This window comes from Aphelocoma coerulescens, unplaced genomic scaffold, assembly GCF_041296385.1.
Source record: "Aphelocoma coerulescens isolate FSJ_1873_10779 unplaced genomic scaffold, UR_Acoe_1.0 HiC_scaffold_314, whole genome shotgun sequence".
NCBI classification, from domain to species: Eukaryota; Metazoa; Chordata; class Aves; order Passeriformes; family Corvidae; genus Aphelocoma; species Aphelocoma coerulescens.
In genome coordinates this window covers 8093-130051 of record NW_027183658.1, presented here as the reverse complement: position 1 = coordinate 130051, position 121959 = coordinate 8093, and the positions used below count along the sequence as shown (strand labels likewise).

The following is a 121959-nucleotide window of genomic DNA, read 5'->3' as shown; positions in this document are numbered from 1 at the left end:
AACCCAACCGTGGTCAACCCAACCATGGTCAACCCAACTGTGGTCAACCCAACCGTGGTCAACCCAACCGTGGTCAACCCAACTGTGGTCAACCCACCCGTGGTCAACTCAGTCATGGTCAACCCATCATGGTCAACCCAACCATGGTCAACCCAGCTGTGGTCAACCCACTTATGGTCAGCCCAGTCATGGTGAACCCACCTATGGTCAACCCAACCATAGTCAAGCCAACCATGGTCAGCTCATCATGGCCAACTCAGTCATGGTCAACCCAGTGTGGTCAACCCATCATGGTCAATCTCATCATGGTCAACCCAACCATGGTCAGCTCATCATGGTCAACCCACCTGTGGTCAACCCACCCATGGTCAACTCAGTCGTGGTCAACCCATCATGGTCAATCTCATCATGGTCAACCCAACCATGGTCAGCTCATCATGGTCAACCCACCTGCGGTCAACCCACCCATGGTCAACTCAGTCGTGGTCAACCCATCATGGTCAACCCAACCATGGTCAACCCAGCTGTGGTCAACCCACTCATGGTCAACTCAGTCATGGTCAACCAACTCAACTGTGGTCAACTTAACTGCAGTGAACCCAACCATGGTCAACCCACCCATGGTCAGCTCATCATGGTCAACCCAACTGTGGTCAACCCATCACGGGGTGGTGGTGGGGATCAAAATTGGGGTGGACCCCAAAACCCACCAGAGGAGAAGTTGTTTTGAGGGGCGAGAAGGTGGAATTTTGGGTGGAGAAGGTGGATTTTGATGGGAAAAGGTGGATTTTTGGGCAAAAGGGTGGATTCTGGGGGAGAAGGTGGAGTTTTGTGAGACAAGGTGGAATTTTTGGAGGGAAGAAGGTGGATTTTGGGAGAAAAAAGGCGGATTTGGGGGGAAAAAAGGTGGATTTAGGTGGAAAAGGTGGATTTTGGGGGGAAAACTTGGATTTTTCATGGAAAGGCTGAACTTTTGGGGGAGAAAATGTGGATTTTGTGAGGAAAAGGTGGATTTTTTGAGGAAAAAGTGGATTTTTTGGGAGACAAGGTGGATTTTCCGGGAGAAAGCTGGATTTTTGGGAGGAATGGTGCATTTTTGGGGGGGCAAGCAGGATTTTGGGGAGAAAAGTTGGATTTTTGGGAGGAATGAGGGTTTTTTGGGAGGAAATGGAGTCGTTTTGAGGGGATGGGGGCTTTTCAGTGGGAAAAGGGTTTTGGGGGGAAAAGACAGATTTTTTGATGGACAAGGAGTGGTTTTTTTGGGAAAAATGCATTTTTGGGGAAAAAAAGCATTTTTTTTAGGCAAAAAAGGCATTTTTTTGGGGAAAAAAAGGCATTTGGGGGGGAAGGCATTTTTTAGGAGAAAAAGACATTTTTTAGGAGAAAAAGGCTTTTATTTTGGGAAAAAAGGCATTTTTTAGGAAAAAAAGGCATTTTTTGGAGGAAAAAAACATTTTTTAGCAGAAAAATACATTTTTGGGAGGAAAAAGGCTTTTTTGAGGGAAAAAGGCATTTTTTAGCAGAAAAAGGCATTTTTGGGGGGAAAAAGGCTTTTTTTTAGGATAAAAAGGCATTTTTTAGGAAAAAAGGCTTTTTTTTTTGGGAAAAAGGCATTTTTTAGCAGAAAAAGGCCTTTTTTTGGGGAAAAAGGCATTTTTTAGGAGAAAAAGACATTTTTGGGAGGAAAAAGGCATTTTTTGGGGGGAAAAGACACATTTTGGAAGAAAACTCTCTTTCCCTGGCCCTAAACATCTTTGGTGTGGCGGGAAAAGCCATTTTTTGGTCGGAAAAGTGCTTTTTTTCACGGGAAAAACTCCATTTTTGGGCCCAAATCGGCCTTTTTGCACAATTCTTTCTTTCCGGGGCGGGAAAACGGATTTTTGGGGCGGGTTTTTTTGGGGTTTTACCTCTTGTAGACCACCTTGAGGTCCCTCCACTCGAGGAAGCTGCACATTTTGGGTTTCCTGGCCAGCACCACCTGCATGAGCTCCCGGACCATCTTCTTCTTGTCCTTGTCGGCCGTGGCCAGGTACCACTTCTGCAGCCGCAGCTTCCCTTGGCGGCTGAACAGCAGCATGAACCGCATCTGGGGGGGCTTGGGGGGTCACTGGGAGGGACTGGGAGCACTGGGAGAGGATTTGGGGCAGTTTTGGGGTGATTTGGGGGCGTTTGGGAGCTCGGGGAAAGGGTTGGGAGCGGGGGATTCTGGAGCTGCAGCTTCCCTTGGCGGCTGAAAATCGGCTGCAGCCGAGTCCGGGGGGGACTGGGGAGGTCACTGGGAGGGACTGGGAGCACTGGGAGGGGATTTGGGGCAGTTTTAGGGTGATTTGGGGGGGGATTTTGGGGGTCTGGGGATGGATTTGGGAGGGGTTGGAGGTCTGGGGATGGATTGGGGGGGGATTTGGGGGTCTGGGGATGGATTTGGGGGGGATTTGGGGGTCTAGGGAGGGATTTTGGGGGTATTTGGGGTGCTAGGAAAAGATTTTGGGGGGATTTGGGGGTCTGTGGATGGATTTTGGGGGTATTTGGGGGTCGGGATGGACTTTGAGGGGATTTGGGGGTCTGGGGATGGATTTTGGGGGGGATTTGGGGGTCTAGGGAGGGATTTGGGGCTCTGGGGATGGGTTTTGGGGGGGTGTTGGGGGTCTGTGGATGGATTTTGGAGGGATTGGAGGTCTGGGGAGTGATTTTGGGGGGTTTGGGGGTCTGGGGGTGGATTTGGGGGGGATTTAGGGGTCTGCAGATGGATTTTGGGGGTGTTGGGGGTCTGGGGATGGATTTTGTGGGATTTGGGAGGCAGGGGATGGATTTTGGGGGTATTTGGGGGTCTAGGGAGGGATTTGGGGCTCCGGGGATGGGTTTTGGGGAGGTGTTGGGGGTCTGGGGATGGATTTGGGGGGACTGGAGGTCTGGGGAGTGATTCTGGGGGTCTGGGGGTAGATTTGGGGGGATTTGAGGGTCTGGGGGTGGATTTGGGGGTCTGGGGAGGGATTTTGGGGGGCTTTGGGGGCTGGGGATGGATTTGGAAGGGATTTGGGGGTCTGGGGATGGATTTGGGGGGATTTGGGGGTCTGGGGATGGATTTTGGGGGGATTTGGGGGTCTGGGGATGGATTTTGGGGGGATTTGGTGGGGCTGGGGAGTCACGTGATGCCGGGGGGAGGGGAAGAGGTCACGTGGGAACGGATCCCGGGTGGGGAGGGGGCTTTCTCCCCGTGAGGAACCCTTGCCCAGGTCAGGGGGTCAAAGGTCAAAGGTCAACCCCAAGTCACGACCACCTCCCCTCCCCCCTCCCGTACCACGTGACGCCCCCTCAACCACGTGACTCCCGCCCCCGCCGCGCCCCTCCGCTCACCATGGCGCCGTGTCCCGGGGGAGGGGCCGCGGCCGAGGCCGGGGCCGGGGGTCGGGGGTAGGGGGGGGGGGTCAGGGAGGGGGTCCCGGAGGGGTTCCGGGGGTCGGGGGGGGTCGGACGGGGCCGCTCCGCGCCTCCGGCAGCGCCGCGCCGGGCCCGCCGCTTCCGGGTGTGACGTCACCGCGCATGCGCCGGCGCTCGGAGGGCGCGGCCTGTCGCCATGGCAACGCGGAAAGGGGCGTGGCCCGCAGCGAGGCAACGGGGAGGGGCTTCCGGCTAACGGGGCGGGGCGTTTCCATGGCAACGGCGAGGGGCGTGGCCTGTTGCCGAGGCAACCAGCGCGCGCGGCCCGCCAAGGCGCGGTTGTTGCCTTGGTAACGGGGAGGGGGCGTGGCCTAACGCCAAGGGGGGGGCGGGGCTGTTGCCTTGGCAACGTGGAGCCAATGTGGGCCAGGGTTCCGTGGCAACGGTTGCTATGGGGGTGTTGCTATGGTAACAGAGGAATTGGGGGGAAAAGGGGAATTTGGGGTGCTTTGGGGGAGATTTGGGGGCGGAAAAGGGGAATTTGGGGTCCTGGGACATGGTGGTGACCCCAACCCCAGGACAAGGTTGACCCCAGCACCGTGATGGGACATTGACCTCGACACCGGCACGCGTCGGTTGTTCCCAACACCGGGATCTGGGGTTGACCCCAACCCCAGGACACGACTGACCCCAACCCCAGGACAGGACTGACCCCATGACCAGGACACGGCTGACCCCATCACCAGGACAGGACTGACCCCAACCCCAGGACACGGCTGACCCCAGCCCCAAAATGGGACCTTGACCCCAACCCCAGGACAGGACTGACCACAGCCCCAGGCCAAGACTGACCACAACCCCAGGACAGGACTGACCCCATGACCGGGACACGACTGACCCCAATCCCAGGACAGGATTGACCCCAGCCTCAGGACAGGACTGACCCCAGCCCCAGGACACGGCCGACCCCAGCCCCAAAATGGGACCTTGACCCCAGCCCCAGGACAGGACTGACCCCAACCCCAGGACACGGCTGACCCCAACCCCAGGACACGACTGACCCCAGCCTCAAGACAGGACTGACCCCAACCCCAGGACACGACTGACCCCAACCCCAGGACACGGCTGACCCCAGCCCCAAAATGGGACCTTGATCCCAACCCCAGGACAGGACTGACCCCAACCCCAGGACAGGACTGACCCCATGACCAAGACACGACTGACCCCAACCCCAGGACACGACTGACCCCATCACCAGGACAGGACTGACCCCAACCCCAGGACACGGCTGACCCCAGCCCCAAAATGGGACCTTGATCCCAACCCCAGGACAGGACTGACCCCAACCCCAGGACAGGACTGACCCCATGACCAAGACACGACTGACCCCAACCCCAGGACACGACTGACCCCATCACCAGGACAGGACTGACCCCAACCCCAGGACAGGGCTGACCCCATGACCAGGACAGGACTGACCCCAACCCCAGGACAGGACTGACCCCAGCCCCAAAATGGGACGTTGACCCCAGCCCCAGGACAGGACTGACCCCATGACCAGGACATGACTGGCCCCAACCCCAGGACACGACTGACCCAATCCCCAGGACAGGACTGACCCCAGCCCCAAAATGGGACCTTGACCCCAACCCCAGGACAGGACTGACCCCATGACCAGGACATGACTGGCCCCAACCCCAGGACACGACTGACCCCAACCCCAGGACACGACTGACCCAATCCCCAGGACAGGACTGACCCCAGCCCCAAAATGGGACCTTGACCCAAACCCCAGGACAGGACTGACCCCATGACCGGGACACGACTGACCCCAATCCCAGGACAGGATTGACCCCAGCCTCAGGACAGGACTGACCCCAGCCCCAGGGCACGGCCGACCCCAGCCCCAAAATGGGACCTTGACCCCAGCCCCAGGACAGGACTGACCCCAACCCCAGGACACGGCTGACCCCAACCCCAGGACAGGACTGACCCCAACCCCAGGACACGACTGACCCCAACCCCAGGACAGGACTGACCCCATGACCAGGACACGATTGACCCCAGCCCCAGGACAGGACTGACCCCAGCCCCAAAATGGGACCTTGACCCCAACCCCAGGACAGGACTGACCCCAACCCCAGGACAGGACTGACCCCATGACCAGGACACGACTGACCCCATGCCCAGGTTGTGGGGGTGACCCCCCAATATATTAAACTCTCCCCAATAAATTACAGCTCCCAGCCCCACAGACCCCACGGGACCCCCGGTGTGGGGTGACCCCAGCTTGGGGTGTCCCCGATGTGGGGTGACCCCCCTGTGGGGCGCTCAGGGCTCCGTCACCTGCCCCACGAAGAGGACGGTACCTGTGGGGGGACAGAGAGGTCAGGAAGCACCCCCAGACCCAAATCTGTGGGGCAGAGACCCCCAAACCCAAATCTATGGGGCACAGACCCCCCCGATCCAATAAATGGAACATAAACCCCCCCAGACCCAAATCCGTGGGGTAGAGACCACTCCAAACCCAAATCTATGGGGCACAGACGCCCCCCAGACCCAATAAATGGAACATAACCCCCCCCAGACCCAAATCTGTGGGGTAGAGATCCCCCCAAACCCAAATCTATGGGGCATAGACCCCCCCAGACCCAATAAATGGAACATAAACCCCCCCAGACCCAAATCCATGGGGCAGAGACCCCCAACCCCCAAATCTGTGGGGCACAGCTCCCCCCCAGACCCAATAAATGGAACATAAAACCCCCCCAGACCCAAATCCGTGGGGCAGAGACCCCCCCAAAATCCACATCCATGGGGCACAGCTCCCCCCCAGACCCAATAAATGGAACATAAACCCCCCCCAGACCCAAATCTATGGGGCAGAGACCCCCCCAGACCCAATAAATGGAACATAAACCCCCCCAGACCCAAATCCATGGGGCAGAGACCCCCAAACCCCAAATCTGTGGGGCACAGACCCCCCCAGACCCAATAAATGGAACATAAAACCCCCCCAGACCCAAATCCGTGGGGCAGAGACCCCCCCAAAATCCACATCCATGGGGCACAGCTCCCCCCCAGACCCAATAAATGGAACATAAACCCCCCCCAGACCCAAATCTATGGGGCAGAGACCCCTCCCACACCAAATCAATGGAACATAACCCCCCCCAGACCCAAATCTATGGGGCAGAGACCCCTCCCACACCAAATCAATGGAACATAAACCCCCCCCAGACCCAAATCTATGGGGCAGAAACCCCTCCCACACCAAATCAATGGAACATAAACCCCCCCCAGACCCAAATCTATGGGGCAGAGACCCCCCCCAAACCCCACACCCAGCTGTCCCAGACCCCCCCAAACCCCCAAACCTGTGGGGCGGTGGCGGATGAGGAAGAGGAAGGGCCGATCCAGGAGGATTTCCAGGGGGGCCATGCGGGAATAAACCACGGCAGCTGCGGGATGGGGGGGGGGGGGAGGGGGAGGCTGTGAGACCCTCGAACCCCTCCCCCCCCCAAAAAGGGGTCCCAGACCCCCCCTCCCCCCCCTCAGGTGTCCCCAAATGTCCCCAACCTGAGGCCGAGGCCACCTCGGTGCCGTTTTCTGTCACCTCCATCCGAACCTTCTGCAGGACCTGGCCCAGCACCAGGTGCTCCTCACCTGGGGGGGGGAGGGGGGGAAATGTCGGGGGTCAGGACCCCCGGGTGACACCGAGGTGACACCCCCAGACCCCTTGGGGACCCCCAGGGGACCTCCCCGCACCCCCTTACCTGAGAGGGGGGAGAAGTCGGCGGCCTCGGGGTCGAAGAGGTCGAGGACCCCCAAGGACTTGAGGGGACCCCGGAGGTCCCAGGAGGTGTCCAGGGAGAAGCTGAGGGGTGGCCAGGGGTCACTTGGGGTGTCCGGTGTCCCCAAATGTCCCCTCCCGGTGTCCCCCAGTGTCCTTCTGCAGCTCACGAGGGTCCCCAGTGTCCCCCAGGGGGCCCCAAGGGTCACCGTCCCCAATGTCCCCAAAGGTCTGGGAGTTCCTGTCCCCAGTGTCCCCAGTGTCCCCAGTGTCCCCAAAGGTCTGGGAGTTCCTGTCCCCAGTGTCCCCAGTGTCCCCAATGTCCCCAAAGGTCTGGGAGTTCCTGTCCCCAGTGTCCCCAGTGTCCCCAACGCCCCCAGTGTCCCCAGCGTCCCCAATGTCCCCAAAGGTCTGGGAGTTCCTGTCCCCAGTGTCCCCCAGTGTCCCCAATGCCCCCAATGTCCCCAGCGTCCCCAATGTCCCCAGTATCCCCAGTGTCCCCAGTATCCCCAGTGTCCCCCAGTGTCCCCAATGCCCCCAATGTCCCCAGTGTCCCCAATGCCCCAGTGTCCCCAATATCCCCAGTATCCCCAGTGTCCCCAGTATCCCCAGTGTCCCCAGTGTCCCCCAGTGTCCCCAATGCCCCAGTGTCCCCAATATCCCCAGTGTCCCCAGTGTCCCCAATGCCCCAGTGTCCCCAATATCCCCAATGTCCCCAATGTCCCCAATACCCCCCGTGTCCCCAGTGTCCCCAATGTCCCCAACGTCCCCAGTGTCCCCAGTGTCCCCAATGCCTCAGTGTCCCCAATGTCCCCAGTGTCCCCCAGTGTCCCCAACGTCCCCAGTGTCCCCAATGTCCCCAGTGTCCCCAACGTCCCCAGTGTCCCCAGTGTCCCCGGTGTCCCCCAGTGTCCCCAACGTCCCCAATGTCCCCAATGCCCCCAGTGTCCCCCAGTGTCCCCAGTGTCCCCAGTGTCCCCAATGCCTCAGTGTCCCCAATGTCCCCAGTGTCCCCCAGTGTCCCCAACGCCCCCAATGTCCCCAGTGTCCCCAATGCCCCAGTGTCCCCAATATCCCCAGTGTCCCCAATGCCTCAGTGTCCCCAATGTCCCCAGTGTCCCCCAGTGTCCCCAATGCCCCCAATGTCCCCAGCGTCCCCAATGTCCCCAGTATGCCCAGTGTTCCCAGTATGCCCAGTGTCCCCCAGTGTCCCCCAATGCCCCCAATGTCCCCAGCATCCTCAGTGTCCCCAGTGTCCCCAGTATCCCCCAGTATCCCCAGTGTCCCCCAGTATCCCCAATGTCCCCAATGTCCCCAATGTCCCAGTGTCCCCAATATCCCCAGTGTCCCCAATATCCCCAGTATCCCCAGTGTCCCCCAGTGTCCCCAATATCCCCAGTGTCCCCAGTGTCCCCAATATCCCCAATGTCCCCAGTGTCCCCAATGCCCCAGTGTCCCCAATATCCCCAATGTCCCCAATGTCCCCAATACCCCCCGTGTCCCCAGTGTCCCCAATGTCCCCAACGTCCCCAATGTCCCCAGTGTCCCCAATGCCTCAGTGTCCCCAATGTCCCCAGTGTCCCCCAGTATCCCCAATGTCCCCAACGTCCCCAGTGTCCCCAGTGTCCCCAATGCCTCAGTGTCCCCAACATCCCCAATGCCCCAGTGTCCCCAGTGTCCCCAGTGTCCCCCAGTGTCCCCAGTGTCCCCAACGTCCCCAGTGTCCCCAGTGTCCCCGCAGTCGGTCTCACCGGGGCAGGACGAGCACGCGGGGGGCAGGGCTGAGGTTGGTCACCCAGTGGGTGACACTCCGCGCGTCCAGCAGCCGCGTGAGGGTGACAATGGGGACATCGCGCTCCAGGGGGGCCGCCAGCAGCAGGGCCACCTCCCCCCCCGCGTAGGGGACCTCGACCACCGTGTAGGGGACACCCTCGGGTGTCTCGAAGTCCCCTGGGGGTGACACGGGGGGGAGGGGTGGGTTAGAGGGGACACCAGGGGGACATGGGGGGGACAGGGGGTGACGGGGGGGAGACACACAGGGTGACACGGGGTGACCCAGGGTGACACGGGGAACCCCGGGGTGACCCAGGGTGACACGGGGAACCCCAGGGTGACACAAGGGGAACCCTCAGAGTGACCCAGGGTGACACGGGGAACCCCAGGGTGACACAAGGACACACACAGGGTGGCACAGAGTGACAGGGGGTGGACACAGGGGTGACACGGGGGCGGCAGGAGGTGACACAGGGACCCCCAGGGTGACACAGGGTGGACCCCAGGGTGACACGGGGGTGGCAGGAGGTGACAGGAGGTGACACAGGGACCCCCAGGGTGACACAGGGTGGACCCCAGGGTGACACGGGAGTGACAGGAGGTGACAGGAGGTGACACAGGGACCCCCAGGGTGACACAGGGTGGACCCCAGGGTGACACGGGGGCGGCAGGAGGTGACACAGGGACCTCCAGGGTGACACAGGGTGGACCCCAGGGTGACACGGGGGCGGCAGGAGGTGACACAGGGACCTCCAGGGTGACACAGGGTGGACCCCAGGGTGACACAGGAATGACAGGAGGTGACAGGAGGTGACACAGGGTGGACCCCAGGGTGACACAGGAGTGACAGGAGGTGACAGGAGGTGACACAGGGCGGACCCCAGGGTGACACAGGAGTGACAGGTGACACGAGGGGACCCCAGGGTGACACAGGGGTGACAGGAGGTGACAGGAGGTGACACAGGGTGGACCCCAGGGTGACACAGGAGTGACAGGAGGTGACACGAGGGGACCCCAGGGTGACACAGGGGTGACAGGAGGTGACAGGAGGTGACACAGGGACCCCCAGGGTGACACAGGGTGGACCCCAGGGTGACACAGGGGTGACAGGAGGTGACACAAGGGGACCCCCAGGGTGACACAGGAGTGACAGGAGGTGACAGGAGGTGACACGAGGGGACCCCAGGGTGACACAGGGTGGACCCCAGGGTGACACAGGAGTGACAGGTGACACGAGGGGACCCCAGGGTGACACAGGGGTGACAAGAGGTGACAGGAGGTGACACAGGGTGGACCCCAGGGTGACACAGGGGTGACAGAAGGTGACACGAGGGGACCCCAGGGTGACACAGGAGTGACAGGAGGTGACAGGAGGTGACACAGGGACCTCCAGGGTGACACAGGGTGGACCCCAGGGTGACACAGGAGTGACAGGAGGTGACAGGAGGTGACACAGGGACCCCCAGGGTGACACAGGGTGGACCCCAGGGTGACACAGGAGTGATAGGAGGTGACAGGAGGTGACACAGGGCGGACCCCAGGGTGACACAGGGGCGACAGGAGGTGACACAGGGACCCCCAGGGTAACCCAGGGGTGACAGGAGGTGACAGGAGGTGACACGAGGGGACCCCAGGGTGACACAGGGGTGACAGGAGGTGACAGGAGGTGACACAGGGACCCCCAGGGTGACACAGGGTGGACCCCAGGGTGACACAGGAGTGACAGGAGGTGACACGAGGGGACCCCAGGGTGACACAGGAGTGACAGGAGGTGACAGGAGGTGACACAGGGCGGACCCCAGGGTGACAGGAGGTGACAGGAGGTGACAGGAGGTGACAGGAGGTGCTCTCACCGCAGCTGAAGCGGTCGGCGCGGGCCATCATGGGCACGGTGACATCGGTGCCATCGGGGCGGCGGAAGGGACGCCCGCGGGTGGCACCGGGGGCGAACGGGGTCCCCCAACCCCCCCGGAAGAACTGGGCGCTGGCCAGGACCAGGCGAGTGCGGGGACCCAGAGCCCCGGGGGGGACCAGGCCGGCCACCAGCCCTGGAGGGGGGACAGAGGTGTCACCTCCCACCTCCCCAACCTCGTCGATCCCCCCCAAAAAAGGGACCCGAAATAATTGATACCCAAAAAAAAACCCCGTTGATTCCTCAAAAAAAACCCATTGAATCCCCCCAAAAAAGGGACCCAAAACCCATGGAACTCCCCAAAAAACCCCAGTGATTCCCGAAAAACCCCATTGATTCCTCAAAAAACCCCACTGATTCCTGAAAAACCCGTTGAACCCAAAAAACCCCACTGATCCCCCAAAAATACACATTGAACCCCCCAAAAACCCCATTGATCCCCCAAAAATACGCAATGAACCCCCAAAAAGCTCCATTGCACCCCTAAAAAAGGGTCCGAAAACCCATTGAACCCCCCAAAAAACCCCAGTGATTCCTGAAAAACCCCATTGATTCCCAAAAGACCCCACTGATCCCCCAAAAATACGCATTGAACCCCCCAAAAACTCCATTGATCCCAAAAAACCCCATTGATCCCCCCAAAAAACCCATTGATCCCCCAAAAATATGCATCGAACCCCCAAAAATACACATTGAACCCCAAAAAAAGCTCCATTGCACCCCTAAAAAAGGGTCCCAAAACCCATTGAACCCCCCAAAAACCCCGCTGATTCCCAAAAAACCCCATTCATTCCCAAAAAACCCCACTGATCCAAAAAAAACCCATTGATCCCCCAAAAATACGCATTGAACCCCCAAAAAGCTCCATTGCACCCCTAAAAACGGGACCCAAAACCCATTGAACCCCCCAAAAAACCCCAGTGATTCCTGAAAAATACACATTGAACCCCCCAAAAACCCCATTGATCCCCCAAAAAACCCCATTGATCCCCCAAAAATACGCAATGAACCCCCAAAAAGCTCCATTGCACCCCTAAAAAAAGGGTCCCAAAACCCATTGAACCCCCCCAAAAACCCCAATGATCCCCCAAAAGAGGAGGGGACCAGGCCGGCCACCAGCCCTGGAGGTGTTGGGGGCCTGAGGGGTGTCCCCAACCCCACTGATCCCCCCAAAAAAGGGACCTAAAACAATTGATCCCCCCAAAAAACCCCATTGAACCCCCCCCCAAAAAAGGGACCCGGGGTCCCCAAACTCATTGAATCCCCCCAAAAGAGGTCCCAGGGGTCCCCAAACCCATCACCCCCCACCCCAGAACTCCCAGCACCCATTGACCCCTCCCCAAAAAGGGATCCCAGGGGACCCCCAAACTCATTAAATCCCCCAAAAAAGGGTCCCCACACCCATAGCCCCCCCCCCCCCCCAAAAAAAGGGGTCCCGGGGTCCCCACACCCACACCCATCACCCCAAAAAGGGTCCCGGGGTCCCCACACCCATCACCCCCACCCCAAAAAGGGTCCCGGGGTCCCCACACCCACACCCATCACCCCAAAAAGGGTCCCCACACCCATAGACCCCCCCCCAAAAAAGTGGTCCCCACATCCATCACCCCAAAAAGGGTCCCCACACCCATCACCCCCCCCCAAAAAAAGGGGTCCCCACATGCATCACCCCAAAAAAGGGGTCCCGGGGTCCCCACACTCATCACCCCCCAAAAAAGGGGTCCCGGGGTCCCCACACCCATCACCCCCCCCAAAAAAAGGGGTCCCGGGGTCCCCACACCCATCACCCCCACCCCAAAAAGGGTCCCCACACCCCCCGCCCCCTCCCCAAAAAAAGGGGTCCCGGGGTCCCCGCACCCATCACCCCAAAAAGGGTCCCCACACCCATCACCCCCCCAAAAAGGGGTCCCGGGGTCCCCACACCCATCACCCCCCAAAAAGGGGTCCCGGGGTCCCCACACCCATCACCCCCACCCCAAAAAGGGTCCCCCCACCCCCCGCCCCCTCCCCAAAAAAAGGGGTCCCGGGGTCCCCGCACCCATCACCCCAAAAAGGGTCCCCACACCCATCACCCCCCCAAAAAGGGGTCCCGGGGTCCCCACACCCATCACCCCCACCCCAAAAAGGGTCCCCACACCCATCACCCCCACCCCAAAAAGGGGTCCCGGGGTCCCCACACCCATCACCCCCACCCCAAAAAGGGTCCCCCCACCCCGCGCCCCCTCCCCTCCGGGGGTCTCACCCTGGGTCCTCTCCCTGGCCCAGGCGTTGAGGAGGCTCCGCGCCCCCTCCCCCCGCCCGAAATCCACGCGGGCGACGCTGCGGGGCCCGAGGGCTCGGAGGAGCCGGGCGACGAAGCCGGGGCTCAGGGCCACCCCCCGGGCCACAAAGAGCCCCTCGGCCACCGCCAGCACGTGGCCGGGTCCCCGCAGAGCCCGGCGCAGCCCCCGCAGCTCGGCCGAGACCTCCGAGCCTGCGGGGGAAACTGAGTCACGGAGGGGGGAGGGGACAGCGGGGGACGTGTCGCCACCGTCCCTCCCCCCAACCCCCCCCCCCCCAATGGGGACACGGAGCTCAGAGGGTCCCCTGTGGGAGTGGGGACACATCGCCACCACCCCCAGGGGGACTGGGACCCCAAAGTGTCACCTGTGGGGACGGGGACCCCAAAATGTCCCCTATGGGAATCCATCCCCCACCGCCCCCATGGGGACAGGGACCCCAAAATGTCCCCTATAGGAATCCATCCCCCACCTCCCCCATGGGGACAGGGACCCCAAAATGTCCCCTGTGGGGACGGGGACCCCAAAATGTCACCTGTGGGGAGGGGGACCCCAAAGTGTCACCTGTGGGGACGGGGACCCCAAAATGTCCCCTATGGGAATCCATCCCCCACCTCCCCCATGGGGACAGGGACCCCAAAATGTCCCCTATAGGAATCCATCCCCCACCTCCCCCATGGGGACAGGGACCCCAAAATGTCCCCTGTGGGGACGGGGACCCCAAAATGTCACCTGTGGGGAGGGGGACCCCAAAGTGTCACCTGTGGGGACGGGGACCCCAAAATGTCACCTGTGGGGAGGGGGACCCCAAAGTGTCACCTGTGGGGACGGGGACCCCAAAATGTCACCTGTGGGGACGGGGACCCTAAAGTGTCACCTGTGGGGACAGGGACCCCAAAGTGTCCCCTATGGGAATCCATCCCCCACCACCCCCGTGGGGACAGGGATCCCACATCCCAGCTCCCACAATGGGGACAGGGACCCCAAAATGTCCCCTGTGGGGACGGGGACCCCAAAGTGTCACCTGTGGGGACAGAGACCCCCCAATGTCCCCTATGGGAGTCCATCCCCCACCTCCCCCGTGGGGACAGGGACCCCAAAGTGTCCCCTATAAGGACCCTCGGGATGTGTCCCCCCCTCCCTGATTGGGACAAGGACCTCAAATCCCACCCCCAATAGGGACAATGACCTCGAGGTGTCCCCCATGGGGACAAGGACCTCAAATCCCACCCTCCATGGGGACAAGGACCTCAAATCCCACCTCCTATAGGGACAGGGACCTCGAGGTGTCCCCCATGGGTCAAGGACCTCAAATCCCACCCTCCATGGGGACAAGGACCTCAAATCCCACCCCCTATAGGGACAATGACCTCGGGGTGTCCCCCATGGGGACAAGGACCTCAAAGCCCACCCTCCATGGGGACAAGGACCTCGAGGTGTCCCCAATGACCTCAAATCCCACCCTCCATGGGGACAAGGACCTCAAATCCCACCTCCTATAGGGACAAGGACCTCGAGGTGTCCCCCATGGGTCAAGGACCTCAAATCCCACCCTCCATGGGGACAAGGACCTCAAATCCCACCCCCTATAGGGACAATGACCTCGGGGTGTCCCCCATGGGTCAAGGACCTCAAATCCCACCCTCCATGGGGACAAGGACCTCAAATCCCACCCTCCATGGGGACAAGGACTTCGGGGTGTCCCCCATGGGGCCAAGGACCTCAAATCCCACCCTCCATGGGGACAAGGACCTTGGGGTGTCCCCCATGGGGCCAAGGACCTCAAATCCCACCCTCCATGGGGACAAGGACCTCGAGGTGTCCCCCATGGGGACAAGGACCTCAAATCCCACCCTCCATGGGGACAAGGACTTCGGGGTGTCCCCCTATAGGGACAAGGACCTCAAATCCCACCCTCCATGGGGACAAGGACCTCGGGGTGTCCCCAGTGACCTCAAATCCCACCCTCCATGGGGACAAGGACCTCAAATCCCACCCTCCATGGGGACAAGGACCTCGGGGTGTCCCCAATGACCTCAAATCCCACCCTCCATGGGGACAAGGACCCCAAAGTGTCCCCTCCATGTCCCCTGTCCCCCCTCACCGTCGATGCTGAAGCCGGTGGCCTCCTCCAGCTGCCTCCGGCCCCTCCCGGCTGTGGCCACCTGCAGGGCCACCAGCACCGAGGTGGCCCCGTAGGGCGCGAACACGACGTTGGTGTCTCCTCGGGGTCCCAGCGCCGCCCGGAACAGCCGCAGCCCGAAATCTGTCACCAGCTGGGACACTCGGCCCGGTTCCGGTGTCCCTGCACCCCCCAGGGCCACCAGGGCCACCAGGGCCACCAGGGCTACCAGGGACGTCAGGGTGACCCGCATCCTGGAGGGACATGGGCGTCACTGGGGACACTGAGGCAGCCCCCTCCCCTCCCAGGGGACCCCGGTGCCTGGGGGTCACTGAGGTGACACTTGGGGTGGCACCAGGGGTGGTCCCAGTCCTGCTGTCACCTCCAGTCCCGATCCCAATCCTAAACCCTGTCCCAGTCCTGGTGTCACCTCCAGTCCCAATCCTGATCCTAAACCCGGTCTCAGTCTTGGTGTCACCTCCAGTCCCAATCCTGATTCTAAACCCTGTCCCAGTCCTGCTGTCACCTCCAGTCCTGATCCCGATCCTAAACCCAGTCCCAGTCCCAGTCCTGCTGTCACCTCCAGTCCCAATCCTGATCCTAAACCCGGTCCCAGTCTTGGTGTCACCTCCAGTCCCAATCCTGATTCTAAACCCAGTCCCAGTCCTGCTGTCACCTCCAGTCCCGATCCCAATCCTAAACCCAGTCCCAGTCCTGGTGTCATCTCCAGTCCCAATCCTGATCCTAAACCCAGTCCCAGTCTTGGTGTCACCTCCAGTCCCGATCCCAATCCTAAACCCAGTCCCAGTCCTGCTGTCATCTCCAGTCCCAATCCTGATCCTAAACCCAGTCCCAGGCCCAGTCCTGCTGTCACCTCCAGTCCCGATCCTGATCCTAAACCCAGTCCCAGTCTTGGTGTCACCTCCAGTCCCAATCCTGATCCTAAACCCAGTCCCAGTCCTGGTGTCATCTCCAGTCCCAATCCTGATCCTAAACCCAGTCCCAGTCCTGCTGTCACCGCCAGTCCTGATCCCGATCCTAAACCCAGTCCCAGTCCTGGTGTCATCTCCAGTCCCAATCCTGGTTTTAAACCCAGTCCCAGTCCCAGTCCCAGTCCCAGCCCCAGTCCCAGTTCCAGTCCTGCTGTCATCCCCAGTCCTAATCCTAACCCTAATCCCAGTCCCGGTGCCGATCCCAGTTTTAGTCCCAGTTCTGGTCCCAATCCCAGTCCTGCTGCTGGTCCCAGTCCCCGTTTTGGTCCCAATCCCCGTTTTGGTCCCAGTCCTGGTCGCAGTCCTGGTCCTGGTCCTGATCGCAGTCCCGGTCCTGGTCCTGATCCCAGTCCCAATCCCAGTCCCGGGGCTGGTCCCAGTCCCAATCCTGGTCCCAGTCCCAGTCCTGGTGCTGGTCCCGGTCCTGCCGCCCCCTCACCTCTCTCTGGTCTCAGTCCCGGTTCCGCTGTCCCGGTATCAGCTCCGGTTTTGATCCCAGTATCCCGACACTGGTCCTGGTCTCACTCCTGGTGTCCCGGTCCCAGTCCCGGTTTCGGTCCCGGTCTCAGTCCCAGTGTCCTGCTCCCGATCCCGGTGTCACTCCTGGTGTGCCGCTGTCGTTCCCGGTGTCCCGATCCCGGGTCCTGGTGTCCCGATGTCCCGATCCCGGATCTGATCTCGGTGCCGATGTCCCGATCCCGATGTCCCGGTCCCGGTGCCGATGTCCCGATCCCGGTCCCGGTGCCGATGTCCTGACCCCGATGTCCCGATCCTGGACCCGGTGCCGATGTCCCGATCCCGATGTCCCGATCCCGGACCTGATCTCGATCCCGATGTCCCGGTCCCGGTGCCGATGTCCCGGTCCCGGACCTGATCTCGATCCCGATGTCCCGGTCCCGGTGCCGATGTCCCGGTCCCGGACCTGATCTCGATCCCGATGTCCCGGTCCCGGTCCCGATGTCCCGGTGCTGTTCCCGTCTCTGGAGCCGCCTCCGGCCCCGACGGCGCCTTTAAAGGGAGGGGCGGGGGCGGGGGGGGCCCCGGTGAGGGGGGGGGGGGGATTTCCACTCGTGTCCCCCCCTTACGTCACCACCCGTGTCCCTTCCCATGACCCCTGTGACCCCCCCCTCCCCGGTGTCACCCGTGACCCCTGTGACCCCCCCGGTGTCCCCTGTGACCCCCCGTGACCCCCAATGTCGCCATGCCCCCCATGTCCCCCCCCATGCCCCCCCCATGTCCCCCCATGTCCCCCCCGTGTCCCCAGTGTCCCCTGGGTGTCCCTGCCCCCCCCCCGCACCCCGCTGTCACCCCGGGGTGACGCCAGGGCCCCTTCCTGCGGGGTGACGTGGTGGCAGCTGTGGTGACATCGAGGACCGGGGGGGGGGGGGGGGGGTGGAAATTGGGGGTGTCCAAAGGTCCCTCCGGGGTCAGGGGTCTGTTCCAGCGTCCCATAAACACCCCCAGTGCCCCATAGACCCTATAGACCCCATAGACCCCCCCTGGAACCCTATAGCCCCCCTATAGAACCCCATAGACCCCCCCTCAGTGCACCTTAGCCCCTCCATAGGCCCCATAGACGCCCTATAGAATCCCATAACTCCCTGCAGACCTCAAAGCCCCTCACAGAACCCCACAGCCCCCCCAGTGCCCCATAAACCCCCCCTTAGACTCCCACAGATCCCATAGCCCCCTATAGAACCCCATAAACCCCCATAGCCCCCCCACAGACCCCATAGCCCCCTATAGAACCCCATAACCCCCATAGCCCCCCACAGACCCCATAGCCCCCTATAGAACCCCATAACCCCCATAGCCCCCCCACAGACCCCATAGCCCCCTATAGAACCCCATAACCCCCATAGCCCCCCCACAGACCCCATAGCCCCCCCATAGACCCTATAGACCCCATAGCCCTCTATAGCACCCCATAACCCCATAGACCCCCCCTATAGAACCCCATAACCCCCCACAGACCCTATAGCTCCCCCATAGCACCTCATAACCCCCCATATCCCCTGTAGACCCCATAACCTCCCTATAGAACCCCATAGTCCCTATAGACCCCATAGACCCCCCTATAGAACCCCATAGCCCCTATAGACCCCATAACCCCCCTATAGAACCCCATAGCCCCTATAGACCCCATAACCCCCTATAGAACCCCATAGACCCTGTAGACCCCATAACCTCCCTATAGAACCCCATAGCCCCTATAGACCCCATAACCCCCCTATAGAACCCCATAGCCCCTATAGACCCCATAACCCCCTATAGAACCCCATAGACCCTGTAGACCCCATAACCTCCCTATAGAACCCCATAGACCCTATAGAACCCCATAACCTCCCTATGGAACCCCATAGACCCTATAGAACCCCATAGACCCTATAGAACCCCATAACCCTCCCCCATAACCTCCCCCTCCTCCATTTGGGTCCCTCCCCCCCAAACCCCCCAATCCCAAAATACCTCTGGAAAAAAAAAATCCCATTTTTTTGCTTTCCGGCGCCTTTTTTTTTTTTTTCTTTTTTTTTTTGCCCAAACTTGGCCATTGTGGGGGCGCGGGGAAAGGAGTAAAAGGACAGGAATTTCCTCAGGAACCCAAAATCGCCTCTTTTCCACCCAAAATAGGAGCCGGGACCGCGATTATTCATTGTGGGGTGGGGAGGGGGAGGGTGGGACACGTCTGGTCACGTTCAGACACGCGTGTGACAAGGGGGGGGGACACGGGGACATCCCCTGCTGACGTCACGTGTGGGGAAAGGTGGGACGACCCCCCCCCCAAAAAAAAAAAAAAACGGAATCCCCCAAAATTCTCCCCCAAAAAATCGGAACTTCCCCGAAATCCCCCTCAAAAATCCACAAAGCCCCCAAATTTTCCCCAAAACCCCAGAACATCCCCCTAAATCCTCCCAAAACACCGGAACCCCCCCAAACTCCCCCAAAATCCAGCCTCCCTCCCAAATTCCCCCAGAACCCCCCCAGATTCCCCCCCAAAATCCCCCCAAAGCCCCAAACCTCCCCAAAACCCCACAACCACCCCAAACTCCCCCCAATTTCACCCAGACCCCCCCCAAGAGCCCCCCAAAATCCAGACCGTCCCCCAAAACTCCCCTCACTCACCCAGACTCTCCCCCCCAAAATTCCCCCAAAATCCCCCCCACCCACCCAGCCCCCCCAGGACCCCAAACCCCACCCCGGGGATCCCCCAAAACCCTCCCTGGGACCCTCAACCTCCCCCCAGGACCCCAAATCCCCTCAGGGAGTCCCCAAACCCCTCCAGGGACCCCAAAAACCTCACCCAGGACACCAAAACCCCCCCTGGATACCCCTCAAACCCCACCCAGGACCCCTCTCCAGGTCCCCCCACCCCTCCAGCACCCTGAGGGACCCCCAGGTTCCCCCCCCAAAACCCACCCTGAGACCCCAAAATCCTCCCTGGGATCTTCAATCTCCCCTCCCCACCCTCGAGATCCCAAATCCCTTCCAGGACCCCAAAACCCCCCTGGGATCCCCCAAACCCCACCCAGGTCCCCCCCCCCCCCAGCACCCAGACCCCCCCCCCGGGGGTGACTCAGGTCGGGGTGACTCAGTTGGGTCTCGGCTCCTTCCTGTGGGGTCCCTTTGGGAATGGGGGTGTCGGATCCAGCTCATCCCAAATTCCTCATGATTCACCCCAAAAACGGGCACTGAGCCCCCCCCCCCAAAAAAAAACCAACCCGAATCCATCTCAAGACCTCACTGTAACCCCAAAACGAAAGGGATTTGTCCTAAAAACTTCCGCAGAGTCAAATTCACAGGGATTTGCCCTAAAATTGCACAGATCCAGCCCGAAATTCAGGCGGATTCACCCCAAAACATCACTGCACCCCAAAACTTAAGGAATTCACCCCAACACCTCCCACAGACCCAGATTGGGAGAGATTCACCCCAAAATCACATGGATTCACCCCCAAATCTCCATGGATTCACCCCCAAATCCACATGGATTCACCCCAAAGCCTCACCAGACCTGAAACTTTAGGAATTCGCCCCAAAACCTCCCACAGATCCAGATGAGGACAGATTCACCCCAAATCCACATGGATTCACCCCAAAACCCCAGTGTACACCAAAACTTCAAGAATTCACCCCAAAACCTCCCACAGATCCAGAGGAGGACAGATTCACCCCAAATCCACGTGGATTCACCCCAAAACCCCGGTGTACACCAAAACTTCAAGAATTCACCCCAAAACCTCCCACAGATCCCGATGAGGACAGATTCACCCCAAATCCACATGAACTCACCCCAAAACCACACAGATTCACCCCCAAATCTCCATGGATTCACCCCAAAACCCACATGGATCCACCCAAAGCCTCCCTGTACCCCAAAACTGAAGGGATTCACCCCAAAAAACCTCCAGCAGACCCCAAACCTGTCCCCCCACCCAGCATTGTCACCTCCCCCCATGGCACTGACACCCCACAGGGGCGTCCCGAGTCCCCATCCCGTGTCCCAAATCCCGTGTCCTGTGTCCCCATCCCGTGTCCCAAATCCTGTCCCGTGTCCTGTGTCCCAAATCCCACGTCCCGTGTCCCAAATCCTGTCCCGTGTCCCAAATCCCGTGTCCCCAATCCTGTGTCCCCATCCCATGTCCCAAATCCTGTCCCGTGTCCCAAATCCCATGTCCCCAATCCTATGTCCCCATCCCATGTCCCAAATCCCGTGTCCCCATCCCATGTTCCAAATCCTGTGTCCCATGTCCTGTGTCCCCATCCCATGTCCCAAATCCCATGTCCCCATCCCGTGTCCCAAATCCTGTCCCATGTCCCATGTCCCAAATCCTAAATTCCGCGTCCCCCTCCATGTCCCACATCCCCATCCCGTGTCCCCATCCCATGTCCCAAATCCTGTCCCGTGTCCCAAAGCCCGTGTCCCCAATCCTGTGTCCCCATCCCATGTCCCAAATCCCATGTCCCCAATCCCATGTTCCAAATCCTGTGTCCCATGTCCTGTGTCCCCATCCCATGTCCCAAATCCCGTCCCCATCCCGTGTCCCAAATCCTGTGTCCTGTGTCCACATCCCGTGTCCCAAATCCTGTCCCGTGTCCCAAATCCCGTGTCCCCAATCCTGTGTCCCCATCCCGTGTCCCAAATCCTGTCCTGTGTCCCCATGTCCCAAATCCTAAATTCCGTGTCCCCCTCTGTGTCTCACTTCCCCATCCCGTGTCCCCATCCCATGTCCCAAATCCTGTCCAGTGTCCCAAATCCTGAATTTCGTGTCCCCCCCCATGTCCCAAATCCCCATCCCGTGTCCCGTGTCCTGTGTCCCCATCCTATGTCCCAAATCCCATGTCCCCATCCCGTGTCCCAAAACTCCTGTCCCACCTCAGCGCATCCTATGTCCCCACCTTGTGTCCCCTGTCCCCATCCCGTGTCCCCATCCCGTATCCCATGTCCCCATTCTGTGTTCCATGTCCCCATCCCACATCTCCACCCTGAGTCCCACCATGTCCCTGTCCCATGTCCCATGTCCCATATCCCATATCCCCTATCCCATGTCGCATATCCCATATCCCATGTCCCGTGTCCCACCATGTCCTTGTCCCATGTCCCATGTCCCATGTCGCATATCCCATATCCCATATCCCATATCCCATATCCCATATCCCATATCCCACCATGCCTTTGTCCCATGTCCCATGTCCCACATCCGGACCCTATATCCCATGTCCCATGTCCCACCATGTCCTTGTCCCATGTCCCCTGTCCCACACTCCCATCCCGTGTCCCACCATGTCCTTGTCCCATATCCCATATCCCATATCCCATATCCCACGTCCCATGTCCCATGTCCCATATCCCATATCCCATATCCCATATCCCATATCCCATATCCCATATCCCATGTCCCACGTCCCACACTCCCATTCCTTGTCCCATATCCCATATCCCATATCCCATATCCCATATCCCATATCCCATATCCCATGTCCCATGTCCCATGTCCCACCATGTCCTTGTCCCATGTCCCATGTTGCACATCCCATATCCCATATCTAATATCCGATATCCCATATCCCATATCCCACCATGCCTTTGTCCCATGTCCCATGTCCCACATCCTGACCCCATATCCCATATCCCATGTCCCATGTCCCACCATGTCCTTGTCCCATGCCCCTCCCACACTCCCATCCCGTGTCCCACCATGTCCTTGTCCCATATCCCATATCCCATATCCCATATCCCATATCCCATATCCCATGTCCCATGTCCCATATCCCATGTCCTATGTCCCATGTCCCATGTCCCATGTCCCATATCCCATATCCCATGTCCCACCTCCCCACCCCATGTCCCATTTCCCACACTCCCATTCCTTGTCCCACATCCCATATCCCATATCCCATATGCCATATCCCATATCCCATATCTCATATCCCATATCCCCTATCCTATATCCCACCATGCCTTTGTCCCATATCCCATGCCCCACATCCTGACCCCATATCCCATATCCCATGTCCCACCATGTCCTTGTCCCATGCCCCTCCCACACTCCCAACCCGTGTCCCACCACGTCCTTTGTCGGTGAAGATGAAACAGGAAAGCCCTATAAATACGATTGCCTGACAAAAGATTTTGGGAATATGAAAACCGTGAGCGACATCGAAATGAAAGCCGCCTTTGACTTATCAAGCCTTAGTTACTGAACAACTGGAAAACAATGGCATGGCCGACTGAAGATAATCCCCTCTTGACTGAACAATCCCCTCTGCTTGCAGACAGGTCCAAGGGTCAGAGCAGACCCTACTAGCTCAGCAGAAGGGGTCCAAAGAGTAGTTTTTAGGAGTTAAAATGTAACACTCTATGGTAATGGAATAACCCTTATAGGCTGTATGTAAATGCTATAGGATTTGTACCTCGTACTAGATTGGCTAGTGAGAATTAGAATATTCAGTACAGAAGAGGATTTATTGTATTGTAACGGGGACGTCGGTCTCTTTTTCTTACTTTCTCTCTCGCCCTCTTTTTACTTACTCTCGCCCTCTCTCTCTCTCCCTCTCTCCCTTACTCCGCTTTTACTTCAGGTCTGCTCCGAGCTGCGGCTGGCAGCTCCAAGCACTGCCCCTGCACCCACGCCCTTTGCAATAAACCGCGTGTTCCAAGATCTGACTTCAGAGATCTCTCGTCTCCGTCCGTCCCGACCGTCCAACCCACCCAAGCTCCTCCATCCTTGTCCCATGTCCCATGTCCCACACTCCCATCCCGTGTCCCACCATGTCCGTGTCCCATATCCCATGTTCTATGTCCCACCATGTCCTTGGCCCATGTCCCACACTCCCACCCCGTGCCCATGTCCTTGTCCCAAGTCCCCTGTCCCACACTCCCATCCTGTGTCCCACCATGTCCTTGTCCCATGTCCCATGTCCCACACTCCCACCCCGTGCCCATGTCCTTGTCCCATGCCCCTCCCACACTCCCATCCTGTGTCCCACCATGTCCTTGTCCCATGTCCCATGTCCCACACTCCCACCCCGTGCCCATGTCCTTGTCCCATGCCCCTCCCACACTCCCATCCTGTGTCCCACCATGCCCCTGTCCCATATCCCATGTTCCATATCCCACCATGTCCTTGTCCCAAGTCCCCTGTCCCACACTCCCATCCTGTGTCCCACCATGTCCTTGTCCTGTGTCCTCTGTCCCACACTCCCACCCCCTGTCCTTGTCCCACATCCCCCGTCCCACACTCCCATCCCATGTCCCACCATGTCCTTGGCCCATGTCCCCTGTCCCACACTCCCATCCTGTGTCCCACCATGTCCTTGTCCCATATCCCATGTTCCATGTCCCACCATGTCCTTGGCCCATGTCCTATGTCCCACACTCCCATCCCGTGTCCGTGTCCTTGTCCCAAGTCCCCTGTCCCACACTCCCATCCTGTGTCCCACCATGTCCTTGTCCTGTGTCCTCTGTCCCACACTCCCACCCCCTGTCCTTGTCCCACATCCCCCGTCCCACACTCCCATCCCGTGTCCCACCATGTCCTTGTCCCACATCCCCTGTCCCACACTCCCATCCCGTGTCCCACCATGTCCTTGTCCCAAGTCCCCTGTCCCACACTCCCATCCCGTGTCCATGTCCTTGCCCCATGTCCCATGTCCCATGTCCCACACTCCCATCCCATGTCCCACCATGTCATTGCCCCGTGTCCCCTGTCCCACACCCCTGCCCTGTGCCTCACATCCTGACGGGAAGAGGACGTGGCCTTCGAGACACCAGGACGTGCCCTGAGGAATCTCCTGGACCTCGAGGGAGCGGCACCGGGCACGAAAGGACACCTGGTGTCCTGTGCGGTGGCACATTCCAGGAACAGGGTGGTGGCACTTGTTGCTCTGCTCCTGGCACCTGCGGCTCCTGTTTCATCCCTCCCACCTCTTTTTATTGTGACCAAAGGTCCTCCTCAAGTATCTTCCGTGTCCCCAGTCCCGCTCCTCCCACAGTTGCGGACAGATCCTTGTGCCTGACTCCTCGACTCCAGGATACAGGGCCATGGCGGGAAGGCTGTGGGGCCTCCTGGCCGTGCTCTGCGTCTGCGTCCTGGTCATCGTCACAGGTGGGAGCTGGTGGCACTGGGATCCCTCCCCATTCCCGGTGGCACTGGAATGCCTCCCCATTCCTGGTGACACCGGGATGCCTCCCCATTCCTGGTGGCACCGGGACCCCTCCCCATTCCTGGTGGCACTGGGACCCCTCCCCATTCCTGGTGACACGGGGACGCCTCCCCATTCCCGGTGGCACTGGGATCCTTCCCCATTCCCGGTGGCACTGGGATCCTTCCCCATTCCCGGTGGCACTGGGATCCCTCCCCACCCTGCGGCGGCAGCATCCTGGAACCGCGAGTTTGGAAATGGGGTGGGACCGGGGTTGTCCAAAGATTGTGGGGTTGGCAGCAATCAGAACCAATTGGGGTCTTTGGGGGGGGGTCCAGAGTGGGGTTTGGGACTCAACTGGTGGGTTCAGGGCCACGTTGGGGTCTTGGGAGTATCTTTGGAGGACCAAGGGTGGGTCTTTGGTGGGATGTTGTGGTGGGGTCCTTTGGAGGTCCAGGTGTCTTTGGGGGGGTTCAGGAGTCTTTGATGGGGTCCAGGGGTCTTTGGGGGGGTCCAGGAGTCTTTGATGGGGTCCAGGGGTCTTTGGGGGGGTCCAGAGGTCTTGGGGGGGGGTCCAGGGTGGGGTTTGGGACCCAACTGGTGGGTTCAGGACTCAAATGGGGTCTTGGAGAATGAAGGTTGGGTCTTTGGGGGTCCAGGAGTCTTTGGGGTCGACCAGGGGTCTTTGGAGGGTGGTCTGTAGGTGCTTGATGTGGGTCCATGAGTACTTTGAGACCCAGCTGGGGATCTTGATGGTCTGGGGAGTCCTGGGAGCATCTTTGGAGAACCAAAGTTGGGTTTCTGGGGGGATGTTGGCCTGTGGTGGGTGGAGGGTCATTGGGGGTACAAGGGTCTTTGGGGGGGGGCCAGTGGTCTTTTGAGGGGAGTCGGTGGGTTTTTAAGGCGGGTCTATGAGTCTTTGGGACCCAAGTGGGGATATTGAGGTTCTTGAGAGTCTTGGGGACAATTTGGAAAACCAAGATTGGGTTTTGGGGGGATGTTGGTCTCTGGTGGGTGAGGGTCTTTGGGGGTCCACGGACCCTTAATGGGGTCAATGGATCTTTGGGTTCATGGGTTTGTGGGATCCAACCAGGGGTCTTGGGAATCCTTGGGAGGTCTTTGGAGAACCAAGGAGAGGGCTTTGGGAGTTGTTGGTCTTTTGTGGGTGAGGTTCTTTGAGGGGTCCATGCATCATTGAGGGGGGTTGAAGTCACCTTGGGGGTCAATGGCTTTGGTGGTCAGTGGGTCTTGGGGGATGTGGGTCATGGGAGGTCCTTCAGAGGCAAGAGACAGTGAGATGACCAACACCAAGGGCGAGGCTGTGTCAGTCCTGCCACCAGGACAGGAGAGTACATCGACACTTCTACTCCTCCAGGAGAGAACACCACCACCACAGTCACTCCTCCAGAACAGAACACCACCACCACGGCCACTCCTCCAGAACAGAACACCACCACCACCACTCCTCCAGAACAGAACACCACTACCACAGCCACTCCTCCAGAAGAGAACACCACCACCACAATCGCTCCTCCGGCAGAAAACACCACCACAACAGTCGCTCCTCCAGCAGAGAACACCACCACAACAGTCACTCCTCCAGCAGAGAACACCACCACAACAGTCGCTCCGCCAGCAGAGAACACCACCACCACGGCAGCTCCTCCAGCAGAAAACACCACCACCACAGCCACTCCTCCAGAACAGAACACCACCACAACAATCGCTCCTCCAGCAGAGAACACCACCACCACGGCCACTCCTCCAGAACAGAACACCACCACAACAGTCGCTCCTCCCGCAGAGAACACCACCACTACAGTCACTCCTCCAGCAGAGAACACCAGCACCACAGCCGCTCCTCCAGAACAGAACACCACCACAACAGTCGCTCCTCCAGCAGAGAACACCACCACTACAGTCACTCCTCCAGCAGAGAACACCACCACCACGGCCACTCCTCCAGAACAGAACACCACCACCACCACCACTCCTCCAGAAGAGAACACCACCACCACAATCGCTCCTCCGGCAGAAAACACCACCACAACAGTCGCTCCTCCAGCAGAGAACACCACCACAACAGTCGCTCCTCCAGCAGAGAACACCACCACCACGGCCACTCCGCCAGCAGAGAACACCACCACCACAGCCACTCCTCCAGAACAGAACACCACCACCACAGCCACTCCTCCAGAACAGAACACCACCACCACGGCCACTCCTCCAGAAGAGAACACCACCACCACAGTCGCTCCTCCGGCAGAAAACACCACCACAACAGTCGCTCCTCCAGCAGAGAACACCACCACAACAGTCGCTCCTCCAGCAGAGAACACCACCACCACGGCCACTCCGCCAGCAGAGAACACCACCACCACAGCCACTCCTCCAGAACAGAACACCACCACCACAGCCACTCCTCCAGAACAGAACACCACCACCACGGCCACTCCTCCAGAAGAGAACACCACCACCACAGTCGCTCCTCCGGCAGAAAACACCACCACAACAGTCGCTCCTCCAGCAGAGAACACCACCACCACGGCCACTCCTCCCGCAGAGAACACCACCACCACAGCCACTCCTCCAGAACAGAACACCACCACCACAATTGCTCCTCCGGAAGAAAACACCACCACAACAGTCGCTCCTCCAGCAGAGAACACCACCACCACCACAATCGCTCCTCCGGCAGAAAACACCACCACCACGGCCACTCCTCCAGAACAGAACACCACCACCACGGCCACTCCTCCAGAACAGAACACCACCACCACAATTGCTCCTCCGGCAGAAAACACCACCACAACAGTCGCTCCTCCGGCAGAAAACACCACCACAACAGTCACTCCTCCAGCAGAGAACACCACCACCACAATCGCTCCTCCTGGAGAGAACACCACCACCACAGTCGCTCCTCCAGAACAGAACACCACCACCACAGTAGCTCCTCCAGCAGAGAACACCACCACCACGGCCACTCCTCCAGAACAGAACACCACCACAACAGTCACTCCTCCAGCAGAGAACACCACCACCACGGCCACTCCTCCCGCAGAGAACACCACCACCACGGCCACTCCTCCAGAACAGAACACCACCACCACGGCCACTCCTCCAGAAGAGAACACCACCACCACGGCCACTCCTCCCGCAGAGAACACCACCACCACAATTGCTCCTCCGGCAGAAAACACCACCACCACAATCGCTCCTCCTGGAGAGAACACCACCACCACAGCAGCTCCTCCAGAACAGAACACCACAACAATCGCTCCTCCAGCAGAGAACACCACCACCACGGCCACTCCCCCAGAACAGAACACCACCACCACGGCCACTCCTCCAGCAGAGAACACCACCACCACGGCCACTCCTCCAGCAGAGAACACCACCACAACAGTCACTCCGCCAGCAGAGAACACCACCACCACGGCCACTCCTCCAGAACAGAACACCACCACCACGGCCACTCCTCCAGCAGAGAACACCACCACCACGGCCACTCCTCCAGAACAGAACACCACCACCACGGCCACTCCTCCAGCAGAGAACACCACCACAACAGTCACTCCGCCAGCAGAGAACACCACCACCACCGCCACTCCTCCAGAACAGAACACCACCACCACGGCCACTCCTCCAGAACAGAACACCACCACCACGGCCACTCCTCCAGCAGAGAACACCACCACCACGGCCACTCCTCCAGAACAGAACACCACCACCACGGCCACTCCTCCAGAACAGAACACCACCACCACAATTGCTCCTCCGGCAGAAAACACCACCACAACAATCGCTCCTCCAGCAGAGAACACCACCACCACAATCGCTCCTCCGGCAGAAAACACCACCACCACGGCCACTCCTCCAGAACAGAACACCACCACAACAGTCGCTCCTCCAGCAGAGAACACCACCACCACGGCCACTCCTCCCGCAGAGAACACCACCACCACGGCCACTCCTCCAGAACAGAACACCACCACCACGGCCACTCCTCCCGCAGAGAACACCACCACCACAATTGCTCCTCCGGCAGAAAACACCACCACAACAGTCGCTCCTCCAGCAGAGAACACCACCACCACAATCGCTCCTCCTGGAGAGAACACCACCACCACAGCAGCTCCTCCAGAACAGAACACCACCACAACAGTCGCTCCTCCAGCAGAGAACACCACCACAACAGTCGCTCCTCCCGCAGAGAACACCACCACCACGGCCACTCCCCCAGAACAGAACACCACCACCACAGCCACTCCTCCAGAACAGAACACCACCACCACGGCCACTCCTCCCGCAGAGAACACCACCACCACAATTGCTCCTCCGGCAGAAAACACCACCACAACAGTCGCTCCTCCAGCAGAGAACACCACCACCACAATCGCTCCTCCTGGAGAGAACACCACCACCACAGCAGCTCCTCCAGAACAGAACACCACCACAACAGTCGCTCCTCCAGCAGAGAACACCACCACAACAGTCGCTCCTCCAGCAGAGAACACCACCACCACGGCCACTCCCCCAGAACAGAACACCACAACCACGGCCACTCCTCCAGCAGAGAACACCACCACAACAGCCGCTCCTCCAGAACAGAACACCACCACCACAGTAGCTCCTCCAGCAGAGAACACCACCACAACAGTCACTCCTCCAGCAGAGAACACCACCACCACAATCGCTCCTCCCGCAGAGAACACCACCACCACGGCCACTCCTCCAGAACAGAACACCACCACCACAGTAGCTCCTCCAGAACAGAACACCACCACCACGGCCACTCCTCCAGAACAGAACACCACCACCACGGCCACTCCTCCCGCAGAGAACACCACCACAACAGTCGCTCCTCCAGCAGAGAACACCACCACCACAATCGCTCCTCCTGGAGAGAACACCACCACCACAGCAGCTCCTCCAGAACAGAACACCACCACAACAGTCGCTCCGCCAGCAGAGAACACCACAACAGTCGCTCCTCCAGCAGAGAACACCACCACCACGGCCACTCCTCCAGAACAGAACACCACCACCACAATTGCTCCTCCGGCAGAAAACACCACCACAACAGTCGCTCCTCCAGAACAGAACACCACCACCACAGTCGCTCCTCCAGAACAGAACACCACCACCACGGCCACTCCTCCAGAACAGAACACCACCACCACGGCCACTCCTCCCGCAGAGAACACCACCACCACAATTGCTCCTCCAGCAGAGAACACCACCACCACAGTAGCTCCTCCAGCAGAGAACACCACCACTACAGTCGCTCCTCCAGCAGAGAACACCACCACCACAGCCACTCCTCCAGCAGAGAACACCACCACAACAGTCGCTCCTCCAGCAGAGAACACCACCACTACAGTCGCTCCTCCCGCAGAGAACACCACCACCACAGCCACTCCTCCAGCAGAGAACACCACCACCACGGCAGCTCCTCCAGCAGAAAACACCACCACCACAGCCACTCCTCCAGAACAGAACACCACCACCACGGCCACTCCTCCAGCAGAGAACACCACCACCACAGCCACTCCTCCAGAACAGAACACCACCACCACAGTCGCTCCTCCAGGAGAGAACACCACCACCACAGCCACTCCTCCAGAACAGAACACCACCACCACGGCCACTCCTCCTGCAGAGAACACCACCACCACAATTGCTCCTCCCGCAGAGAACACCACCACCACAGCTACTCCTCCAGCAGAGAACACCACCACCACGGCCACTCCTCCAGGAGAGAACACCACCACCACAGCCACTCCTCCAGAACAGAACACCACCACCACGGCCACTCCTCCCGCAGAGAACACCACCACCACAATTGCTCCTCCAGCAGAGAACACCACCACAACAATCGCTCCTCCAGCAGAGAACACTACCACCACGGCCACTCCTCCGGAACAGAACACCACCACCACAGCCACTCCTCCAGAACAGAACACCACCACCACAGTCGCTCCTCCAGGAGAGAACACCACCACCACAGCAGCTCCTCCAGAACAGAACACCACCACCACGGCCACTCCTCCAGAGCAGAACACCACCACCACGGCAGCTCCTCCAGAACAGAACACTACCACCACGGGCACCATTCCGACCACCACCACCACAGTCACGAGTCCAGGTGCGTGTTCCTCCTTGGTTGCCCTCCATAGCCACATCCTTTCTCCCTGACCTGTCCCCAGCATTCGCCAGGTGGCTCCTGGGGTTTCTCCGGGTTGTGTCACTGCACCCGTGTCCTTGGGTCGCTCTTCCAGGTGCATGTATGAATGGTGGCACGTGGGAAGATGGGAAGTGCTCTTGTCCCGAGGGGTTCCAAGGTGACCGCTGCGAGGTGTCCATCTGCCAAAATGGGGGCACCTGGTCCAACGGCCTCTGCCAGTGCCCTCCTAATTTCCAAGGGGACAGGTGCGAGTTCATCGTGAACATTGTGGAGATCAAAAACGGTAGGGAAGTGTCCCAAGATGGCATGGGGTGTCCACCAAGACAGGACCTGGGCCGAGGTCACCTCTGAGGGGTCAGCCGGGGGTTCGGGCCACTATGAGGGAATGACCTGGGAATGGGACCACCAAGGAGGGACCAACTCAGAAATGTGGCCACCAGGGAGGGACTGACCCTGGAATGAGGTTGGGTGACCACAAACGGACCAATCAAGAAATGGGGTCACGTTGGTGACACTGACCTGGGATTGGAGTCATCGTGGAGGGACCAAGCTGGTCCCCTGATCAAGGTCACCAGGGTGGGGATGGGGACACCCAGTCTGTTCCTCATGGGTCTCTTCTGTTTGGCCAAGTGACAATGAACGCGACGGTGGAGATGACGACCAAGGTCGACAACAGGAATTTCACGGAGGAGCTCAAAAATCGGTCCTCGCCTGCTTACAAGAGCTTTGAGGAAGAGTTCCAGGAGAAGGTCAGGGCTCAGCCATGCCACAGGTGACCCCAGAGGTAGCCCCTTGAGGGGGATGTGGACCCTGATGGGGGCCTGGATCTCCCCTGGCTTCTCTTTGTCTTCCAGATGAAGAAGATTTATGGGCATATCAAGGGTTACCAAGGTGTGGTGATCAAAAACCTGAGGTGAGTCCCCACCAGTGGCCAGGTGGGGTCCTGACCCTCTCCAGTGCTCAGGTGGGGTGGTTTGGGGTGAAGGGACCCACAGGGGTCAGTTTGAGGTGATGCTCCCCAAGGCTGGAGCATCCACATCCCTCCAAGCCACGTTGTGTCCTGGGGTTCCTCCTGGATGGTCCAGCCCTGTGTAACTGGTGTCCCTCCACACTGGGAACCCCATACTGGTCCCAGTTGGGTCCAGAGCCAAGCCCTGCCCCTTCTCGCAGCGCTGGCAGCATCAAGGTGGACTATAATGTCAGCCTGGAGGTCCCCGCCAACTCCAAGGCCAACGAGACAGTGAAGACCATCTCCGACAGCCTCGTTGCCGCCTTCCAAAACTACAGTGACTGCGACGGGAACTGCACAGGGGACAACTGTGAGTGACATTGGGGGTCACCCCGCTGTCACCGGGTCCTCTTTGGGGTTACTGGGCCAGGGTTGCCCACCAGCAGCTCCTCTCTCCACACCAGGTTCTTTCTGCTTCAACACCTCCTTCACCAGCGTCCAGAGTTTTGGAGTGCAAAGGGTGGAAGAAAGTAAGTGAAGCCCACGGGGTGTTTGGGTGTCCCCCACTCTCCGGAGCTCCCCAAAACCTGAGCCCTGTGCCCCCACCCTCAGGTCTGTGCGACGCCCACATCCAGGAGGGGTTCGCCTCCTACTACACCCCGTACCTGACGGACACCGGTGTCATCTGCATCACCCGCTGCGATGCCCGCTCTGCTGACCCCCTGCCCTGCGTCCACGGCAGCTGCTCCGTGGGCCGGCTGGGGCCGCAATGCGAGTAAGGGCTCGGTCCCCAAAAATGGATGGTCCCCCCAAATTCCATGAATCCCCTGAGAACCCTGACCCCCATCATCCCCATGATGACCTGACCACTGTGACCCCCACGACCACCCTACTCCCATGATGACCCCACCATCATGACCCCCATGACCCTCCCACTCCCATGACCCCCATGACCACCATGACCTTCTCACTCCCATGACTTCCATGACCACCCCAACACCATAACCACCCTGACCCCCCCCATGACCCCTCCACTGCCATGACCCCCATGAGCACCCACACCACCATGACCTACCATGACTCCCATGACCCCCATGAGCACCCACACTCCCATGACCCCCATGACCACCATGATCACCTCACCAGGTGCTCGGACAAGGTGGCCTTCTGGTACCAGGACAGCGCCTGCAGCTTCCGCATCAGCAAGGTGGGGGTGGCCGTGGGTGTTCCGGTGGCCGTCTTGGTCCTGGTCAGCACCATCTTCACCGTCCTCCTGCTGAGATCTCGGAGGCAGAAGGAACAGTACAGGTAAATGTGTCACCATGGGACGGGCTGGGGGGGTCCCGTGGTGGTCCCGAGTCTCATCCCTGTCCGTCCCACCGCACAGGAATAAGCTGAGGTCCCGCGCAGAGCTGTACTCCGGAGAGGATGGGAACTGGGACGGATCCCAAGGCTTTTCCATGGGGAATCTGGCGGCCACCTGGGAAGGTAACAGGGATGGGGATGGGGATGGGCGTGGGGGAACTCTGTGGAACCCGGCGGTCCACGGCACCTCTTCTTCCACCCCACAGACATGGAGACCCCCAGCACCAGCTACATCAACCTGGAGAGGGTGGACACCTCGAGAATGGTGGGTGACACATCCCCAGGACCCTGATGTTGTCGCCCTTCGTCCCCCACCCCATCCTCATCCTCCCCTCTCCTTCCTCCCCAGATGCACATCCAGAGACCGACCGTGGTCCCCTGAGTGGAGCCACCTGAGAGCCAGCAGAGACGGGACACGGGGACATGGACATGGGTGGAGGGGGGACACAGGGACACGGGGACATGGGCGTGGGGTTTCGGGGTGAGGAGGATCAGGAAATCCACCGTCCTCTTCCTCCCCACGCAATTGTTTGCACACAGAATGTTTTATAATTAAATGTATCCTTAATTCTCTTGTCACCTGCCCACTTCCTGTTAGGGACACGAGGTGGCTGCATGACAAGGTAGGACGTGGGTGGAGCCAAGATGCAAATCCAAGGGAAAACACCCGAAAACCAGGAAAAGAAAACATTGAAAGTGTGTTAATTGCTGACCGAGTGATTGGGAACTGCCCTTGGGTCACCCTGAACCCTGATGGGTGACGTGCGTGGGAGAACGTGTCCTTGTCCCCAGTTCTGGAACAAGATGCCACCCTGGAGGTTCCTCCACACCCCTTTCCCACGGGGACAAAGGGCTTGGAGCAGGAGGTGGGGCAGCTGTGGCGGCTCAAGGAAGGGGAGGACATGGAGGGGGTCCCAAGGTGGTACCATCCATGAGTGGGGAGGGACATTCAGGGGGTCCCAAGGTGGTACCACCCATGAATGGGGGGGACATTGAGGGGGTCCTAAGGTGGTACCACCCATGAGTGGGGAGGGACATTCAGGGGGTCCCAAGGTGGTACCACCCATGAGTGGGGAGGGACATTCAGGGGGTCCCAAGGTGGTACCACCCATGAATGGGGGGGACATTGAGGGGGTCCTAAGGTGGTACCGCCCATGGGTGGGGGGGGGACATTCAGGGGGTCCCAAGATGGTACTGCCCATGGGGGGGACTATATTCAGAGGGTCCCAAGGTGGTACCACCCATGAGTGGGGTCATTGAGGAGGTCTCAAGGTGGACAATGGACCGCCATGACCACCATCCCCACCACCACTGTGACCTCCACTCTCACCACTGTGACCACCCTGACCCATCCCACCACCATGACCCCCACAAACTCCATGACCCCCATGACCACCCCAGCCTCATGACCCCCATGAACCCCCAACCACCCCAACCCCATGACCCTCCTGACCACCTCCACTCCCATGACCCCTCATAGCCATGCCCACCACCATGACCCCCATGACCCTTGTGACCCCACCACCCCCACAACCACCACCAAGCCGTGGACGGGGCGAAAGGACGCATCCCTCTCGCATGCTGGCACTTGGCCCTCAGCCAATTCCTGCCCCACCCCCTTGGGCTAAAATTAACATTTTTATATCTTTCATTCCACCCTTCTTGGCAGCCAGAGCTGGGAACGGGGACAAAGTCCCAAACACCTCGGGGTGTGGCCAGGTGTGGCCTCAAAGACACCTGGCAGGTGTTGGCACAGGGAGGGAGTGTCCCCTGTTGGAGCAGGGGAAGTCCCAGGCAGGTGTGGGAGTGTCACCTCCAAAAATAGCTCCAAAAGGGTGGTCAGGGCTGTTTGTCCCCTCCCCAAGTTGTCACTGGGATTGTCCCAGTACAAACCAGTAACACCAGAGACATTTTGAGTGATTTCATTAAGAACAAGAGGGTCCAGCCCCCTTTTTTCGGGTCGGGGGGGGATCCTCACCCTTGAATTTGGGGAGGGAGGGAGGTGAGTACATGACCTTGGAGGTGGGGACATGACCTTAGAGATGGGGACATGACCTTTTAGGTGGGGTCGTGGCCCGAAAGTGCTGTTGGGGATGAGGTCATATCCTAAAAATGGAATCGTGACCCAGAACTGGGGTCATGACCTTAAAAGTGCTCACAGGACGAGGATGAGGGATACAGGAAGAGGATGAAGATGAGGGCAGGGGGTCAAGGTGCCCCCCAAGAGAGGGTCAGGGCTGTCCTGAAGTGCTGGGGGGGACCTTGTTCCATGGGATTGGTGATGCGGATGATGGTGACGGTGGTGGTGATCGTGTTGGTGATGATGATGATGGTGATGATGGTGATGGTAATGGTGATGATGGTGATGGTGATCATGGTGGTGATCATGCTAATGATGATGATGGTGATGGTGATATGATGGTGATGAAGATTTTGACATTGATCATGTTGATGGTGATCATGTTGATGATGATGGTGATGATGATGATAGTGGTGATGATGATGATGGTGATGATGATGATGGTGATGATGATAGTGGTGATGATGATGATGATGGTGATAGTGATGATGATGATGAAGATTTTGACATTGATCATGTTGATGGTGATGATGTTGATGGTGATGATGTTGATGACATTGATGATGATGATGATGATGATGATGATGATGATGATGATGATGATGATGAAATTGTGCTGGTGGAATTCACTACCCTGGTGCTCCCTACCCCACCACATCTCAGAACTGTGCAATGAAGCTCTGCGGCCTTGGGATTTGGATCTGTCGGGATGTGCCGGAGCAGATCAGAGGGAAAATGGGGTGTCAGAAAGATTCGGGGTGTCCCCACTGCCCCAGTCCCACTGTGGTGGGAGGACAGGGGGAACTCACCGGCACTGATGTGTCCATGGCATCAAGGTTGACTGGATGATCATCCTTGAGCTGGGCATCTGTGGGAGAGGGGGACTCAGTGGGGATGCTCAGGGTGGGGTTGAGGGGCAAAAACCAATTCCCCCACCCCTGTGGGGTCACCAGAGACCCCCCCACCCACCCCACTCTCACCTTGGTTCATGAAGGTGAAGGTTCCTTGGAGGTTCCACTCCTCACTGGTGTCCTGGTACCACCTCTCCATCATCTGATGTTCGGCCCTGGGGATGGGGCAAGGGGTGTCAGGGGTCACCACCAGCAGGTCCATCCCTGCCTGGACCCCCTCCAACACCCCCAAAGGACCAACTTCCCCCCCCCAAACCCCCAGAACCTCATCCAGGATGAGGAACATCTGGAAACCAACAACTCCACGACTTCTCCCACCCCTAGGAGGACACTGGGACCAGATCCCCCAAACCTCTCCCTCCTCACCTATCATATGACTCAGATCTGCGAGCTCGGAAGAGGAAAATGGAGAGGACGACGATCACGGTGACCAGGATGGCCACGGCCAAGCCCAGGCCCACGGCCAGTTTGCTGACCCGTGACGCACAGCGGTCATCTTGGTACCAGTACAGATGGGTCTCATCACAGCTGGTGGGGTGGACAAAGGGGTCAACCCAAAACTAGAACCCCTTCCAGAAGAGACACCCCTCTCCCCCAACTCATTTCTGCAGCCTCAAGGCCTGCTTGAAGCAAGATTCTGCTCCACCTCAGGGGCTTAACCCTGGACATGATCATGGAGATCCACCAGAAGGGTTGGTTCTATGTGGACCAAGATCCTGCTCCAACCCACATGAATTTCACCCACTTCCATCCAAAGAAAACCTTAGTGGCTCTAGTGGAGAGCCACTAGAAGGGTTGTGGACCACCGCCCTGCTCCAGCCCTGGAATTTTTAACCTCAGAGGTGATCATGGAGATCCACCAGAAGAGTTGGATCCCTGTGGAAGAGAACCCTGCTCCAACCTTGATGATTTTTGACCCATTTCCATGCACAGAGGAGCTTGGCAATGACCATGAAGAGCCACCCGAAGGGTTGGATCCACATGGGATGGTTTTGGAGGAGGAAGAGTTTCCTTCAGCCCTTACAAGCACTGAGGACCTCTGCGGGTGATGTGGCACGTCCCCCGGTTGCAGTTGATGGTGCTGGCGATGTTTGGCGTGCAGTTGGACATGCAGGACAACCCGAAGCTCGTCAGGTTGGGAAAAAAGAATTCCTGGTAGCCCTCGGGCACTTGGCTCTGGCAGTAGGCTGGAGAGGGGAGAAATGTCACCTGGGGGGGACCTTGGAAACCCCAAACCCAGGTGAACCTCTCCCCATCCACTTACCATCTTCATCAAATTCCAGTGGCGTGTTGGTGACCAACACCTCAGAGGTGTTGAAGCACAAGTCACCTGTAGGAGAGGTTAAATTGAGGGGGCACAGCCCCACAGGCCCTCCCAGGAGTGTCCAGGGGTGGTTTGGGTGGCTGGGAAGGTGTCCCCACCCCATTGATGGCCCCAGGTGTCCCCAGCCCCATGGTGGGAAGGTGATAAGGTACCGTTGGTGCAGTTTAACTGAGTTGCCGCCACCTCGATCTTCTCCTGCACCTTGGCTGTGATGTTCTGGAGCTTCTCCTGGCTCTGGGTGGTCACCAGCAGGGACACGATGATGGAGTGATCCACCACCACGCTGCCGGGCCTGGACAGAAACGCCACCGTCCCATTCCAAACGCCATTTTCCCACAGAATGACCCCAAAATCCCCATCCCAGTGACCCCGGTGCTCACCTGAGACTGTGCACCTTGATGCCCCTGTACCCCTCGATGTCAGCGTAGACCGCGTCCATCTGGAAGGCAAAATGTCTCCAGGTGGGATGTTGGGGTCCATTCCCTTCCCATCTTCCTGGGTCTGCTTCATTTTGGGTGTTCCCCCCCGCCAGATCCATCCCGGTGGACCCGGAGAACACTATGCAAGAACTTGGAGTACCCATGGGATGCTCCACCAGGTAGATCCTGACCCCAGGTGGCAGTCCCATGTTCCTCTACCTGGTTGGTGAAGTCCTGGACGAACTCGGTGTAGGCGAGTGAGGTGTTGTCCTCAAGGTCCTTGGTGAAGTTCCTGTTGGTGACCCGCAGCTCCACCTTCACGGTCCCATTGGTCTCTGGGAATGTCCAAGACCAGGCCATGAAGGAGATGGGGCAGAGAGATGTTTCCAGGCAGGTGGAACCCCAAAATCTCCCCCTAAACCCCATGAATTTGGGGGTTGTTGTGAAGGAACCAGGAGAAACATCCTCCACCCATTGGAAGAGACCATCAGTGGCCCCTCTGCTCCTCTGGGTGATCCCAGTGTGGACTGGGCCATCCCCCATCGCCCAAAATTCCTACCTGGTCCTCCCAGGTGGATCCTGCACCTGCTGGTGGCTTGGAGCTGGGTTGTTCCCCATCTCCCAAAATTTCCAGGTGGGAATCCCAGGTGGATTCTGCACCTGCCTGACTCCTGATGGGCAGGACCTGGTGGAACCATCACCTCTTCCCAAATTTTCGAGTCCTGTGGGACTCTGATGCAGGTGTGGAGAAGGCTCTTTGGGATATGGACACACCTGGTTTACCTCCAAAAGGAGAACCTTCCAGGTCCTCCTGCCCCTGGCAGATCTTATCCCAGCTTTGGATACATCCCAAAAAATGATGGAATTCCTACCGGCGTTGGTTTCGATGGTGTTGCTGACTTCCTCACACCTGTCCCCTGTGAAGCCAGGGGGACACTGGCAGTGGCCGTTGATCCAGGTGCCACCGTTCGCGCAGGTCCCTGGAAGGAAAGGGGATGGAAAAGGAATGGGAAGGGACACGGAAATGGGTCCGGGGGGAAGTGGGGTGAGAATTACCTGGGGTGGTGGTTGAGTGGGGAGTGGTGGTGGTGGTGGTCGTTGTTGTTTTAAGGGTGGTGCTGGTTGTTGTACGGGGGGTGGTGGTGGTTCTGGAGGTGGTGGTGGTGGTCCTAGGCGTGGTGGGGGTGGTGTCAGGAGTGGGGGTGGAGGTCCCGGCGGAACTCGACGTGACGGTCAAGGGTGTAGAACTGCTACTGATGGGTGTAGAGCTGCTACTAGTAGGAGTAGAGACGGTGGTGGCAGTAGAGCTGCTGGTGGTTGTAAAGGTGCTACTGGTAGGAGTAGAGATGGTGATGGGTCTAGTGCTGCTGCTTGTAGGCGTAGAGCTGCTACTGGTGATTGTGGAGCTGCGGCTGGTGGGTGTAGAGATGGTGGTGGGTGTTGAACTGCTACTTGTAGGTGTAGAGGTGGTGGTCATTGTAGAGCTGCCACTTGCAGGTGTAGAGATCTCAGTCGTGAGCGTACTGTCGGTGGTGGATGTAGAGCCACTGCTGGTGGGAGTAGAGCTGGAACTTGTAGAGGTGCTACTTGTAGGGGTAGAACTGCTACTGGTGTCTGCAGAGGGACTACTGGTGGGAGTTGTGATGGTGGTAGGTGTAGAGCTGGTACTGGTGGGTGTAGAACGACTTGTGATTGGTGAAGAACTGCTACTAGTAGGTGTATAACTGGTGATGATTGTAGAGCTGCTGCTTGTAGGGGCAGAGCTGCTACTAGTGATGGGCGTTGAGGTGCTACTGGATGGTGTAGAGATGGAGGTGAGTGTAGAGCTGGGAGTGGTGGGAGCTGAGCTAGTCTGGGTGGGTGTAGAGGCAGTAGTGGTGGGTGTAGTGATGGTGGTGAGTGTAGTGCTGCTACTTGTAGGTGTAGAGCTACTACTGGTGAGTGCGGAGCTGCTACTTGTAGGTGCAGAGCTAGAAGTGGTGAGTGCAGAGCTGGTGCTGGTGGGTGTAGATATGGTGATGGGAGCAGAGCTGCTACTTGGAGGTGTAGAAGTGGTAGTGGTTGTTAGTGGAGAGGTGGCGCTGGATGTAGAGCTACTACTGCTGGTGGGTGTAGAGCTGCTAGGTGTAGTTTCAGAGCTGCTAGTGGTGGGTGTGGAGCTGGTGCTGGTGGGTGTAGATGTGCTAGTGCTGGGTGTAGAGCTACTACTTGTAGGCGCTGAACTGCTACTGGTTGATAATGTAGAGGTGGCACTGGTTGTAGAGCCAGTAGTGGTAGGTGTAGGGCTGCTAGGTGTAGTTGAAGAACTGGTAGTGGTGGGTGTAGTGGCAGTGGTGTGTGTAGAGCTACTAGTGGTGTGTGGAGTGTGGGCACTTGTAGTTTGAGAGCTGCTAGTGGTGGGTGTGGAGGTGGTGGTAGGAGTAGAACTGGTGCTTGTAGGTGTAGAAGTGGTGGTGAGCGTAGAGGTGCTACTTGTGGGTGTAGAGCTACTAGTGATGGGTGTTGAGGTGCTACTGGATGGTGTAGAGATGGAGGTGAGTGTAGAGCTGGGAGTGGTGGGAGCTGAGGTAGTCTGGGTGGGTGTAGAGGCAGTAGTGGTGGGTGTAGTGATGGTGGTGAGTGTAGTGCTCCTACTTGTAGGTGTAGAGCTACTACTGGTGAGTGCGGAGCTGCTACTTGTAGGTGCAGAGCTAGAAGTGGTGAGTGCGGAGCTGGTGCTGGTGGGTGTAGATATGGTGATGGGAGCAGAGCTGCTACTTGGAGGTGTAGAAGTGGTAGTGGTTGTTAGTGGAGAGGTGGCGCTGGATGTAGAGCTACTGCTGGTGGGTGTAGAGGTGGTACTTGTAGTTTCAGAGCTGCTAGTGGTGGGTGTGGAGCTGGTGCTGGTGGGTGTAGATGTGCTAGTGCTGGGTGTAGAGCTACTACTTGTAGGAGTTGAACTGCTAGTGGTTGTTATTGGAGAGGAGGTGCTGTATGTAGAGCTACTGCTGGTGGGTGTAGAGCTACTACTTGTGGGAGTTGAACTGCTAGTGGTTGTTATTGGAGTGGTGGCGCCGGAAGTAGAGCTACTACTGGTGGGTGTAGAGCTGCTACTTGTAGTTTCAGAGCTGCTAGTGGTGGGTGTGGAGCTGGTGCTGGTGGGTGTAGAGCTACTACTTGTAGGTGTAGAGCTAGTACTGGTGAGTGTGGAGGTGGTGCTGGTGGGTGTAGATGTGCTAGTGCTGGGTGTAGAGCTACTACTTGTAGGCGCTGAACTGCTACTGGTTGGTAGTGTAGAGGTGGCACTTGTTGTAGAGCCAGTAGTGGTGGGTGTAGGGCTGCTAGGTGTAGTTGAAGAACTGGTAGTGGTGGGTGTAGTGGCAGTGGTGTGTGTAGAGCTACTAGTGGTGTGTAGGGTGTGGGCACTTGTAGTTTCAGAGCTGCTAGTGGTGGGTGTGGAGCTGGTGCTGGTGGGTGTAGATATGCTACTGGTGGGTGTAGAGCTGCTACTTGTAGGAGTTGAACTGCTTGTGGTTGTTATTGGAGTGGTGGCGCCGGAAGTAGAGCTACTGCTGGTGGGTGTAGAGGTGGTACTTGTAGTTTCAGAGCTGCCAGTGGTGGGTGTGGAGCTGGTGCTGGTGGGTGTAGATATGCTAGTGCTGGGTGTAGAGCTACTACTTGTAGGTGTAGAGCTAGTACTGGTGAGTGTGGAGGTGGTGCTGGTGGGTGTAGATATGGTGATGGGAGCAGAGCTGCTACTTGGAGGTGTAGAAGTGGTAGTGGTTGTTAGTGGAGAGGTGGCGCTGGATGTAGAGCTACTACTGCTGGTGGGTGTAGAGGTGGTACTTGTAGTTTCAGAGCTGCTAGTGGTGGGTGTGGAGCTACTGCTGGTGGGTGTAGATGTGCTAGTGCTGGGTGTCGAGCTACTACTTGTAGGCGCTGAAGTGCTACTGGTTGGTAGTGTAGAGGTGGCACTGGTTGTAGAGCCAGTAGTGGTGGGTGTAGGGCTGCTAGGTGTAGTTGAAGAACTGGTAGTGGTGGGTGTAGTGGCAGTGGTGTGTGTAGAGCTACTAGTGGTGTGTGGAGTGTGGGCACTTGTAGTTTGAGAGCTGCTAGTGGTGGGTGTGGAGGTGGTGGTAGGAGTAGAACTGGTGCTTGTAGGTGTAGAAGTGGTGGTGAGCGTAGAGGTGCTACTTGTGGGTGTAGAGCTACTAGTGATGGGCGTTGAGGTGCTACTGGATGGTGTAGAGATGGAGGTGAGTGTAGAGCTGGTAGTGGTGGGAGCTGAGCTAGTCTGGGTGGGTGTAGAGGCAGTAGTGGTGGGTGTAGTGATGGTGGTGAGTGTAGTGCTGCTACTTGTAGGTGTAGAGCTACTACTGGTGAGTGCGGAGCTGCTACTTGTAGGTGCAGAGCTAGAAGTGGTGAGTGCAGAGCTGGTGCTGGTGGGTGTAGATATGGTGATGGGAGCAGAGCTGCTACTTGGAGGTGTAGAAGTGGTAGTGGTTGTTAGTGGAGAGGTGGCGCTGGATGTAGAGCTACTACTGCTGGTGGGTGTAGAGGTGGTACTTGTAGTTTCAGAGCTGCTAGTGGTGGGTGTGGAGCTGGTGCTGGTGGGTGTAGATATGCTAGTGCTGGGTGTAGAGCTACTACTTGTAGGTGTAGAGCTAGTACTGGTGAGTGTGGAGGTGGTGCTGGTGGGTGTAGATATGGTGATGGGAGCAGAGCTGCTACTTGGAGGTGTAGAAGTGGTAGTGGTTGTTAGTGGAGAGGTGGCGCTGGATGTAGAGCTACTACTGCTGGTGGCTGCAGAGCTGCTACTTGTAGTTTCAGAGCTGCTAGTGGTGAGTGTGGAGCTGGTGCTGGTGGGTGTAGATGTGCTAGTGCTGGGTGTAGAGCTACTACTTGTAGGCGCTGAAGTGCTACTGGTTGGTAGTGTAGAGGTGGCACTGGTTGTAGAGCCAGTAGTGGTGGGTGTAGGGCTGCTAGGTGTAGTTGAAGAACTTGTAGTGGTGGGTGTAGTGGCAGTGGTGTGTGTAGAGCTACTAGTGGTGTGTGGAGTGTGGGCACTTGTAGTTTCAGAGCTGCTAGTTGTGGGTGTGGAGGTGGTGGTAGGAGTAGAACTGGTGCTTGTAGGTGTAGAAGTGGTGGTGAGCATAGAGGTGCTACTTGTGGGTGTAGAGCTACTAGTGATGGGCGTTGAGGTGCTACTGGATGGTGTAGAGATGGAGGTGAGTGTAGAGCTGGTAGTGGTGGGAGCTGAGCTAGTCTGGGTGGGTGTAGAGGTAGTAGTGGTGGGTGTAGTGATGGTGGTGAGTGTAGTGCTGCTACTTGTAGGTGTAGAGCTACTACTGGTGAGTGCGGAGCTGCTACTTGTAGGTGCAGAGCTAGAAGTGGTGAGTGCAGAGCTGGTGCTGGTGGGTGTAGATATGGTGATGGGAGCAGAGCTGCTACTTGGAGGTGTAGAAGTGGTAGTGGTTGTTAGTGGAGAGGTGGCGCTGGATGTAGAGCTACTGCTGGTGGGTGTAGAGGTGGTACTTGGAGTTTCAGAGCTGCTAGTGGTGGGTGTGGAGCTGGTGCTGGTGGGTGTAGAGCTAGTACTTGTAGGAGTTGAACTGCTTGTGGTTGTTATTGGAGTGGTGGTGCTGTATGTAGAGCTACTGCTGGTGGGTGTAGAGCTACTACTGCTGGTGGGTGTAGAGCTGCTACTTGTAGTTTCAGAGCTGCTAGAGGTGGGTGTGGAGCTGGTGCTGGTGGGTGTAGATGTGCTAGTGCTGGGTGTCGAGCTACTACTTGTAGGCGCTGAACTGCTAGTGGTTGGTAGTGTAGAGGTGGCACTGGTTGTAGAGCCAGTAGTGGTGGGTGTAGGGCTGCTAGGTGTAGTTGAAGAACTGGTAGTGGTGGGTGTAGTGGCAGTGGTGTGTGTAGAGCTACTAGTGGTGTGTGGAGTGTGGGCACTTGTAGTTTGAGAGCTGCTAGTGGTGGGTGTGGAGGTGGTGGGAGGAGTAGAACTGGTGCTTGTAGGTGTAGAAGTGGTGGTGAGCGTAGAGGTGCTACTTGTGGGTGTAGAGCTACTAGTGATGGGCGTTGAGGTGCTACTGGATGGTGTAGAGATGGAGGTGAGTGTAGAGCTGGGAGTGGTGGGAGCTGAGCTAGTCTGGGTGGGTGTAGAGGCAGTAGTGGTGGGTGTAGTGATGGTGGTGAGTGTAGTGCTGCTACTTGTAGGTGTAGAGCTACTACTGGTGAGTGCGGAGCTGCTACTTGTAGGTGCAGAGCTAGAAGTGGTGAGTGCAGAGCTGGTGCTGGTGGGTGTAGATATGGTGATGGGAGCAGAGCTGCTACTTGGAGGTGTAGAAGTGGTAGTGGTTGTTAGTGGAGAGGTGGCGCTGGATGTAGAGCTACTGCTGGTGGGTGTAGAGGTGGTACTTGTAGTTTCAGAGCTGCTAGTGGTGGGTGTGGAGCTGGTGCTGGTGGGTGTAGATATGCTACTGGTGGGTGTAGAGCTACTACTTGTAGGAGTTGAACTGCTTGTGGTTGTTATTGGAGTGGTGGTGCTGTATGTAGAGCTACTGCTGGTGGGTGTAGAGCTACTACTGCTGGTGGGTGTAGAGCTGCTACTTGTAGTTTCAGAGCTGCTAGTGGTGGGTGTGGAGCTGGTGCTGGTGGGTGTAGATATGCTAGTGCTGGGTGTACAGCTACTACTTGTAAGCGCTGAAGTGCTAGTGGTTGGTAGTGTAGAGGTGGCACTGGTTGTAGAGCCAGTAGTGGTGGGTGTAGGGCTGCTAGGTGTAGTTGAAGAACTGGCAGTGGTGGGTGTAGTGGCAGTGGTGTGTGTAGAGCTACTAGTGGTGTGTGGAGTGTGGGCACTTGTAGTTTCAGAGCTGCTAGTGGTGGGTGTGGAGCTGGTGCTGGTGGGTGTAGATATGCTACTGGTGGGTGTAGAGCTACTACTTGTAGGAGTTGAACTGCTTGTGGTTGTTATTGGAGTGGTGGTGCTGTATGTAGAGCTACTGCTGGTGGGTGTAGAGCTACTACTGCTGGTGGGTGTAGAGCTGCTACTTGTAGTTTCAGAGCTGCTAGTGGTGGGTGTGGAGCTGGTGCTGGTGGGTGTAGATATGCTAGTGCTGGGTGTAGAGCTGCTACTTGTAGGCGCTGAAGTGCTACTGGTTGGTAGTGTAGAGGTGGCACTGGTTGTAGAGCCAGTAGTGGTGGGTGTAGGGCTGCTAGGTGTAGTTGAAGAACTGGTAGTGGTGGGTGTATTGGCAGTGGTGTGTGTAGAGCTACTAGTGGTGTGTGGAGTGTGGGCACTTGTAGTTTCAGAGCTGCTAGTGGTGGGTGTGGAGGTGGTGGTAGGAGTAGAACTGGTGCTTGTAGGTGTAGAAGTGGTGGTGAGCGTCGAGCTGCTACTTGTGGGTGTAGAGCTACTAGTGATGGGCGTTGAGGTGCTACTGGATGGTGTAGAGATGGAGGTGAGTGTAGAGCTGGGAGTGGTGGGAGCTGAGCTAGTCTGGGTGGGTGTAGAGGCAGTAGTGGTGGGTGTAGTGATGGTGGTGAGTGTAGTGCTGCTACTTGTAGGTGTAGAGCTACTACTGGTGAGTGCGGAGCTGCTACTTGTAGGTGCAGAGCTAGAAGTGGTGAGTGCAGAGCTGGTGCTGGTGGGTGTAGATATGGTGATGGGAGCAGAGCTGCTACTTGGAGGTGTAGAAGTGGTAGTGGTTGTTAGTGTAGAGGTGGCGCTGGATGTAGAGCTACTGCTGGTAGGTGTAGAGCTGCTACTTGTAGTTTCAGAGCTGCTAGAGGTGGGTGTGGAGCTGGTGCTGGTGGGTGTAGATGTGCTAATGCTGGGTGTCGAGCTACTACTTGTAGGCGCTGAAGTGCTACTGGTTGGTAGTGTAGAGGTGGCACTGGTTGTAGAGCCAGTAGTGGTGGGTGTAGGGCTGCTAGGTGTAGTTGAAGAACTGGTAGTGGTGGGTGTAGTGGCAGTGGTGTGTGTAGAGCTACTAGTGGTGTGTGGAGTGTGGGCACTTGTAGTTTGAGAGCTGCTAGTGGTGGGTGTGGAGGTGGTGGTAGGAGTAGAACTGGTGCTTGTAGGTGTAGAAGTGGTGGTGAGCGTAGAGGTGCTACTTGTGGGTGTAGAGCTACTAGTGATGGGCGTTGAGGTGCTACTGGATGGTGTAGAGATGGAGGTGAGTGTAGAGCTGGTAGTGGTGGGAGCTGAGCTAGTCTGGGTGGGTGTAGAGGCAGTAGTGGTGGGTGTAGTGATGGTGGTGAGTGTAGTGCTGCTACTTGTAGGTGTAGAGCTACTACTGGTGAGTGCGGAGCTGCTACTTGTAGGTGCAGAGCTAGAAGTGGTGAGTGCGGAGCTGGTGCTGGTGGGTGTAGATATGGTGATGGGAGCAGAGCTGCTACTTGGAGGTGTAGAAGTGGTAGTGGTTGTTAGTGGAGAGGTGGCGCTGGATGTAGAGCTACTGCTGGTGGGTGTAGAGGTGGTACTTGGAGTTTCAGAGCTGCTAGTGGTGGGTGTGGAGCTGGTGCTGGTGGGTGTAGATGTGCTAGTGCTGGGTGTAGAGCTACTACTTGTAGGAGTTGAACTGCTAGTGGTTGTTATTGGAGAGGAGGTGCTGTATGTAGAGCTACTGCTGGTGGGTGTAGAGCTACTACTTGTGGGAGTTGAACTGCTAGTGGTTGTTATTGGAGTGGTGGCGCCGGAAGTAGAGCTACTACTGGTGGGTGTAGAGCTGCTACTTGTAGTTTCAGAGCTGCTAGTGGTGGGTGTGGAGCTGGTGCTGGTGGGTGTAGAGCTACTACTTGTAGGTGTAGAGCTAGTACTGGTGAGTGTGGAGGTGGTGCTGGTGGGTGTAGATGTGCTAGTGCTGGGTGTAGAGCTACTACTTGTAGGCGCTGAACTGCTACTGGTTGGTAGTGTAGAGGTGGCACTTGTTGTAGAGCCAGTAGTGGTGGGTGTAGGGCTGCTAGGTGTAGTTGAAGAACTGGTAGTGGTGGGTGTAGTGGCAGTGGTGTGTGTAGAGCTACTAGTGGTGTGTAGGGTGTGGGCACTTGTAGTTTGAGAGCTGCTAGTGGTGGGTGTGGAGCTGGTGCTGGTGGGTGTAGATATGCTACTGGTGGGTGTAGAGCTGCTACTTGTAGGAGTTGAACTGCTTGTGGTTGTTATTAGAGTGGTGGCGCCGGAAGTAGAGCTACTGCTGGTGGGTGTAGAGCTGCTACTTGTAGTTTCAGAGCTGCCAGTGGTGGGTGTGGAGCTGGTGCTGGTGGGTGTAGATATGCTACTGGTGGGTGTAGAGCTACTACTTGTAGGTGTAGAGCTAGTACTGGTGAGTGTGGAGGTGGTGCTGGTGGGTGTAGATATGGTGATGGGAGCAGAGCTGCTACTTGGAGGTGTAGAAGTGGTAGTGGTTGTTAGTGTAGAGGTGGCGCTGGATGTAGAGCTACTACTGCTGGTGGGTGTAGAGGTGGTACTTGTAGTTTCAGAGCTGCTAGTGGTGGGTGTGGAGCTACTGCTGGTGGGTGTAGATGTGCTAGTGCTGGGTGTCGAGCTACTACTTGTAGGCGCTGAAGTGCTACTGGTTGGTAGTGTAGAGGTGGCACTGGTTGTAGAGCCAGTAGTGGTGGGTGTAGGGCTGCTAGGTGTAGTTGAAGAACTGGTAGTGGTGGGTGTAGTGGCAGTGGTGTGTGTAGAGCTACTAGTGGTGTGTGGAGTGTGGGCACTTGTAGTTTGAGAGCTGCTAGTGGTGGGTGTGGAGGTGGTGGTAGGAGTAGAACTGGTGCTTGTAGGTGTAGAAGTGGTGGTGAGCGTAGAGGTGCTACTTGTGGGTGTAGAGCTACTAGTGATGGGCGTTGAGGTGCTACTGGATGGTGTAGAGATGGAGGTGAGTGTAGAGCTGGTAGTGGTGGGAGCTGAGCTAGTCTGGGTGGGTGTAGAGGCAGTAGTGGTGGGTGTAGTGATGGTGGTGAGTGTAGTGCTGCTACTTGTAGGTGTAGAGCTACTACTGGTGAGTGCGGAGCTGCTACTTGTAGGTGCAGAGCTAGAAGTGGTGAGTGCAGAGCTGGTGCTGGTGGGTGTAGATATGGTGATGGGAGCAGAGCTGCTACTTGGAGGTGTAGAAGTGGTAGTGGTTGTTAGTGGAGAGGTGGCGCTGGATGTAGAGCTACTACTGCTGGTGGGTGTAGAGGTGGTACTTGTAGTTTCAGAGCTGCTAGTGGTGGGTGTGGAGCTGGTGCTGGTGGGTGTAGATATGCTAGTGCTGGGTGTAGAGCTACTACTTGTAGGTGTAGAGCTAGTACTGGTGAGTGTGGAGGTGGTGCTGGTGGGTGTAGATATGGTGATGGGAGCAGAGCTGCTACTTGGAGGTGTAGAAGTGGTAGTGGTTGTTAGTGGAGAGGTGGCGCTGGATGTAGAGCTACTACTGCTGGTGGCTGCAGAGCTGCTACTTGTAGTTTCAGAGCTGCTAGTGGTGAGTGTGGAGCTGGTGCTGGTGGGTGTAGATGTGCTAGTGCTGGGTGTAGAGCTACTACTTGTAGGCGCTGAAGTGCTAGTGGTTGGTAGTGTAGAGGTGGCACTGGTTGTAGAGCCAGTAGTGGTGGGTGTAGGGCTGCTAGGTGTAGTTGAAGAACTTGTAGTGGTGGGTGTAGTGGCAGTGGTGTGTGTAGAGCTACTAGTGGTGTGTGGAGTGTGGGCACTTGTAGTTTCAGAGCTGCTAGTTGTGGGTGTGGAGGTGGTGGTAGGAGTAGAACTGGTGCTTGTAGGTGTAGAAGTGGTGGTGAGCATAGAGGTGCTACTTGTGGGTGTAGAGCTACTAGTGATGGGCGTTGAGGTGCTACTGGATGGTGTAGAGATGGAGGTGAGTGTAGAGCTGGTAGTGGTGGGAGCTGAGCTAGTCTGGGTGGGTGTAGAGGTAGTAGTGGTGGGTGTAGTGATGGTGGTGAGTGTAGTGCTGCTACTTGTAGGTGTAGAGCTACTACTGGTGAGTGCGGAGCTGCTACTTGTAGGTGCAGAGCTAGAAGTGGTGAGTGCAGAGCTGGTGCTGGTGGGTGTAGATATGGTGATGGGAGCAGAGCTGCTACTTGGAGGTGTAGAAGTGGTAGTGGTTGTTAGTGGAGAGGTGGCGCTGGATGTAGAGCTACTGCTGGTGGGTGTAGAGGTGGTACTTGTAGTTTCAGAGCTGCTAGTGGTGGGTGTGGAGCTGGTGCTGGTGGGTGTAGAGCTAGTACTTGTAGGAGTTGAACTGCTTGTGGTTGTTATTGGAGTGGTGGTGCTGTATGTAGAGCTACTGCTGGTGGGTGTAGAGCTACTACTGCTGGTGGGTGTAGAGCTGCTACTTGTAGTTTCAGAGCTGCTAGAGGTGGGTGTGGAGCTGGTGCTGGTGGGTGTAGATGTGCTAGTGCTGGGTGTCGAGCTACTACTTGTAGGCGCTGAACTGCTAGTGGTTGGTAGTGTAGAGGTGGCACTGGTTGTAGAGCCAGTAGTGGTGGGTGTAGGGCTGCTAGGTGTAGTTGAAGAACTGGTAGTGGTGGGTGTAGTGGCAGTGGTGTGTGTAGAGCTACTAGTGGTGTGTGGAGTGTGGGCACTTGTAGTTTGAGAGCTGCTAGTGGTGGGTGTGGAGGTGGTGGGAGGAGTAGAACTGGTGCTTGTAGGTGTAGAAGTGGTGGTGAGCGTAGAGGTGCTACTTGTGGGTGTAGAGCTACTAGTGATGGGCGTTGAGGTGCTACTGGATGGTGTAGAGATGGAGGTGAGTGTAGAGCTGGTAGTGGTGGGAGCTGAGCTAGTCTGGGTGGGTGTAGAGGCAGTAGTGGTGGGTGTAGTGATGGTGGTGAGTGTAGTGCTGCTACTTGTAGGTGTAGAGCTACTACTGGTGAGTGCGGAGCTGCTACTTGTAGGTGCAGAGCTAGAAGTGGTGAGTGCAGAGCTGGTGCTGGTGGGTGTAGATATGGTGATGGGAGCAGAGCTGCTACTTGGAGGTGTAGAAGTGGTAGTGGTTGTTAGTGGAGAGGTGGCGCTGGATGTAGAGCTACTGCTGGTGGGTGTAGAGGTGGTACTTGTAGTTTCAGAGCTGCTAGTGGTGGGTGTGGAGCTGGTGCTGGTGGGTGTAGATATGCTACTGGTGGGTGTAGAGCTACTACTTGTAGGAGTTGAACTGCTTGTGGTTGTTATTGGAGTGGTGGTGCTGTATGTAGAGCTACTGCTGGTGGGTGTAGAGCTACTACTGCTGGTGGGTGTAGAGCTGCTACTTGTAGTTTCAGAGCTGCTAGTGGTGGGTGTGGAGCTGGTGCTGGTGGGTGTAGATATGCTAGTGCTGGGTGTACAGCTACTACTTGTAAGCGCTGAAGTGCTAGTGGTTGGTAGTGTAGAGGTGGCACTGGTTGTAGAGCCAGTAGTGGTGGGTGTAGGGCTGCTAGGTGTAGTTGAAGAACTGGCAGTGGTGGGTGTAGTGGCAGTGGTGTGTGTAGAGCTACTAGTGGTGTGTGGAGTGTGGGCACTTGTAGTTTCAGAGCTGCTAGTGGTGGGTGTGGAGCTGGTGCTGGTGGGTGTAGATATGCTACTGGTGGGTGTAGAGCTACTACTTGTAGGAGTTGAACTGCTTGTGGTTGTTATTGGAGTGGTGGTGCTGTATGTAGAGCTACTGCTGGTGGGTGTAGAGCTACTACTGCTGGTGGGTGTAGAGCTGCTACTTGTAGTTTCAGAGCTGCTAGTGGTGGGTGTGGAGCTGGTGCTGGTGGGTGTAGATATGCTAGTGCTGGGTGTAGAGCTGCTACTTGTAGGCGCTGAAGTGCTACTGGTTGGTAGTGTAGAGGTGGCACTGGTTGTAGAGCCAGTAGTGGTGGGTGTAGGGCTGCTAGGTGTAGTTGAAGAACTGGTAGTGGTGGGTGTATTGGCAGTGGTGTGTGTAGAGCTACTAGTGGTGTGTGGAGTGTGGGCACTTGTAGTTTCAGAGCTGCTAGTGGTGGGTGTGGAGGTGGTGGTAGGAGTAGAACTGGTGCTTGTAGGTGTAGAAGTGGTGGTGAGCGTCGAGCTGCTACTTGTGGGTGTAGAGCTACTAGTGATGGGCGTTGAGGTGCTACTGGATGGTGTAGAGATGGAGGTGAGTGTAGAGCTGGGAGTGGTGGGAGCTGAGCTAGTCTGGGTGGGTGTAGAGGCAGTAGTGGTGGGTGTAGTGATGGTGGTGAGTGTAGTGCTGCTACTTGTAGGTGTAGAGCTACTACTGGTGAGTGCGGAGCTGCTACTTGTAGGTGCAGAGCTAGAAGTGGTGAGTGCAGAGCTGGTGCTGGTGGGTGTAGATATGGTGATGGGAGCAGAGCTGCTACTTGGAGGTGTAGAAGTGGTAGTGGTTGTTAGTGTAGAGGTGGCGCTGGATGTAGAGCTACTGCTGGTAGGTGTAGAGCTGCTACTTGTAGTTTCAGAGCTGCTAGAGGTGGGTGTGGAGCTGGTGCTGGTGGGTGTAGATGTGCTAATGCTGGGTGTCGAGCTACTACTTGTAGGCGCTGAAGTGCTACTGGTTGGTAGTGTAGAGGTGGCACTGGTTGTAGAGCCAGTAGTGGTGGGTGTAGGGCTGCTAGGTGTAGTTGAAGAACTGGTAGTGGTGGGTGTAGTGGCAGTGGTGTGTGTAGAGCTACTAGTGGTGTGTGGAGTGTGGGCACTTGTAGTTTCAGAGCTGCTAGTGGTGGGTGTGGAGGTGGTGGTAGGAGTAGAACTGGTGCTTGTAGGTGTAGAAGTGGTGGTGAGCGTAGAGGTGCTACTTGTGGGTGTAGAGCTACTAGTGATGGGCGTTGAGGTGCTACTGGATGGTGTAGAGATGGAGGTGAGTGTAGAGCTGGTAGTGGTGGGAGCTGAGCTAGTCTGGGTGGGTGTAGAGGCAGTAGTGGTGGGTGTAGTGATGGTGGTGAGTGTAGTGCTGCTACTTGTAGGTGTAGAGCTACTACTGGTGAGTGCGGAGCTGCTACTTGTAGGTGCAGAGCTAGAAGTGGTGAGTGCGGAGCTGGTGCTGGTGGGTGTAGATATGGTGATGGGAGCAGAGCTGCTACTTGGAGGTGTAGAAGTGGTAGTGGTTGTTAGTGGAGAGGTGGCGCTGGATGTAGAGCTACTGCTGGTGGGTGTAGAGGTGGTACTTGGAGTTTCAGAGCTGCTAGTGGTGGGTGTGGAGCTGGTGCTGGTGGGTGTAGATGTGCTAGTGCTGGGTGTAGAGCTACTACTTGTAGGAGTTGAACTGCTAGTGGTTGTTATTGGAGAGGAGGTGCTGTATGTAGAGCTACTGCTGGTGGGTGTAGAGCTACTACTTGTGGGAGTTGAACTGCTAGTGGTTGTTATTGGAGTGGTGGCGCCGGAAGTAGAGCTACTACTGGTGGGTGTAGAGCTGCTACTTGTAGTTTCAGAGCTGCTAGTGGTGGGTGTGGAGCTGGTGCTGGTGGGTGTAGAGCTACTACTTGTAGGTGTAGAGCTAGTACTGGTGAGTGTGGAGGTGGTGCTGGTGGGTGTAGATGTGCTAGTGCTGGGTGTAGAGCTACTACTTGTAGGCGCTGAACTGCTACTGGTTGGTAGTGTAGAGGTGGCACTTGTTGTAGAGCCAGTAGTGGTGGGTGTAGGGCTGCTAGGTGTAGTTGAAGAACTGGTAGTGGTGGGTGTAGTGGCAGTGGTGTGTGTAGAGCTACTAGTGGTGTGTAGGGTGTGGGCACTTGTAGTTTCAGAGCTGCTAGTGGTGGGTGTGGAGCTGGTGCTGGTGGGTGTAGATATGCTACTGGTGGGTGTAGAGCTGCTACTTGTAGGAGTTGAACTGCTTGTGGTTGTTATTAGAGTGGTGGCGCCGGAAGTAGAGCTACTGCTGGTGGGTGTAGAGCTGCTACTTGTAGTTTCAGAGCTGCCAGTGGTGGGTGTGGAGCTGGTGCTGGTGGGTGTAGATATGCTACTGGTGGGTGTAGAGCTACTACTTGTAGGTGTAGAGCTAGTACTGGTGAGTGTGGAGGTGGTGCTGGTGGGTGTAGATATGGTGATGGGAGCAGAGCTGCTACTTGGAGGTGTAGAAGTGGTAGTGGTTGTTAGTGTAGAGGTGGCGCTGGATGTAGAGCTACTACTGCTGGTGGGTGTAGAGGTGGTACTTGTAGTTTCAGAGCTGCTAGTGGTGGGTGTGGAGCTACTGCTGGTGGGTGTAGATGTGCTAGTGCTGGGTGTCGAGCTACTACTTGTAGGCGCTGAAGTGCTACTGGTTGGTAGTGTAGAGGTGGCACTGGTTGTAGAGCCAGTAGTGGTGGGTGTAGGGCTGCTAGGTGTAGTTGAAGAACTGGTAGTGGTGGGTGTAGTGGCAGTGGTGTGTGTAGAGCTACTAGTGGTGTGTGGAGTGTGGGCACTTGTAGTTTGAGAGCTGCTAGTGGTGGGTGTGGAGGTGGTGGTAGGAGTAGAACTGGTGCTTGTAGGTGTAGAAGTGGTGGTGAGCGTAGAGGTGCTACTTGTGGGTGTAGAGCTACTAGTGATGGGCGTTGAGGTGCTACTGGATGGTGTAGAGATGGAGGTGAGTGTAGAGCTGGTAGTGGTGGGAGCTGAGCTAGTCTGGGTGGGTGTAGAGGCAGTAGTGGTGGGTGTAGTGATGGTGGTGAGTGTAGTGCTGCTACTTGTAGGTGTAGAGCTACTACTGGTGAGTGCGGAGCTGCTACTTGTAGGTGCAGAGCTAGAAGTGGTGAGTGCAGAGCTGGTGCTGGTGGGTGTAGATATGGTGATGGGAGCAGAGCTGCTACTTGGAGGTGTAGAAGTGGTAGTGGTTGTTAGTGTAGAGGTGGCGCTGGATGTAGAGCTACTACTGCTGGTGGGTGTAGAGGTGGTACTTGTAGTTTCAGAGCTGCTAGTGGTGGGTGTGGAGCTGGTGCTGGTGGGTGTAGATATGCTAGTGCTGGGTGTAGAGCTACTACTTGTAGGTGTAGAGCTAGTACTGGTGAGTGTGGAGGTGGTGCTGGTGGGTGTAGATATGGTGATGGGAGCAGAGCTGCTACTTGGAGGTGTAGAAGTGGTAGTGGTTGTTAGTGGAGAGGTGGCGCTGGATGTAGAGCTACTACTGCTGGTGGCTGCAGAGCTGCTACTTGTAGTTTCAGAGCTGCTAGTGGTGAGTGTGGAGCTGGTGCTGGTGGGTGTAGATGTGCTAGTGCTGGGTGTAGAGCTACTACTTGTAGGCGCTGAAGTGCTAGTGGTTGGTAGTGTAGAGGTGGCACTGGTTGTAGAGCCAGTAGTGGTGGGTGTAGGGCTGCTAGGTGTAGTTGAAGAACTTGTAGTGGTGGGTGTAGTGGCAGTGGTGTGTGTAGAGCTACTAGTGGTGTGTGGAGTGTGGGCACTTGTAGTTTCAGAGCTGCTAGTTGTGGGTGTGGAGGTGGTGGTAGGAGTAGAACTGGTGCTTGTAGGTGTAGAAGTGGTGGTGAGCGTAGAGGTGCTACTTGTGGGTGTAGAGCTACTAGTGATGGGCGTTGAGGTGCTACTGGATGGTGTAGAGATGGAGGTGAGTGTAGAGCTGGTAGTGGTGGGAGCTGAGCTAGTCTGGGTGGGTGTAGAGGTAGTAGTGGTGGGTGTAGTGATGGTGGTGAGTGTAGTGCTGCTACTTGTAGGTGTAGAGCTACTACTGGTGAGTGCGGAGCTGCTACTTGTAGGTGCAGAGCTAGAAGTGGTGAGTGCAGAGCTGGTGCTGGTGGGTGTAGATATGGTGATGGGAGCAGAGCTGCTACTTGGAGGTGTAGAAGTGGTAGTGGTTGTTAGTGGAGAGGTGGCGCTGGATGTAGAGCTACTGCTGGTGGGTGTAGAGGTGGTACTTGTAGTTTCAGAGCTGCTAGTGGTGGGTGTGGAGCTGGTGCTGGTGGGTGTAGAGCTAGTACTTGTAGGAGTTGAACTGCTTGTGGTTGTTATTGGAGTGGTGGTGCTGTATGTAGAGCTACTGCTGGTGGGTGTAGAGCTACTACTGCTGGTGGGTGTAGAGCTGCTACTTGTAGTTTCAGAGCTGCTAGAGGTGGGTGTGGAGCTGGTGCTGGTGGGTGTAGATGTGCTAGTGCTGGGTGTCGAGCTACTACTTGTAGGCGCTGAACTGCTAGTGGTTGGTAGTGTAGAGGTGGCACTGGTTGTAGAGCCAGTAGTGGTGGGTGTAGGGCTGCTAGGTGTAGTTGAAGAACTGGTAGTGGTGGGTGTAGTGGCAGTGGTGTGTGTAGAGCTACTAGTGGTGTGTGGAGTGTGGGCACTTGTAGTTTGAGAGCTGCTAGTGGTGGGTGTGGAGGTGGTGGGAGGAGTAGAACTGGTGCTTGTAGGTGTAGAAGTGGTGGTGAGCATAGAGGTGCTACTTGTGGGTGTAGAGCTACTAGTGATGGGCGTTGAGGTGCTACTGGATGGTGTAGAGATGGAGGTGAGTGTAGAGCTGGGAGTGGTGGGAGCTGAGCTAGTCTGGGTGGGTGTAGAGGCAGTAGTGGTGGGTGTAGTGATGGTGGTGAGTGTAGTGCTGCTACTTGTAGGTGTAGAGCTACTACTGGTGAGTGCGGAGCTGCTACTTGTAGGTGCAGAGCTAGAAGTGGTGAGTGCAGAGCTGGTGCTGGTGGGTGTAGATATGGTGATGGGAGCAGAGCTGCTACTTGGAGGTGTAGAAGTGGTAGTGGTTGTTAGTGGAGAGGTGGCGCTGGATGTAGAGCTACTGCTGGTGGGTGTAGAGGTGGTACTTGTAGTTTCAGAGCTGCTAGTGGTGGGTGTGGAGCTGGTGCTGGTGGGTGTAGATATGCTACTGGTGGGTGTAGAGCTACTACTTGTAGGAGTTGAACTGCTTGTGGTTGTTATTGGAGTGGTGGTGCTGTATGTAGAGCTACTGCTGGTGGGTGTAGAGCTACTACTGCTGGTGGGTGTAGAGCTGCTACTTGTAGTTTCAGAGCTGCTAGTGGTGGGTGTGGAGCTGGTGCTGGTGGGTGTAGATATGCTAGTGCTGGGTGTACAGCTACTACTTGTAAGCGCTGAAGTGCTAGTGGTTGGTAGTGTAGAGGTGGCACTGGTTGTAGAGCCAGTAGTGGTGGGTGTAGGGCTGCTAGGTGTAGTTGAAGAACTGGCAGTGGTGGGTGTAGTGGCAGTGGTGTGTGTAGAGCTACTAGTGGTGTGTGGAGTGTGGGCACTTGTAGTTTCAGAGCTGCTAGTGGTGGGTGTGGAGCTGGTGCTGGTGGGTGTAGATATGCTACTGGTGGGTGTAGAGCTACTACTTGTAGGAGTTGAACTGCTTGTGGTTGTTATTGGAGTGGTGGTGCTGTATGTAGAGCTACTGCTGGTGGGTGTAGAGCTACTACTGCTGGTGGGTGTAGAGCTGCTACTTGTAGTTTCAGAGCTGCTAGTGGTGGGTGTGGAGCTGGTGCTGGTGGGTGTAGATGTGCTAGTGCTGGGTGTAGAGCTGCTACTTGTAGGCGCTGAAGTGCTACTGGTTGGTAGTGTAGAGGTGGCACTGGTTGTAGAGCCAGTAGTGGTGGGTGTAGGGCTGCTAGGTGTAGTTGAAGAACTTGTAGTGGTGGGTGTATTGGCAGTGGTGTGTGTAGAGCTACTAGTGGTGTGTGGAGTGTGGGCACTTGTAGTTTCAGAGCTGCTAGTGGTGGGTGTGGAGGTGGTGGTAGGAGTAGAACTGGTGCTTGTAGGTGTAGAAGTGGTGGTGAGCGTCGAGCTGCTACTTGTGGGTGTAGAGCTACTAGTGATGGGCGTTGAGGTGCTACTGGATGGTGTAGAGATGGAGGTGAGTGTAGAGCTGGGAGTGGTGGGAGCTGAGCTAGTCTGGGTGGGTGTAGAGGCAGTAGTGGTGGGTGTAGTGATGGTGGTGAGTGTAGTGCTGCTACTTGTAGGTGTAGAGCTACTACTGGTGAGTGCGGAGCTGCTACTTGTAGGTGCAGAGCTAGAAGTGGTGAGTGCAGAGCTGGTGCTGGTGGGTGTAGATATGGTGATGGGAGCAGAGCTGCTACTTGGAGGTGTAGAAGTGGTAGTGGTTGTTAGTGTAGAGGTGGCGCTGGATGTAGAGCTACTGCTGGTAGGTGTAGAGCTGCTACTTGTAGTTTCAGAGCTGCTAGAGGTGGGTGTGGAGCTGGTGCTGGTGGGTGTAGATGTGCTAGTGCTGGGTGTCGAGCTACTACTTGTAGGCGCTGAAGTGCTACTGGTTGGTAGTGTAGAGGTGGCACTGGTTGTAGAGCCAGTAGTGGTGGGTGTAGGGCTGCTAGGTGTAGTTGAAGAACTGGTAGTGGTGGGTGTAGTGGCAGTGGTGTGTGTAGAGCTACTAGTGGTGTGTGGAGTGTGGGCACTTGTAGTTTGAGAGCTGCTAGTGGTGGGTGTGGAGGTGGTGGTAGGAGTAGAACTGGTGCTTGTAGGTGTAGAAGTGGTGGTGAGCGTAGAGGTGCTACTTGTGGGTGTAGAGCTACTAGTGATGGGCGTTGAGGTGCTACTGGATGGTGTAGAGATGGAGGTGAGTGTAGAGCTGGTAGTGGTGGGAGCTGAGCTAGTCTGGGTGGGTGTAGAGGCAGTAGTGGTGGGTGTAGTGATGGTGGTGAGTGTAGTGCTGCTACTTGTAGGTGTAGAGCTACTACTGGTGAGTGCGGAGCTGCTACTTGTAGGTGCAGAGCTAGAAGTGGTGAGTGCAGAGCTGGTGCTGGTGGGTGTAGATATGGTGATGGGAGCAGAGCTGCTACTTGGAGGTGTAGAAGTGGTAGTGGTTGTTAGTGTAGAGGTGGCGCTGGATGTAGAGCTACTACTGCTGGTGGGTGTAGAGGTGGTACTTGTAGTTTCAGAGCTGCTAGTGGTGGGTGTGGAGCTGGTGCTGGTGGGTGTAGATATGCTACTGGTGGGTGTAGAGCTACTACTTGTAGGTGTAGAGCTAGTACTGGTGAGTGTGGAGGTGGTGCGGGTGGGTGTAGATATGGTGATGGGAGCAGAGCTGCTACTTGGAGGTGTAGAAGTGGTAGTGGTTGTTAGTGGAGAGGTGGCGCTGGATGTAGAGCTACTACTGCTGGTGGCTGCAGAGCTGCTACTTGTAGTTTCAGAGCTGCTAGTGGTGGGTGTGGAGCTGGTGCTGGTGGGTGTAGATGTGCTAGTGCTGGGTGTAGAGCCACTACTTGTAGGCGCTGAAGTGCTAGTGGTTGGTAGTGTAGAGGTGGCACTGGTTGTAGAGCCAGTAGTGGTGGGTGTAGGGCTGCTAGGTGTAGTTGAAGAACTTGTAGTGGTGGGTGTAGTGGCAGTGGTGTGTGTAGAGCTACTAGTGGTGTGTGGAGTGTGGGCACTTGTAGTTTCAGAGCTGCTAGTTGTGGGTGTGGAGGTGGTGGTAGGAGTAGAACTGGTGCTTGTAGGTGTAGAAGTGGTGGTGAGCGTAGAGGTGCTACTTGTGGGTGTAGAGCTACTAGTGATGGGCGTTGAGGTGCTACTGGATGGTGTAGAGATGGAGGTGAGTGTAGAGCTGGTAGTGGTGGGAGCTGAGCTAGTCTGGGTGGGTGTAGAGGCAGTAGTGGTGGGTGTAGTGATGGTGGTGAGTGTAGTGCTGCTACTTGTAGGTGTAGAGCTACTACTGGTGAGTGCGGAGCTGCTACTTGTAGGTGCAGAGCTAGAAGTGGTGAGTGCAGAGCTGGTGCTGGTGGGTGTAGATATGGTGATGGGAGCAGAGCTGCTACTTGGAGGGGTAGAAGTGGTAGTAGTTGTTAGTGTAGAGGTGGCGCTGGATGTAGAGCTACTACTGCTGGTGGGTGTAGAGGTGGTACTTGTAGTTTCAGAGCTGCTAGTGGTGGGTGTGGAGCTGGTGCTGGTGGGTGTAGATATGCTACTGGTGGGTGTAGAGCTACTACTTGTAGGAGTTGAACTGCTTGTGGTTGTTATTGGAGTGGTGGTGCTGTATGTAGAGCTACTGCTGGTGGGTGTAGAGCTACTACTGCTGGTGGGTGTAGAGCTGCTACTTGTAGTTTCAGAGCTGCTAGTGGTGGGTGTGGAGCTGGTGCTGGTGGGTGTAGATGTGCTAGTGCTGGGTGTAGAGCTGCTACTTGTAGGCGCTGAAGTGCTACTGGTTGGTAGTGTAGAGGTGGCACTGGTTGTAGAGCCAGTAGTGGTGGGTGTAGGGCTGCTAGGTGTAGTTGAAGAACTGGTAGTGGTGGGTGTAGTGGCAGTGGTGTGTGTAGAGCTACTAGTGGTGTGTGGAGTGTGGGCACTTGTAGTTTGAGAGCTGCTAGTGGTGGGTGTGGAGGTGGTGGGAGGAGTAGAACTGGTGCTTGTAGGTGTAGAAGTGGTGGTGAGCGTAGAGGTGCTACTTGTGGGTGTAGAGCTACTAGTGATGGGCGTTGAGGTGCTACTGGATGGTGTAGAGATGGAGGTGAGTGTAGAGCTGGGAGTGGTGGGAGCTGAGCTAGTCTGGGTGGGTGTAGAGGCAGTAGTGGTGGGTGTAGTGATGGTGGTGAGTGTAGTGCTGCTACTTGTAGGTGTAGAGCTACTACTGGTGAGTGCGGAGCTGCTACTTGTAGGTGCAGAGCTAGAAGTGGTGAGTGCAGAGCTGGTGCTGGTGGGTGTAGATATGGTGATGGGAGCAGAGCTGCTACTTGGAGGTGTAGAAGTGGTAGTGGTTGTTAGTGGAGAGGTGGCGCTGGATGTAGAGCTACTGCTGGTAGGTGTAGAGCTGCTACTTGTAGTTTCAGAGCTGCTAGAGGTGGGTGTGGAGCTGGTGCTGGTGGGTGTAGATGTGCTAGTGCTGGGTGTCGAGCTACTACTTGTAGGCGCTGAAGTGCTACTGGTTGGTAGTGTAGAGGTGGCACTGGTTGTAGAGCCAGTAGTGGTGGGTGTAGGGCTGCTAGGTGTAGTTGAAGAACTGGTAGTGGTGGGTGTAGTGGCAGTGGTGTGTGTAGAGCTACTAGTGGTGTGTGGAGTGTGGGCACTTGTAGTTTGAGAGCTGCTAGTGGTGGGTGTGGAGGTGGTGGTAGGAGTAGAACTGGTGCTTGTAGGTGTAGAAGTGGTGGTGAGCGTAGAGGTGCTACTTGTGGGTGTAGAGCTACTAGTGATGGGCGTTGAGGTGCTACTGGATGGTGTAGAGATGGAGGTGAGTGTAGAGCTGGTAGTGGTGGGAGCTGAGCTAGTCTGGGTGGGTGTAGAGGCAGTAGTGGTGGGTGTAGTGATGGTGGTGAGTGTAGTGCTGCTACTTGTAGGTGTAGAGCTACTACTGGTGAGTGCGGAGCTGCTACTTGTAGGTGCAGAGCTAGAAGTGGTGAGTGCAGAGCTGGTGCTGGTGGGTGTAGATATGGTGATGGGAGCAGAGCTGCTACTTGGAGGTGTAGAAGTGGTAGTGGTTGTTAGTGTAGAGGTGGCGCTGGATGTAGAGCTACTACTGCTGGTGGGTGTAGAGGTGGTACTTGTAGTTTCAGAGCTGCTAGTGGTGGGTGTGGAGCTGGTGCTGGTGGGTGTAGATATGCTACTGGTGGGTGTAGAGCTACTACTTGTAGGTGTAGAGCTAGTACTGGTGAGTGTGGAGGTGGTGCGGGTGGGTGTAGATATGGTGATGGGAGCAGAGCTGCTACTTGGAGGTGTAGAAGTGGTAGTGGTTGTTAGTGGAGAGGTGGCGCTGGATGTAGAGCTACTACTGCTGGTGGCTGCAGAGCTGCTACTTGTAGTTTCAGAGCTGCTAGTGGTGAGTGTGGAGCTGGTGCTGGTGGGTGTAGATGTGCTAGTGCTGGGTGTAGAGCCACTACTTGTAGGCGCTGAAGTGCTAGTGGTTGGTAGTGTAGAGGTGGCACTGGTTGTAGAGCCAGTAGTGGTGGGTGTAGGGCTGCTAGGTGTAGTTGAAGAACTTGTAGTGGTGGGTGTAGTGGCAGTGGTGTGTGTAGAGCTACTAGTGGTGTGTGGAGTGTGGGCACTTGTAGTTTCAGAGCTGCTAGTTGTGGGTGTGGAGGTGGTGGTAGGAGTAGAACTGGTGCTTGTAGGTGTAGAAGTGGTGGTGAGCGTAGAGGTGCTACTTGTGGGTGTAGAGCTACTAGTGATGGGCGTTGAGGTGCTACTGGATGGTGTAGAGATGGAGGTGAGTGTAGAGCTGGTAGTGGTGGGAGCTGAGCTAGTCTGGGTGGGTGTAGAGGCAGTAGTGGTGGGTGTAGTGATGGTGGTGAGTGTAGTGCTGCTACTTGTAGGTGTAGAGCTACTACTGGTGAGTGCGGAGCTGCTACTTGTAGGTGCAGAGCTAGAAGTGGTGAGTGCAGAGCTGGTGCTGGTGGGTGTAGATATGGTGATGGGAGCAGAGCTGCTACTTGGAGGGGTAGAAGTGGTAGTAGTTGTTAGTGTAGAGGTGGCGCTGGATGTAGAGCTACTACTGCTGGTGGGTGTAGAGGTGGTACTTGTAGTTTCAGAGCTGCTAGTGGTGGGTGTGGAGCTGGTGCTGGTGGGTGTAGATATGCTACTGGTGGATGTAGAGCTACTACTTGTAGGAGTTGAACTGCTTGTGGTTGTTATTGGAGTGGTGGTGCTGTATGTAGAGCTACTGCTGGTGGGTGTAGAGCTACTACTGCTGGTGGGTGTAGAGCTGCTACTTGTAGTTTCAGAGCTGCTAGTGGTGAGTGTGGAGCTGGTGCTGGTGGGTGTAGATGTGCTAGTGCTGGGTGTAGAGCTGCTACTTGTAGGCGCTGAAGTGCTACTGGTTGGTAGTGTAGAGGTGGCACTGGTTGTAGAGCCAGTAGTGGTGGGTGTAGGGCTGCTAGGTGTAGTTGAAGAACTGGTAGTGGTGGGTGTAGTGGCAGTGGTGTGTGTAGAGCTACTAGTGGTGTGTGGAGTGTGGGCACTTGTAGTTTGAGAGCTGCTAGTGGTGGGTGTGGAGGTGGTGGGAGGAGTAGAACTGGTGCTTGTAGGTGTAGAAGTGGTGGTGAGCGTAGAGGTGCTACTTGTGGGTGTAGAGCTACTAGTGATGGGCGTTGAGGTGCTACTGGATGGTGTAGAGATGGAGGTGAGTGTAGAGCTGGGAGTGGTGGGAGCTGAGCTAGTCTGGGTGGGTGTAGAGGCAGTAGTGGTGGGTGTAGTGATGGTGGTGAGTGTAGTGCTGCTACTTGTAGGTGTAGAGCTACTACTGGTGAGTGCGGAGCTGCTACTTGTAGGTGCAGAGCTAGAAGTGGTGAGTGCAGAGCTGGTGCTGGTGGGTGTAGATATGGTGATGGGAGCAGAGCTGCTACTTGGAGGTGTAGAAGTGGTAGTGGTTGTTAGTGTAGAGGTGGCGCTGGATGTAGAGCTACTGCTGGTGGGTGTAGAGGTGGTACTTGTAGTTTCAGAGCTGCTAGAGGTGGGTGTGGAGCTGGTGCTGGTGGGTGTAGATGTGCTAGTGCTGGGTGTCGAGCTACTACTTGTAGGCGCTGAAGTGCTACTGGTTGGTAGTGTAGAGGTGGCACTGGTTGTAGAGCCAGTAGTGGTGGGTGTAGGGCTGCTAGGTGTAGTTGAAGAACTGGTAGTGGTGGGTGTAGTGGCAGTGGTGTGTGTAGAGCTACTAGTGGTGTGTGGAGTGTGGGCACTTGTAGTTTGAGAGCTGCTAGTGGTGGGTGTGGAGGTGGTGGTAGGAGTAGAACTGGTGCTTGTAGGTGTAGAAGTGGTGGTGAGCGTAGAGGTGCTACTTGTGGGTGTAGAGCTACTAGTGATGGGCGTTGAGGTGCTACTGGATGGTGTAGAGATGGAGGTGAGTGTAGAGCTGGTAGTGGTGGGAGCTGAGCTAGTCTGGGTGGGTGTAGAGGCAGTAGTGGTGGGTGTAGTGATGGTGGTGAGTGTAGTGCTGCTACTTGTAGGTGTAGAGCTACTACTGGTGAGTGCGGAGCTGCTACTTGTAGGTGCAGAGCTAGAAGTGGTGAGTGCAGAGCTGGTGCTGGTGGGTGTAGATATGGTGATGGGAGCAGAGCTGCTACTTGGAGGTGTAGAAGTGGTAGTGGTTGTTAGTGTAGAGGTGGCGCTGGATGTAGAGCTACTACTGCTGGTGGGTGTAGAGGTGGTACTTGTAGTTTCAGAGCTGCTAGTGGTGGGTGTGGAGCTGGTGCTGGTGGGTGTAGATATGCTACTGGTGGGTGTAGAGCTACTACTTGTAGGTGTAGAGCTAGTACTGGTGAGTGTGGAGGTGGTGCTGGTGGGTGTAGATATGGTGATGGGAGCAGAGCTGCTACTTGGAGGTGTAGAAGTGGTAGTGGTTGTTAGTGGAGAGGTGGCGCTGGATGTAGAGCTACTACTGCTGGTGGCTGCAGAGCTGCTACTTGTAGTTTCAGAGCTGCTAGTGGTGAGTGTGGAGCTGGTGCTGGTGGGTGTAGATGTGCTAGTGCTGGGTGTAGAGCCACTACTTGTAGGCGCTGAAGTGCTAGTGGTTGGTAGTGTAGAGGTGGCACTGGTTGTAGAGCCAGTAGTGGTGGGTGTAGGGCTGCTAGGCGTAGTTGAAGAACTTGTAGTGGTGGGTGTAGTGGCAGTGGTGTGTGTAGAGCTACTAGTGGTGTGTGGAGTGTGGGCACTTGTAGTTTGAGAGCTGCTAGTGGTGGGTGTGGAGGTGGTGGTAGGAGTAGAACTGGTGCTTGTAGGTGTAGAAGTGGTGGTGAGCGTAGAGGTGCTACTTGTGGGTGTAGAGCTACTAGTGATGGGCGTTGAGGTGCTACTGGATGGTGTAGAGATGGAGGTGAGTGTAGAGCTGGTAGTGGTGGGAGCTGAGCTAGTCTGGGTGGGTGTAGAGGCAGTAGTGGTGGGTGTAGTGATGGTGGTGAGTGTAGTGCTGCTACTTGTAGGTGTAGAGCTACTACTGGTGAGTGCGGAGCTGCTACTTGTAGGTGCAGAGCTAGAAGTGGTGAGTGCAGAGCTGGTGCTGGTGGGTGTAGATATGGTGATGGGAGCAGAGCTGCTACTTGGAGGGGTAGAAGTGGTAGTAGTTGTTAGTGTAGAGGTGGCGCTGGATGTAGAGCTACTACTGCTGGTGGGTGTAGAGGTGGTACTTGTAGTTTCAGAGCTGCTAGTGGTGGGTGTGGAGCTGGTGCTGGTGGGTGTAGATATGCTACTGGTGGGTGTAGAGCTACTACTTGTAGGAGTTGAACTGCTTGTGGTTGTTATTGGAGTGGTGGTGCTGTATGTAGAGCTACTGCTGGTGGGTGTAGAGCTACTACTGCTGGTGGGTGTAGAGCTGCTACTTGTAGTTTCAGAGCTGCTAGTGGTGGGTGTGGAGCTGGTGCTGGTGGGTGTAGATATGCTACTGGTGGGTGTAGAGCTACTACTTGTAGGAGTTGAACTGCTAGTGGTTGTTATTGGAGTGGTGGCGCTGGATGTAGAGCTACTACTGCTGGTGGGTGTAGAGCTGCTACTTGGAGTTTCAGAGCTGCTAGTGGTGGGTGTGGAGCTGGTGCTGGTGGGTGTAGATATGCTACTGGTGGGTGTAGAGCTACTACTTGTAGGTGTAGAGCTAGTACTGGTGAGTGTGGAGGTGGTGCTGGTGGGTGTAGATATGGTGATGGGAGCAGAGCTGCTACTTGGAGGTGTAGAAGTGGTAGTGGTTGTTAGTGTAGAGGTGGCGCTGGATGTAGAGCTACTACTGCTGGTGGCTGCAGAGCTGCTACTTGTAGTTTCAGAGCTGCTAGTGGTGGGTGTGGAGCTGGTGCTGGTGGGTGTAGATGTGCTAGTGCTGGGTGTAGAGCTACTACTTGTAGGCGCTGAAGTGCTACTGGTTGGTAGTGTAGAGGTGGCACTGGTTGTAGAGCCAGTAGTGGTGGGTGTAGGGCTGCTAGGTGTAGTTGAAGAACTTGTAGTGGTGGGTGTAGTGGCAGTGGTGTGTGTAGAGCTACTAGTGGTGTGTGGAGTGTGGGCACTTGTAGTTTGAGAGCTGCTAGTGGTGGGTGTGGAGGTGGTGGTAGGAGTAGAACTGGTGCTTGTAGGTGTAGAAGTGGTGGTGTGTGTCGAGCTGCTACTTGTGGGTGTAGAGCTACTAGTGATGGGCGTTGAGGTGCTACTGGATGGTGTAGAGATGGAGGTGAGTGTAGAGCTGGTAGTGGTGGGAGCTGAGCTAGTCTGGGTGGGTGTAGAGGCAGTAGTGGTGGGTGTAGTGATGGTGGTGAGTGTAGTGCTGCTACTTGTAGGTGTAGAGCTACTACTGGTGAGTGCGGAGCTGCTACTTGTAGGTGCAGAGCTAGAAGTGGTGAGTGCAGAGCTGGTGCTGGTGGGTGTAGATATGGTGATGGGAGCAGAGCTGCTACTTGGAGGTGTAGAAGTGGTAGTGGTTGTTAGTGTAGAGGTGGCGCTGGATGTAGAGCTACTACTGCTGGTGGCTGCAGAGCTGCTACTTGTAGTTTCAGAGCTGCTAGTGGTGAGTGTGGAGCTACTGCTGGTGGGTGTAGATATGCTACTGGTGGGTGTAGAGCCACTACTTGTAGGCGCTGAAGTGCTAGTGGTTGGTAGTGTAGAGGTGGCACTGGTTGTAGAGCCAGTAGTGGTGGGTGTAGGGCTGCTAGGTGTCGTTGAAGAACTGGTAGTGGTGGGTGTAGTGGCAGTGGTGTGTGTAGAGCTACTAGTGGTGTGTGGAGTGTGGGCACTTGTAGTTTGAGAGCTGCTAGTGGTGGGTGTGGAGGTGGTGGTAGGAGTAGAACTGGTGCTTGTAGGTGTAGAAGTGGTGGTGAGCGTCGAGCTGCTACTTGTGGGTGTAGAGCTACTAGTGATGGGCGTTGAGGTGCTACTGGATGGTGTAGAGATGGAGGTGAGTGTAGAGCTGGTAGTGGTGGGAGCTGAGCTAGTCTGGGTGGGTGTAGAGGCAGTAGTGGTGGGTGTAGTGATGGTGGTGAGTGTAGTGCTGCTACTTGTAGGTGTAGAGCTACTACTGGTGAGTGCGGAGCTGCTACTTGTAGGTGCAGAGCTACTACTGGTGAGTGTGGAGGTGGTGCTGGGAGCAGAGCTGCTACTTGGAGGTGTAGAAGTGGTAGTGGTTGTTAGTGTAGAGGTGGCGCTGGATGTAGAGCTACTGCTGGTGGGTGTAGAGGTGGTACTTGGAGTTTCAGAGCTGCTAGTGGTGGGTGTGGAGCTGGTGCTGGTGGGTGTAGATATGCTACTGGTGGGTGTAGAGCTACTACTTGTAGGTGTAGAGCTAGTACTGGTGAGTGTGGAGGTGGTGCTGGGAGCAGAGCTGCTACTTGGAGGTGTAGAAGTGGTAGTGGTTGTTAGTGTAGAGGTGGCGCTGGATGTAGAGCTACTGCTGGTGGGTGTAGAGGTGGTACTTGTAGTTTCAGAGCTGCTAGTGGTGGGTGTGGAGCTGGTGCTGGTGGGTGTAGATATGCTACTGGTGGGTGTAGAGCTACTACTTGTAGGTGTAGAGCTAGTACTGGTGAGTGTGGAGGTGGTGCTGGTGGGTGTAGATATGCTACTGGTGGGTGTAGAGCTACTACTTGTAGGAGTTGAACTGCTAGTGGTTGTTATTGGAGTGGTGGTTCTGTATGTAGAGCTACTGCTGGTGGGTGTAGAGCTACTACTGCTGGTGGGTGTAGAGCTGCTACTTGTAGTTTCAGAGCTGCTAGTGGTGGGTGTGGAGCTGGTGCTGGTGGGTGTAGATATGCTACTGGTGGGTGTAGAGCTACTACTTGTAGGAGTTGAACTAGCACTGGTGAGTGTGGAGGTGGTGCTGGTGGGTGTAGATATGGTGATGGGAGCAGAGCTGCTACTTGGAGGTGTAGAAGTGGTAGTGGTTGTTAGTGTAGAGGTGGCGCTGGATGTAGAGCTACTACTGCTGGTGGGTGTAGAGCTGCTAGGTGTAGTTTCAGAGCTGCTAGTGGTGGGTGTGGAGCTGGTGCTCGTGGGTGTAGATGTGCTAGTGCTGGGTGTAGAGCTACTTCTTGTAGGCGCTGAAGTGCTACTGGTTGGTAGTGTAGAGGTGGCACTGGTTGTAGAGCCAGTAGTGGTGGGTGTAGGGCTGCTAGGTGTAGTTGAAGAACTGGTAGTGGTGGGTGTAGTGGCAGTGGTGTGTGTAGAGCTACTAGTGGTGTGTGGAGTGTGGGCACTTGTAGTTTGAGAGCTGCTAGTGGTGGGTGTGGAGGTGGTGGTAGGAGTAGAACTGGTGCTTGTAGGTGTAGAAGTGGTGGTGAGCGTAGAGGTGCTACCTGTGGGTGTAGAGCTACTAGTGATGGGCGTTGAGGTGCTACTGGATGGTGTAGAGATGGAGGTGAGTGTAGAGCTGGTAGTGGTGGGAGCTGAGCTAGTCTGGGTGGGTGTAGAGGCAGTAGTGGTGGGTGTAGTGATGGTGGTGAGTGTAGTGCTGCTACTTGTAGGTGTAGAGCTACTACTGGTGAGTGCGGAGCTGCTACTTGTAGGTGCAGAGCTAGAAGTGGTGAGTGCAGAGCTGGTGCTGGTGGGTGTAGATATGGTGCTGGGAGCAGAGCTGCTACTTGGAGGTGTATAAGTGGTAGTGGTTGTTAGTGGAGAGGTGGCGCTGGATGTAGAGCTACTGCTGGTGGGTGTAGAGGTGGTACTTGTAGTTTCAGAGCTGCTAGTGGTGGGTGTGGAGCTGGTGCTGGTGGGTGTAGATATGCTACTGGTGGGTGTAGAGCTACTACTTGTAGGTGTAGAGCTAGTACTGGTGAGTGTGGAGGTGGTGCTGGGAGCAGAGCTGCTACTTGGAGGTGTAGAAGTGGTAGTGGTTGTTAGTGGAGAGGTGGCGCTGGATGTAGAGCTACTGCTGGTGGGTGTAGAGGTGGTACTTGTAGTTTCAGAGCTGCTAGTGGTGGGTGTGGAGCTGGTGCTGGTGGGTGTAGATATGCTACTGGTGGGTGTAGAGCTACTACTTGTAGGTGTAGAGCTAGTACTGGTGAGTGTGGAGGTGGTGCTGGTGGGTGTAGATATGGTGATGGGAGCAGAGCTGCTACTTGGAGGTGTAGAAGTGGTAGTGGTTGTTAGTGGAGAGGTGGCACTGGATGTAGAGCTACTACTGCTGGTGGGTGTAGAGGTGGTACTTGTAGTTTCAGAGCTGCCAGTAGTGGGTGCGGAGCTGGTGCTGGTGGGTGTAGATATGCTACTGGTGGGTGTAGAGCTACTACTTGTAGGAGTTGAACTGCTTGTGGTTGATAGTGTAGAGGTGGCACTGGTTGTAGAGCCAGTTGTGGTGGGTGTAGGGCTGCTAGGTGTAGTTGAAGAACTGGTAGTGGTGGGTGTAGTGGCAGTGGTGTGTGTAGAGCTACTAGTGGTTTGTGGAGTGTGGGCACTTGTAGTTTGAGAGCTGCTAGTGGTGGGTGTGGAGGTGGTGGTAGGAGTAGAACTGGTGCTTGTAGGTGTAGAAGTGGTGGTGAGCGTAGAGGTGCTACTTGTGGGTGTAGAGCTACTAGTGATGGGCGTTGAGGTGCTACTGGATGGTGTAGAGATGGAGGTGAGTGTAGAGCTGGTAGTGGTGGGAGCTGAGCTAGTCTGGGTGGGTGTAGAGGCAGTAGTGGTGGGTGTAGTGATGGTGGTGAGTGTAGTGCTGCTACTTGTAGGTGTAGAGCTACTACTGGTGAGTGCGGAGCTGCTACTTGTAGGTGCAGAGCTAGAAGTGGTGAGTGCGGAGGTGGTGCTGGTGGGTGTAGATATGGTGATGGGAGCAGAGCTGCTACTTGGAGGTGTAGAAGTGGTAGTGGTTGTTAGTGTAGAGGTGGCGCTGGATGTAGAGCTACTGCTGGTGGGTGTAGAGGTGGTACTTGTAGTTTCAGAGCTGCTAGTGGTGGGTGTGGAGCTGGTGCTGGTGGGTGTAGATATGCTACTGGTGGGTGTAGAGCTACTACTTGTAGGTGTAGAGCTAGTACTGGTGAGTGTGGAGGTGGTGCTGGTGGGTGTAGATATGGTGATGGGAGCAGAGCTGCTACTTGGAGGTGTAGAAGTGGTAGTGGTTGTTAGTGTAGAGGTGGCGCTGGATGTAGAGCTACTACTGCTGGTGGGTGTAGAGCTGCTAGGTGTAGTTTCAGAGCTGCTAGTGGTGGGTGTGGAGCTGGTGCTCGTGGGTGTAGATGTGCTAGTGCTGGGTGTAGAGCTACTACTTGTAGGCGCTGAAGTGCTAGTGGTTGGTAGTGTAGAGGTGGCACTGGTTGTAGAGCCAATTGTGGTGGGTGTAGGGCTGCTAGGTGTAGTTGAAGAACTTGTAGTGGTGGGTGTAGTGGCAGTGGTGTGTGTAGAGCTACTAGTGGTGTGTGGAGTGTGGGCACTTGTAGTTTGAGAGCTGCTAGTGGTGGGTGTGGAGGTGGTGGTAGGAGTAGAACTGGTGCTTGTAGGTGTAGAAGTGGTGGTGTGTGTCGAGCTGCTACTTGTGGGTGTAGAGCTACTAGTGATGGGCGTTGAGGTGCTACTGGATGGTGTAGAGATGGAGGTGAGTGTAGAGCTGGTAGTGGTGGGAGCTGAGCTAGTCTGGGTGGGTGTAGAGGCAGTAGTGGTGGGTGTAGTGATGGTGGTGAGTGTAGTGCTGCTACTTGTAGGTGTAGAGCTACTACTGGTGAGTGCGGAGCTGCTACTTGTAGGTGCAGAGCTAGAAGTGGTGAGTGCAGAGCTGGTGCTGGTGGGTGTAGATATGGTGATGGGAGCAGAGCTGCTACTTGGAGGTGTAGAAGTGGTAGTGGTTGTTAGTGGAGAGGTGGCGCTGGATGTAGAGCTACTGCTGGTGGGTGTAGAGGTGGTACTTGTAGTTTCAGAGCTGCTAGTGGTGGGTGTGGAGCTGGTGCTGGTGGGTGTAGATATGCTACTGGTGGGTGTAGAGCTACTACTTGTAGGTGTAGAGCTAGTACTGGTGAGTGTGGAGGTGGTGCTGGGAGCAGAGCTGCTACTTGGAGGTGTAGAAGTGGTAGTGGTTGTTAGTGGAGAGGTGGCGCTGGATGTAGAGCTACTGCTGGTGGGTGTAGAGGTGGTACTTGTAGTTTCAGAGCTGCTAGTGGTGGGTGTGGAGCTGGTGCTGGTGGGTGTAGATATGCTACTGGTGGGTGTAGAGCTACTACTTGTAGGTGTAGAGCTAGTACTGGTGAGTGTGGAGGTGGTGCTGGTGGGTGTAGATATGGTGATGGGAGCAGAGCTGCTACTTGGAGGTGTAGAAGTGGTAGTGGTTGTTAGTGGAGAGGTGGCACTGGATGTAGAGCTACTACTGCTGGTGGGTGTAGAGGTGGTACTTGTAGTTTCAGAGCTGCCAGTAGTGGGTGCGGAGCTGGTGCTGGTGGGTGTAGATATGCTACTGGTGGGTGTAGAGCTACTACTTGTAGGAGTTGAACTGCTTGTGGTTGATAGTGTAGAGGTGGCACTGGTTGTAGAGCCAGTTGTGGTGGGTGTAGGGCTGCTAGGTGTAGTTGAAGAACTGGTAGTGGTGGGTGTAGTGGCAGTGGTGTGTGTAGAGCTACTAGTGGTTTGTGGAGTGTGGGCACTTGTAGTTTGAGAGCTGCTAGTGGTGGGTGTGGAGGTGGTGGTAGGAGTAGAACTGGTGCTTGTAGGTGTAGAAGTGGTGGTGAGCGTAGAGGTGCTACTTGTGGGTGTAGAGCTACTAGTGATGGGCGTTGAGGTGCTACTGGATGGTGTAGAGATGGAGGTGAGTGTAGAGCTGGTAGTGGTGGGAGCTGAGCTAGTCTGGGTGGGTGTAGAGGCAGTAGTGGTGGGTGTAGTGATGGTGGTGAGTGTAGTGCTGCTACTTGTAGGTGTAGAGCTACTACTGGTGAGTGCGGAGCTGCTACTTGTAGGTGCAGAGCTAGAAGTGGTGAGTGCGGAGGTGGTGCTGGTGGGTGTAGATATGGTGATGGGAGCAGAGCTGCTACTTGGAGGTGTAGAAGTGGTAGTGGTTGTTAGTGTAGAGGTGGCGCTGGATGTAGAGCTACTGCTGGTGGGTGTAGAGGTGGTACTTGTAGTTTCAGAGCTGCTAGTGGTGGGTGTGGAGCTGGTGCTGGTGGGTGTAGATATGCTACTGGTGGGTGTAGAGCTACTACTTGTAGGTGTAGAGCTAGTACTGGTGAGTGTGGAGGTGGTGCTGGTGGGTGTAGATATGGTGATGGGAGCAGAGCTGCTACTTGGAGGTGTAGAAGTGGTAGTGGTTGTTAGTGTAGAGGTGGCGCTGGATGTAGAGCTACTACTGCTGGTGGGTGTAGAGCTGCTAGGTGTAGTTTCAGAGCTGCTAGTGGTGGGTGTGGAGCTGGTGCTCGTGGGTGTAGATGTGCTAGTGCTGGGTGTAGAGCTACTACTTGTAGGCGCTGAAGTGCTAGTGGTTGGTAGTGTAGAGGTGGCACTGGTTGTAGAGCCAATTGTGGTGGGTGTAGGGCTGCTAGGTGTAGTTGAAGAACTTGTAGTGGTGGGTGTAGTGGCAGTGGTGTGTGTAGAGCTACTAGTGGTGTGTGGAGTGTGGGCACTTGTAGTTTGAGAGCTGCTAGTGGTGGGTGTGGAGGTGGTGGTAGGAGTAGAACTGGTGCTTGTAGGTGTAGAAGTGGTGGTGTGTGTCGAGCTGCTACTTGTGGGTGTAGAGCTACTAGTGATGGGCGTTGAGGTGCTACTGGATGGTGTAGAGATGGAGGTGAGTGTAGAGCTGGTAGTGGTGGGAGCTGAGCTAGTCTGGGTGGGTGTAGAGGCAGTAGTGGTGGGTGTAGTGATGGTGGTGAGTGTAGTGCTGCTACTTGTAGGTGTAGAGCTACTACTGGTGAGTGTGGAGCTGCTACTTGTAGGTGCAGAGCTACTACTGGTGAGTGTGGAGGTGGTGCTGGTGGGTGTAGATATGGTGCTGGGAGCAGAGCTGCTACTTGGAGGTGTAGAAGTGGTAGTGGTTGTTAGTGTAGAGGTGGCGCTGGATGTAGAGCTACTGCTGGTGGGTGTAGAGGTGGTACTTGTAGTTTCAGAGCTGCTAGTGGTGGGTGTGGAGCTGGTGCTGGTGGGTGTAGATATGCTACTGGTGGGTGTAGAGCTACTACTTGTAGGTGTAGAGCTAGTACTGGTGAGTGTGGAGGTGGTGCTGGTGGGTGTAGATATGGTGATGGGAGCAGAGCTGCTACTTGGAGGTGTAGAAGTGGTAGTGGTTGTTAGTGGAGAGGTGGCACTGGATGTAGAGCTACTACTGCTGGTGGGTGTAGAGGTGGTACTTGTAGTTTCAGAGCTGCCAGTAGTGGGTGCGGAGCTGGTGCTGGTGGGTGCAGATATGCTACTGGTGGGTGTAGAGCTACTACTTGTAGGAGTTGAACTGCTTGTGGTTGATAGTGTAGAGGTGGCACTGGTTGTAGAGCCAGTTGTGGTGGGTGTAGGGCTGCTAGGTGTAGTTGAAGAACTGGTAGTGGCGGGTGTAGTGGCAGTGGTGTGTGTAGAGCTACTAGTGGTGTGTGGAGTGTGGGCACTTGTAGTTTGAGAGCTGCTAGTGGTGGGTGTGGAGGTGGTGGTAGGAGTAGAACTGGTGCTTGTAGGTGTAGAAGTGGTGGTGAGCGTAGAGGTGCTACTTGTGGGTGTAGAGCTACTAGTGATGGGCGTTGAGGTGCTACTGGATGGTGTAGAGATGGAGGTGAGTGTAGAGCTGGTAGTGGTGGGAGCTGAGCTAGTCTGGGTGGGTGTAGAGGCAGTAGTGGTGGGTGTAGTGATGGTGGTGAGTGTAGTGCTGCTACTTGTAGGTGTAGAGCTACTACTGGTGAGTGCGGAGCTGCTACTTGTAGGTGCAGAGCTAGAAGTGGTGAGTGCGGAGGTGGTGCTGGTGGGTGTAGATATGGTGATGGGAGCAGAGCTGCTACTTGGAGGTGTAGAAGTGGTAGTGGTTGTTAGTGTAGAGGTGGCGCTGGATGTAGAGCTACTGCTGGTGGGTGTAGAGGTGGTACTTGTAGTTTCAGAGCTGCTAGTGGTGGGTGTGGAGCTGGTGCTGGTGGGTGTAGATATGCTACTGGTGGGTGTAGAGCTACTACTTGTAGGTGTAGAGCTAGTACTGGTGAGTGTGGAGGTGGTGCTGGTGGGTGTAGATATGGTGATGGGAGCAGAGCTGCTACTTGGAGGTGTAGAAGTGGTAGTGGTTGTTAGTGTAGAGGTGGCGCTGGATGTAGAGCTACTACTGCTGGTGGGTGTAGAGCTGCTAGGTGTAGTTTCAGAGCTGCTAGTGGTGGGTGTGGAGCTGGTGCTCGTGGGTGTAGATGTGCTAGTGCTGGGTGTAGAGCTACTACTTGTAGGCGCTGAAGTGCTAGTGGTTGGTAGTGTAGAGGTGGCACTGGTTGTAGAGCCAATTGTGGTGGGTGTAGGGCTGCTAGGTGTAGTTGAAGAACTTGTAGTGGTGGGTGTAGTGGCAGTGGTGTGTGTAGAGCTACTAGTGGTGTGTGGAGTGTGGGCACTTGTAGTTTGAGAGCTGCTAGTGGTGGGTGTGGAGGTGGTGGTAGGAGTAGAACTGGTGCTTGTAGGTGTAGAAGTGGTGGTGTGTGTCGAGCTGCTACTTGTGGGTGTAGAGCTACTAGTGATGGGCGTTGAGGTGCTACTGGATGGTGTAGAGATGGAGGTGAGTGTAGAGCTGGTAGTGGTGGGAGCTGAGCTAGTCTGGGTGGGTGTAGAGGCAGTAGTGGTGGGTGTAGTGATGGTGGTGAGTGTAGTGCTGCTACTTGTAGGTGTAGAGCTACTACTGGTGAGTGTGGAGCTGCTACTTGTAGGTGCAGAGCTACTACTGGTGAGTGTGGAGGTGGTGCTGGTGGGTGTAGATATGGTGCTGGGAGCAGAGCTGCTACTTGGAGGTGTAGAAGTGGTAGTGGTTGTTAGTGTAGAGGTGGCGCTGGATGTAGAGCTACTGCTGGTGGGTGTAGAGGTGGTACTTGTAGTTTCAGAGCTGCTAGTGGTGGGTGTGGAGCTGGTGCTGGTGGGTGTAGATATGCTACTGGTGGGTGTAGAGCTACTACTTGTAGGTGTAGAGCTAGTACTGGTGAGTGTGGAGGTGGTGCTGGTGGGTGTAGATATGGTGATGGGAGCAGAGCTGCTACTTGGAGGTGTAGAAGTGGTAGTGGTTGTTAGTGGAGAGGTGGCACTGGATGTAGAGCTACTACTGCTGGTGGGTGTAGAGGTGGTACTTGTAGTTTCAGAGCTGCCAGTAGTGGGTGCGGAGCTGGTGCTGGTGGGTGCAGATATGCTACTGGTGGGTGTAGAGCTACTACTTGTAGGAGTTGAACTGCTTGTGGTTGATAGTGTAGAGGTGGCACTGGTTGTAGAGCCAGTTGTGGTGGGTGTAGGGCTGCTAGGTGTAGTTGAAGAACTGGTAGTGGCGGGTGTAGTGGCAGTGGTGTGTGTAGAGCTACTAGTGGTGTGTGGAGTGTGGGCACTTGTAGTTTCAGAGCTGCTAGTGGTGGGTGTGGAGGTGGTGGTAGGAGTAGAACTGGTGCTTGTAGGTGTAGAAGTGGTGGTGAGCGTAGAGGTGCTACTTGTGGGTGTAGAGCTACTAGTGATGGGCGTTGAAGTGCTACTGGATGGTGTAGAGATGGAGGTGAGTGTAGAGCTGGTAGTGGTGGGAGCTGAGCTAGTCTGGGTGGGTGTAGAGGCAGTAGTGGTGGGTGTAGTGATGGTGGTGAGTGTAGTGCTGCTACTTGTAGGTGTAGAGCTACTACTGGTGAGTGCGGAGCTGCTACTTGCAGGTGCAGAGCTAGAAGTGGTGAGTGCAGAGCTGGTGCTGGTGGGTGTAGATATGGTGATGGGAGCAGAGCTGCTACTTGGAGGTGTAGAAGTGGTAGTGGTTGTTAGTGTAGAGGTGGCGCTGGATGTAGAGCTACTACTGCTGGTGGGTGTAGAGGTGGTACTTGTAGTTTCAGAGCTGCTAGTGGTGGGTGTGGAGCTGGTGCTGGTGGGTGTAGATATGCTACTGGTGGGTGTAGAGCTACTACTTGTAGGAGTTGAACTGCTTGTGGTTGTTATTGGAGAGGTGGTGCTGGATGTAGAGCTACTACTGCTGGTGGGTGTAGAGCTACTACTGCTGGTGGGTGTAGAGCTGCTACTTGTAGTTTCAGAGCTGCTAGTGGTGGGTGTGGAGCTGGTGCTGGTGGGTGTATATGTGCTAGTGCTGGGTGTAGAGCTACTACTTGTAGGCGCTGAAGTGCTACTGGTTGGGAGTGTAGAGGTGGCACTGGTTGTAGAGCCAGTAGTGGTGGGTGTAGGGCTGCTAGGTGTAGTTGAAGAACTGGTAGTGGTGGGTGTAGTGGCAGTGGTGTGTGTAGAGCTACTAGTGGTGTGTGGAGTGTGGGCACTTGTAGTTTGAGAGCTGCTAGTGGTGGGTGTGGAGGTGGTGGTAGGAGTAGAACTGGTGCTTGTAGGTGTAGAAGTGGTGGTGAGCGTAGAGGTGCTACTTGTGGGTGTAGAGCTACTAGTGATGGGCGTTGAGGTGCTACTGGATGGTGTAGAGATGGAGGTGAGTGTAGAGCTGGTAGTGGTGGGAGCTGAGCTAGTGTGGGTGGGTGTAGAGGCAGTAGTGGTGGGTGTAGTGATGGTGGTGAGTGTAGTGCTGCTACTTGTAGGTGTAGAGCTACTACTGGTGAGTGCGGAGCTGCTACTTGTAGGTGTAGAGGTAGTACTGGTGAGTGCGGAGCTGCTACTCGTAGGTGTAGAGGTAGTACTGGTGAGTGTGGAGCTGGTGCTGGTGGGTGTATATATGGTGCTGGGAGCAGAGCTGCTACTTGGAGGTGTAGAAGTGGTAGTGGTTGTTAGTGGAGAGGTGGCGCTGGAAGTAGAGCTACTGCTGGTGGGTGTAGAGGTGGTACTTGTAGTTTCAGAGCTGCTAGTGGTGGGTGTGGAGCTGGTGCTGGTGGGTGTAGATATGCTACTGGTGGGTGTAGAGCTACTACTTGTAGGAGTTGAACTGCTTGTGGTTGTTATTGGAGTGGTGGCGCTGGATGTCGAGCTACTACTGCTGGTGGGTGTAGAGCTGCTACTTGTAGTTTCAGAGCTGCTAGTGGTGGGTGTGGAGCTGGTGCTGGTGGGTGTAGATGTGCTAGTGCTGGGTGTAGAGCTACTACTTGTAGGCGCTGAACTGCTACTGGTTGGTAGTGTAGAGGTGGTACTGGTTGTAGAGCCAGTAGTGGTGGGTGTAGGGCTGCTAGGTGTAGTTGAAGAACTTGTAGTGGTGGGTGTAGTGGCAGTGGTGTGTGTAGAGCTACTAGTGGTGTGTGGAGTGTGGGCACTTGTAGTTTGAGAGCTGCTAGTGGTGGGTGTGGAGGTGGTGGTAGGAGTAGAACTGGTGCTTGTAGGTGTAGAAGTGGTGGTGAGCGTAGAGGTGCTACTTGTGGGTGTAGAGCTACTAGTGATGGGCGTTGTGGTGCTACTGGATGGTGTAGAGATGGAGGTGAGTGTAGAGCTGGTAGTGGTGGGAGCTGAGCTAGTCTGGGTGGGTGTAGAGGCAGTAGTGGTGGGTGTAGTGATGGTGGTGAGTGTAGTGCTGCTACTTGTAGGGTTAGTGATAGTAGCTGTGGTTTTAGAGCTTGTAGTGTTTGTTGTCAAGACACTACTTGTACGTGCAGAGCTACTACTGGTGATTGCAGAGCTGCTGCTGGTGGTTGTAGTTTTGGTGGTGGGTGTAGTGGAGGTATTTGCAAGTGTAGGGGTTGCTTTAGAGGCTGTAGTGATGGGTGTAGCGCTGGTGGTGGATGTAGAAGTAGTTGTTGCAGGTGTAGGGGTGGGTGTAGAGGCAGTAGTGGTGGGTGTAGTAATGGTGGTGGATCTAGAATTGGTACTTGCAGGTGTAGATATCCTGCTGTTTGTTGTAGAGGTTGTGGTGGGTGTAGAGCTGCTACTTGCAGGTATAGACCTGGCACTTGCTGATGTTGAAGTATTACTAGTGGGTGTAGAGCTACTACTGGTGAGTGCGGAGCTGCTACTTGTAGGTATAGAGGTAGTACTGGTGAGTGCAGAGCTGGTGCTGGTGGGTGTAGATATGGTGATGGGAGCAGAGCTGCTACTTGGAGGTGTAGAAGTGGTAGTGGTTGTTATTGGAGTGGTGGCGCTGGAAGTAGAGCTACTACTGCTGGTGGGTGTAGAGCTGCTACTTGTAGTTTCAGAGCTGCTAGTGGTGAGTGTGGAGCTGGTGCTGGTGGGTGTAGCGCTGCTACTTGTAGTTGTGGAGCTGGTGATGGATTCAGTGGTGGCAGTGGCTGCTGTAGTGGTGTTGGTGGGTGTAGGGTTGGGTTCTGTTTCGGGCTTACTTGTTCCTGCAGATGTGGTGGAGGATCCGTCCGACTTACTCCTCGTTTTAGCGCTGCTCCAGGTCGGTGTAACCACTGTGGAACTTCCCGTGGGGCTGCTGATGGTGATTTTGGTTGTTGTGGTATTCCCGTTGTCCCCAACCTTTTCATCAGTCCTGAGTTTTGTCCCCTTCCCTTTTTCCGTGTGGAGCCTGGAGGTGTCTGTGGTTGGGGGTCCCACGATGCTCCCAGATGCTGCGGAGAGAGAGGAAAGTCCCAGTCTGGGATGGGCTTGGCATGTCCTGGACTCGATGTTCCCATTGTCCCCGTGGTTTTTTTTGACCCCCCCCGGTACCTTCTGGGGCTCATGGCAAGGGTTTGGACCCACCTGGTGCAGGCGTGACCCTCTGGAATGTTCCCTTTAAGTCACAATTCCTCAATTTCGGGAACACCGAGTGCCTCCCCCCCCCTCATCCTCCCCATCACCCCAAGGGTGACGAGACCCTCGGCATCTCCCGCTTTTATTCCCACATTCCTGCCCCTCTGCACCCCTTGGATCTCCCCCAGCCCTTCCCCACGTGCCCTTATCGGCCACAGGTAGCGTTATCAATTCCAGGTAGCTGTTTTCAGCCCCACGTGCCACTATCAATTCCAGGTAGCCATCCAGGTGATCTCTTATCTCTCCCGTTATCAACTTCACTTTCATTTCTCACTGCTCCTTTCCCACTCAGACCTTGGCCCTCCCTCGCCTTTGCTCTTTCTCTTCCTGGAGTTCCAAGTTTCGTTTCCCAGAGGGAAGCGACGACAATCCCGCAATCCCCACACGGGACCGTGGATCCGTGGCACGTGCCCAGGTGAGTGCCCAGGTGACCGCCAGGACTGTGACACCTTTGAGCTGACTCTGCTCGGCTCGTGGGCCACCTTCGGAGCCACGGGGACACTTTGCCCTCACCCAAGGATGACTCAAATTCCTTTTGGAAAATTTCCGGCTTGGAGGAAAAAAAAAACCAAACCAACCCCAACCTGAATTAACGAAAATAACTCCTAAAAAAACCACTTCAAACATCCCCCCAAAAAAAGCCCCGTCGCCTACGGAATCCGCATTTTCCCAGCCTGATTGCTCTTCCTTGAGGATCTCCAGCTGCGGCTGCTTTGATGAGCCGCTCTGGTGTAATTAACACGGCCGCTTAACGAGGTTTCCCAGCTCCAATGCTCCCCAACCGCTGGGATTGGCGGCGGGGGGGATGCGGAGGAGGAGGAGGGGGATGGGGAACCAGGAAGAGCCAGAGACGAATGGGGGGGAGGGGGGGGTCTGATAAGGAGCTCCCGGAATGTGCTGGTGGTGTCACCAGATAAGGATGGGGGGAGGTGGGGACCTGATCCATCCCTGAGGATCCTGATCCGTCTCCCTGGATCCCTGACTTATCCCTGTGGACCCCCAACCCACACCTGTGGACCCATTGATCCATGACCCGGCCCTATGGACACCTGACCCATCCCTCTGGACACTTGACCCATCCCTGTGGACCCCCAACTCATCCCCATGGACCTCCCAGTCCATTCCCATGGACCCCTGACCCATCCCTGTGGATCCTGATCCATCTCCCTGGACCCCAGTGCACCCTCAGGGACCCTCAGTCCATCCCCAGGGACCCCTGACTCATTCCCATGAACTCCTGATGCATCCCTGAGCACTCCTGACCCATCCCTGTGGACCTGTGGACCCCTGACCCATCTCTGGGGACCTCCAATGCACCCTGAGCAACCTCCAGTCCACGTCCGGAGACCCCTGACCCATCCCCACAAATCCCTGATCTATCTCCCAGGACCTCCAATGCACCCCCAGGGACCTCCGATCCATCCCTATGGACCCCTGACCCATCCTCAGGGACCCCTGACCCATTCCTGTGGATCCTGATCCATCTCCCAGGACCCCAAATCCATCCCTAGAGACCCCTGACACATCCCTGTGGATCCCAATCCATCCCCATGGACCCCCGACCCATCCCTGCAGATCCCAATCCATCCCTGTGGATCCCAATCCCTCCCCATGGACCCCCGACCCATCCCTGCAGATCCCTGTGGATCCCAATCCATCCCTGGGGATCCCAATCCCTCCCCATGGACCCCTGACCCATCCCTGCAGATCCAAATCCATCCCTGCGGATCCCAATCCCTCCCCACGTACCCCCGACCCACTCCCATCCACCCCATAATAGGATGAGACCTCAGAGAGGGAGATTTTATCCAAGGAATGGAAGTGATGGGGGTGAAGTCTCCCTTCCACAGGGGATCCCCATGGAAAATCTCAGGAGGAGATGACGTCGCCTCCCATCCCACCTTGTTTTCCCAAAAAAAAAAAACCAACATTCCAGCCCTACTCACTCGTTCCTCCGGGGATGAAGAGGAGGAGGAAGAAGTGGAGATGAAAGACAGAAACTTTCATTTTCCCTGTCACGGCTCCTCCACCGGCACCATGCCAGAGCCGGAACGCGCTCGGAGCCGGCGGAGCCGCAGGAAGAAGTGGCGGGAATGGAACCTTTGCCCCCGGGTCCGGAATGGACCAAACCTCCCCCTCCCTTTGGTGACGCAACGATGGAGTGGCCACGGCGTCTTCCAGGACCGCTCCTGGACATCGGGAATGTCATCGGGACCCCTTGGATCATCGATGGGTCACGGCTGGGTCACGGTTGGGTCATCATTGGGTCAGTGTTGGTCACCACAGAGCGTCAATCGTCAAACCCCACCCTGAGTGGGGGCTCAGAGATGGCCACGAGCAGCATCCCAACCCTTCCAAAATCCCTGGAAGGGAAATCAGGGACCCCCTGGAGCCTCCCCTCCCCATCCTCCCCCCCCCACCCCCCTCAGGACCCATCCCAAACTCTTTGGTTGCTATTTTCCTGCTTTTCCAGCCGCTCCCGCACACCTGGCACTATTTCCACCCAGAAAACAAACACCGTTATCTCCGCAGCGAATGCCAGGAGGAGTGGGAAGGGTGGGAACTGGAATTTTGGGATGGCAAGAGGTCAGGTTTTTATTGGGTTTGGGGCTCCGCCCCGCCGATGTTTGGCAAAGGGGTGTTTTGTGGGATTTCTTCCTTCTCCGGTGGCGGTTGGGTCGGTGTGTGGGTTGGTTTCGGTCCTGGTTGTTGGGGTTGGGAATTCCCTCCAAGCCACCCCACAACCCTCAAACCCTACCCACGACCCCCAAAATGCCAACTGTCACCCCAAACCTCCAATCTCAAGCCCCAAAGCTCCGATCTCGATGTTCAAAACCCCAGATTTGGTGATCCAAACCCCAACCACCACCCCAAAAGCCAACCATGATTTCCAAAAGCCAGCCTTGAACTTCAAAACCCCAACTGTGCCCTCCAAAATCCCAAACTCGACCCCAAAATGCCAATTGTGACCCCAAAATGTCAATTGTGACCTTCAAAATTCCAACCTCGACCCCCCAAACCCCAGTCTTGAACCCCAAAACCCCGACCTGAACCTCCAAAGCTCCAATCTCAAACCTCACAACCCCAAGCTTGACATCCAAAATCCCAAGCTTGACCCCAAACCCCAGTTTTGACCTCAAAACCCCAAACATGACCCCCCTCAACCCAATCTCGACCTCCAAACACCCAATTTGGATCTCCAAAACTCTGTCCATGACCCCCAAAACTCCAGTCACGACCCCAAAACCCCCGGTTTTGACCCCAAAATCTCATCTGTGACCCCCCAAACCCCCAACCTCGACTCCCAAAAGTCAACCTCGGCTCCAACACCCCGATCTTGGTCCCCCAAAACCCCAACTGTGACCCCCAAAACCCCCAATCTCGACCTCCAGAACCTCAACCATGACCTCAAAACCCCAACTGTGACCCCTCAAACCCCAAGCTCGGACCCTCAGCCCCAAATCTTGACCCCCAAAGGGGTCATCAGCACTGCCCCCCTTCCTTTGGGAATCCCCCCCATTCCATCCCCCCCTTTTCCAGGTGATTTTTTGGGACATGAAATAAATACGTTAATAAATATAATTTCCATGGAGATGAGGAATTTCCAGCTCCAGCGACGCTCCCAGAGCTGGATCCAACCCCAAACTCCCCCAGGGATGTCCTCTCCAAGGAGAAACCCCCCTCTCCCCCCCCAAAAAAAGGACCATGGGGGGATCCCTCCTCTCTCACAGAGGATCCTCATCCCGCCTTTTTTTCCCCCAAAAATGAGGGATCCGAGGGCTTCGGTCGATGGTGCCGAGGGTCTTGGGGGGCACCTTGGTCACCCCGTTCCTGGGTGGGTCACAGGGCTGCTGCACCGTCTGCCAGCACCTAAGAAATGGGGAGGGGGCTGAGGGTTAGGGGGGTTGGGGTTGAAATTGAGGGCTGAGGGTCAAAACTGGGGAGGCTGGGGGTCACAATCGGTGTTTTGAAGGTCGAAATTGGGGTTTGAAGGTCACGGTTGGGGTTTTGGGGTCAATATTGGGGATTTGATGGTGAGGGCAAGGGTTTGAAGGTCACCATTGGGGCTTTAAAGATCAAAATTTGGGGGTTTGGAGTCACAGTTGGGGTTTTGGGGTTGAGTTTGTGGGTTTTGGGGGTCACGGTTTGTGTTTTGGAGATCAAAATTGGGGTTGTGAGGTCACAGTTGGGGTTTTGGGGGTCACGGTTGGGGTTTTGGGGTTGAATTTAGATTTTGGGGCATCACGATCGGGGTTCAGAGGTGGAAATTGGGAGTTTTGAGGCAGCGATTTGAGTCGGAGGGCTCAAAATCGAGACTTTGAGATCACCGTTTCGGTTTTGGGGGTTGGAATCGGGAGTTTGGGAGTAACAGCTGGGTTTTTGGGGTTGAGTTTGGGGTTTTGAGGTCACAATTTGGGGCTTGGGGGTCAGGATTGGCAGCTGAGGACCCACCCCCCCCAACAGTGTCACCCCATCACCCACCGGCGCCGGGGGTTCCGCCACCTCCGAGCTGGGCTTGTAGGTGTTGTGTCCGTAGGGACCTGGGAGGAGGAAGAGGAGGAGGAAGAGGAGGATGATCCAGTGAGGATTTTGGGGCATTTTCCCTCTCCAGGGATGGTTTCTCCCCCTGTTTCGGGGCCCACCTTTCCCGCCGCCTCTGCCGTTGACGTGGTAGATCCCAGTGACGCGGCTGTTGCGGCCCCCGTCCGGCCAAGTGTCCTCGGCGGCCGCGCTGTGGAGCCGGGCAGGGGTGAAGGGGCTGGGGAGGGGTGGGGGGTGACGCTGGAGGTGGTGGGGGGGTCTCAACCCTCCCACCCCCCACGGGGCAAAGCTGTTGAACCCCAAATTTTGGGGCCTAACCGCCCCCAATTCCCTTCCTGTGACCCCACGGGGACCCCACGGCTCTTTCACCTGGCTCCGGGTGATTTCTTCCGCCCTCGGGCCAAGCGGACGGTGAGGACGATGCAGAGGATGAGGAGGATGAGGATGGTCAGGCCCAGCCCCAGCCCCACGCCGAGGCCCAGCCCCAGTTTGCTGATGTGGGTTTCGCAGCGGTCACCGGCCGAGAGGTACCAGGGCAGGTCTGGGCAGCTGGGGAAGGGGGGTGAAAGGTCATGGGCAGGGTCCTCACCCCCTCCCAGGGTGGGCACTGGGGGGTGGGATCCTCCAAGGAACCCACTGGAATCCCAGGAACCTTCCCTGGAGATCCATCACCATGACCATGGATTGGGATGAGGTTTGAGGGGGGTGGTCAAGGGGCTTGGGGGTCAAGGGTTGAGTGATGGGGGTCAAGGGTTGGGTTTGAGGGTCAAGGGTTGGGTGTGGGGGGTCAAGGGTTGGGTTTGAGGGTCAAGAGTTGGAGTTGGAGGTAAAGGGTTGGATGCTGACAGTCAAGGCTTGGGTGTCGGGGTCAAGGGTTGGGTGTCGGGGTCAAGGGTTGGGTTTCGGGGTCAAGGGTTGGGGGTTGGGGTCAAGGGTTGGGGGTTGGGCATCAAGAGTTGGGTTTGGAGGGCAGGACTTGACAGGAGACAAGGGTTGGACCTTTGGGGCCAAGGTTTTGGGGTCAAGGTTTTGGGATCAAGACCTTGGCTTGTGGTGGGACCTCGGTGATCAAACATTGGGATTTTGAGGTCAAGAGCTCAAGTTTGGGGTCAAACATTGGGATTCAACTTCTTTGGCCTTGGGAGAAGATTTGACCCCAGCTTCAAGACCCCCCCCGCTTAAGGTGGGACCAGTGGGCGTGGCCGAGGTGGGCATGGCCAACTCACAAGCACTGGGGTCCCTCCATGGTCAGCTCGCAGAACCCGCGGTGGCAGTCAAAGGAGCCGGGGACATTGAGGGTGCAGTTGGTGACGCAGAGGAACTCGTTGGCCGTGCGGTACGGGAAGTAGAACCGGCTGAAGTTGGCCGGCGCGTATCTCCGGCAGAGCTCTGGAGAAGCCAAACACCCATCAAGAGTCCCCTGTCCCCACCCCACCCCACCGCGATGTCCCCGTGTGTCCCCAGCGCGCGCTCACCGGTGTAGTTGTAGAGCGTCGCGGCTCTGGTGGCTCTGGCGGAGGTGGCGGTGAAGCAGAGCCCATCTGGGAAAAGGGAGAGCATGGGGTGGTCACCAGGGGTGACCAGAGATGTTGGGGACCGACCCGGGGTGGGTGGGGGTCACCTACCGGCAGAGGAGCTGCAGTTGTGGGGTTGGGATGCGGCGTTGGCCACCGCCAGCAGCTCCAGGGCTCGGTGCTCCAGGCTGGCGTTCCCGGGAAGGGGCCGCAGCTGGATGCGGTAATTCACCACCACGCTGCCGCGGCTGGGGGAGACGGGGTTGGTTCTTGGGGGCTTGGGGGTCCTCAGCTGTCACATCCCATCCCATCCATCCCGTCCCGTCCCATCCCATCCCATCCCATCCCATCCCATCCCATCCCATCCCATCCCGTCCCGTCCCGTCCCGTCCCGTCCCGTCCCGTCCCATCCCATCCCATCCCACCCCATCCATCCCATCCCGTCCCATCCCATCCCATCCCATCCCATCCCATCCCATCCCACCCCATCCATCCCATCCCATCCCATCCCATCCCATCCCATCCCATCCCATCCCATCCCATCCCATCCCATCCCATCCCCATCCCATCCCACCTCATCCCATCCCATCCCATCCCACCTCATCTCATCCCACCCCAGTTCCACCCCAGTTGCTCCGCTCACCTCAGGCTCAGGACACGGATCCCGCGGTAGTCGGAGACGTTCCGGTAGATCCCGTCCATCTGGGGACAGAGGGCCATGGGTCACCCTTGGGGTGGTCCTGGGGGTCTTTTGGGGGAATCCCTTGGGGTGGAACCTTGGGGTGATCCTGGTGGTCCCTTAGGGTGGTCCTGAGGTTCCCTTCAGGTGGTCCCTCAGGGGTCTTTTGGGATGGTCCCTTGGGGTGGTCCTGGAGGGTCCTTGGGGCATCCCTTAGGGTGGTTCTGGGGGTCTCTTGTGGTGATCCTGGGGGTCCTTTCAGGTGGTCCCTTGAGATGGTGCTGAGGGTCCCTTGGGCTGATCCTGAGGGTCCCTTGGGGTGTCCCATTGGAATGTCCCCCCTGGGTGCAGGAGGTCCCACCGAGGGGGTCTCACCGTCCGGCTGAACTCCTCGGCAAAGCGCTGGTGGCCGGGGGACGAGGTGTCCCCCATGTCCTCCGAGAAGTCCCGGTTGGTGACACGCGCCATCATCGTCACGAAGGGACCCAACTCTGCAGGGACAGGGGGTGTCCGTGACACGGGGACACCTCGGAGGGGACAGGGGGTCACAGGTGGGGGTGTCCACCCCTCCTTTACCTGCCGTCAGGTTGATGGTGCTGGCACCGAACTCGCAGCGGGGGCCGTTCACGTTGGGGGGGCACAGACAATTCATGCCCATCCAGCGCCCCCCGTTCAGGCAGGGGTCTGCAGGAGGGTGGGGACACGAGAGCTTGGGGACCCCAAAGAGGTCACCGGGACCCCCATCCCCACTCCCAGTTCCACCCGGTTGGTTCCACCATCACCACACCTCCCAATTTTTGGGCAAAACCAGGAAAAAATCAAGTCCTGGGGTGCCCTCCTGGGTGGGGGCGCAACACCCCCAAAATCCCCATTTTTGGCGGGGGGGGGGGATCTTCCCACCCCAGGAAAAGCCACCAACCTCTGGTGGTGGGGATGGTGGTGGTCGTGGTTCTCCTGGTGCTTCGGGATGCAGTTCTCATTCGATTCAGGGGCGTTTCCGGGGGGACGGTGGTGGGGCGGGGGTCTTCACACCGGGGTCCGGAGAAGCCGGGGGGGCAGTAGCACTCGGTGCCCACGGCGGTGCCACCGTGGCGACAGGCGGTGGCCGGGTCGGTGGTGGCACAGCGCGGTCCCACCCGGCCCGGGGGGCAGATGCAGCGGTCGCCCACCGCGGTGCTGCCACCAGCGCAGCGGTCACTGGGGTTGGGGGTCTCGCAGGTGGGGCCGGAGTAGCCGGGCGGGCACAGGCAGTGGGTCCGGTTGGCCACGCCGCCGTTGTGGCACACGACTGGGGAGAGGGGGCGGGACGAGGACACGGTGAGGGGACACGGGTGGGGGATCCATGTCCTTCCTTCACCGTTTGTCCGTATCAGAGGAGATCCCTGGGAAGGAGACCCCCCCCACCCCAGGAGACCCCAAAACCTCCATCTTCTTCCACCTCCCCACCCCAGGAGATCCCTGGGAAGGAGATCCCCACCCCAGGAGACCCCAAAACCTCCATCTTCTTCCACCTCCCCACCCCAGGAGATCCATGGGAAGGAGACCCCCACCCCAGGAGACCCCAGGAGCTCCATCCTCCTCTTCTTCATCACCTTGACCCCAGGAAATCCTTGGGAAGGAGACCCCCACCCCAGAAGACCCCAAAACCTCCATCTTCTTCCACCTCCCCACCCCAGAAGACCCCAGGAGCTCCATCCTCTTCTTCCTCTTCTCCCTCACCCCAGAAGACCCTTGGGAAGGAGACCCCCCCCCCCCCCGGAGACCCCAAAACCTCCATCTTCTTCCACCTCCCCACCCCAGGAGATCCATGGGAAGGAGACCCCCACCCCAGGAGACCCCAGGAGCTCCATCCTCTTCTTCCTCTTCTCCCTCACCCCAGAAGACCCTTGGGAAGGACATCCCCACCCCAGGAGACCCTCCTGACCCCAGAAAGGAGACCGCCCCCCACCCCAATGACCCCCCAGGTCACCCACTGGCGGGGGGGCTGGAGCCGTGCGGGAGGTAGAGGCAGATGGTGGCCATGGTGGTGACAGTGGAGGTGGCTGTGCTGGTCAAAATGTCCCCGGTGGTCCTGGCGGAGCCGTGTCCCAGTGCCCCGGTGGCTTCGGTGGTGTTGGGCAGGGGTTGGGGCGTCACCGCTGTGGTCTCGGTGGCATCCGTGATGGTGTGGGTGGCATTGGGCTGGACTGGCATTGAGATGACATCGGCCGGGGCAGTTGGGAGAGTGGACGGGGTGTGGCTCTCCAGGGTGGTGGCCCTGGTGTCGCTTTTCAGGGTGGTGGCCCTGGTGTTGTTCTCCATGGCCCTGGTGTGGCCTCCCACGATGGTCATTGGCACGGCCGTGGTGTCACTTTCCACGGTGGTGGCCCTGGTGTTGTTCTCCACCGCCGTGGTGTTCCTTGTCCTGGTGGTGGCCCTGCTGTGGCTTTCCAGGTGCCCTGGTAGCATGGTCACAGTGTCACTTTCCACGGTGGTGGTCCTGGTGTTGCTCACCATGGTGGCCACTGGTGTAGCCTCGGTGTCACCTTCCATGGGGGTGGCCTCAGTGTCACCCTCCATGACCGTGGTCTCATCTTCCATGGGGGTGGTCTCACCTTCCATGGCCGTGGTCTCACCTTCCGCAAGGTTTGATGGTGTGACTGTGGTGTCACCTTCCATGGCTGTGGTCTCACCCTCCATGGTGGTAGCCCTGGTGGGGCTCCCCACGGGCGAGGCCGTGACATTTCTCACCCGGCGCGCCGGCAGCGTCGTCGTGGCGTTGCTCTCCAGGGTGGTGGCCATGGTGACACTTCTTCTGTCCGCAGTGTCCCTCTCCGTGGTGGTGATCACATCATTGTCCGTGTTGGCGCTGACCGTGGTCGTGGTGGTGATCACGTCATTGTCCGTGCCGGCGATCACGTCATCGTCCGTGTTGGCGCTGACCGTGGTCGTGGTGGTGATCACGTCATTGTCCGTGTTGGCGACCACGTCATCGTCCGTGCTGGCGCTGACCCTGATGTCCCTCTCCGTGGTGGTGACAGTGGCGTTCCTTCCCATGACGGTGCCATTGCCCTCCACGGTGGTGGCCGTGGTGACATTTCCCACGGTGGTGGCATTGCCCTCCGCAGGTCTGGCCGTGACATTCCTCGCCCACCGCACCAGCAGCTTGTCCGTGGTGCTCTCCGTGGTGGTGTTGTCCCTCTCCGTGCCGTTTGTCCCCGCAGTGTCATTGAGGTACAACACCATCCCCCCGGCCGTGGTCAGGGTCACCCCGGTGCACTCACACCGAGGTCCCCAAGCCGTCGGGGGACACCGGCACGTCCCCTTCTCCAAAGTTCCACCGTTGAGGCACGATCCGGGCTCCTCCACTTCCTGGCAGGTGTCCCCATGGAATCCCGGCGGGCACACGCACGTTGTCCCGAAGGCGGTGGCCCCGTTGCGGCAGGCGCTGCCGGGGTCGGGGTGCTGGCACTGGGGTCCCCCAAAGCCCGGGGGACAGTAGCAGGCGGTGCCCACGGCGGTGCCACCGTTCTGGCAGGTGCTGGCGGGGTCGGGGGTCTCGCAGCGGCGGCCGGAGTGGCCGGGGGGACAAACGCAGCTGTCGCCCACCGCGGTGCCACCGTTGGCACAGGGGGCTGCAAGGGACAGGGAGGTTGGGGGGGTGGGACGGGAATGGGGATGCCCCAAATTGGGGGAGGGAGCTGGGGGTTTGTCCCCAAACTGGGAAAGGGAACTGGGAGTCTGTCCCCAAACTGGGAAAGGGACACAAGGATCCAACCCCAAACTGGAAAAGGGACCCAAAGGTCTGTCCCCAAATTGGGAAAGGGACCCAAAGGTCTGTCCCCAAATTGGGAAAGGGACACAAGGGTCTGTCCCCAAACTGGAAAAGGGAACCAAAGGTCTGTCCCCAAACTGGGAAAGGGACACAAGGATCCAACCCCAAACTGGAAAAGGGACCCAAAGGTCTGTCCCCAAACTGGGAAAGGGACACAAGGATCCAACCCCAAACTGGGAAAGGGACCCAAAGGTCTGTCCCCAAATTGGGAAAGGGACCCAAAGGTCTGTCCCCAAATTGGGAAAGGGACACAAGGGTCTGTCCCCAAACTGGAAAAGGGAACCAAAGGTCTGTCCCCAAACTGGGAAAGGGAACTGGGAGTCTGTCCCCAAACTGGAAAAGGGAACCAAAGGTCTGTCCCCAAACTGGGAAAGGGACACAAGGATCCAACCTCAAACTGGGAAAGGGACCCAAAGGTCTGTCCCCAAACTGGAGGAGGGACACAAAGGTCTGTCCCCAGCTGGAAAAGGAACCTGAGGGTCCGAGCCCCAACTGGGAGAGGGAACTGGGGGTCTGTCCCCAAACTGGAGGAGTGATTCAGGGGTCCATCCCCCAACTGGAAAAGGGACACAAGGGTCTGTCCCCAAATCGGGAGAGGGACCCAAGGGTCTGTCCCCAAATCGGGAGAGGGACCCAAAGGTCTTTCCCCAAACTGGGAGAGGGAACTGGGGGTCTGTCCCCAAACTGGGAGAGGGACACAAGGGTCTGTCCCCAAACTGGGAAAGGGACACAAGGGTCTGTCCCCAAATTGGGAAAGGGACACAAGGGTCTGTCCCCAAACTGGAAAAGGGAACCAAAGGTCTGTCCCCAAACTGGGAAAGGGAACTGGGAGTCTGTCCCCAAACTGGAAAAGGGAACCAAAGGTCTGTCCCCAAACTGGGAAAGGGACACAAGGATCCAACCTCAAACTGGGAAAGGGACCCAAAGGTCTGTCCCCAAACTGGAGGAGGGACACAAAGGTCTGTCCCCAGCTGGAAAAGGAACCTGAGGGTCCGAGCCCCAACTGGGAGAGGGAACTGGGGGTCTGTCCCCAAACTGGAGGAGTGATTCAGGGGTCCATCCCCCAACTGGAAAAGGGACACAAGGGTCTGTCCCCAAATCGGGAGAGGGACCCAAGGGTCTGTCCCCAAATCGGGAGAGGGACCCAAAGGTCTTTCCCCAAACTGGGAGAGGGAACTGGGGGTCTGTCCCCAAACTGGGAGAGGGACACAAGGGTCTGTCCCCAAACTGGGAAAGGGACACAAGGGTCTGTCCCCAAACTGGGAGAGGGACCCAAAGGTCTGTCCCCAAACTGGGAGAGGGACCCAAAGGTCTGTCCCCAAATTGGGAGAGGGACCCAAAGGTCTTTCCCCAAACTGGAAAAGGGAACTGGGGGTCTGTCCCCAAACTGGGAGAGGGACACAAGGGTCTGTCCCCAAACTGGAGGAGGGACCCAAGGGTCTGTCCCCAGCTGGAAAAGGGACCTGAGGGTCCGAGCCCCAACTGTAGGAGGGACCTGAGGGTCTGTCCCCAAACTGGGGGAAGGACCCGAGGTTCCATTCCCCAACCGGAAAAGAGACTTGGGAGCCTGTCCCTCAGCTGGAAGTGGGACCTGGGGGTCCATCCCCATTCCCACCCCACCTCCCATGGATCAACATCACCCAACCCAACACCCTTGGGAGAGGACCCACAAGTCCGGGAGGGGACACTGGGGTGTGATCCCCCCCAAAATCTCCTCCTTCAGGACCAGAACCCCCCATCCCAAGCTGGGAAGAGGGGAGGGGACACCCCTGCACCCACAGGGAGCACCCTCATGACCCCCCTGGGCTCGGGATGTGCCCAAGGTCATTGGGTGCGTCAAGCTCATTGCCGGGAACCCCAAAAAGAGCCAAAACCCCCCGAAAATTCCCCAAAGAAGGAATTCTGGAGGCGTCGGGATGAAGACGCCTCCACCTCATGACCGTCTTACCTGACAGAGCCTCCGAGGGGATGAAGAGGAGGAGGAGGATGAAGACGCCGCCACTCAACTCCATCCTCGGCCGATCTTGGAGGAGCCGGAGCCACCGGAGCGACTGAGCCGAATCCGGAGGCCGCCGGGACTTTGTGGCCCAAATCCGTGCCGGTCATCAACCGCAAGGTTGGGCAGCGCCGGTAAATAATTCCCTGAGTCACCAATTTTTATCGAAGCCCAGAAACGGAAAAAGGGCGTGAGAAGATCGGGACATTCCCTGAGGAATTCCAGCTGCCCGGACCACTCCGGAGCGGCCACCGCCGGGCCCAGCCCTGGCGCCGGGGCCCAGGAGGGCGGGGGCTGCGGTTGCTGATAAGATACGGGGGGAACCGGGGTGGGCACCCCACGGTGCTGCCCCACCTCGGGGTGGTGCCCGCTTCCCAAAAGTCCTGGAGATGCTGGAGCCGGGAACGGGGGGAGGTTGGGTCCCGCTGAGTCACCCCGCGGTGACGCCGACGCGTCCCCTCCCACCCGTGGGTGCAGGTTTTTGGGGTGGGGAGGGGGTCGGGGTGTCCCCAGGGCGGTCCCCAGTGGGATTTGGGGTCCTTTGTCCTCATCCCTGCGATCCTCCCTCCTTCCTGGGGTTTCCCAGGACTTCCCAGTAATTCCCAGTTTGTTCCGGACACCACCTGCTCCCCAGTGTCTTCCAGTAGCTCCCAGTTTGTTGCTGGATGCCACCTGCTCCTTGGGGTGTCCCAGTGTCTCCCAGTGCTTCCCAGTTTATTCTGGACACCACCTGCTCCCCAGTAGCTCCCAGTTTGTTGCTGGATGCCACCTGCTCCTTGGGGTTTCCCAGGACTTCCCAGTAATTCCCAGTTTGTTCTGGACACCACCTGCTCCCCAGTGTCTCCCAGTAGCTCCCAGTTTGTTGCTGGGTGCCACCTGCTCCTTGGGGTGTCTCCCAGTGCTTCCCAGTTTATTCTGGACACCACCTGCTCCCCAGTATCTCCCAGTGCTTCCCAGTTAATTCTGGACACTGCCTGCTCCTTGGGGTGTCCCAGTATTTCCCAGTGATCCCAGTTTGTTTCTGGGTGCCACTTGCTCCCCAGTGTCTCCCAGTAACTCCCAGTTTGTTGCTGGGTGCCACCTGCTCCTTGGGGTGTCCCAGTGTCTCCCAGTGCTTCCCAGTTTATTCTGGACACCACCTGGTCCTTGAGGTGTCCCCGTGTCTCCCAGCGCTTCCCAGTATTTCCCAGTCCCTCCCAGTACTTCCTAGTGCTCCCCAGTGCCTCCCAGTGCTTCCCAGTATGTCCCAGTCCCTCCCAGTCACATAACGCCCACCACCCCCCGAGACACCCCCACCGACCCCCCCCAAAAATGAGGGAATTCAGGCAAAATCCACCAAAATCCCCAAGAAATCAATTATTTATTATCAAAACATTGATTATTTATTAACAATAAATAGGGGGAGGGGCAGAAAAAAGGGGGGACGGGGTCTGCACCACCCACCCCCAAAAGGGTTTTTTGGGGGGGGGACGGGGACATCACCCCCCGGGGACCCCCAGGCTCTGCCCAGGGGGGGTTTTGGGGCTTCATCACCCCAATAAATAAATATTGAGGGGTTCAACCCCCCCAAATCCCACAGAAATCCCCCCAAATTCCCCCAAATCCTCCCCAAATCCCCCCTGGACCTCGAGGGTCTCGCCCAACTTCCGGCACGTCCTGCGCGCTGGAACAAACTGGGAGTTACTGGGAGACGCTGGGGAGCACTGGGAGCCGGTCCCGGTTCTCCTGTGGGGTTGGGGAGGGTCTCGCTTGGGCTTTGGGGGTCTCCGCTCCTGGTTTGGGTCGGGGTCTCCTCCTGGTTTGGGTCGGGGTCTCCTCGTGGTGCTCCAGGAGGTCCCACGGGGGGTGGGTCACAGGTCGGGGGTGACCTTCGGCCTCGGGGTCCTCAGCTGGGGGAGGGGAAAGGTGAGAGAGGAGGGTCCTGGAAGGGGTTTTGGGGTCCTTTTTGGGTCCTGGAAGGGGTTTTGGGGTCTTTTTTGGGTCCTTGAAGGGGGCGGCAATCCCTTTTGGGTCCTGGAAGGGTGTTTGGGGAAGGGGCGGGGATGACTTTGGGTTCTTGAAAGGGTTTCAGGGTCATTTTTGGGTTCTGAAAGGGGGTTTGGGGCCCCTTTTGGGTCCTGGAAGGGGATTGGGGTCCTTTTTGGGTCTTGGAAGGGGGTTTGGGGCCCCTTTTGGGTCCTGGAAAGGGTTTTGGGGTCCCCTTTGGGTCCTGAAAGGGGATTTGGCGCCCCTTTAGGGTCCTGGAAGGGGATTTGGGGCCCATTTTGGGTCCTGGAAGGGGATAGGAATCCTTTTTTGGATTCTGGAAGGGGATTTGGGGCCCATTTTGGGTCCTGGAAGGGGTTTTGGGGCCCATTTTGGGTCGTGGAAGGGGTTTTAGGGTCCCCTTTTGGGTCCTGGAAGGGGATTGGGGTCCTTTTTGGGTCTTGGAAGGGGGTTTGGGGCCCCTTTTGGGTCCTGGAAGGGGTTTTGGGGCCCCTTTTGGATCCTGGAAGGGGATTTGACGCCCCTTTAGGGTCCTGGAAGAGGTTTTGGGGCCCCTTTTGAGTCGTGGAAGGGGATTTGGGGCCCCTTTTGGGTCCTGGAAGGGGATTTGGTGTCCCATTTTGGGTCCTGGAAGGGGATTTGGTGTCCCATTTTGGGTCCTGGAAGGGGTACGCGTACCTGGATGAAGGGATCCACCCGCTCCAAGGACGGTCTGAAGGCTCGGGGACTCCCCAGACCCCCACGGGGGGCGGCGGGGGGGGGTCCCGAGGGTCTTCTCCAGGTTTCGGGGTCCATCTCCCCAAATTGGGGCTGGGGGTCCTGGTGGGGGGCGACCCCCGGGTTTGGGATCACGGCCCCTCGCGGGGGGGTCCAGGTGAAGTCGTCGAACTCGTACCAGGAACCCCCAAAATAGGGGGGGAGGTCACTGGGGGGGGAGGGGAAAAGGGGGTGAGAATTGGGGGAGGAGTGGGAGACCCCCCCCCAAAATAGGGGATGCGAACTGGGAGACCCCCCCCAAAAGGGGATCCAAACTGGGAGACCCCCCTCCAAAATGGGAAATCCAAACTGGGAGACCCCCCCAAATGGGGAGTCTGAACTGGGAGACCCCCGCTCAAACAGGGAATCCAAACTGGGAGACCCCCCCAAAATGAGGAATCCAAACTGGGAGACCCCTCCCACAATGAGGAATCCAAACTGGGAGACCCTTCAGAAATAGGGAACCTGAACTGGGAGACCCCTCCCAAAATGGAGAACCTGAACTGGGAACCCCCCCGAAATAGGGAACCTGAACTGGGAGACCCCTCCCAAAACGGGGAACCTGAACTGGGAACCCCCCTGAGATTGGGAACCTGAACTGGGAACCCCCCTGAAATCAGGAACCTGAACTGGGAACCCCCCTGAAATAGGGTACCTGAACTGGGAGACCCCTCCCAAAACGGGGAACCTGAACTGGGAGACCCCCAGTGAGGACCCCACCCCCCCAGGCCGGTACCTCCGGTAGCTCCGGTGCCGGCGGCAGAGCAGGACCACGACGAGGATGACGCAGATAAGGAAGAACACGGCGGCCACCACGCCCAGCCCGGTGGCCACTTTGCTGACCCTGCCGGAGCACTGGGCCCCCGTGTACCAGTACAAGGCCTCGTCTGGGCAACTGGGGAGGGGGGGACAAGGGTCAGACCCTCCCTGTCACACCCCACAGGCACCCATGGGACCACCATGGATGGGCAGGGACCCCCACCAATGTCACTGGGGGTGGTGGGAACCCTTGGTGGGTGTTGGGACCCCAAGGTGGGCATTGGGACCCTCCAATGGGTGTTGGGACCCCACGATGGGCGTTAAGACCTCAAGGTGGACATTGAGACCCCAAGGTGGGCATTGGGACCCTCCAATGGGTGTTGAGACACCACGATGGGTGTTAAGACCTCAAGGTGGACATTGAGACCCCATGGTGGGCATTGGGACCCTCCAATGGGTGTTGCGACCCCACGATGGGCGTTAGGACCTCAAGGTGGACATTGAGACCCCAAGGTGGGCATTGGGACCCTCCAATGGGTGTTGGGACGTCACAATGGGCATTAAGACCTCAAGGTGGACATTGGGACCCCAAGATGGGCATTGGGACCCTCCAATGGGTGTTGGGACCCCACGATGGGCGTTAGGACCCCAAGGTGGACATTGGGACCCCACAATGGGCGTTAGGACCCTGAGATGGACATTGAGACCCCACAATGGGTGTTGGGACCCCCAGATGGACATTGGGACCCCACGATGGGTGTTGGGACCCCGAGATGGACATTGGGACCCCACGATGGGTGTTGGGACCCCGAGATGGACATTGGGACCCCACGATGGGTTTTAGGACCCCCTGGTGACACTCACAAGCACTGGGGCCCCTCGCGGGTGACCTGGCAGCGGCCGTGGTGGCAGTCGAGGGTGTGGGGCAGGTTGGGGGTGCAGTTGGTGACGCAGTGCAGGACCCCCGACGTGGTCAGCGGGAAGAAGAAGTCGCCGTAGCCGGGGGGGGCTCGCTGGCGGCACAGCTCTGGTGGGGAGGGAGGACAGGGGGACATTGGGGGGGTTGAAGGGTGGGTGAGGGGTGGGGGGTGGGCAGGGGGTTGTGGGGTGGTCAGGGGGTGATGGAGTGGTCAGGGGCTGGTGGGGTGGGCACGGGGGCAATGGGGTGGGCAACGGGGGGCAATGGGGTGGACATGAGGGGTCAATGGGGTGGTCAGGGAGTGGTGGGGTGATCAGGGGGCAATGGGGTGGTCAGAGGGTGGTGGGGTGGGCACAGGGGGGTGATGGGATGGTCAGGGGGTGATGGGTGGTCAGGGGGTGGTGGGGTGGGCACAGGGGGTGATGGGGTGGGCACGAGGGGTCAATGGGGTGGTCAGGGGATGATGGGGTGGGCACAGTGGGTCAATGGGGTGGTCAGGGGGTGATGGGGTGGGCACAGGGGGTGATGGGGTGGTCAGGGGGTGGTGGGGTGGACACGAGGGGTCAATGGGGTGGTCAGAGGGTGATGGGATGGGCACGAGGGGTCAATGGGGGGGTCAGGGGGTGGTGGGGTGGGCACAGGGGGGCAATGGGGTGGTCAGGGGGTGGTGGGGTGGGCACAGGGGGTCAATGGGGTGGACACAGGGGGGCAATGGGGTGGTCAGAGGGTGGTGGGGTGGTCAGAGGGTGATGGGGTGGTCAGGGGGTGGTGGGGTGGGCACAGGGGGTCAATGGGGTGGGCACAGGGGGGCAATGGGGTGGTCAGGGGGTGGTGGGGTGGGCACAGGGGGGCAATGGGGTGGTCAGGGGGTGATGGGGTGGGCACAGGGGGTCAATGGGGTGGGTACAGGGGGTCAATGGGGTGGTCAGGGGGTGGTGGGGTGGGCACAGGGGGGCAGTGGGGTGGGCAGGGGCTCCCCGCCGGTCTCACCCTCCAGGTCCGACACCTCCCTCATGTCGCTGATCACGGGGTTGGGTCTCAGCACGAGGCACAGCACGGCTGGGATGGGAGGAGAGGACATCAGAGACCACCCTTGGGTGCCCCGGCTGGACCCCAGAGGTCCAGGAGAGGCCCTGCAGGGGTCTGGGAGGGTCTGGGGGGGCTTTGGGGTCACCCACAGGTGTTGTGCTGGCAGTCGCCCTGGCTCGCCGCCGTCTCCCGGAGCTTCTCCACCAACTCCTCCGTGGTCTCCTGGAACTTCTCCGTGGTGTTGCCACTCTGGGCCATGGTGAAGAACACCTGGTGTCCCACCACGATGCTGCCGGACCTTCGGGGAGGGGGCACAGGGGGTCAAAGGAGGGGTCTGGGGACATCCCACCCCACCCCACCCTTGGCAGGAGGTCAGGGACCCCTTACTTGAGGCTGGTGAACTCCACGCCCTCGTAGCCAGGGATGGTCCCGTAGATCTTCTTGATCTGCAAGGGCAAAAGGTCACTTGGCCACCCCTCTGGGGACATGGTGGCCACCCCTGAGGGACACAGTGGCCACGGGGGAACACTGGGCACCTCGTGTCCTCACCTCCTGCCGGAAATGGTCCCGGAAGGAGCGGAAGGTGTCCGAGTCAGGGTCCTTCAGGTCCTCGGAATAGTTGAAGTTGGTGAGGGTCACTTCCATCTCCAGGGCGGCCATGATGGTCCCAGGGAAGGCTGGGGAAAAGAGGGGGAGATGAGGGGGTTATTGGGGTGGGATGGGGTGGGCGAGGACCCCTGGGGTGTCCAGGACCACCAAAGGAACCAGGACCCCCCCCAAAAACACCAGAACCCCCAAAAGACCAGAACCCCTGAGGTGCCCAGGACCCCCAAAGAGGACCACGACCTCCGTGGTGTCCAGGATGTTCAGGATGGTCAGGACCTCCAAAGAGACCTGGACCCCCAAAGTGCCCAGGACCCCCAAGATCACCAGCACCCCCAAGAGGACCAGGACCCCCAAAGAGACCAGAACCCCCAAAATCACCAGGACCCCTGAGAGGACCACGACGTCCAAGAGAACCGTGACCCTCGAGGTGCCCAGGAACCACAAGACCAAGACCCCTGAGGTGCCCATGACCCCCGAGGTGCCCAGGACCCCCAAAGTCACCAGGACCCCCAAGGTGCCCAGAACCCCCAAGAGAACCAGGACCCCTGAGGTACCCAGGAACCCCAAAGACGCCCGAACCCCCAAGAAGACCAGGACCCTTGAGATGCCTGGGACCCTTGAGATGCCCAGGACCCCCAAGGTGCCCAAGAGCCCCGAGGTGCCCAGGACCCCCAAAGACACCCGAACCCCCAAGGTGCCCAGGACCCCGAAGAAGACCAGGACCCTTGAGATGCCCAGGACCCCCGAGGTGCTGAGAACCCCTGAAGTGCCCAGAACCCCCAAGGTGCCCAGGACCCTGGAGGTGCCCAGGAACCCCAAGAGAACCAGAACCCCCAAGAGAACCAGCACCCCTGAGATGCCCAGGACCCCCGAGGTGCCCAGGAACCCCAAAGACACCCGAACCCCCAAGAAGACCAGGACCCTTGAGATGCCCAGGACCCCCAAGGTGCCCAGGACCTCCGGGTGTGGGGTGGGGGCATCACTCACGCAGGTTGGTCTCGATGGTGTCGGTGGAGAACTCGCAGCGGGCGCCGGCGTAGGACGGGGTGCAGACACAGCCGGTGCCCACGGGGGTCCCCCCGTTCTCACACAGCCCTGGGGGAGACAGGGGGGCATCAGGGGAGGAGCTCGGGGACACCCCGGGGTCAGGGGGACCTCCTGGGCGAGGGGGTGGCAGGTGGACGGTGAAGGTCATTTAGGGGGGTGACTCACCTAAAGGAGCACGGGTGGTGGTCCCAGGGGTGGGGGTGGTGGGTGCTGTGGGGGTCCCAGCAGTGGGGAGCGGCGTTGTGGTGGTCCTCAGGGTGGTGGAGGGTGACATGGAGGTCCCAAGGGTGGTCATGGAGGTGCCCAGAGTGGTGGTGGGAGTTGTCGTGGTGGTTGATGGCACTTGGGTGGTCGTGGAGGTGCCCAGGGTGGTTGTGGTGGTCCCTGGAGTGGTGGTGGGTGCTGTGGTGGTCCCTTGGGTGGTTGTGGTGGTCCCTGGAGTGGTGGACGTTGCTGTGGGGGTCACTGGGGTGGTCGTTGAGGTGCCCAGGGTGGTGGACGGTGACATGGAGGTCACCGGGGTGGTCGTGGAGGTGCCCAGGGTGGTGATGGGAGTTGTCGTGGTGGTTGATGGCACTTGGGTGGTCGTGGAGGTCACTTCGGTGGTGGTGGACGTTGTGGGGGTCCCCAGGGTGGTTGTGGAGGTGCCCAGGGTGGCCGTGGAGGTCCCCAGGGTGGTGGGTGCTGTGGGGGTCCCTTGAGTGGTTGTGGAGGTCACTGGGGTGGTTGTGGAGGTCCCTTGGGTGGTTGTGGAGGTCCCCAGGGTGGTGGGTGCTGTGGGGGTCGCTGGGGTGGTCGTGGTGGTCCTCAGGGTGGTGGACGGTGACATGGAGGTCCCAAAGGTGGTTGTGGAGGTGCCAAAGGTGGTGGTGGGGGTCGTCGTGGTGGTTGATGGCACTTGGGTGGTTGTGGAGGTCACTTCGGTGGTGGTGGACATTGTGGGGGACCCCAGGGTGGTCGTGGAGGTCCCCAGGGTGGTGGTTGCTGTGGTGGTCCCTTGAGAGGTTGTGGAGGTCTCCAGGGTGGTTGTGGAGGTGCCCAGGGTGGTGGTGGGGGTGGTCGTGGTGGTTGATGGCACTTGGGTGGTCGTGGAGGTCACTTCGGTGGTGGTGGACATTGTGGGGGACCCCAGGGTGGTCGTGGAGGTCCCTGGAGTGGTGGTGGGCGCTGTGGGGGTCCCTGGAGTGGTTGTAGAGGTCACTGGGGTGGTCATGGAGGTGCCCAGGGTGGTGGACGGTGACATGGAGGTCCCAAGGGTGGTTGTGGAGGTGCCCAGGGTGGTGGTGGAGGTCGTTGTGGTGGTTGATGGCACTTGGGTGGTCGGGGAGGTCACTTCGGTGGTGGTGGACATTGTGGGGGTCCCCAGAGTGGTCATGGAGGTGCCCAGGGTGGTGGACGGTGACATGGAGGTCACGTGGGTGGTTGTGGAGGTGCCCAGGGTGGTGGGTGCTGTGGGGGTCACTGGGGTGGTCGTGGTGGTCCTCAGGGTGGTGGACGGTGACATGGAGGTCACTGGGGTGGTCGTGGAGGTGCCCAGGGTGGTTGTGGGGGCTGTCGTGGTGGTCAATGGCAATTGGGTGGTCATGGAGGTGGTCAGGGTGGTGGTGGACGTTGTGGAGGTGCCCAGGGTGGTCGTGGAGGTGCCCAGGGTGGTGGGTGCTGTGGGGGTCCCTTGAGACGTTGTAGAGGTCACCGGGGTGGTCGTGGAGGTGCCCAGGGTGGTGGTGGGGGTCGTCGTGGTGGTTGATGGCACTTGGGTGGTCATGGAGGTCACTTCGGTGGTGGTGGACGTTGTGGAGGTCACTTGGGTGGTGATGGAAGTGCCCAGCGTGGTGGACGGTGACATGGAGGTCACCGGGGTGGTTGTGGAGGTGCCCAGGGTGGTGGTGGGGGTCGTCGTGGTGGTTGATGGCACTTGGGTGGTCGTGGAGGTCACTTCGGTGGTGGTGGTGGACGTTGTGGAGATCCCCAGGGTGGTTGTGGTGGTCCCTGGAGTGGTGGTGGGTGCTGTGGTGGTCCCTTGGGTGGTCGTAGAGGTCCCTGGAGTGGAGGACGTTGCTGTGGGGGTCACTGGGATGGTCGTGGAAGTGCCCAGGGTGGTGGACGGTGACATGGAGGTCACCGGGGTGGTCGTGGAGGTGCCCAGGGTGGTGGTGGGGGTCGTCGTGGTGGTTGATGGCACTTGGGTGGTTGTGGAGGTCACTTCGGTGGTGGCGGACGTTGTGGGGGTCTCCAGGGTGGTCGTGGAGGTCCCCAGGGTGGTGGGTGCTGTGGTGGTCCCTTGAGAGGTTGTGGAGGTCACTGGGGTGGTCGTGGAGGTGCCCAGGGTGGTTGTGGGGGTCGTCGTGGTGGTTGATGGCACTTGGGTGGTCGTGGAGGTCACTTCAGTGGTGGTGGATGTAGTGGAGGTCCCCAGGGTGGTTGTGGAGGTGCCCAGGGTGGTGGGTGCTGTGGTGGTCCCTTGAGTGGTTGTGGAGGTCACTGGGGTGGTCGTGGAGGTGCCCACGGTGGTGGTGGTTTCTGTGGAGGTCTCCAGGGTGGTGGTGGGTGATGTAGGCGTGACCTGAGTGACCGTGGTGGTCTCCAGGGTGGTGGTGGAGGTCCCTTGGGTGGTTGGAGAGGTCCCCAGAGTGGCGGTGGACGTTGCTGTGGGGGTGACCTGGGTGGTGGATGGCATTTGGGTGGTGGTGGTGGGTGACGTTGGGGTCTCCTGGGTGATCGTGGGTGTCCCCAGGGTGTTCGTGGAGGTGCCCAGGGTGGTGGTGGCTTCTGTGGGGGTGCCCAGGGTGGTGGTGGGTGATGTAGGGGTGACCTGGGTGGCCGTGGTGGTCTCCAGGGTGGTGGTGGGTGATGCTGTGGAGGCCACCTGGGTGCTCGTAGAGGTCCCTTGGGTCATCGTGGTGGTCTCCAGGGTGGTGGTCGGTGCTGGGGTGGTCACCTGGGTGGTCATGGAGGTCTCCAGAGTAGTTGTGGACGGTGCTGTGGTGGTCACCTGGGTGGTCATGGTGGTCCTTGGAGTGGTCATGGAGGTGCCCAGGGTGGTGGGCGTTGATGTGGGGGTCACTGGGGAGGTTGTGGAGGTGCCCAGGGTGGTGCTGGAGGTCGTCATGGTGGTCGATGGCACTTGGGTGGTTGTGGAGGTCACTTCGGTGGTGGTGGACGTTGTGGGGGTCCCCAGGGTGGTCGTGGATGTCCCCAGGGTGGTGGGTGCTGTGGTGGTCCCTTGAGTGGTTGTGGAGGTCACTGCGGTGGTCGTGGAGGTCCCCAGGGTGGTGGTGGGTGATGTAGGGGTGACCTGGGTGACCGTGGTGGTCTCCAGGGTGGTGGTGGGTGATGCTGTGGAGGCCACCTGGGTGCTCGTAGAGGTCCCTTGGGTCATCGTGGTGGTCTCCAGGATGGTGGTGGACACTGGGGTGGTCTCCAGGGTGGTCGTGGCGGTCCCTTGGGTGGTTGGAGAGGTCCCCAGAGTGGCGGTGGATGTTGCCGTGGGGGTGCCCTGGGTGGTGGATGGAACTTGGCTGGTGGTGGTGGGTGACGTTGGGGTCTCCTGGGTGATCGTGGGTGTCCCCAGGGTGGTCGTGGAGCTGCCCAGGGTGGTGATGGCTTCTGTGGAGGTGCCCAGGGTGGTGGTGGGTGATGTAGGGGTGACCTGGGTGGCCGTGGTGGTCTCCAGGGTGGTGGTGGGTGATGCTGTGGAGGCCACCTGGGTGCTCGTAGAGGTCCCTTGGGTCATCGTGGTGGTCTCCAGGGTGGTGGTCGGTGCTGGGGTGGTCACCTGGGTGGTCATAGAGGTCTCCAGAGTAGTGATGGATGGTGCTGTGGTGGTCCCATGGGTGGTCATGGTGGTCCCTGGAGTGGTCATGGAGGTGCCCAGGGTGGTGGGCGTTGCTGTGGGGGTCACTGGGGAGGTTGTGGAGGTGCCCAGGGTGGTGCTGGAGGTCGTCATGGTGGTCGATGGCACTTGGGTGGTTGTGGAGGTCACTTCAGTGGTGGTGGACGTTGTGGAGGTGCCAAGGGTGGTCGTGGATGTCCCCAGGGTGGTGGGTGCTGTGGTGGTCCCTTGAGTGGTTGTGGAGGTCACTGGGGTGGTCGTGGAGGTGCCCAGGGTGGTGGTGGTTTTTGTGGAGGTCCCCAGGGTGGTGGGTGCTGTGGTGGTCCCATGGGTGGTCATGGTGGTCCCTGGAGTGGTCATGGAGGTGCCCAGGGTGGTGGGCGTTGCTGTGGGGGTCACTGGGGTGGTCGTGGAGGTGCCCAGGGTGGTGCTGGAGGTCGTCATGGTGGTCGATGGCACTTGGGTGGTTGTGGAGGTCACTTCGGTGGTGGTGGATGTTGTGGAGGTCACCGGGGAGGTCGTGGATGTCCCCAGGGTGGTGGGTGCTGTGGTGGTCCCTTGAGTGGTTGTGGAGGTCACTGGGGTGGTCGTGGAGGTGCCCAGGGTGGTGGTGGGTGATGTAGGGGTGACCTGGGTGACCGTGGTGGTCTCCAGGGTGGTGGTGGGTGATGCTGTGGAGGCCACCTGGGTGCTCGTAGAGGTCCCTTGGGTCATCGTGGTGGTCTCCAGGATGGTGGTGGACACTGGGGTGGTCTCCAGGGTGGTCGTGGAGGTCCCTTGGGTTGTTGGAGAGGTCCCCAGAGTGGCGGTGGACATTGCTGTGGGGGTGACCTGGGTGGTGGATGGCACTTGGGTGGTGGTGGTGGGTGACGTTGGAGTCTCCTCGGTGATCGTGGGTGTCCCCAGGGTGGTCGTGGAGGTGCCCAGGGTGGTGGTGGCTTCTGTGGAGGTGCCCAGGGTGGTGGTGGGTGATGTAGGGGTGACCTGGGTGGCCGTGGTGGTCTCCAGGGTGGTGGTGGGTGATGCTGTGGAGGCCACCGGGGTGCTCGTAGAGGTCCCTTGGGTCATCGTGGTGGTCTCCAGGGTGGTGGTCGGTGCTGGGGTGGTCACCTGGGTGGTCATAGAGGTCTCCAGAGTAGTGATGGACGGTGCTGTGGTTGTCCCTTGGGTGGTCAGGGTGGTCCCCAGGGTGGTGGGCGTTGCTGTGGGGGTCACTGGGGTGGTCTTGGAGGTGCCCAGGGTGGTGGTGGTTTCTGTGGAGGTCTCCAGGGTGGTGGTGGGTGATGCTGTGGAGGCCACCTGGGTGCTCGTAGAGGTTCCCACGGTCATCGTGGTGGTCTCCAGGGTGGTGGTGGGTGATGTGGGGCTGACCTGTGTGGTCGTGTGTGTCGTGGTCACAGGAGACGCCAGAGTGGTGGTGGGACTTGCTGTGGTGGTCCCTTGAGTGGTTGTGGTGGTCCCCAGGGTGGTGGACGTTGCTGTGGGGGTCACCGGGGTGACCGTTGTGAAGGTGCCCAGGGTGGTGCTGGAGGTCGTCATGGTGGTTGATGGCACTTGGGTGGTCGTGGAGGTCACTTCGGTGGTGGTGGACGTTGTGGAGGTGCCCAGGGTGGTCGTGGATGTCCCCAGGGTGGTGGGTGCTGTGGTGGTCCCTTGAGTGGTTGTGGAGGTCACAGGGGTGGTCGTGGAGGTGCCCAGGGTGGTGGGTGCTGTGGTGGTCCCATGGGTGGTCGTGGTGGTCCCTGGAGTGGTCATGGAGGTGCCCAGGGTGGTGGGAGTTGCTGTGGGTGTCACTGGGGTGGTTGTGAAGGTGCCCAGGGTGGTGGTGGTGGGTGTTGTGGAGGCCACCTGGGTGCTCGTAGAGGTCCCTTGGGTCATCGTGGTGGTCTCCAGGGTGGTGGTCCGTGCTGGGGTGGTCACCTGGGTGTTCATAGAGGTCTCCAGAGTAGTGGTGGACGGTGCTGTGGTGGACCCTTGGGTGGTCGTGGTGGTCCCCAGGGTGGTGGGCGTTGCTGTGGAGGTCACTGGGGTGGTCGTGGAGGTGTCCAGGGTGGTGGTGGTTTCTGTGGAGGTGCCCAGGGTGGTGGTGGGTGATGTGGGAGTGACCTGGGTGGTCATGGAGGTGCCCACGGTGGTGGACGTTGCTGTGGGGGTCACCGGGGTGCTTGTGAAGGTGCCCAGGGTGGTGGTGGTGGGTGTTGTGGAGGCCACCTGGGTGCTCGTAGAGGTCCCTTGGGTCATCGTGGTGGTCTCCAGGGTGGTGGTGGACACTGGGGTGGTCTCCAGGGTGGTCGTGGAGGTCCCTTGGGTGGTTGGAGAGGTCCCCAGAGTGGCGGTGGACGTTGCCGTGGGGGTGTCCTGGGTGGTGGATGGCACTTGGGTGGTGGTGGTGGGTGATGTTGGAGTCTCCTGGGTCATCGTGGGTGTCCCCAGGGTGGTCATGGAGGTCTCCATGGTGGTGGTGGGTGATGCGGGGGTGACCTGGGTGACCGTGGTGGTCCCCAGGGTGGTGGTGGGTGATGCTGTGGAGGCCACCTGGGTGCTCGTAGAGGTCCCTTGGGCCATCGTGGTGGTCTCCAGGGTGGTGGTCGGTGCTGGGGTGGTCACCTGGGTGGTCATGGAGGTCTCCAGAGTAGTTGTGGACGGTGTTGTGGTGGTCCCATGGGTGGTCATGGTGGTCCCTGGAGTGGTCATGGAGGTCCCCAGGGTGGTGGGCGTTGCTGTGGGGGTCACTGGGGTGGTTGTGAAGGTGCCCAGGGTGGTGCTGGAGGTCGTCACGGTGGTCGATGGCACTTGGGTGGTTGTGGAGGTCACTTCGGTGGTGGGGGACGTTGTGGGGGTCCCCTGGGTGGTCATGGATGTCCCCAGGGTGGTGGGTGCTGTGGTGGTCCCTTGAGTGGTTGTGGAGGTCACTGGGGTGGTCGTGAGAGTTGTCGCAGTGGTTGATGGCACTGGGGTGGTCGTGGAGGTCACTTCGGTGGTGGTGGACGTTGTGGGGGTACCCAGGGTGGTCATGGATGTCTCCAGGGCCGTGATGGTTTCTGTGGAGGTCCCCAGGGTGGTGGTGGGTGATGTTGTGGAGGCCACCTGGGTGCTCGTAGAGGTCCCTTGGGCCATCGTGGTGGTCTCCAGGATGGTGGTGGGTGCTGTGGTGGTCCCTTGAGTGGTTGTGGAGGTCACTGGGGTGGTCGTGGAGGTGCCCAGGGTGGTCATGGGAGTTGTTGTGGTGGTTGATGGCACTTGGGTGGTCGTGGAGGTCACTTCGGTGGTGGTGGACGTTGTGGGGGGGCCCAGGGTGGTCGTGGATGTCCCCAGGGTGGTGGGTGCTGTGGTGGTCCCTTGAGTGGTTGTGGAGGTCACAGGGGTGGTCGTGGAGGTGCCCAGGGTGGTGGGTGCTGTGGTGGTCCCATGGGTGGTCGTGGTGGTCCCTGGAGTGGTCATGGAGGTGCCCAGGGTGGTGGGAGTTGCTGTGGGTGTCACTGGGGTGGTTGTGAAGGTGCCCAGGGTGGTGGTGGTGGGTGTTGTGGAGGCCACCTGGGTGCTCGTAGAGGTCCCTTGGGTCATCGTGGTGGTCTCCAGGGTGGTGGTCCGTGCTGGGGTGGTCACCTGGGTGTTCATAGAGGTCTCCAGAGTAGTGGTGGACGGTGCTGTGGTGGTCCCTTGGGTGGTCGTGGTGGTCCCCAGGGTGGTGGGCGTTGCTGTGGAGGTCACTGGGGTGGTCGTGGAGGTGTCCAGGGCGGTGGTGGTTTCTGTGGAGGTGCCCAGGGTGGTGGTGGGTGATGTGGGAGTGACCTGGGTGGTCATGGAGGTGCCCACGGTGGTGGACGTTGCTGTGGGGGTCACCGGGGTGCTTGTGAAGGTGCCCAGGGTGGTGGTGGTGGGTGTTGTGGAGGCCACCTGGGTGCTCGTAGAGGTCCCTTGGGTCATCGTGGTGGTCTCCAGGGTGGTGCTGGACACTGGGGTGGTCTCCAGGGTGGTTGTGGAGGTCCCTTGGGTGGTTGGAGAGGTCCCCAGAGTGGCGGTGGACGTTGCCGTGGGGGTGTCCTGGGTGGTGGATGGCACTTGGGTGGTGGTGGTGGGTGACGTTGGAGTCTCCTGGGTGATCGTGGGTGTACCTAGGGTAGTCATGGAGGTCTCCAGGGTGGTGATGGTTTCTGTGGAGGTCTCCAGGGTGGTGGTGGGTGATGTAGTGGAGGCCACCTGGGTGCTCGTAGAGGTCCCTTGGGTCATCGTGGTGGTCTCCAGGGTTGTGGTGGCTGATGTGGGAGTGACCTGGGTGGTCATGGAGGTCCCCATGGTGGTGGACATTGCTGTGGGGGTCACCGGGGTGGTCATGGAGGTGGTCAGGGTGGTGGTGGGTGATGCTGTGGAGGCCACCTGGGTGCTCGTAGAGGTCCCTTGGGTCATCGTGGTGGTCTCCAGGGTGGTGGTCGGTGCTGGGGTGGTCACCTGGGTGGTCATGGAGGTCTCCAGAGTAGTGATGGATGGTGCTGTGGTGGTCCCTTGGGTGGTCGTGGTGGTCCCTGGAGTGGCCATGGAGGTGCCCAGGGTGGTGGGCGTTGCTGTGGGGGTCACTGGGGTGGTCGTGAAGGTGCCCAGGGTGGTGCTGGAGGTCGTCATGGTGGTCGATGGCACTTGGGTGGTTGTGGAGGTCACTTCGGTGGTGGTGGACGTTGTGGATGTCCCCAGGGTGGTGGGTGCTGCGGTGGTCCCTGGAGTGGTTGTGGAGGTCACTGGGGTGGTCGTGGAGGTGCCCAGGGTGGTGGTGGGTGATGTAGGGGTGACCTGGGTGACCGTGGTGGTCTCCAGGGTGGTGGTGGGTGATGCTGTGGAGGCCACCTGGGTGCTCGTAGAGGTCCCTTGGGTCATCGTGGTGGTCTCCAGGATGGTGGTGGACACTGAGGTGGACTCCAGGGTGGTTGTGGAGGTCCCTTGGGTGGTCGTGGAGGTCCCCAGAGTGGCGGTGGACATTGCTGTGGGGGTGACCTGGGTGGTGGATGGCACTTGGGTGGTGGTGGTGGGTGACGTTGGGGTCTCCTGGGTGATCGTGGGTGTACCTAGGGTGGTCGTGGAGGTCTCCAGGGTGGTGGTGGCTTCTGTGGAGGTGCCCAGGGTGGTGGTGGTGGGTGATGTAGGGGTGACCTGGGTGACCGTGGTGGTCTCCAGGGTGGTGGTGGGTGATGCTGTGGAGGCCACCGGGGTGCTCGTAGAGGTCCCCAGGGTCATCATGGTGGTCTCCAGGGTGGTGGTGGATGATGTGGGGCTGACCTGGGTGGTCGTGGGTGTCCCCAGGGTGGTCACAGTAGACCCCAGAGTGGTGGTGGGACTTGCTGTGGTGGTCCCTTGAGTGGTTGTGGAAGTCCCCACGGTGGTGGACGTTGCTGTGGGAGTCACCGGGGTGCTTGTGAAGGTGCCCAGGGTGGTGGTGGTGGGTGTTGTGGAGGCCACCTGGGTGCTCGTAGAGGTCCCTTGGGTCATCGTGGTGGTCTCCAGGGTGGTGGTGGACACTGGGGTGGTCTCCAGGGTGGTCGTGGAGGTCCCTTGGGTGGTTGGAGAGGTCCCCAGAGTGGCGGTGGATGTTGCTGTGGGGGTGTCCTGGGTGGTGGATGGCACTTGGGTGGTGGTGGTGGGTGACGTTGGGGTCTCCTGGGTGATCGTGGGTGTCCCCAGGGTGGTCATGGAGGTCTCCGGGGTGGTGGTGGGTGATGCTGTGGAGGCCACCTGGGTGCTCGTAGAGGTCCCTTGGGCCATCGTGGTGGTCTCCAGGGTGGTGGTCGGTGCTGGGGTGGTCACCTGGGGGGTCATGGAGGTCTCCAGAGTAGTTGTGGACGGTGTTGTGGTGGTCCCATGGGTGGTCATGGTGGTCCCTGGAGTGGTCATGGAGGTCCCCATGGTGGTGGGCGTTGCTGTGGGGGTCACTGGGGTGGTTGTGAAGGTGCCCAGGGTGGTGCTGGAGGTCGTCACGGTGGTCGATGGCACTTGGGTGGTTGTGGAGGTCACTTCGGTGGTGGGGGACGTTGTGGGGGTCCCCAGGGTGGTCGTGGATGTCCCCAGGGTGGTGGGTGCTGTGGTGGTCCCTTGAGTGGTTGTGGAGGTCACTGGGGTGGTCGTGAGAGTTGTTGCAGTGGTTGATGGCACTGGGGTGGTCGTGGAGGTCACTTCGGTGGTGGTGGACGTTGTGGGGGTACCCAGGGTGGTCATGGATGTCTCCAGGGCGGTGATGGTTTCTGTGGAGGTCCTCAGGGTGGTGGTGGGTGATGTTGTGGAGGCCACCTGGGTGCTCGTAGAGGTCCCTTGGGCCATCGTGGTGGTCTCCAGGATGGTGGTGGGTGCTGTGGTGGTCCCTTGAGTGGTTGTGGAGGTCACTGGGGTGGTCGTGAGAGTTGTTGCAGTGGTTGATGGCACTGGGGTGGTCGTGGAGGTCACTTCGGTGGTGGTGGACGTTGTGGGGGTACCCAGGGTGGTCATGGATGTCTCCAGGGCGGTGATGGTTTCTGTGGAGGTCCTCAGGGTGGTGGTGGGTGATGTTGTGGAGGCCACCTGGGTGCTCGTAGAGGTCCCTTGGGCCATCGTGGTGGTCTCCAGGATGGTGGTGGGTGCTGTGGTGGTCCCTTGAGTGGTTGTGGAGGTCACTGGGGTGGTCGTGGAGGTCCCCAGGGTGGTCATGGGAGTTGTTGTGGTGGTCGATGGCACTTGGGTGGTCGTGGAGGTCACTTCGGTGGTGGTGGACGTTGTGGGGGTGCCCAGGGTGGTTGAGAATGTCCCCAGGGTGGTGGGTGCTGTGGTGGTCCCTGGAGTGGTTGTGGGGGTCACCGGGGTGGTTGTGGACGTGCCCAGGGTGGTGGATGGTGACATGGAGGTCACTGGGGTGGTCGTGGAGGTGCCCAGGGTGGTGGTGGTTTCTGTGGAGGTCCCCAGGGTGGTGGGTGCTGTGGTGGTCCCATGGGTGGTCATGGAGGTGCCCATGGGGGTGGGCGTTGCTGTGGGAGTCACTGGGGTGGTCGTGGAGGTGCCCAGGGTGGTGCTGGAGGTCGTAATGGTGGTCGATGGCACTTGGGTGGTTGTGGAGGTCACTTCGGTGGTGGTGGACGTTGTGGGGGTCACCGGGGAGGTCGTGGAGGTCCCCAGGGTGGTGGGTGCTGTGGTGGTCCCTTGAGTGGTTGTGGAGGTCACTGGGGTGGTCGTGGAGGTGCCCACGGTGGTGGTGGTTTCTGTGGAGGTGCCCAGGGTGGCGGTGGGTGATGTTGTGGAGGCCACCTGGGTGCTCGTAGAGGTCCCCACGGTCATCATGGTGGTCTCCAGGGTGGTGGTGGGTGATGTAGGGGTGACCTGGGTGACTGTGGTGGCCTCCAGGGTGGTGGTGGGTGATGCTGTGGAGGCCACCTGGGTGCTCGTAGAGGTCCTTTGGGTCATCGTGGTGGTCTCCAGGGTGGTGGTGGCTGATGTGGGAGTGACCTGGGTGGTCATGGAGGTCCCCATGGTGGTGGACGTTGCTGTGGTGGTCACCGGGGTGGTCATGGAGGTGGTCAGGGTGGTGGTGGGTGTTGTGGAGGCCACCTGGGTGCTCGTAGAGGTCCCTTGGGCCATTGTGGTGGTCTCCAGAGTAGTGATGGACGGTGCTGGGGTGGTCACCTGGGTGGTCATGGTGGTCCCTGGAGTGGTCATGGAGGTGCCCATGGTGGTGGGCGTTGCTGTGGGGGTCACTGGGGTGGTCGTGGAGGTGCCCAGGGTGGTGCTGGAGGTCGTCTTGGTGGTTGATGGCACTTGGGTGGTTGTGGAGGTCACTTCGGTGGTGGTGGACGTTGTGGAGGTGCCAAGGGTGGTCGTGGATGTCCCCAGGGTGGTGGGTGCTGTGGTGGTCCCTTGAGTGGTTGTGGAGGTCACTGGGGTGGTCGTGGAGGTGCCCAGGGTGGTGGTGGTTTCTGTGGAGGTCTCCAGGGTGGTGGTGGGTGATGTAGGCGTGACCTGAGTGACCGTGGTGGTCTCCAGGGTGGTGGTGGCTGATGTGGGAGTGACCTGGGTGGTCATGGAGGTCCCCATGGTGGTGGACGTTGCTGTGGGGGTCACCGGGGTGGTCATGGAGGTGGTCAGGGTGGTGGTGGGTGTTGTGGACGCCACCTGGGTGGTCATGGAGGTCCCTTGGGTCATCGTGGTGGTCTCCAGGGTGGTGGTCGGTGCTGGGGTGGTCACCTGGGTGGTCATGGAGGTCTCCAGAGTAGTGATGGACGGTGTTGTGGTGGTCGCATGGGTGGTCATGGTGGTCCCTGGAGTTGTCATGGAGGTCCCCAGGGTGGTGGGCGTTGCTGTGGGGGTCACTGGGGTGGTCGTGGAGGTGCCCAGGGTGGTGCTGGAGGTCGTCACGGTGGTCGATGGCACTTGGGTGGTTGTGGAGGTCACTTCGGTGGTGGTGGACGTTGTGAGGGTCCCCAGGGTGGTTGTGGAGATGCCCAGGGTGGTCGTGGATGTCCCCAGGGTGGTGGTGGTTTCTGTGGAGGTCCCCAGGGTGCTGGGTGCTGTGGTGGTCCCATGAGTGGTCGTGGTGGTCCCTGGAGTGGTCATGGAGGTGTCTATGGTGGTGGGCGTTTCTGTGGGAGTCACTGGGGTGGTCGTGGAGGTGCCCAGGGTGGTGCTGGAGGTCGTCATGGTGGTCGATGGCACTTGGGGGGTTGTGGAGGTCACTTCGGTGGTGGTGGACTTTGTGGGGGTCACCGGGGTGGTCGTGGAGGTCTCCAGGGCGGTGGATGTTGTCGTGGGGGTCACTGGGGTGGTCTTGGAGGTGCTCAGGGTGGTCGTGGACATCCCGTGGGTGCTGGTGGACACTGGGGTGGTCTCTGGGGTGGGTGTGGTGGTCCCATCAGGTGTTGGGGTGGTCTCTGAGGTGGTCTTGGTGGTCCTGTGGGTGCTGGTGGACACTGTGGTGGTCTCTGGGGTGGGTGTGGTGGTCCCGTGGGCGCTGGTGGACACTGTGGTGGTCTCTGGGGTGGGTGTGGTGGTCCATGAGGTGCTGGTGGACACTGGGGTGGTCTCTGAGGTGGCCAGGGTGGTCCTGTGGGTGCTGGTGGACACTGGGGTGGTCTCCGGGGTGGTTGTGGTGGTCCCATCAGGTGCTGGGGTGGTCCTTGGGGTGGTCTCTGGGGTGGTCATGGATGTCCCATCAGGTGTTGGGGTGGTCTCCGGCATGGGTGTGGTGGTCCCAGGGGTGCTGGTGGACACTGTGGTGGCCCCTGGGGTGGGTGTGGTGGTCCCGTGGGTGCTGGTGGACACTGTGGTGGCCCCTGGCGTGGGTGTGGTAGTCCCGTGGGCACTGGTGGACACTGTGGTGGCCCCTGGCGTGGGTGTGGTGGTCCCGTGGGTGCTGGTGGACACTGTGGTGGCCCCTGGGGTGGGTGTGGTGGTCCCGTGGGTGCTGGTGGACACTGTGGTGGCCCCTGGGGTGGGTGTGGTAGTCCTGTGGGTGCTGGTGGACACTGTGGTGGCCAAGGTGGTCCCGTCCGTGTTCTTGGCCTCCGTGGTGGTCCCTTGGACGCCGCTTCTCCCCACGATGGCGGCTGCAGGGGAGGGTCCGGGGTGAGCAGAGACCCCCAAGGCCCTCCCCAGGGAGGAGACTCCGAACTTCTCCTTCCTCCTCCTCTTCCTCCTCTTCCTCCTTCCCCCCATCCCTCAGTGCAAGGACCCCTCCCGCCCCTCCCCCTGATCTTCTCCAGCCCCTCCTCATCTTCTCCACCTTCCTCCTCCTCATCTTCCTCCTCTTCCGAGACCTTCATCTTCTGTGAGCGTCCTTCATCCTCCCCCTCCTCTTCTTCACTTTCCTCCTCGGCTTCTCCACCTTCCTTCATCCTCCTCCTCCTCCTCCCTCTCTTCATCCCCCTCCGACCTCTCTCGATCATCTCCACCTTCCTTCCTTCCTCCTCCTCCTCCTCCTCCTCCTCCTCCACCTCTTCATCTCCTTCCGTCTCCCTGTTGTCTCCACCTTTCTCCTCTTCCTCTTCCTCCTCATTGTCCTCCTCTTCCTCCTCATTGTCCTCCTCTTCCTCCAAGCCCTTCAGACCACGAAGCCCTCCAACCTCTCCAACCCCACCCCCAATTCCTCCTCCTCTTCATCATCATCATCATCCTCCTCCTCTTCTTCATCCCCCTCCGACCTCTCCCCTTCCATCGTTTCCATCTTCCTCCTCCTCTTCCTCCTCCAAGACCTCCAGACCACGGAGCCCTCCCACCTCTCCAACCCCAATTCTTCCTCCTCCTCTTCTTCCTCCTCCTCTTCTTCCTCCAAAACCTTCAGATCCTGGACCCTTCAAACCTCTCCCACTCCAATTCCTCCTCCTCTTCTTCCTCCTCCTCTTCTTCCTCTTCCACCTTCAGATTGTGGACCCCTCAAACCTCTCCCACCCTAATTCCTCCTCTTCTTCCTCTTCTTCATTCTCCTCTTTCTCCTCCTCCTCTTCTTCTTCCTCCTCCTCTTCCTCCTCCAAGACCTTCAGATCGTGGACCCCTCAAACCTCTCCCACCCCAATTCCTCCTCCTCTTCTTCATCCTCCTCTTCCTCCTCCAAGACCTTCAGATCGTGGACCCCTCAAACCTCTCCCACCCCAATTCCTCCTCCTCTTCTTCATCCTCCTCTTCCTCCTCCAAGACCTTCAGATCGTGGACCCCTCAAACCTCTCCCACCCTAATTCCTCCTCTTCTTCCTCTTCTTCATTCTCCTCTTTCTCCTCCTCCTCTTCTTCGTCCTCCTCCTCTTCCTTCTCCAAGACCTTCAGATCGTGGACCCCTCAAACCTCTCCCACCCCAATTCCTCCTCCTCTTCCTCCTCTTCCTCTTCTTCGTCCTCCTCCTCTTCATCCTCCTCTTCTTCACCCTCTTCACCCTCCTCTTCTTCACCCTCTTCACCCTCTTCCTCCAAGCCCCTCAGCCCACCATCTTCACCCTCTTCCTCCAACCTCTCCCCACCATCCTCCTCCTCCTCCCGCTCCCACCCCACGTCCCCTCCTGTCCCCTCCCCAGCCTCACCTGTGAGGGCGCAGCTGAGGACAACGAGGACCCTCCTGGGTGTCCCCCCTGCCATGGCCGGGTCCTGTCACCGACTGGGCTCGTGCCACCGGTGCCGGGGCCAATATGAGGCGGGGGGGGGGGGGGGGGGACAGTGGGTGGCCCTGGACCTTTGTCCCCACCGTTGGTGCAGGTGGGTGGGGGGTGACAGGCGGTGACACACGAGGGTGACACACGCGCCGGAGAATGCGGTGGCCACGCCCGGCGGTTGGAGCTTCCTTCATCCACCGATGTCACCGCGACGGGAAGGGGAGGGGGGGGACGTGGGGATGGGGGACACGGGGGTGGCACAGGGATGGGTGGGGACGTGGGGGTGGGTGATGTGGGGGTGTCCTGGTGGCCATCAAGGACGGGGGGATGGGGGACAGGAGGGGATACGGGGGTGGGGGACACGGGGGTGGCACAGGGATGGGTGGGGACATGGGGATGGGGGCCATGGAGGTGTCCTGGTGGCCATCAGAGAGGTGGGGCTGGGGGACACGAGGGTGTCCCATGGATGGGTGGGGACACCGAGATGGGGGACACAGGGGTGTCCCATGGATGGGTGGGGCCATGGGGGTGTCCTGGTGGCCATCAAGGACATGGAGATGGGGGACACAGGGGTGTCCCATGGATGGGTGGGGCCATGGGGATGGGGGCCATGGAGGTGTCCTGGTGGCCATCAAGGACATGGGGGACATGGAGGTGTCCTGGTGGCCATCAGAGAGGTGGGGATGGGGGACACGGGGGTGTCCCATGGATGGGTGGGGACATGGGGATGGGGGCCATGGGGGTGTCCTGGTGGCCATCAAGGACATGGGGGACATGGAGGTGTCCTGGCGGCCATCAGAGAGGTGGGGCTGGGGGACACGAGGGTGTCCCATGGATGGGTGGGGCCATGGGGGTGTCCTGGTGGCCATCAAGGACATGGGGGCCATGGGGGTGTCCTGGTGGCCATCAGAGAGGTGGGGCTGGAGGACACAAGGGTGTCACAGGGATGGGTGGGGACATGGGGATGGGGGCCATGGAGGTGTCCTGGTGGCCATCAGAGAGGTGGAGCTGGGGGACACGAGGGTGCCCCATGGATGGGTGGGGACATGGGGATGGGGGCCATGGAGGTGTCCTGGTGGCCATCAAGGACATGGGGGACATGGGGGTGTCCTGGTGGCCATCAGAGAGGTGGGGCTGGGGGACATGAGGGTGTCCCATGGATGGGTGGGGACATGGGGACGGGGGCCATGGAGGTGTCCTGGTGGCCATCAAGGACACCGAGATGGGGGCCATGGAGGTGTCCTGGTGGCCATCAGAGAGGTGGGGCTGGGGGACACGAGGGTGCCCCATGGATGGGTGGGGACATGGAGGTGTCCTGGTGGCCATCAAGGACACCGAGATGGGGGTCATGGAGGTGTCCTGGTGGCCATCAGAGAGGTGGGGCTGAGGGACATGGGAGTGTCCCATGGATGGGTGGGGCCATGGGGATGGGGGCCATGGAGGTGTCCTGGTGGCCATCAAGGACATGGGGGCCATGGGGGTGTCCTGGTGGCCATCAGAGAGGTGGGGCTGGAGGACACAAGGGTGTCACAGAGATGGGTGGGGACATGGGGATGGGGGCCATGGAGGTGTCCTGGTGGCCATCAAGGACATGGGGGCCATGGGGGTGTCCTGGTGGCCATCAGAGAGGTGGGGCTGGGGGACACGAGGGTGCCCCATGGATGGGTGGGGCCATGGGGATGGGGGCCATGGAGGTGTCCTGGTGGCCATCAGAGAGGTGGGGCTGGGGGACACGGGGGTGTCCCATGGATGGGTGGGGACATGGGGGTGTCCTGGTGGCCATCAAGGACATGGGGGTGTCCTGGTGGCCATCAGAGAGGTGGGGCTGGGGGACACGAGGGTGCCCCATGGATGGGTGGGGCCATGGGGGTGTCCCATGGATGGGTGGGGACACGGGGATGAGGGACAGGAGGGGGGACACAGGGTGGGAGGGGTCGGTGCCACCTCACCAGTTCGTTGGTGACCCAAACTGGGCGGACTGGGCACAGCTGGGACCTCACCTGAGGAGGGGTCACGCCCCCACACCTGGACCTGGAGGTTCCTCTGAGCTGTCCCAGGTGTGTCCCAGTACGGCCCAGTGCCTCCCAGTATCTCCTGATGGCCACCAGTATCTCCCAGCACATCCCAGTGTCCTCCCAGTATCTCCCAGTACCTCCCAGTACATCCCCCCAGTGTCTCCCAGTGTCCCATCAGTGCTCCCGAGTGTCCCATCACCACATCCCAGTGCCTCCCAGTATCCCACCATCGTCTGCCCAGTACCTCCCAGTGCCTCCCAGTACATCCCAGTGCCCTCCCAGTGCCTCCCAGTACGTCCCAATGCACTCCCAGTGCCTCCCAGTACATCCCAGTGCCCTCCCAGTGCCTCCCAGTACGTCCCAATGCACTCCCAGTGCCCTCCCAGTGCACTCCCAGTGCCTCCCAGTACATCCCAATGCACTCCCAGTGCCTCCCAGTACATCCCAATGCCCTCCCAGTGCCTCCCAGTACATCCCAATGCACTCCCAGTGCCTCCCAGTACACCCCAATGCCCTCCCAGTGCCCTCCCAGTGCCTCCCAGTGTTTCCCAGTGTTTCCCCGGGGATGTCCCCGTGACGTCACCGCGGGCCCCACCCGCGATAGCCGATGGGGGAGGGGCGGGTGACCCTTAGCCGGCGGCCATGGAGGGGGAGGGGACACACCTGGGGACACACCTGGGGACACACCTGGGGACACGTCAGCGGCGGGGGGGGGGGGGGGGACACACCCGGGGGGGTCCCTGTCACACCTGGGGGGTCCCTGAGATACCTGAGGGGGGTCCCTGCCACACCTGGGGGTTCCCTGTCACACCTGGGGGGTCCCTGTCACACCTGGGGGGTCCCTGACACACCTGGGGGGTCCCTGACACACCTGGGGGCGGGGTCCCTGTCACACCTGGGGGGTCTCTGAGGTACCTGTGGGGGGTCCCTGTCACACCTGGGGGGTCCCTGAGGTACCTGTGGGGGGTCCCTGACACACCTGGGGGGTCTCTGAGGTACCTGGGGGGGGTCCCTGACACACCTGGGGGGTCCCTGAGGTACCTGGGGGGGTCTCTGAGGTACCTGGGGGGGGTCCCTGTCACACCTGGGGGGGTCCCTGAGATAGCTGGGGGGGGTCCCTGTCACACCTGGGGGGATCCCTGACACACCTCGGGGGTCCCTGAGGTACCTGGGGGGGTCCCTGCCACACCTGGGGGGGTCCCTGAGATACCTGAGGGGGGTCCCTGTCACACCTGGGGGGGTCCATGAGGTACCTGGGGGGGTCTCTGAGGTACCTGTGGGGGGTCCCTGTCACACCTGGGGGGTCCCTGCCCTACCTGGGGGGTCCCTGAGATACCTGGGGGGTCCCTGACACACCTGGGGGGTCCCTGAGATACCTGGGGGGGGTCCCTGCCATACCTGGGGGGGTCCCTGAGATACCTGGGGGGTCCCTGAGGTACCTGGGGGGGTCTCTGAGGTACCTGGGGGGGGTCCCTGACACACCTGGGGGGGGGCCCTGTCCCACCTGGGGGCGTCCCTGAGATAGCTGGGGGGGGTCCCTGTCACACCTGGGGGGGTCTCTGAGGTACCTGGGGGGTCCCTGTCACACCTGGGGGGGGGTCCCTGACACACCTGGGGGGGTCCCTGACACACCTCGGGGGTCCCTGAGATACCTGGGGGGGTCCCTGAGATAACTGGGGGGTCCCTGTCACACCTGGGGGGGTCCCTGAGATAACTGGGGGGGGGGTCCCTGACACACCTGGGGGGGTCCCTGACACACCTGGGGGGTCCCTGTCACACCTGGGGGGGTCCCTGTCCCACCTGGGAGAGCTCCACACCTGTCACGTGACTCACCTGCGCCCATTCCCACGCCTGTCTCGCCCCTCCCCCATCCCGGCTATTTTTAGCACTCGGGAACCGGGGGGGGGGGGGAGGGGGAAGGCTACGACCCCTCCCCCCCTTTCCCTCCCTCCCTCCCTCCCCTCCCCTCAAATTCAGCTCTAGGGGAGGGGCTGGCAGCGCTGGGGGACCCCCAAATTCCCTCCAAATTCCCCCAAAATCCCCGTGGGAGGAGGGGGGGGAGGGGAGGGGGGGGGGGGATTTGGACAGCGCATCCTCCTCCCCCCCCCCCCTCCTGCACGGCGCGGGGGGAGGGGCTTTGCTGCCGCAGGGGGGGAGGGGCGGCGGCTCCTTTGGCCCCTCCCCCTCCCTCCCTCCCCCCCCCCCAATTTAACCCTCCCCCTCCCCCCCCCCCCCCTCCCTCCCCGGTATTTTCCAGACGCCGGAGCCGAACGGAGCCGCGGCGCGAGGGGTCGGTGCCGCCCCTCCCCCACCCCGCCGTGACCCCCCCCCATCTCCCCCCGACCCCCCCCCAGGACCCCTCCCCATCTCCCCCCCTCCCCTCCCCCCCCCCCCAATGACCTCCATCCCTCCGGCCCCGCGGACACGGCCCCATCCCCGCCCCTCCCCCACCCCCAGCGCCCCCCCCCCCCCCCGGGTACCACTTGGAGGGGGGGGAGGGGCCCCGTGGGGCTGGGGGGGGTCCCTATAGGGTAGGGGGGAGGGGCCCTATGGGGCTCGGGGGTCCCTATGGGGTTTGGGGATCCCCTATGGATCTATAGGGGATGGGGGAGGGGCCCTATGGGGCTCGGGGGTCCCTATGGATCTATAGGGTAGGGGGGAGGGGCCCTATGGGGCTCGGGGGCCCCTGTGGGGCTCGGGGGTCCCCTATGGATCTATAGGGGATGGGGGAGGGGCCCTATGGGGCTCGAGGGTCCCTATGGGGTTTGGGGATCCCCTATGGATCTATAGGGGATGGGGGAGGGGCCCTATGGGGCTCGGGGGGTCCCTATAGGGGATGGGGGTCGCTGTGGGTCTATAGGGGATGGGGGAGGGGCCCTATGGGGTTTGGGGATCCCCTATGGATCTATAGGGGATGGGGGAGGGGCCCTATGGGGCTCGGGGGTCCCTATGGATCTATAGGGTAGGGGGGAGGGGCCCTATGGGGCTCGGGGGCCCCTGTGGGGCTCGGGGGTCCCCTATGGATCTATAGGGGATGGGGGAGGGGCCCTATGGGGCTCGAGGGTCCCTATGGGGCTCGGGGGTCCCTATGGATCTATAGGGTAGGGGGGAGGGGCCCTATGGGGCTCGGGGGTCCCTATAGGGGATGGGGGTCGCTGTGGGTCTATAGGGGATGGGGGAGGGGCCCTATGGGGCTCCGGGGTCCCCTATGGATCTATAGGGGATGGGGGAGGAGCCCTATGGGGCTCGGGGGTCCCTATGGATCCATAGGGTAGGGGGGAGGGGCCCTATGGGGCTCGGGGGGTCCCTATAGGGGATGGGGGTCGCTGTGGGTCTATAGGGGATGGGGGAGGGGCCCTATGGGGCTCGAGGGTCCCTATGGGGCTCGGGGGGTCCCTATGGATCTATAGGGATGGGGGGAGGGGCTCCCCACGGGGCGGGGCCCTGTGGGGCGGGGCTGCGGGGGGGAGGGTCCCTATGGGGCAGGGATGTGTGGGGCTGGGGGCCCCTATGGATCTATAGGGGATGGGAGGCTGCCTATGGGGCTGGGGGGGTTCTTATGGGGCAGGGTCTAAGGGACGGGGGGTCCCTATGGATCTATAGGGGATGGGGGGGGTCCCTATAGGGCCGGATTTATGGGAGGGGTCCCTATGGATCTATAGAGGATTGGGGAGGTCCCTATAGGGCCGGATCTATGGGGCAGGCTCTATAGGGCTGGGGGGTCCCTATGGATCTATAGGGGATTGGGGGGTCCCTATAGCGCCGGATCTATGGGAGGGGTCCCTATGGATCTATAGGGGATGGGGGGTCCCTATAGGGCCGGATCTATGGGGCAGGATCTATAGGGCTGGGGGCTCCCTATGGATCTATAGGGGATGGGGGGGGGCCCTATAGGGCCGGGTTCCCCCCCCCCCCCTCGCCCCCCCTCTCCCACCTCCGGCTGCTTCCGGCCGGGAATTTTTGGGACTATTTTGGGATCCGCCACCTGCCCCATGGAGGGGGGGGGGGGGAGGGGGGAGGGGCGCGGTGGGAGGGGGGCTCCCTATGGGGGGTGGGATGAGGGGGGGGCACTGGGAGGGACTGGGAGGGCACTGGGGCTACTGGGACAAACTGGGAGGGGACACTGGGGGGGTCGCGCATCCCTGGAGGGGCACCCAGAGTTCTGGGGGGGGGGGTCCCATCAAATTGGGGACCCCCCCCGCCCCAAATCCCACCCAAATTGGGGACCCCTCCTCACTGACGGGGATCCCCAAAACCCCCTAAATCCCACCCGAAATGGGGACCTCCCCCCCAAATCCCACCCAAATTGGGGACCCCTCCTCACCAATGGGGATCCCCAAACCCCTCCATGACCTCCCCAAATTCCACCCAAATTGGGGACCCCTCCTCACCGAGGGGGATCCCCAAACCGCCCCATGACCCCCCCCAAATCCCACCCAAATTGGGACCCCCCACCTAACTGGGGAACCCCCCAAATCCCATCCCCTCCTCACCGAGGGGGATCCCCAAACCCCCCCATGACCCACCCAAAATCCCACCCAAATTGGGGACCCCTCCTCACCAAGGGAGATCCCCAAACCCCCCCATGATCCCCCCCCAAATCCCACCCAAATTGGGACCCCCCACCTAATTGGGGACCCTCCCCCCCAATCCCACCCAAATTGGGGACCCCTCCTCACTGAGGGGGATCCCCAAACCCCCCCATGACCCCCCCAAATCCCACCCAAATTGGGGACCCCTCCTCACTGAGGGGGATCCCCAAACCCCCCATGACCCCCCCAAATCCCACCCAAATTGGGGACCCCTCCTCACTGAGGGGGATCCCCAAACCCCCCATGACCCCCCCAAATCCCACCCAAATTGGGGACCCCTCCTCACTGAGGGGGATCCCCAAACCCCCCATGACCCCCCCAAATTGGGGACCCCTCCTCACCGAGGGGGATCCCCAAACCCCCCCATGACCCCCCAAATCTCTCTCTCTCTCTCTCTCTGCAGCCTCCGCCGCCATGGGGGGTCACCCATCCCCAACGCCCCCCTCCCCCTTCCCGCCCTGCGCCCCCCCCCAGCTCTTCCTCCCGCTCCTCCTCCTCCTCCTCCTCACCCCCTCCCAGGTCGCCACCGAGGACCTGGTGGTCGCCACCTCGGCCGGCGCCGTCCGCGGCTTCCACGTGGCCGCCGGCCCCTCCTCGCGCGTGGCCGCGTTTTTGGGGATCCCCTACGCCGAGCCCCCTTTGGGCCCCCTGCGCTTTGCCCCCCCCCGCCCTGCCCGACCTTGGGGAGGGGTCCTGGACGCCTTCGCCCACCCCCACGCCTGCTTCCAGCCGGTCGACACGATGTTCCCGGGATTCGGCGGCTCCGAGATGTGGAACCCCAACCGGGAGATGAGCGAGGACTGTTTGTACCTCAACATTTGGGTGCCGGCCCCGCGCCCCAAGGCGCCGGCGCCGGTGCTGGTGTGGATTTACGGGGGGGGTTTCTACAGCGGCGCCGCCTCGCTGGACGTCTACGACGGACGGTTCCTGGCGGCGGCCGAGGAGGTCTTGGTGGTCTCCATGAACTACCGGGTGGGCGCCTTGGGCTTCTTGGCGTTGCCGGGCCACCCCGAAGCCCCCGGTAACGTGGGGCTGCTGGACCAGCGGCTGGCGCTGCGTTGGGTCCAAGCCAACATCGCGGCCTTCGGCGGCGACCCCGGCGCGGTGACGCTGTTCGGGGAGAGCGCGGGCGCGGCCTCGGTGGGGCTGCACCTGCTGTCGGGGGGCAGCCGCGCCCTGTTCCGCCGCGCCGTGCTGCAGAGCGGCTCCCCCAACGGGCCCTGGGCCACCGTGGGGGCGGCCGAGGGCCGGCGGCGAGCGGCGCGGCTGGGCCGGCTGGTGGGGTGCGGCGGGGTGGGCGCCGGCGGAGCCGTGACCAACGAGACGGAGCTGTTGGGCTGCCTGCGCGCCGCCGCGCCGCCGCAGCTGGTGGAGCACGAGGCGGCCGTGCTGCCCCAGCAGGGCGTCTTCCGCTTCGCCTTCGTGCCCGTGGTGGACGGCGAGTTCCTGGCCGACACCCCCGAGGCGCTGCTGGGGGGACCGGGGCGCCCCGAGGCCGAGGTGCTGCTGGGGGCCGTGCAGGATGAGGGCACCTATTTCTTGGTGTACGGCGTGCCCGGCTTCGGCAAGGACAACGAGAGCCTGATCAGCCGCGAGGAGTTCCTGGGCGGGGTGAGGCTGGGGGTGCCGCAGGCCAACGAGCTGGCGGCCGAGGCCGTGGTGCTGCAGTACACGGACTGGTTGGACCAGGACAACCCGGTGAAGAACCGCGAGGCGCTGGACGACATCGTGGGCGACCACAACGTGGTGTGCCCGCTGATGCACTTCGCCCAGCGCTGGGCCGAGCGCGGCGGCACCGTCTTCGCGTACCTGTTCGACCACCGCGCCTCCAACCTGCTGTGGCCGCCCTGGATGGGCGTCCCCCACGGCTACGAGATCGAGTTCGTGTTCGGGCAGCCCCTGAACCCCGGCCTCAACTACACGGCCGAGGAGGAGGCGCTGAGCCGGCGCATCATGAGATACTGGGGCAACTTCGCCCGCACCGGGTACGGGGAACGGGGAGGGACGGCGGGGACAGGGAGGGAGGGAGATGTGGGGACGGCTGGATGGAGGAATGGATGGAGAGAGGGAGGGTGGGAAGGAAGGAAGGAGAGAGGGAGGGAGGGAGGGAGGGACGAATGGACGGATGGATGGGGAGAGGGTCATGGAGATGGAGGGATGGATGGAGAGATGGAGGTGGATGAAGGGATGAAGGGGATAAGGAGAAGCTTCCACAGATGGCTGAAGGATTGGAGGGAGGGAGGGGTGGATGGAGAGAGGGAGGGAGGGATGGAGAGAGGGATGGAGGGAGGGAGGGAGGAAGGGAGGGAGGGATGGATGGATGGATGGAGGGATGGATGGATGGATGGATGGATGGAAGCATGGAGGGGTGGATGGAGGGATGGAGGGAGGGAGGAAGGGATGGATGGATGGATGGATGGATGGATGGATGGATGGATGGATGGATGGAAGCATGGAGGGGTGGATGGAGGGATGGATGGAGGGATGGATGGAGGGGTGGATGGAGGGGTGGATGGAGGGGTGGATGGAGGGGTGGATGGAGGGAGGGGTGGATGGAGGGATGGATGGATGGAGAGAGGGATGGATGGAGGGATGGAGGGGTGGATGGAGGGATGGAGGGGTGGAAGGGTGGATGGAGGGGTGGATGGAGGGATGGAGGGAGAGGTGGATGGATAGGGTGTGAAGAGCAGGATGGGGTGGGATGGATGGGATGGGGATGAATTATGTTGGGTTGAATGAGTTGGGTTGGGTTGGATGAGTTGGGTTGGATTGGTTGGGTTGAGTTGGGTGGGTTGGGTTGGTTGGGTTGAGTTGGGTTGAGTTGGGTGAGTTGGGTTGGATGAGTTTGGTTGAGTCGGGTTTGTTGGGTTGGGTTGGGATGAGTTGGGTTTGAGTTGGATGAGTTTGGTTGAGTTGGGTTCATTGGGTTGGGTTGGGTTGGATGAGTTTGGTTGAGTTGGGTTCGTTGGGTTGGGTTGGGTGAGTTGGGTTGGATGGGTTGGATTGGGATGAGTTGGGTTTGAGTTGGATGAGTTTGGTTGAGTTGGAATATGAGGGGTGGCGCTGGGATAGGTCGAGTTGGGTTGGAATTGAGTTTGGTTGAGTTGAGATGCATTGGGTTGGGTGAGTTGGGTGGGTTGTGATGGAGTTTGGTTGAGTTGGGATGAGTTGGGTTGAGCTGGGATGGGTTGGATTGGGATGGAGTTGAGT

At 58.8% G+C, this 121959-nt stretch overlaps 5 protein-coding genes across 6 annotated transcripts in view; 2 read left to right on the top strand and 3 right to left on the bottom strand.

Annotated features, from left to right (window-relative positions):
- Positions 1-5589: 5589 nt before the first annotated feature.
- SERPINE1 (serpin family E member 1) lies at positions 5590-24644 on the bottom strand. 2 transcript variants are annotated; one of them, XM_068999274.1, is made up of 11 exons: positions 24484-24644; positions 19987-20058; positions 16689-17257; positions 15240-15511; positions 13099-13329; positions 10798-10992; positions 8923-9121; positions 7155-7255; positions 6958-7044; positions 6756-6839; positions 5590-5747 (listed from the first exon to the last, which is right to left on the bottom strand). In XM_068999274.1, exons 4-11 carry the CDS (start codon positions 15508-15510, stop codon positions 5710-5712), a joined length of 1206 nt encoding a protein of 401 aa, XP_068855375.1. In that variant the 5' UTR covers position 15511; positions 16689-17257; positions 19987-20058; positions 24484-24644; the 3' UTR covers positions 5590-5709. The 2 variants fall into 2 exon arrangements, with proteins under 2 accessions (XP_068855375.1, XP_068855376.1); XM_068999275.1 differs by lacking the exon at positions 24484-24644 and having other exon boundaries at positions 19987-20409.
- Positions 24645-24791: 147 nt separating this feature from the next.
- LOC138101506 (mucin-2-like) lies at positions 24792-33910 on the top strand. The gene is made up of 12 exons (XM_068999280.1): positions 24792-24855; positions 26268-31040; positions 31174-31362; positions 31710-31828; positions 31934-31992; positions 32250-32398; positions 32493-32558; positions 32641-32803; positions 33175-33336; positions 33416-33516; positions 33600-33658; positions 33743-33910. The coding sequence occupies exons 1-12, from the start codon at positions 24792-24794 to the stop codon at positions 33773-33775; spliced, it is 5937 nt and encodes a 1978-aa protein (XP_068855381.1). The 3' UTR covers positions 33776-33910.
- Positions 33911-35777: 1867 nt separating this feature from the next.
- On the bottom strand, positions 35778-77851 carry LOC138101505 (mucin-3B-like). The gene is made up of 13 exons (XM_068999278.1): positions 77728-77851; positions 60457-77400; positions 39184-58545; positions 39000-39107; positions 38347-38462; positions 38089-38147; positions 37861-38000; positions 37649-37714; positions 37409-37571; positions 36751-36912; positions 36454-36539; positions 36283-36341; positions 35778-36089 (listed from the first exon to the last, which is right to left on the bottom strand). Exons 1-13 carry the CDS (start codon positions 77849-77851, stop codon positions 35778-35780), a joined length of 37701 nt encoding a protein of 12566 aa, XP_068855379.1.
- Positions 77852-96040: 18189 nt separating this feature from the next.
- Positions 96041-111219, bottom strand: LOC138101504 (serine-rich adhesin for platelets-like). The gene is made up of 5 exons (XM_068999277.1): positions 111142-111219; positions 110788-111094; positions 97397-110611; positions 97172-97279; positions 96041-96255 (listed from the first exon to the last, which is right to left on the bottom strand). The coding sequence occupies exons 1-5, from the start codon at positions 111217-111219 to the stop codon at positions 96041-96043; spliced, it is 13923 nt and encodes a 4640-aa protein (XP_068855378.1).
- Positions 111220-119163: 7944 nt separating this feature from the next.
- The window catches only part of ACHE (acetylcholinesterase (Yt blood group)), a 6331-nt gene continuing 3535 nt past the window's right edge, over positions 119164-121959 (top strand). The window contains exon 1 of the mRNA XM_068999276.1: positions 119164-120734. Coding sequence (XP_068855377.1) covers positions 119164-120734 — 1571 coding nt within the window. The remainder of the gene's footprint in view (positions 120735-121959) is intronic.

Coding starts and splice junctions, on each gene's coding strand:
- SERPINE1 (XM_068999274.1), bottom strand. CDS start 15,510: ATGCGGGTCACCCTGACGTCCCTGGTAGCCCTGGTGGCCCTGGTGGCC. Junction 13,330..15,239: donor CACCGGCTTCAGCATCGACG/GTGAGGGGGGAC, acceptor TTTCCCCCGCAG/GCTCGGAGGTCTCGGCCGAG. Junction 10,993..13,098: donor GGCCAGGGAGAGGACCCAGG/GTGAGACCCCCG, acceptor TCCCCCCTCCAG/GGCTGGTGGCCGGCCTGGTC.
- LOC138101506 (XM_068999280.1), top strand. CDS start 24,792: ATGGCGGGAAGGCTGTGGGGCCTCCTGGCCGTGCTCTGCGTCTGCGTC. Junction 31,829..31,933: donor AGGAAGAGTTCCAGGAGAAG/GTCAGGGCTCAG, acceptor TTTGTCTTCCAG/ATGAAGAAGATTTATGGGCA. Junction 33,337..33,415: donor AGGCAGAAGGAACAGTACAG/GTAAATGTGTCA, acceptor CCCACCGCACAG/GAATAAGCTGAGGTCCCGCG.
- LOC138101505 (XM_068999278.1), bottom strand. CDS start 77,851: ATGAAAGTGAAGTTGATAACGGGAGAGATAAGAGATCACCTGGATGGC. Junction 38,463..38,999: donor CACCATCGAAACCAACGCCG/GTAGGAATTCCA, acceptor GGACATTCCCAG/AGACCAATGGGACCGTGAAG. Junction 36,090..36,282: donor CCATGGACACATCAGTGCCG/GTGAGTTCCCCC, acceptor GAATTCCACCAG/CACAATTTCATCATCATCAT.
- LOC138101504 (XM_068999277.1), bottom strand. CDS start 111,219: ATGGAAGGGGAGAGGTCGGAGGGGGATGAAGAAGAGGAGGAGGATGAT. Junction 111,095..111,141: donor AAGAGGAGGAGGAATTGGGG/GTGGGGTTGGAG, acceptor AAGGGCTTGGAG/GAAGAGGAGGACAATGAGGA. Junction 96,256..97,171: donor CACCATCGAGACCAACCTGC/GTGAGTGATGCC, acceptor TCTTTTCCCCAG/CCTTCCCTGGGACCATCATG.